This window comes from Ptychodera flava, chromosome 1 (assembly GCF_041260155.1).
Source record: "Ptychodera flava strain L36383 chromosome 1, AS_Pfla_20210202, whole genome shotgun sequence".
NCBI classification, from domain to species: Eukaryota; Metazoa; Hemichordata; class Enteropneusta; family Ptychoderidae; genus Ptychodera; species Ptychodera flava.
The window spans coordinates 47,447,330-47,591,508 of NC_091928.1; the positions used below are offsets into that span (position 1 = coordinate 47,447,330).

At 37.5% G+C, this 144,179-nt stretch overlaps 6 protein-coding genes and 3 long non-coding RNA genes across 13 annotated transcripts; 4 read left to right on the top strand and 5 right to left on the bottom strand.

The window, feature by feature from the left end:
- The first annotated feature begins 1,896 nt into the window (after nucleotides 1-1,896).
- Nucleotides 1,897-41,296, top strand: LOC139139599 (uncharacterized). Of its 5 annotated transcripts, XR_011553834.1 has the most exons (14): nucleotides 1,897-2,161; nucleotides 4,897-5,013; nucleotides 11,560-11,712; nucleotides 15,985-16,672; nucleotides 17,285-17,526; nucleotides 17,942-18,117; nucleotides 32,285-32,368; nucleotides 32,709-32,771; nucleotides 33,734-33,802; nucleotides 34,363-34,438; nucleotides 35,323-35,391; nucleotides 35,996-36,696; nucleotides 39,558-39,739; nucleotides 39,998-41,296. XR_011553834.1 is itself a non-coding variant. In XM_070708492.1 (12 exons), exons 1-12 carry the CDS (start codon nucleotides 1,925-1,927, stop codon nucleotides 36,134-36,136), a joined length of 2,115 nt encoding a protein of 704 aa, XP_070564593.1. In that variant the 5' UTR covers nucleotides 1,897-1,924; the 3' UTR covers nucleotides 36,137-36,762. The 5 variants fall into 5 exon arrangements, 1 of the variants encoding a protein (XP_070564593.1); XR_011553833.1 differs by having other exon boundaries at nucleotides 39,558-41,296; XR_011553837.1 differs by lacking the exon at nucleotides 39,558-39,739.
- LOC139139624 (uncharacterized) lies at nucleotides 19,830-21,474 on the top strand. Its single transcript, XR_011553845.1, has 4 exons — nucleotides 19,830-19,863; nucleotides 20,451-20,480; nucleotides 20,937-20,994; nucleotides 21,289-21,474. It is a non-coding gene; the product is annotated as an uncharacterized lncRNA (long non-coding RNA).
- Nucleotides 41,297-58,546: 17,250 nt separating the features above from the next.
- Nucleotides 58,547-59,314, top strand: LOC139139633 (uncharacterized). The gene is made up of 2 exons (XM_070708507.1): nucleotides 58,547-58,822; nucleotides 59,122-59,314. Exons 1-2 carry the CDS (start codon nucleotides 58,556-58,558, stop codon nucleotides 59,305-59,307), a joined length of 453 nt encoding a protein of 150 aa, XP_070564608.1. The 5' UTR covers nucleotides 58,547-58,555; the 3' UTR covers nucleotides 59,308-59,314.
- A 2,273-nt stretch (nucleotides 59,315-61,587) lies between these two features.
- Nucleotides 61,588-63,974, top strand: LOC139145233 (type II iodothyronine deiodinase-like). Its single transcript, XM_070716263.1, has 3 exons — nucleotides 61,588-61,599; nucleotides 61,957-62,129; nucleotides 62,673-63,974. Exons 1-3 carry the CDS (start codon nucleotides 61,588-61,590, stop codon nucleotides 62,932-62,934), a joined length of 447 nt encoding a protein of 148 aa, XP_070572364.1. The 3' UTR covers nucleotides 62,935-63,974.
- A 1,287-nt stretch (nucleotides 63,975-65,261) lies between these two features.
- Nucleotides 65,262-82,084, bottom strand: LOC139139645 (DBH-like monooxygenase protein 1 homolog). The gene is made up of 12 exons (XM_070708514.1): nucleotides 81,583-82,084; nucleotides 80,991-81,140; nucleotides 75,910-76,083; nucleotides 75,634-75,717; nucleotides 74,646-74,828; nucleotides 72,925-73,027; nucleotides 71,475-71,641; nucleotides 71,023-71,223; nucleotides 67,162-67,221; nucleotides 66,679-66,812; nucleotides 66,284-66,458; nucleotides 65,262-65,450 (listed from the first exon to the last, which is right to left on the bottom strand). Exons 1-8 carry the CDS (start codon nucleotides 81,853-81,855, stop codon nucleotides 71,026-71,028), a joined length of 1,332 nt encoding a protein of 443 aa, XP_070564615.1. The 5' UTR covers nucleotides 81,856-82,084; the 3' UTR covers nucleotides 65,262-65,450; nucleotides 66,284-66,458; nucleotides 66,679-66,812; nucleotides 67,162-67,221; nucleotides 71,023-71,025.
- A 5,168-nt stretch (nucleotides 82,085-87,252) lies between these two features.
- Nucleotides 87,253-95,837, bottom strand: LOC139141513 (uncharacterized). The gene is made up of 3 exons (XR_011554207.1): nucleotides 95,777-95,837; nucleotides 95,057-95,190; nucleotides 87,253-87,422 (listed from the first exon to the last, which is right to left on the bottom strand). It is a non-coding gene; the product is annotated as an uncharacterized lncRNA (long non-coding RNA).
- A 336-nt stretch (nucleotides 95,838-96,173) lies between these two features.
- LOC139145242 (DBH-like monooxygenase protein 1 homolog) lies at nucleotides 96,174-103,436 on the bottom strand. Its single transcript, XM_070716275.1, has 8 exons — nucleotides 103,104-103,436; nucleotides 100,940-101,089; nucleotides 100,102-100,338; nucleotides 99,750-99,833; nucleotides 98,824-99,006; nucleotides 98,562-98,664; nucleotides 97,825-97,991; nucleotides 96,174-96,386 (listed from the first exon to the last, which is right to left on the bottom strand). Exons 1-8 carry the CDS (start codon nucleotides 103,380-103,382, stop codon nucleotides 96,174-96,176), a joined length of 1,416 nt encoding a protein of 471 aa, XP_070572376.1. The 5' UTR covers nucleotides 103,383-103,436.
- A 6,249-nt stretch (nucleotides 103,437-109,685) lies between these two features.
- LOC139141573 (uncharacterized) lies at nucleotides 109,686-113,417 on the bottom strand. Its single transcript, XR_011554208.1, has 3 exons — nucleotides 113,357-113,417; nucleotides 112,369-112,502; nucleotides 109,686-109,861 (listed from the first exon to the last, which is right to left on the bottom strand). It is a non-coding gene; the product is annotated as an uncharacterized lncRNA (long non-coding RNA).
- Nucleotides 113,418-113,499: 82 nt separating this feature from the next.
- Nucleotides 113,500-120,095, bottom strand: LOC139145252 (DBH-like monooxygenase protein 1 homolog). Its single transcript, XM_070716288.1, has 9 exons — nucleotides 119,703-120,095; nucleotides 118,161-118,310; nucleotides 117,393-117,566; nucleotides 116,968-117,051; nucleotides 115,922-116,104; nucleotides 115,677-115,779; nucleotides 114,466-114,632; nucleotides 113,813-114,013; nucleotides 113,500-113,637 (listed from the first exon to the last, which is right to left on the bottom strand). Exons 1-9 carry the CDS (start codon nucleotides 119,979-119,981, stop codon nucleotides 113,500-113,502), a joined length of 1,479 nt encoding a protein of 492 aa, XP_070572389.1. The 5' UTR covers nucleotides 119,982-120,095.
- Between the last annotated feature and the right edge of the window lie 24,084 nt (nucleotides 120,096-144,179).

Below are 144,179 nucleotides of genomic sequence, written 5' to 3' on the forward strand. Positions count from 1 at the left end.
AGGGCCTGTCGCAGCAGCAATCCATTTTACTTTATAGATATTTAACTTTCCAAATTTTTTGTTTGGGGGGGGGGAGGGGGGTCACTCAAATTTTCTGTAGCAGAGAGAGGGTTACTCAAACACGTCATGGTTGGCAGGGGGGGTTACTCGAAATTTTGGAGTTTCGAAAGCAATTCCTCCGACCCCCCCCCCAGGCCGTAAATAATGACGGCTCCCTAAAATGCAGAAAAGGGATGAAAGATGAAACGCTGGCAAATCTACTGAGGACAAGCTATCCTAGACTTGACTGAGCAAGCGTATCCTGAACTTGACCTAATAGCCATTGACAAGTTGGCTAGGCAGTATTTTTCCGATGCAATTATATTTGTGTAATGTGAATTTGTTTTTGCTTGTTTGTACTTCATGCCATCGAGTATTATAAAATTTAAAGATTTACAGAAAATTTGCAATATGCCCAGATTACAAGTTATGAAGAAACATCTGGTAGGACAGTACGTTACCTTGGTCATCATTGTGATTTCACATATATTGCATCAATTTTTGAAAAGTTATACAGAATGTTATATTTACTTTTGATGTATTGTTTAAGCTTGGATCCCAACATCAACGTACATCGGTGCTATCTTTGATTCGACGTGCCAGCAGTGGGGGCGTAATACCTGCGGTGATCGGAAGACACTATTTACAATCCAGTAGAACCAGGTAATTTACATATTCGGGGTTTGATGGATGACGTTGTACAGTGGGCGGACCCTACATGCAAATATCATGCAAATAAACAGATTTTCGCGGGCAAATTTAAATCCCCGGCGGAATCTAAGGTACCGCCACTTGAATTCTGACTCTCGAATAAAGCACATCGTAAACCATTATACATCGCAATGACTTCTTGGATGAATTTTTCACTGAAGCCACCAGCGACCACATCGGATTCGTGAAGACCGTTGAAGATGCCATGACTCTGCTTCGTGCGTTTGAAGTGGAAACTAACACCAAATTTGCAGTTTCTAAACGTACCAAGAACTTTGGCGTATCTTCTCAGAGAGACTTTACAGGTATGCTGTATATAGTATTGTGTAGAACATGTAGAACCACAGTACAATTTTGACCTGTTAGTTTTATCTCTCTTTAGGCTTTTAATGTTCGATTTTTTTGACAGAAAAAGTACCTTATTTTATCTGTCACGGAAACATATTGTATATTCAGTTGTTATTATTTTTTTTTCAATTTTTTCAGTCAATTTTTAATATTTTAGATTTTTTTGGTCATGCATGACAGCACCATAGTTGACTCTAAAATACCCTATTTTGACAGAATATACTGTCATTTATTAACAATAAATGTAATATAATTTTCATTTTTTTATTTTATAGATCTATATGTTTAAGTCCATTATTCCATATATATTTTTGTAAGTATATCCTTTATCATTTATTCTTATCTACAACAATGTATTTCATAATGTGATTGTATTTGAAATATAGTCTTGTAAGTTGTAGTTATCTCCTTATGCAGTTATAAATTATCGTTTTTCAAATAAAATTACTGTTTTTTTATTTCTTTATGTTCAAATGTAGTTTTCATCTGCCAGTTAGTTCAATGATGAATAGAATTTCATTTATACATTAAAACTATATAAAAAAGACTCCTTAGATATTATAACTGAAAGTTGTAAATTCTATTTCCCAAGGTCTATTGAAAACGAGTATCACTTCATGATTTTGGACATATTTTCAATAGACCTTGGAAGATAAGATTTTACATTTTTGTTACCTCTTCAAGGAAACCTAAAAATTAAATACAAATTTTAGTACAAATATTGAGAAGTTGATATTATAAAATGAGGTGTATTTTGACCTTAGACATGAAAAGGTGGTCAGGCAACGTTTGGTGTTAGTAATATACTTATGAATGAAGAAAATGAATGTTCACAAGCTCATTCAGTTTTGTAATGATAGATTCACCAAATCTTACTAGAGTAATTCCTTTTATGAATATGTTTGAAGGTACGCCACATAGGGTTCGATGGAATTTACCTGAATGTTCCAAAGATACCAATTCTATTGAATTTGATGGAGTTCCATTCATTGTTGTTGGAAAGCTGGTATTGGAGTGTCACCAAGGCAAGGAAAAAACAAGGAAAGCTAAACAAGCACAACAGGTATGTAAATTATGGGTCAAACTGTGTTTGACAATGATATTAACTTTAAACAGGGCTCGAAATTAACGTTTTCCCATGGTAGTCCACTTGGGCTACCATTTTCTGAAGTTGGTAGCCCAGTGACAATGGCTGGTAGCCCATGCCTGTTTTAGTTCAGGGATATCTTTTCTCTTTAACAGACAAGATAAGGCTCTTTTTCAAGTTTCTGTCCATGAAGTGAATTTTCTAGTTATTTAAAGTGAATATTGAACACCTTTAATACCCAAGGAAACAGGGTTGGTGATAATTTGACAACCTGTTTCACTCCCAGAGTTGTATGCAAATTTCGATAGTCATCATAACAACAACACACAACCTTCAGCACTGAGACTTACTGTAGCAAGGATAAAACAGACCATAGTCCAATATTTCTGTGTAATATATCAACTACAGTTTTTTTGGTGTTCCCTACAGCATGCTCAATCAAACAAACAATATTCACTTTGTCCACAAAGTCTGTATATATAAATATGTATTAGGTGATAATTTAATTAGAGTCCGGACTGAGAGTCAGTTGTCGGCGATACAAATGTATTGTACATATACACAGGCTGTGTAAGCAAAAAGAATACTGGACAGTTCAACATGCTGTAGGGAGTAGAACAAGAACACAGTTGTATTAACTGAACAAAAATATTGTCAAATTATTGAAGTTAATACAGCTACCCCCTGCAGACAGTGTCACTATCAGGTACCGCCTACCACTGCAGTGTCACTGTCATACCTGAGCAGTGACAGAGATAGCTCTGACTCTGATGTATATGGTAGTTGAAGAAGAGTTTGGGTTAAATGACGATCCTGACAGTGAAACGTACTTGAGCACAAGATCAGGCCAGAGAGCAAAACATGGAAGACTAGGAGACTTAAAAAGTTATTGGGGATTTTGGAAATCTGGCATGCGCGAATAATCGAATATAAAAGAAAAAAAGATAGGGTTACCATGTTCAATTTTCTAAATTTTCATAGTCACGTCATAAAATAATACAAAAGCAATATTTTGAACCATAGACTAAATGAAAAAATATGTGACTGAATGGAATAGATATTTTTAACCAAATTTGTCATTGTTACAACCAAAATTTCAGAGATGAAATACATTTATTTGATTGAGTAATTTTAACCTTCCAGTATTATCAATTTGAGTAGCATCTAATTCACATGTTTTGAAATAAATGTTTGGTAGGTCAATGTGCTCAGATTTTTTTTACAATATGACAATTAGCCAGAATTCACGATTTGCCCACTCATCGTGTGCTCTTTGGCAGGAGCATTTGAGTTTGATTATTTCAAGTTGGCTTGGACTGATAAATCCAAAAAGCTCATTGATACGCTTAAAAATGCATCAATTTAAGAACTTGCCTTAGCTATATGACGTTACAAACTGCTAATAAGATGTAGTGTTGAACATCTGCGAGGGGAACAGGAGCATGACACGTTTATTTTTCCGCGCGCACATCTTTTACTGATATATGGGCTTGTGATAGTTGGGTTGTGTACTTGAAAAATATTGATCATATAGAGGGGGAATTTGAAATGTTTTTGGGGTATTGAAGGGGGATCTGAAGAAAATAAGTATTCAATCGCGATTCCTCCAGCCCCCCTCCCCAAAGGGAGGGGGGACCTGAGCAGTGACAGAGATAGCTCTGACTCAGATGTATATGGTAGTTGAAGAAGAGTTTGCCTTCGCTTGTCCCAAAGTGAAGGACTGGACAATGGAATGCCAAGTACTGACTGAATTTAGGTCTCAGGCTTTGGTAGTCCGTGTGGCCTACAAATGCATGTATTTTGGTAGCCCCATACAAAAGTTGTAGTCCGACCTGTGGACGCGGGACAAGTGCTAATTTCGAGCCCTGTTCAATGGTAGCTGTAATGACAATAGGAAAGAATTAGAATAAGAACTGCCAAGTTAGAGACACTTTTCACAAAATTCGAAGACTATTCACATGTGTTGTGCCATTCTTTATTTCACATTCTTTAAACATATGGCCTTCTACAATAAGAAACTATATTGGAGTGTACACATTTCCTTTTCCTCATTAGCAAAATACTGGTCGTTGTCAACGCCCTGCTCTCATACATGTTCATTTAATTCTTGTATACATCTTCCTGCAATGTTATATTCATATGTTGACACAAAAAAAGACTTATTCAAAACACAAATATGACTAGGTTTAAATGGTATCTTCTAATATTGTTTTTATTCCTTACATTAATGAACATGTCCCTGAAGATTTTACAATAATAGAAATTGATAATGCAAAGATACTCATTGACAGTTACATAGAAACATGTGCCTATTTCAATGAAATCACATGAAAATGTGAAATATTGCCATATTATAGAGATCACAAAGAATTTGGAACACTAACTTGGACATTAAATTGTAATAAATGTATTTGACTGAATCGAACAATTTAAACATTGCCTTTCTTTCATTTTGGAACAGTATATTTATTGTTCAAAGTTGAAGTACACACTGTGATGGTAGTCGTAGTACATTTCAAACCAGTAACTAGCTAGGTTCCTTATGTGTATATTTTTATGTGGTAACTTAGTATTTCAAAGTTTAACATCAATTGATATTTTATGACCTCCTACAAAAACTATGACTTTGATGTTTAAATTTGGTTTTGTAGACTTCTCAAAACCATGACACATATAGACAAAAGTATGATGTCATTTATTCTTTTTCTCAGCTCAATGATGATCATGGTAGTTATAAGAAGAAGAGATTCCTTGTCCAACCCAGCAAGAAGATTGGTTGCCCAGCACAAGTTATTATGCGGGAAGTGATTCGATTTGATCAGTTCAAGGTAAAGAATCTTTTTGAATGTCACACACTTTGTACCCTTATACAGTAAAGTTACCAAAACTTGTGAAAAGGAATTCATTTTCATTCCCATACGCATGTATCTTCTAAAGCTGGATTCAAATTGTGCAGATATGGTGACTGATATAGTACTTAACATTTTATTTATGGTATACAAATGAGTATTATTTTTAGATGTATAATTAACTATGATAGTGTATGTATGCATTCACAAATAACTAAGTTGTGAACTTTAAGGTGAGTTTTAACTAATTTCAGCACTCTGACAATGTTAAATACTTGTGGAGATTATAATGGATGGGGGAGGCCAGATGAATTCAGGGGGGGATGTAGGGGGGTGGGGTGTAGTAGGTGTTATTTTAAAAGTTTGCAATGGGTCGAGTGGTGAGATTAAGATTTTGGTTTATTGCTTTCATACATTTTCAGATTCCATATTTTTGCAGATAATTCTCAAAAGAAACAAGAGAATGAGGCTCATACTCTGAGGCTGGTATCTTTGGGAATTTGTCATTTTTTGTGTAAAAAGCCTTCAGTATTTTTCACATCTTTTTGATATTTTAGCTGTTTTATTTATCATTGAAAAGTCACCTCTGATAAAGATTGTTAAACTGCCACTGCTTATAAAGTATCTTGGTATTTCCGTACAGCATGCTGGAACACACATTATACACAAAGCCCTTCCTCCTCCGTGTATTTGTGAACAGATTTGAAAGTAACTTTATTCAATGAGACAAATGAAGATATGAAATGATAGTGACAAGAATGAAAACTTGAGCTGTGCAACAGTGTACATATTTTATAAACTTTGTATTGAAACCCAATGCTGAAATGGTCAAGGAATGTTATTGACACTGTGATTGTTTTGATGCTCATTCGTCATGGTTCTTCATAATTCACTTAAAAGTGTCAGACTGATTCTGGAATGTTTGCAGTAAATTGTCCTGTGTGATTTATTTCAACTACACACACTATATATATTATAGCCCAAACATGGGACTATGTGCCCGAGGGTAGGTGACTATTTGCCCGACGTAAGGAGGGCAAATGGTCTCCTGCCTCGAGGGTACATAGTCCCATGTTTGGGCTATAATGTTTTATTACATGCCTCTCTTACTCAGTTTGCACCAAAAATATTTACGTTTATTGACAAAATATAGTCAAATGCTTTATTTTCATTTTAGACGAAAAACGGTTAAAAATAGAACGATTTTCATCATCGAATGGCGCATTGATATATTTAAACTACTGTTATGCGGTTTATCAATATTTTATGCGAAATTTTCCAAAAACCGGAATTTCTCTGCAAAACATGAAATTTCAAGACTTTTAAATCCAAAAGTTTTCAAGGTGAAAATAGTTCCGGTTCACTTTCAGTCCAGTGATGACTATGCGGCCCGCGACATCATCGGCGAGTTACCATTGAATCCTATGGAGCGCGCGACGTTCGATATACGAGGCATGTAATAAAAGTTAATATGGATACAGCCCACATTACTACATTGTCTGTCATTTCAAAATTAAATTTACGACAATAAAAAGTGTACAATCTATTGATATCGATATGAACTGTGTTTATTTCAAAAATACCCAGTCTCACACTTGTTATTTATGACCGGACATGAGCTAGGGGTAAATTTGGATTTTCTTTTAAGGGCAAGGTCAATCTTGTGAGTTTGTAGTCTTGAAAGAAAGACAACTTCAATACATAAATGTGAGACCATAAAATTTTATTAATAATGTAACTATTGTAATTAAAATAAATAATAATACCATCAGATCTAAAATATCATGTATGCAATTTTGTTGTCACATGCATAAATGAGTCAGAAATAAACTCCCTAATATAACCACACAAAAGTAATTGGCTTTGTCATTCATGGCAACTTACAAAGTCATATAGACACTGGCTTTTCTAACCTGAAAGATAATTTTAAATTGTCATTTACGTGTGACATTATGGAAATGGTTCACATGTTTGCATCTATTCATGTGACTAAATGATTGACAGCCGCACAGTAAGTGAGGCTACCCACAATTCTCCATGATCTGTACACACGGAGATCACTCACTGAACTGAAGCAAATTTCTTCTGTACACAGAACAACTCGGTCCATATTTCAAAATTCTGGCAACATAGTTCTGATAATCATAATTTTCTGATTTCTCACTGTGAATAATGAGAAGATCAACCCCTTTTCCGTGGAGGAGATAGCAGTTTTGTAATTTTGTCGACATAGATTTTTGACAGCCATACACAATATTTTCAAGGAAACCAAGGGAATAAGTTGCATATGTGTTTGCAGAAAAAAGGGTATTGATTTTTTTAATGATCGTAACAAAGGAAATTTGCATGTCTGACAGGTGGTATGATGAGACCATCTTAGTTGCTGATAACTTTATCTTGACAAGTGTGCAATTTTAGCACCTCCAACCGTCGACTTCTCATTCAATTTACTCTTGAATTTAAACATAATCAATAATTTTGGAACATAGTTTTAACAAATAATCCTGAACTTAAATTGTAAGTTAAGAATTGTTAAGAAACTGATAAAATTGAAAAAGCCTTTAGCAAAAAATGTCTGAGTGAACAAATCAAGGGGAATTGTGGGTAGCATCACTTACTGTGAGCCGTTTTACATTGTAGAAAAAATTCCCCAAGGACCCTAATAGCTGTGTCTGAAGAAATTTTTCATGAAAAATTTCTTAATTTCAAAAAACCTATTGACTAATTTGTATGTAACTCTCTGTTTTGGTGTTTATGAAAATATATCTTCATGATATAGGGGCCATCATTATTTACGGCCTGGGGGAGGGGGTTGGTCTGACAAATTTCATATGAAACGCTGTAATTTTGAGTAACCCCCTTGCCAACCCTGATGAAATTGAGTAACCTCCCTCTGTAACACACAAATTTTGACTGACCCACCAAAACTTACAAAACTTAAATATCAAGACATATATTTGTAAAATTTACAAAAAAAAATAGCAACAGTAAAGACCGTTCATATCCTGCTTTACCCAGCTGCTAGATTATCATTGGGTATCTCATGACGGTTGAAAAAGATGAAACCAATAAATGAAATTCAAAGTCACAATAAAATGTAGATATAAAAGCTCACGCTATAACTCGGTATCCAGCCATATAGTATTGTTTAATTAGTATGTGTATCATTACAAGGTTTTCAGTAACTTAAAGATTTTTGACAAGAAAAATTTGAAAATACTGAGGATGGCTGAGGAGGAAAGGGTCACAAGAGGTTGTACTCTGTCTTGTGTGAAAAATTGAGAAATTGATGTGTGTAATGACGCAATCTGGTGCAATATGAGAGGTGTTTTCATTTGTGATTTTACTAAAAAAATGTGGGAACCGGTATGCCATTGGGTGGGAGTGCAAGAGATGGGTGTACCCCCTCTCACATCAAAATTCTGAGAAATTGAGGTGTGAAATGGTGCAGTCTGAAAGGGGTTTTAATTCAAAAATTGAGTAACCCCCAACCCAACCCCCCCTTTTTTCTTCACATTTGAGCAACCCCATTTGTAGTTTTCAATATTATGAGTGACACCTCTCACATTCCTCATACCCCAAGGCCATAAAATAGAATTAAAACAAAGCTGAAAGGCTTTTTATTGATTACTTTATCATAGACAAATTAAAAATTGTCCTTACACACATCAGAGCCAAACAAAGTTGTGTTTAGGGAAGTTGACAGTAATCCTAGATAAAAACCTGGAAATAAATTAAGGTGGAGCTGCATGTTGCTAACAGTTTTTTTCAAAGATGACAAGGAAATATTTTCAAAAAGCAGAGAGTCTTAAGTTAAGTATGGTAGCAATAGCTCACTTTAAGGATAAATGGGTGTATATTTGTGGTAAAAAACCTGAATTTTGATATTAATGATTAAAATTAATTTATATAAGTAAAAAACTTGATGCTATTTTTTGAAATATAATATTACACTTGAAAGATGAGTTTATGTGGAAAAAGGACTATTTTATTTGACGTTATCTATTCTCATTCTGTAATGATCTAGGTTGAAAGACTGACACTCAAAAAAGTGATTAAAATTAAAATTCATTTCTATTTGAAATGTAAGAAATTTATTGCCAAACAAAACAGTCATTTTGGTATATAGCATTTCAAAAACATATAATGTGAAAATTTCAGAAAATTTGACCTGCCAGAGAGGAGTAAAATTCTTTTGAACTTTTGAAATTAGGTGGATAAAGAAGCCAGAAAATTGGGTGTTTCGTATATATTTGCATAAATTAACACTTCCTTATCATACAACTTATGACTGCTTGACAAGCTACAAGCTACAACCAATATAGGGTTAACAAATTTATTAAAATTGAGTTAATATTTGTAAACAAGTGATTTTTGAGCAAGATGAGATGTGTTGGGTGCAGTGCGCCCTTCAGTGGTAGATTACTTCCATGCAGTTCATACAGTTATATTATGATATTTTAATGGAAGTAACACAGATATTAATTTATTGAGGAATGTAATATATAAAGTCATATTTTTACTGTTTGATTATCTCACTTGAGCCATCTCATGTATAGACAAATTTACTGACCATTTTTATATATCATAACACACTTTTAAACAAATATTCCTAATGAAGCCACTGTTATGGCTGTATGGGTCACTTGAAAAATGATGAAAAGGAAAAGGGGTTATGCATAATCTGTTAAACAATGAGGGGATTTTGAAAAATGTTCACCGTGTGACACAGTTCGTGATCACACTACCTCATTGCATTTTCAAAAATTCATTATCATCAGCAGTGTTTCATCAAGAGAGGGGGACGGGGGGTATTCCCCCTCTGGTGACATGTCGGTACCCCCTAGTAATTTGTCAAGGGGGCCACTCAGAATCACTGCCAGTCACACCTTAGAGATACAAGTAGAACACATGAACTGGTGAAATCCCCCCTAAATTTTCTGGTAAAGGGGAAATTCCCCCCTGCAGCCATCCTGGATGAAACACTGCACCAGGAGATGACCTATGTATTCACAGTATCATAGCTGCCTGGTCATCTGAAATACACTGGTATATAATGCTGCAGGTACCACACAAACCATTTCTGGCTTCAAAGTCATGTATTTTGTTGCATTAACATGCTTGTCTGTGCTTTATTTAACCACTGGAGGATTCCGTCTAATCTAAATTGATAGAAATCTTGAACAGATTTGTCAGTTTTGTAGTATCTCTGATTTTTCTATCATTTATTATCACCACTGTGACAGGTTGCACTTAGATGGTCTGCCTTATTATATTTGTTTGTAATGTATGCTGTCATATGTGTCAGCTGATGATAATATCATTCTAGAATATAGTTTGTCAGTTTTTCAGTATCTCTGTGTTTGTAATGTTGTTTACCATGGTGACATGATTGCATTTGTAAGGTCAACTAAGATGGTATGCCTCAACATCCGATGGATCTAGGAAAAGATATAAACATATCACATTTTATTTACAGAATGAATACTTAATTTAATTAACTTGGTTATAATTGCTCAAGTTCGTTACTATGTGAACCTAAATATTTTTATATTTGAAGACTTAGACTAAGTCTGAAACATTGGTGAAAAACGCATTTAAAGCTTGCTTCTAAAATGTATCTGCATTTTCATAGATTTCAAATCTTGAATTTTATAATTCTTTTTTAATATCTAATTAAAGTTTAAATCAATGAAACGGAATAATATGACATAACAGCATAATATAGACATGCAACTTTTGATGAAACATTGAATAGAACTTGGGGAAATTGTGCATTTGTTTCTAGTTTCATCATTCTACATACTGCCATTGTTGTAGTGACCTGTACAAAAAGTTTCATTTTTCAGTTTCAAATAACATACTGTAGTAATGTCTCATTTACCCTTTACTATCATATCAAATAAAAAATTCTATGAAACTACAAACTGTAACAGTTGAACTTTTCAGTATAACTAAAGATTGAATTTGATTGTTGACCAAAAGTGGCATATCATCCTCTCATTCACCAATTATCAAAGAACAATACCACATCGGGCAAAGTTTAAGATGATACATGTAGGTACTATTAACATTATTAATTCTTTAGTCTATCCTGTCTGATTTTGGTGTCATTGGTAAATTCAGTATATTTGCTGACAAAAAAGTTATCTTTCATAGACATAAAAACAAAACCAAATGACAATTATAGTGCTATTGGATAATAACAGTTATTCCTATGGTGTATTTAAATATTACTGTTAGACTGATTTTCAATTTGTCCAACCCTCACTGCTCAAAAAATATGACCCCTTCCTATTGATCATTTCCTATTTACATGCCTGTCACCTTGTCAATGTTATAAACAATTGTACTCCATAAAAAGCTGAAAACTGTAGGTTTTATAGTATGTCAAGAGAGGTTTGATCAATTTGAAATCTGCATTCATAACAGCTGAATTATCAATTTATGATAATTAACAAAGATTCAAATGAATACAATGCAATCTAGCTGGAATGCAATATTTAATGCCTATGTTGTTTACAGGTATCATCAAACAGTATTTGGAGGAAAGAAGAAGCGTCAAAACTACTGAGACAATGTCTGTCTACAGTGGAGGATCCAACTATGGATTTTCAGAGGAGAATTTATGTTACTCTCCCAACTGTGAATGAGCATAAATTTCATGTTACTGGGGAGGTAAGAATTTTCGTATTCTATCCATTGTTGATGAATAATGAAAGACAATGTCGACTCATCAATAGATATAGCTAGACATAGATATGAACAGGCATACATCAGGTGCAGCCAATGAACAATGCACTTTTAAAGGGGTCTTTACTATGACAAGATATATTGTGCATGACAAGTAATGTGAACTGACTAATTTTAAGTCATGAGGGTAATTAATAAGCTGTTCATAATTTGTCCTCCCGCAGAAAACTTTTCGACTTGCCCTCCCGCACTCAAACTTCATTTTTACCCACTCCCCACTTATTTTTGCCTGTTTCCCCTCCCCGCTGTAAATTTTTGAAGCTCCCCTGCCCTGTGGCGGGAAAAAACTTGCCAATTTCCCCTGCCCTGCAAAAATTCCCCACAAAATTTCGTCATTCCATTTCCCCTGCAGACATGGAGCTACCCTCTGATGAAAAAACCTGTGGATTTTTCCCTGCCCTGTGAAAAAAATTCCCCTGAAAACACCATGGTCAACTTTCCCTGACCCGTTTTAAAAGTACCTCCCCCTCTCCTCATTTTTCGCAAAGCTCTGTCCCCGGGACAACCAACCGATATCTGCCCTGCACGACAAAAGAAAATAAAAATATGTCCCCTGCCCAAGCTATAATATTATAATTTCCCCTCCCCTCAAATATTGCTCCTGGAATAGCTTTTTTGATGAATAGCTGCTTTAGCTGCACCTGATACATGAATTGATTTTTCCCCAACAAATGTAAATGATAAACCATTGTTTTTAGTATGCTTCAAAACCTACAAACATTATAGGATGCGACATTTCTAAAACATGTGATTGGCAAATTCGTCTAAATTTCAATGAAACCTGTGTATATACTAGCTTTCCAACAAAGTCCATTATGCCCTTTTTCTGTCCAAGGGACTGTAGAATGATATTTGCAGATATATAGAATTGCATAAATGTAATAAAAATAGCTATTTAAAAGGAATGAAAAATTTTTCAGAATTATGACAAAATAACATACTTAAACAAGCTAGCCCAAAACAATGCATGAGACATGACTGATGGACAGTAACACAGTTTTTGTTTTGGATTTCAAAATGCTGCATATTGTAATGGTTCTACTCCGGAATAAAAAGGACGCGATGTGTTCTACAGACTCAGTACGCCCAAATAATCACGTGATGCCGGTACAAACAAACCCACATGTGTACTAACGCGTATGGAAATACACGTACGTCTATGCGCGTTTGCGCACATGGCTTTGTTTGTACCGTGGTCGATTCGAATTCCGGGTTTGGCCTATTGGCAAAATTAGGTTTTTTTGTTGTTAGTATTGCCAACAAATGCAGTGTCACTAACATTGTTGACATGACAATGTTTAATAACATTTAATACCATCTACCCTTCTCAAATAATTAATACATGAAAAATAATAATAACAACATTGCCATTCAACAAATGTTAGGATTGCCATTTACGTGAACAATTTAATAGATTACCATTTACGACGATTAAGTGTCAATGTGTGCAAAAGTGAAAAAAAAAGGAAAATTCGTAGGGAAATGTTGACAATTTCATGACATCATAGTGAGACTTGATTGGACTCTGTGGCCAATCTGTATTTATCTGAAAAACAATACACGGCAAAGAAAATCAAATCCAACCAAACACTCAACGCAGTCACTATTAGAGGAAGATCAAAGTATGAACATAGAATCATCACGTATGCTTTTGTAGATTTGAGAAATTGCCTAATTATGAATAATAAACAATTAGTGATTAATGTGCAGGTGAGACTCAACCAAACTAAATACAAGGTTACATTTTGACCTTTGTTAATAATATATCAGCGTATCTATGATGTACACTGATCATCAAGTTTCCTCAACTTTGGTCACATCGATCTGGATATATATCCCTAATTAGGAAAGTTCGTTAGATATTCAAATTAGGAATTGGCTTAAGTAGAAATGCTAAATAAATTTCAATCGTGTGACATTATGGTATTTTCAAAACATATCACAAATTTCATCATCTTTGAGAGAGTAACTTATCTAGGAAAATTCATTCAATATGCATATTAGCAATTAACTTACATGTCTTTCATAGCTGATAAATTCTTGTAAGATAAACACTTGTAGCAAATATCGTCCAATTCTACACCGCGTTTCTCAATGAATTTTTTGAGAAATTCTTGAACATAGACTTATTACAAGAATTAATTAAATATTCAAATGAGACTTAATCAAGCCAAACCCTATAAAGTTTCAGATAGTTCTGCTTTAGGTTAATGAAAGTATGTGCAAAGCCACATCAACTTTGGTTCAGGACTTCTTGAGATATGACCAAATAACAAAACTATTATTATTACATGCCTCGTATATCGAACGTCGCGCGCTCCATAGGATTCAATGGTAACTCGCCGATGACGTCGCGGACCGCATAGTCATCTCTGGACTGAAAGTGAACCGAAACTATTTGCAACTTGAAAACTTTTGGACGTAAAAGTCTTGAAATTTCATGTTTTGCACAGAAAATCCGGTTTTTGGAAAATTTCGCATAAAAATATTGATAAACCGCATAACAGTAGTTTAAATATATCAATGCACCATTTGATGATGAAAATCGTTCTTAGACTATTTTTAACATTTTTTCGTCTAAAATGAAAATAAAGCATTTGACTATAATTTGCCAATAAACGCAAATATTTTTGGTGCAAAAACGCAAATATTTTGGTGCAAACTGAGTAAGAGAGGCATGTAATAAAAACATTATAGCCCAAACAAGGGACTATGTACCCTCGGGGCAGGAGACCATTTGCCCTCCTTACGTCGGGCAAATGGTCACCTACCCTCGGGCACATAGTCCCATGTTTGGGCTATAATATATATTATAATATGCTTGGCTGGAAACCGGCACTCTGATTGGCTGGAGCCTGGGTTTATATTCTCAACAAGAAGACCTCAGCACCGAGTAACATTTTTGAGCTTGCGCAAATTTCGAACGCCAACTTGAGAGCTCAACGCGCCATAATGTTGAACAATTCTATGGCTTCAGATTGATTTTGATTTTTTAAATTTTAACCTAGTGCAGTTTGACGAACAAAAATATGAAGTTTATGTAAGCAGCAGAGGCGATGTAACTACAACATAATTTATAAAACTTTTATGAGCGCTTTTTTCTTTGAATACAATTCTTCAAGTTCAATGTCTAATCGCCATATCATGTTCAAAGTTTTACTCTTGTTTTAGTAACGATGAGAATGTAAAAATTTAGAAAATCGAGCATTGTGACCTCTTCTTTTTCTTTAATATTTGATTATTCCAAAATGCCAGAATTAAAAAATATCTGATCACTTTCATGTTCCCTGGTATTCCATATAATGTGTTGTTATCTAGTCTGATCTTATGTCCAAGTATATTTCACTGTCATGAGTGTCATTTGACCCAAAGTAAACTTTAATTATATCAGAGTCAGAGATATCTCTGTCACTGATGATCAGCAGTGACAGTGATATTTAAGGAGCAAGGCAGAAGCTGTATTAAATTTGGTTATTTTAACAATATTTTGGTACAGTTTGTACAACCATGTTCTTGTTTTACTCCATATACAGCATGTTGAACTGTCCAGTATTCAGTTAGCCAACATAGTCTGTGTATGTGTACCATGCATTTGTTTCATTGTCAAATGACTTTCCAGTCTTGAATTTATTTGAATTATCATCCAATACATATTTATATATACAGGCTTTCTCAACAGAATGAATATCATGTGTTTCAGTGAAATGTAGAGAGACAGCAAGAAACATTATTTGATACATTGCATATAAATATTGAAAATATTATTAATTTTTGCAGCTTCTGCCTTCTGCCCAATTTCTAGGTACACTTATTTGGTATTTTTTACGAAAAATCCTACTTTTTTTTCAAGATAAAAGTCATGAAATGTGACAAAATGGTTCTAGATTTTGTTCAGTTATTATTAACATTAGAACAATTGGATGACATTAAAATGTTATTAATTTTCCATTGAATTACCTGACAAACCTTGAAATGTAAAGGTAACAGGAAACCAAATACTTTTCAGGTCCCCTTCTCTTTAGGCAGTGCAAAACTTTCAAGTCCATCCCCTGCACTACCATCAAAATTATCCAATTCCCTGAATTTCTTCAGCTCCATCACAGTTTTTTTTTCAAATGCAGCCTTAATTTTTGCTTTGTACAAATTTCTTTCTGGTTGCTATAAAACAGGTCTGATCATGCTTATATTTCTTTACAGACAGCAAATATGACTTTACCAACTGATGAAAGGGTGATAGGAAAGATTGTATCTCTGGTCAGAGAGGGTGTCAATTCTGTCAACGAAGTCAAACGCCATGTATCCTCCTTTGTGAAAAATGAACTCTTCAGGGACTGCAGCCCACCACCTGTCACCAACAAGAGGTTTTACCCATCCAAAACTGACATCAGGAACCATGTGTACAAAACCAGAATGCAGCAAGTTAAATCCAAAGTTGATCAGGTAAACCTGTCATTGAAGATCACAGAGTGGAAAGAACAGAACATTGAGGACAAATTTTACTTCAGATCATACTCGGACAGACATGCTGATACAAATACCCAAGATGAAGAAGAAGATGATGTTGTCTTGAGTGGAACAAATGGACTTTTATTTGCACATCAATCAAAATGGCAGCAAGATCTACTGGTGAAATATGGAAATGAAATTACACTACTTGACGCCACCTACAAAACAACGAAATATGCTTTGCCCTTGTTCTTCTTGTGTACAAAGACTAACGTAGACTATTGTGTTGTTGGAGCATTCGTCATTCAGTATGAAGATACAAAGTCAATATCAGAAGCACTGGATATATTCAAAGCTTGGAACCCAGATTGGAAGCCTGCACATTTTATGGTTGACTTCTCAGAACCAGAAATCATGGCACTAGAAACTACCTTTCCAGGTGAGTAACATTTATTCACTGTGTTGCTCTATGCAAAGGTCCATCTAACATGTACTCCATGCAGAGACCTATATGTTATGTACCAAGGGGCTGTTGATAATGAAAACTGTGTGTACATTATAAACACATAGGAATATTGAAGAAGCTCAAAATGTTTATTTATTGCACAAGCTACAGCCCTGCTCCTTTTGAATTTCTGCCTGTCTTGCTGTTTTGAGATTTTTACAATCATTGCAACGAAGCCTGAGTTTAGAAAACAATATTTATCACTGAAATTATATGGCTCCATGTAATTTATGTTCTTGTTTTTGATGGGCCTATCTTAATAAAAACCAAAGAATTGATACAATATAATTGACCCTATGTATGGGATGTACGAAAGATTTTGGTTGAAAGTAGTAAAAATCAAAGTGCAGTTACAGATAGTGTGAAGACATTGACTTTATGTAAAAATTCCAGATGGAAAAATTTAATTGACAGCCATCCCTTATAGTATATCCCTGTGCATTTTGAACTCATGAAGTTCTGAAATTCTCCGACATAGGCTTTGTAAATCTGTCCAACTCAGGAAGTGTATGATTTACATCTATATGTACATTCTATTGTTTTCAGAAACCAAGGTATATCTGTGTGATTTTCACCGAGAGCAGGCATGGGAGAGATGGGTCAATACTACCAAAAATGAAGTTTATCAAGTCAAGGAAGAGGTATTGGCAATGCTGCGCAGAATAGCACATGCATCAACTAAAACAATGTACAACGACGCAGTCAGTGATTTAAAAGCTAGCAGTGTATGGAAACAAAATAAAAGACTACAACAGTACATCGAGGGTAAATGGATACCCGCACATCAGGTAAATTCATTTTTTTTGTTCTGAAGAAGCGCTTACCAACTAGCTTGGTTTATATGCCATGCCTAGCAGATAAACATGGTGCAAACAAATCTACAAGTATATCTCTTACAATTGAACAAATAGTGAAATATTATAGCAAATACAAAACTTTCAATATTAATAAGCATATACCGTTACATATGTAACACTTTTGTATCATTTGGGAATGAAACATTCTTAAGTTCATAAGAGATTAATCTGGTTATAAATTTATCTGTGTTATTTCAAATAAACACCATATTCCATCAAATACTTTACTTGGAATTGTTATCATGGGATTAGTTCATTGAAAAGATGCAATGGAACAGTTAAGTGAGCGTAGTATGTAATATGTTAATTCAATTGTTTAAATTTCATAAATTATTTCTATTTACAGCGATGGGTGAGAGCATATAGGATGGAAAGGTTCAATGTCAGTGTTAATACAAACAATGGAATAGAAAGACAGAATCGAGCATTTAAATATGATTATCTAAGGGAATACAACGACAGAACACTAAGTGGAATGATAACAGTGATTGTGGAGCAGTACTTTCCATCATCTTACAATAGGTAAGCAGTCATGTCGATTCCTTTTATGGCTCAAACAACCAAACTCAATGTATTGCTTTCAATTTGATGCCCTGACTCTGGCCAGAAGTCTTGGTAAATATAAATTGCGTATCTACACAGATCATTCAGAAAACACCATTTTCTCAGATATGGCAACTATAAAAAATTCTTCCACATAAAATTAAAGGGACATTAGCTGTAAATTCTGACTAATTTTTCACTACTCTGTTTCAATGTATCAACTACAGAATTTTACTATAATCAGATCATCATGACCAATGCCCGGTGTCTTGCTTGCCAACACAGCCTGTATATTTGAAATAACCATTGTTATTGTTGATAAATGTATTCTAGTCTGGACCTGAATACAAAGTGTAAACAATAACAATGCCGATTATACTCATATAGGGTATATTTATAAGCTAAATATTAGGAATTTCTCCATGGTTCAGGGATTCAAACCAGAACCTGCGGATGATACACAGAACATATAAAATTAAAAAACTGATGAAAGTTATAGTTAATGGATCTTTAAGAAAGGGGTAATCGGAATGAAATACAAATATCTTGGTTGCTGTTTTACTTTCCTTCCAGACAGTATCACTTCCTCATCAGCCAAGTCTGTATAAAGTGGTATTGAGCCAAAACATGACATATTTCACCCACTTGGCTTGGCCTGTTATAGCATCTTCAGTCCAATAAAAATAAAGTTTATAGTATTTATGTTTTCAACAGCCTTCTATTACAGTATTATGTTAAAGTGCATCACATGGAATATGTTGTGTTTCATTAATTTTAACCATCTTGACCTGATGTTGAAATATGGACTTGGCAGGAAAAGGGTTAATGATAACGTAATCCAATCAGTGATTGTCTAATCATTCAAAATGATATTATGGTGTAGTATCGCCAATTTTAGAAATGACATGAACTGCATATCTTATAGTCATGGTGAGTAAAACCAATAATTATACTTGGGCATCTTTAGACGTCTTTTAATTGCCCTTTTTCAGATACAGAGAAGAAAACATAAAATGTTGTGCAAGTTCAAGAAGTACAATGAAGAAATTCCTGCCTTCCTGCAGAACCGGCCAAGGGAAATGGTGAACCACATTTGTAGCAGATATCGAAATGCCATCCACATCAAAGAGACAGACATAAAAGAGATACAAGAAGGACATTTTGTGATAGCAAGTGAATCGAGAGAGGAGAAATACCATGTAAACTTTGGAAATGAGAACGCTATGCCTTCCTGTGAATGCCACGACTGGAAGAGAACACATTGGTTATGCAAACATTTTCTGGCTATCTTCAATTACTTTCCTTCATGGGGCTGGAACAAATTATCACCTTTGTACAGAGACAGTATGTACTTTCAGCTTGACGTACCCAGTGAATACATGGCTGCATCACATTCCCTGACATCAACTCCAAGTGACAATGATGAGAGAACTAGAAATCACCTAGATTCCGAGAACATTCCAAATGCTAACCAGATGACCAGTACTACCACTACAGAAAGTAAACATCTATCCTTGGCCGTCCAGTGCAGAGAACAACTAGATAAACTTAGGAACTTTACGTATCTTATGAAAGATGAGGCTGTCCTACAATCAATTTACGATCATCTCAAATCAATCAACCAGAGTGCCTGTCAACATCTTCCAAGTGACTGTGAAGGAGGTTTAGCACTGGAACAAGGTTTTATCTCTAAGAAGAGAAAACGACAAACTTTGAGTAATAAAGGTAAGAATTTAACATTTTTGATGGTTTGATTGTTAATAGGGCCGTTCACAGTTTACGTCACTGTTCTCTCATTAATATGCAAAAATAAATATTTGTCCGCATTTTTAGATTACGCTTTGAAAATTACCCGTGCAAGAACGACGAAAATACATCACAGTGGGCGACTGCTAGTGTAACAGTAAATACTAAAAAACATATTCACGACTTAGAGTACAAGCTGCAAAGACAGCCACGCATGCTACATTGATAAAATTTGTCCGCATTTCAAGCTGTGTGTTCGATGTCGCACGCATACAGCTATATTTAGTAACAAACCTGTAACCGTGAACAGCGCTATTATAAAGTAAACATTGAGTGTCTCTTTATTTAACATTTTCACAAACACACATACTGACTATATAGTTTGCTAAAACTAAAATATTCCGTCTCATTTTTGCCAAACTTATGATTTATGTTAAGAATGTTCTTCCAGCAAACATACTTTGTTGTGATCCCTTTAGATTCCACTTTTCACAGCACTGTGATCCAAGACATATTTCATGAATTTATTTTAAGTCATTTACTCTTTATTTTACTCTTCTTTCCAGGAAGAAAAGCACAACGAAGTTACAAACAAGGTAAATAAAGGCCCTATCTATTTATGAATTGAACAACATTGCTATAAAATTTTATCTTTGATGAATAACAATTATCATATTTAAAAAGTATTTGAAACCTTAGTGAGCCAGCTTTTGGTATTTTTACCTTTGTGCTTACATGAGAGCATATAAGAACAATCCAGAACTTTTATTGACATGCTAATTACTGTTCTAAAATTATCTCTCTTACGCAACTAATTAAATTTCCAGAACAATCCAAACATGGCTAATTGAATTCAAGGTTGTGAGGTCGTTAAGGGCAGTGACCTTGAGAATGTACTGGACTAATTAAACTCGGGTCATGATGAGTGTGGGGGAAAATGACATACATAACAGTACTGATATGCTCATTTATAATTTCAAGTACAAGTCTTTGTAAACAATGTGATATACTATAGAATAATACTGAAACAGATTTATATACCATCTTTTTAGATGTAATTATAATTACTGATGACGAAAATGAAGAGACCGGGAATAGAGATAGACCAAGGTAATCAGTCATTTATTTGTATCTCATAATGCATTTCCATGTTGCTGTCAAGCAACAGGCTCACATATAGCCACACCATTCTTTTGTTTTTGAAAACAAAAACCAATACCAGAATCACTAAGATCATCTGTGAAGAAATGCATCAACCAATAAAATTCATTGTGCATGACGGATTAAAAATGTGAAGTATTGCATTATGTTGTTGACAACAATATACATGTACTTGCATATGATTTGATGAAATTTAAGAAATTTAATTATTTATTTTGTCCAATCCTTTAATGTAATATCAAGATTAACACGATGGCAGAGATTATTAGAATCACTTACAACTGAAGATATTCAAACACTTAACCCGGGTGCTTGGATTAATGGGAGCATTATAGACTTTGCACTACAGTAACTATCTTTAATCTCAAACTAAAAGGTAGACAATGTTATACATATTCTTATATCCTATTGGTATATTGATGGTGCAAATACGGTACAGTAATCTGTTTTGTCAAGATGATATGATTGTAATAACAGTAAAGCACACCCAGCAACAGTATACAACTACGGTATGTTTTGACAAGTTCACCTCAATATATGCACTTGCTATAGCTCATGCATATATGTTGTGAACTGGTCAAAATCTCATGGTTTTTACTCTCATAGTGTGTTCTTTATAGCATTAAATAGCCGTTATATTTTACTCATTTGAACAGTAAGGATTACATTTATATGGATTTCTTATTTGTCGAGCAACATTTTTACTAAATGTGTTGAAATGATAGCACTGCCATAACTTTTGTCATTTTACCTGAACATTTGCAAAAGACTTTCTTAGAAGTGTTATACATACCAAAACTACAGACATGTAAGAATTCAGATAGAAAAGGTGAAAATCACAAATAAAATGGCATTTACGGTGGCCCAAACTACCTGTTCTCCGCATTCAAAGTCTGCGTCGCATTCAATTGTTTTTCTCTCACATATGTCTCCGCATTCAAAGTCTGCGTCGCATTCAATTGTTTTTCTCTCACATATGTCTCCGCATTCAAAGTCTGCGTCGCAATCAAATGTTTTTCTCTCACATAAGCTTATGTCTCCGCATTCAAAGTCTGCGTCGCAATCAAATGTTTCTCTCACATATGTCTCCGCATTCAAAGTCTGCGTCGCAATCAAATGTTTTTCTCTCACATGTCTCCGCATTCAAAGTCTGCGTCGCAATCAAATGTTTTTCTCTCACATATGTCTCCGCATTCAAAGTCTGCGTCGCAATCAAATGTTTTTCTCTCACATATGTCTCCGCATTCAAAGTCTGCGTCGCAATCAAATGTTTTCTCTCACATATGTCTCCGCATTCAAAGTCTGCGTCGCAATCAAATGTTTTTCTCTCACATAGTCTCCGCATTCAAAGTCTGCGTCGCAATCAAATGTTTTTCTCTCACATGTCTCCGCATTCAAAGTCTGCGTCGCAATCAAATGTTTTTCTCTCACATATGTCTCCGCATTCAAAGTCTGCGTCGCAATCAAATGTTTTTCTCTCACATATGTCTCCGCATTCAAAGTCTGCGTCGCAATCAAATGTTTTTCTCTCACATATGTCTCCGCATTCAAAGTCTGCGTCGCAATCAATGTTTTTCTCTCACATAGTCTCCGCATTCAAAGTCTGCGTCGCATTCAATTGTTTTCTCTCACATATGTCTCCGCATTCAAAGTCTGCGTCGCATTCAATTGTTTCTCTCTCACATATGTGTCCGCATTCAAAGTCTGCGTCGCAGTTAATTGTTCCTCTCCTAGATGGGCCACAGGCGGCCCAAACACTATTAATAAGCTTATTATTGAGTTTTTCTCAGTTTTCTCTATCAGTTCTTCTCCCTTTCTTCACGCTCTGACTGATCGTAGGAAATAAAAAGAAATTACTTTATAGCCTAACCTAGCCTCTTGACTCTTTATTTATTTTACACCCCATTACAAGGACGTTTATCTCTCATATACACACATCTTGTAATTAATTAGTCAACATGACTAATATGCCGTTCATACACAGGCCATTGAAACGTCTCTGAATCGGTTCTGGCCAATACTGACACAGAAAGTTATGTGTGGACACTCCGAAATGGTTCTGAAGCGTTTCAGATTTGAGACGGTTTAGTCGGCCCCGACCAGAGCCGTTGTAGGGATTAACTCTATCCGCAAATCGCTGTGTGGACAGACTGAGCCGCTTCAGAAGCGTTTTAAACGCCCTCACGCGACAGGTATTTGTAACATAAAACAAACAATAAACAATATACAATATTCACTTTCGCCATGGCTGCCGAACACAGTACTACATCTCGCGGTATACTGGTCCGACGAAGAGATAAGCTTGATACCAAAAACCCTATCAATTCGACCAGAAAAAATTCATTACGATTTGAAAAACGTCGAATTAATAGGAAATTAAAAGTGCCGAAATAATTTAGTGGTCGAATTTAGTTTGGAACGACGAGGATGAAATTTAAGCGAGACATTTTTGCCATGTTGAGACTGCTTCAAAGCATGGACTGTGAATTTGTGAGGTCGACAAATTTCGTAACAAAAAAACCTCAAACGCACGTTGGTGTCACATCAAAATCAAAGTGGCCGCGATTACAAACGGAACAATCTGTGAGACTGCCACCGGCCGCTCGACGGACGACACGTAAGTTGACATCGTGTGCCAGCCCTTGGAAATATATTGTAACTCCTTGACAGGCACATGAGATAGTCTTATAGCGTTTGATGCATTGAAAGTTTGTAAAAATAATAAAAAATGACATCACCGATCATAAGAAACGTGGTGTTGAAGATAATAGTTTTTAAAAGAAGACTATGACGACCATATTTCTGTAAGTATTATCTAACTTTAGAAAACCAACATCTGAAGATTTACTTCAACCAACACTTTTGGATTTGTTCCACTCTTTATTATAAGATTAGTCGAATTTCTGGAAAGTAGGTGTACATTTTCGATGTCTGTGTATCGTCTACACCGAAGTCATATCCGAAAGAGTATAATCAGTTCGCGACAGCGTAAACCTCTCTCTCCCTCTCTCTCTCCGGCATTTCAATGTTTTATATTGTCGACATTTATATATCAGTCTGAAGTTTCAGGTCACTGCTCATTGCAAGTAGTTGATGTCAATTTTTCCGTATCGGGCATGGTCTCTATCGTCACTCTAATCGTTAGTGTTTTCCTGTTATATTCCATATCAAACTCAAAACACAACGTGAACAACGCTGATAATATATTGCATATTTCGTATCGAAAACCGGTAAAGTTCGTAACTGGTGACATGTCACGCCCTGGAGAAAGTTCATCACCATCGATCGAATGTCCGTGGCGCTTTTGCTTCCAAATAGACATATTGAAATGCACAGGGAACTTCGCGGTATGGCAATTATATGAACTTTACCTTGAAGAAAGTCTGTGACTTTAAATGGCCGTACAACCAACAATAAACATGGCGGAGCAATGATACCGATTTCAGAGACTTCGATTTTTTTTTCATTGCGACCTCGACCGCTGGTGAGAGCGAGTCGTCTATTTTTTTCCCACTGGCTATTTGGCTTTGAATTTTCAATTGCCATCTTGCGCTAAGTTAAAGCTAAAAACAAGACGGGCGTTCTCTGTAAATCAATAAGCCTTTGAATATGAAAAAATCGGACATCTGAACCTCAACACGCAGCTTGAAAGTTGTTCTCCGAATCAGGAGAGGGACATCAGCCCGGGACATCGGTGAGGCGGATTTCACGTAGTAGCTATGGAAACCGACGGCTCTGTCTATGGTTCGTTGTAAGAAACCATGCGATGTACGCTCCCTTGGGCCGTGGAATTTCGCCGTATCGCCTCTACAGACTACACCGTCTATTACCTAACCATGCTATTAAACAATCACACGATAGTTCAGTAACATATATCTTCATTAATCTACCGATCATCGACCGTCGAACACTTCGAAAACAATGGTCGCGGTCATGGATTCAAGGACGTTCACAAGAAGAAACTATCAATAAGTGGCGCGCAGAATTATTTTTACTGGTTTTGAGAACTTCTAAAATAACTTGTAATCTGTATATCTTCACACATCGAACCGATATTGTATACCTATCACCTTCGAGAACCGATATTGTATACCTATCACCGTCGAAGTTTATGTCTTTCACTGTAGAGTTCTTTTTATCCAAAACACATATTCAGAAGAGTCCCACAGAGCAGTCAAATGAAAGGATAATTGCTTCAAGCGAATGAAATTGCACGAAAGAATGAAAATCAACAGCACACCATGGACGTGATTTAAAACAATAGAGCTTGTGAATAGGACTATTTGAGTAAAAAGTGCCGTTTTTCTCGCAATTTTAGCAACTGTAACGACCCTTTATTCTTTAATACCTTTCCATAATTGAATTAAACTAGGTTTAGGGCTTATACACACAGTGTACACTGATGTACAGAACTTTAAAAAGTATTCTGCTGGTAACGAACAGGGGTTTACACTCTAATGGGCGCAGTAAAACAATGGTCACGTCCATAGATTCAAGGACGTTCACGGGGAGACACGATGGCAAATAGTGCAGTGTCGTAAAATTGCTTAGACTAGTTTTAAGAACAATACAATATCTGGTCATTGGTGTACCGCTACCTGTGAATCGAAAAGACAAGTGTAGACCTATAGCTTCGAAATTTTATGGGAGAGACACCACGACTGAGACCGACAGTAGCATAACAAACTATTCCCAATTGTTTCGTCGTGTTTAATACAGACATCTCTGTAGGTGATTCTGGTTTCTCTTGAATCAAAAGTCCGACATTGACAAAATTGAGGATAGAGGGACTGTGTTTACAGCCAGTACGACGTCGTTCGTTTCAGCCATCTTGTTATGCAGTATGCTTGGCCATACACACCTTTTGAACTCGAGAGGGCGCATTAAAACGTCTTAAATATCAAAACAATGGCTTAATTTGTGAGTATGGACACGAGCGGACCCAAACTATTAATCCCCTGTGCTTACAAATCACAAATAAAGTCGCTGAAACGTTTCAATTTTTGCCTGTATGAACGAAGTATAATTATGCTAATCCGTGGACTTATCAGGGATTTTATAGGTTAGTCAACATCGCGAAAGATAGGAAAGGTTACTAAAACTCCTTTTCATTTACATCTCTATCTATGTGCCGTTCATACACAGGCCATTGAAACGTCTCTGAAACGGTTCTGGGCCAATACTGACACAGAAAGTTATGTGTGGACACTCCGAAGTGGTTCTGAAGCGTTTCAGATTTGAGACGGTTTAGTCGGCCCGACCAGAGCCGTTGTAGGGATTAACTCTATCCGCAAATCGCTGTGTGGACAGACTGAGCCGCTTCAGAAGCGTTTCAAACGCCCTCACGCGACAGGTATTTGTAACATAAAACAAACAATAAACAATATACAATATTCACTTTCGCCATGGCTGCCGAACACAGTACTACATCTCGCGGTATACTGGTCCGACGAAGAGATAAGCTTGCTACCAAAACCCTATCGATTCGACCATAAAAAATAATTACAATTTGAAAAACGTCGAATTAATAGGAAATTAAAAGTGCCGAAATAATTTAGTGGTCGAATTTAATTTGGAACGACGAGGATGAAATTTAAGCGAGACATGTTTGCCATGTTGCGACTGCTTCAAAGCATTGACTGAAATTTTGTGAGGTCGACAAATTAGGTAACAAAAAAACCTCAAACGCACGTTGGTGTCACATCAAAATCAAAGTGGCCGCGATTACAGATGGAACAATCTGTGACACTGCCACCGGCCGCTCGACGGACGACACGTAAGTTGACATCGTGTGCCAGCCCTTGGAAATATATTGAACTCCTTGACAGGCACATGAGATAGTCTTATAGCGTTTGATGCATTGAAAGTTTGTAAAAATAATAAAAAATTACATCACCGATCATAAGAAACGTGGTGTTGAAGATAATAGTATGACGACCATATTTCTGTAAGTATTATCTAACTTTAGAAAACCAACATCTGAAGATTTACTTCAACCAACACTTTTGGTTTGTTCTACTCTTTATTATAAGATTAGTCGAATTTCTGGAAAGTAAGTGTAAATTTTCGATGTCTGTGTATCGTCTACACCGAAGTCATATCCGAAAGAGTATAATCAGTTCGCGACAGCGTAAACCTCTCTCTCCCTCTCTCTCTACGGCATTTCAATGTTTTATATTGTCGACATTTATATATCAGTCTGAAGTTTCAGGTCACTGCTCAATGCAAGTAGTTGATGTCAATTTTTCCGTATCGGGCATGGTCTCTATCGTCACTCTAATCGTTAGTGTTTTCTGTTATATTCCATATCAAACTCAAAACACAACGTGAACAACGCTGATAATATATTGCATCTTTCGTATCGAAAACCGGTAAAGTTCGTAACTGGTGACATGTCACATGCCTGGAGAAAGTTCATCACCATCGATCGAATGTCCGTGGAGCTTTTGCTTCCAAATAGACATATTGAAATGCACAGGGAACTTCGCGGTATGGCAATTATATGAATTTTACCGTGAAGAAAGTCTGTGACTTTAAACTGGCCGTACAACCAACAATAAACATGGCGGAGCAATGATACCGATTTCAGAGACTTCGATTTTTTTTTTCATTGCGACCTCGACCGCTGGTGAGAGCGAGTCGTCTATTTGTTTCCCACTGGCTATTTGGCTTGGAATTTTCAATTGCCATCATGTGCTAAGTAAAGCTAAAAACAAGACGGGCGTTCTCTGTAAATCAATAAGCCTTTTGAATATGAAAAAATCGGACATCTGAACCTCAACACGCAGCTTGAAAGTTGTTCTCCGAATCAGGACAGGGACATCGGCCCGGGACATCGGTGAGGCCGGATTTCACGTAGTAGCTATGGAAACCGACGGCTCGTTCGTTGTAAGAAACCATGCGATGTACGCTCCCTTGGGCCGTGGAATTTCGCCGTATCGCCTCTACAGACTACACCGTCCATTACCTAACCATGCTATTAAACAATCACACGGTAGTTCAGTAACATATATCTTCATTAATCTACCGATCATCGACCGTCGAACACTTCGAAAACAATGGTCGCGGTCACGGATTCAAGGACGTTCACAAGAAGAAACTATCAATAAGTGGCGCGCAGAATTATTTTTACTGGTTTTGAGAACTTCTAAAATAACTTGTAATCTGTATATCTTCACACATCGAACCGATATTGTATACCTATCACCGTCGAAGTTTATGTCTTTCTCTGTGGAGTTCTTTTTATCCAAAACACATATTCAGAAGAGTCCCACAGAGCAGTCAAATGAAAGGATAATTGCTTCAAACGAATGAAATTGCACGAAAGAATGAAAATCAACAGCACACCCTGGACGTGATTTAAAACAATAGCGCTGTGAATAGAACTATTCTATTTGAGTAAAAAGTGCCGTTTTTCTCGCAATTTTAGCAACTGTAACGACCCTTTATTCTTTAATGCCTTTCCATAATTGAATTAAACTAGGTTTAGGGCTTATACACACAGTGTACACTGATGTACAGAACTTTAAAAAGTATTCTGCTGGTAACGAGCAAGGGTTTACACTCTAATGGGTGCAGTAAAACAATGGTCACGTCCATAGGTTCAAGGACGTTCATGGGGAGACACGATGGCAAATAGTGCAGTGTCGTAAAATTGCTTAGACTAGTTTTAAGAACGGTACAATATCTGGTCATCGGTGTACCGCTACCTTTGAATCGAAACGACAAGTGTAGACCTATAGCTTCGAAATTTTATGGGAGAGACACCACGACTGAGACCGACAGTAGCACAACAAACTATTCCCAATTGTGCGTCCGTGTTTAATACAGACATCTCTGTAGGTGATTCTGGTTTCTCAATCGAATCAAAAGTCCGACATTGACAAAATTGACATAAAATAAGTCCGAAAAGTTATGTTTTATTCAACTAACTGATTCATCTCCTTTGATATCCCCTAAGCTACATGTAAACAGTCCGGAAAGACTGACATCGATGTCTCCCGGGCCCCCATTTCTTCACCGTTTTGCAAAACATCTCATCAGCCGGACGCATGGGCAATGTCTTTGTACGTTGGTCAAAACTAATGACAGTATAGGTCAGGATGTAACATCGGTCAAAGTAATATTGAATATGGAAGACGAAAATGCTTTCATCAATTGACAAAAATGAGAGGGAACGAGTCAGTAAATATCGAACCATAAAGGGGAGATTGAGACTGCCATCCCCCATGATTAATCAACTGGGAACAAAATATATATTTCGATCAACAGACTTACACAACCAGAGAGAGCATTTTATTCAGCTTTAAAATAAGTCACCGCCTTTCCTATAATAACACCCCGTTTGCGTTCGATCTACTCTGCTCTGTCCCCAATCATGTATGGCCGTCCGGGTTTCGCCTGCCGTACTGACTGATACATGGTTATTTCTTCACATATTTTTTCATCGTTTGGCATAAAATACAGCATCTCTTTTGGTGCACAAGGCAAATCAACGTTTAGAAGGAAAGTCACAGGAGGTTAGAATATTATATACCGTAGGTGAAATTAGAATAGAATATTGAAGATGAAAAGACTTTTATCGGTCGACAAAAATTGCCATAAACGAGAATTGAGATTGTCTATGATTTATTAATTGGGAACAAAAATATTCGATTGAGTCATTAAGTTTGTGTTTGATTCGTTTAAAAAATGTGTTCCTACAGTCTTATGCGATTGTTTGTGTTCATAAAAATGTTTGTTTCGCCTCGGATATTTGTAGGGAAGTTTGGATTAGTGTGGACGGTAATGTTTTGTTTGTGTGGGGAAAGCTTATGGCGAGGCGAAACAAACATTTTTATTAACACAAACAATCGGATAAGAATGTAGGAACACATTTTAGAAACGAATAATACACAAATTCGACACAAAAACATTTTGAATAGTTAGGTGGGGAGCCTCTTTCACATTCTTTACAGCCAGTACGACGTCGTCCATTTCAGCCATCTTGTTACAAACAATGCTTGGCCATACACACCTTTTGAACTCGAGAGGGCGCATTAAGACGTCTTAAACATCAAAACAATGGCTTAATTTTGTGTATGTGGACGCAAGCGGACTCAATCTATTAATCCCCTGTGTTTACAAATCACAAATAGTGTTGCAGAAGCGTTTCAATTTTTCCCTGTCTGAACATAGTATATCTTTCCGATGTTGACCAACCCTTGACAAGCCCACGGATTAGCATAATTAGTTGTGTTGACTAATTAATTACAAGATGTGTATATGAGAGATAAACATCCTTGTAATGGGGTGTAAAATAAATAAAGAGTCAAGAGGCTATAGGTTAGGCTATATAGTCATTTATTTTATTTACTACGATCAGTCAGAGCATGAAGAAAAGGAGAGGGACTGACAGTGACAGAGAAAACTGAGAAAAACTCAATAATAAGCTTTATTAATAGTGATTGGGCCGCCTGTGGATGGTCGTCGCAGTCAATGATTTTGTCACCAACACATGAAGGCGTTGGCAAGTTTGGTGAGCGTGACCCTCGCTCCATGACCCATGATTGCATCCGGAAAAAGTATCACTCTTTTAGTGTTCGTGATCGCGAAAAGCTCATTTTTGAAGGTAAGTGACAAAGTAATTTATTGTATTGTAAGCTTATGGGGTTAATGATCTAGCCAAGGGGGTATGCTGCTCACCAGTATGGGCGCATCATAATGGGTCCCACATGAGCGTCCGAATGTAAAACGGCAGCCCATCCCACAACTGCCAATACATCCAGGGCTATTTTGGCTAGATCATTAACCCCATAAGCCTACAATACAATGAATAACTTTGTCACTTACCTTCGAAATCAATGAGCTTTTCGCGATCACGAATACTGAAAGAGTGATACTTTTTCCGCAATCTTTTTTGCAATCATGGGTCATGGAGCGAGGGTCACGCTCACAAAAACTTGCCAGCGCCCTCATGTGTTGGTGACAAAATCACTGACTGCGACGCCCATCTGGGAGAGAAACAATTGAATGCGACGCAGACTTTGAATGCGGAGACATATGTGAGAGAAAAACATTTGATTGCGACGCAGACTTTGAATGCGGAGACATATGTGAGAGAAAAACATTTGATTGCGACGCAGACTTTGAATGCGGAGACATATGTGAGAGAAAAACATTTGATTGCGACGCAGACTTTGAATGCGGAGACATATGTGAGAGAAAAACATTTGATTGCGACGCAGACTTTGAATGCGGAGACATAAGCTTATGTGAGAGAAAAACATTTGATTGCGACGCAGACTTTGAATGCGGAGACATATGTGAGAGAAAAACAATTGAATGCGACGCAGACTTTGAATGCGGAGAACAGGTAGTTTTGGGCCACCGTAGGCATTGCTCTAGTTACAATAACCTGTCTACAGTAAATATCAATAGTGTAAAGTTGTCATTGTCTCTGCACAAAAAAAATCACAAGTGAATTGTTAACAGTATGATAGGTCAACTTTCTTGACTTTTTTTTCTTATTACCCATCACTGTAAACAAAAACATTTACTTTATGATGGTTTGACATACTTATTAAAGGAAATCTATTTGCAATTGAATTTTTTGGTATGTACCTTAAAAATATGAAAATTACAACATTGAGGGGCGGGAAATATTAACTGTAGTTTAATTGTAATATTGTATTGTACAACTTTGTTTATTGCAATTAGCTATCATCATAACAACGCAAGCAGAGAAATAAATTCAACGAGTGTGATTATTCCAACAACATTCTACCAGGCGTTAAAGGGAAAGACAAGATCACCTCGGTAAGTAAACTGCCTATAACCAGTAGATGTATGTTTATACCGGTATGTCTACCAATTGAAATTAATTTTACATCAAAGTCTAAAAGTGAATGAGACTGTATCCATAAAACCATGATAAGTTGACTCGGTCTGAGAGTTATGCAATGCTCAGTATTGCAACAGAAAACAAGTCTTGTTTCTTAGAAAATAATACGAATAATTACAATGTGGGATTGTTCTCATCACATGATTACCATTTAGACACTGTGAATAATTGTACATAACAAGTGAAATGTTTTGAACAATGGCCTGTCAACCAACATATATCTTTATCTCTGTATTTATGAAAGGGAAGCTATAAAGACAACCAAAAGACATATACAAAAATTTTTGAAATTGTAGAATTCTACCTTGGAGGAATTTGACCATTTCACTTTATTTGGAACAAATTTTAATTTTTCAGAGATATATGGAAATCGGCAAGAAGACAGGTTCCAACTGATGTACTGTTTACAAGAAAATATATTCTTGTACCATGCAACACTGGGTAAGTAATAAGTTCAAGAACAGGTGTAACAAATAATTTGAAATTGTAATTTTTGGTCAAACGAAGAAAGAACTAATATTTTCTAAACACACAACATTATTGTAGCTAGTATTTTTTGAAAAAGTTATAGGATCACCAATAACAATAATAAGCAATCATCTGTCTATAAATATGTTTAAATAATTGTGATTCAATAATTGTTTATCTATCTACCTCAATCTGCACATTGAAACACTGCTACATCAGGTATGAAACTGCTTCAAATATGGAACACATTTTTGACAATTGAAAATATTCCAAAAAATATACTGTATATTAACAGTACGTCTGTTTCTTTCAGAGGTCACTGGATATTAATTATTTTTGACTTATGTAGAATTCATCAACTGAACAGCTCAAATAGGTAAGAATCTTATTTATTCACAACACATTCACAATGCTGTATTATATGTCCCGTTGTTCATTATGTTTTGTATCATCAATAAATCCTCGGCTAAAGGGACAACGTTGGCAATTTGTCATGAATTTTGTTTGATGCAAGATACTAATATTATTTGACATATTGAAAGATACTGAATGAATGGGTGACCATGCATATATTCGACCCTGGTTTTAGACAAATTAAATGAAACCAGCACGAAAATTAATTAATGGTCATGACCATTAATTCATTCTCGTGATGGTTTCATGTATCATGTCCAAAACTGGGGTTGAATATATGCATGATCACCCATTCATTCAGTATCTTTCAATATGTCACATAACATAAGTGGCATCTCATAACAAACAAAATTCATGAAAATTTGCCGACGTTGTCCCTTTAAGTCTACTATGTCTTCCATGTGTAGAAAAATTCTTCTACTTGTAAAAGTGCTGAAAACGTACTTTTACGCATGTCATTCTTCTTGATTCTCATTTTCATTGATTTAGATTATTCTGAATGATTTAGAGAGGAGATAGTTTGTTTGTAAAATTTTCTACTATTTTTTACTTGGTATTATTTACCAATTTTTCTGATGCTGCACATTGATGCTTATTTGCAGAAATAAAAAATTATAAGAATGGTAACATTCAATCATACAAATCAAAGAGAATTGTTGTTAATTTATGGTACCGTGGAAAAATATAGGTTTAATGATAAAAAAACGTTTTGCTGTCCACATAACAGGGAAAATAAGTTTGCTGATATACTCTTTTCATCCTCTTCCACCCTCCCACCCCTCCAACTCCGAAAAATAGAACGCTTCTCCTTTAGGTGAACATCAGAACATTACTAATACATCTGTCATTCAATACATCAGGTATTTAGTCTTTTCTAGAAATGACAGAAATCACGAAAAAATTGAAAATATCATTCTCATTCAGATTGGAGGTCACTGTACTGGATTCACTTGGAGGAGACGATGGAGAAGATGCTGCCAGAGAAATACTTCAGTAAGTATACCGGTATTGTGATATGCTAAGACGGCCTTGGACTTAAACTGTTGAAGGTTAACCCCCGGTAGTAACTACATCAAACTTGTCTGTTTGAAGTGCTTGAATTTGACAGCATTATGACACAGACACATGACCTTGCCCAGCATTTGAGTGATAACACTAAAGTAGAACCATTGAAACACAGAATCATAAGAATAAACAACATACAGTTTGCGACATTTTATAATGTGAGAGACGTTTTTAAAAACAGAAGGAAGTTCCAAGTTGATACATTGCGTATTTAAGATTTCAGATGAATAATCTAATGTGATTGCAATTTTATGATCTGAAAAAATACATCTTTGTCAACCACTGTATTATACCTATTTATAATGATTTGATAAAGGACAAGTTGTCTATCATCTATGTACATGTATTGCTGATTAACCAATCTCAACTGATCATAAAGTTTCCAATTCATGAGTGACATGCACACTACATATATATGCACACATATTATGAAGACTTGTTTCTTTTCTCTATGTAATCTATCAAAAGTGCTGCTGCTTTTTTTTCAGATTTATGGAGGTAGAATGGGAAAATGCATACAATTATAGTATAGACTTGAAGGACGTAAACATTCGCTTTCCAAAGGTAAGCAACAATACTGGAGATTACCCATAATTCAAAATGATTTGTACACACACAAAGACTCCTCGGTGAAGTCTACCGCGTTTCCTATATGTAGACAAATTCACAAACTAGTTTTTTTTAAATGCAGAAATTATACTTTTATGAATACCATTCTTCTCAATTCCCACTTTTAATGATTTAGAAAAGTATGAGAGAGAAGATAGTATTTTTGCAAAATTTTCCACTAATTGTGTCTTCAGCCATACAGTATAACCTGATGGAAAGTGGGAAGACTAGTTGCACATGTTTTACGAAATAAGAAGATATTGATTTTTTCCAAATAGAAAGACAAAACAAAATTACATGCTGACTTTTCAAAGAGAATGATCCATTCAGTTTGTCATAAATGGCTTCCTAAAGGTAATGGCATTTGTAGTACCTGCAGAATGTGACTTTCAAGGTTATTTAACAGTCTCTTTGAAGTTTATACAGAAATATTTAAATATACTTTTAATCAATATATTTTATCAATTATCTAGAGTTTTTATAGTTGCTTTCCAGCAGAATTGAATAAGTTATAAAAATTCTATCCTTGTGTACAAATCAAACTGAATTGGTGGTAATTAATTGTACTATGTAAGCCACATATATTGGAATTTCATTAGCTAAACAGAATTGACAATGAAATAAAAAATAACTGTGCTAAATCGGAAATCAGTCATATTTAAGAAGTTGCACTGTATAGTATTATGGTGTTTAAAATGATTAACCTATAAATACATGTAGTAGACATGAAAAAACATTCACAAAGAAACTGGGGGACACTGTCAGTTTACACTGAATGTACTTTACAGAAATTCATTCAAACCAAAATTCCATTTAAAAAAACACTATTTCCATTCCAGGTACCTGTGCAAAAGAACAGTTTTGACTGTGGAATGTTTGTAATTGCATATGCAGAAAGTTTATTGAAGGTGAGTTTGCTCATTTGATGTAAAGCTATATTATTTATAGTCATAATGATACCATAACAGAACCACATGACCTGGCTGTGAAGGACAATGAAATTGCTTTAACTAGTGAGGGGGCATATCATGCGGTAGTACTTTTCACGAACAGAGCACGTGAATAGTACAACTGGATATGTCGTACACACGGTTTAAATCCAATATATTATGATTTTTATCATTTTGTAAGTGAATATTACATTTAAATTGGTATGTTACGTGTGTGTGTACTGGGGAAAATACAGTCAGAGAATACCTGTATGTAAGCAAAGACACAAGGATGATTTTTTGCTATTTTGCATATCAACATATAAAAATGTGTTTTCTACTTTTTAACATGTAAAATGGAATACAATAATTGAATTTGGTTAATGAAGAAAAATATTTTTCTGAAATCTATATTTAGCTTTCACAAGATTAATTCTTTACTCATGCCTATGCACTTCAATTCAATGATAACTGAGGTGTTACTTGGGCTACTATGTAGTATAAGATACAAAGATACCAGAGAATGCCATAAAAATACATATCAAACATATTAAATTCTATTACGTTTCTAAACTCTATTTAGGGTAAAATTCAGGATGAGAAGAACCATGAGTGCTTGTCCAATTTATCCTTGGAAAATATTGTGAACGGCGATGATGTACAGACAACAGCAAGACATAACCTACAGGAGACTATCAAGAACATAACGGAAGGGCAACCTTGAACTGATCATCTTAATACAATTTGGTAATTTTTTTTTCTTTTTGGGTAGTGAACAAACTATACACGCAAATAATGGTATGGTTTGTACAGGGACATGAGCCACCCTGCCCACAATCACCAGCTCCAGGTCCATTCCAACCCAGAATGGTAGCACCTGAATGGGTCCCACGCCTAGGGTTACAGGTAGGGTAGTGAGTAGACCACAGGCCTGGTCTACACTAGGGATGTGAGCCACCCTGCCCACAATCACTAGCTCCAGGTCCATTCCAACCCAGAATGGTAGCACCTGAATGGGTCCCGGCCTAGGGTTACAGGTAGGGTAATGAGTAGACTTACAAATGTAGGTCTATACAGGGACATGAGCCACCCTGCCCTGAGTGTATCATGAGCTCCAGGGCCATTCTGACCCGGAATGGTAGCACCTGTATGGGTCCCCACTAGGGTTACAGCGAAGGTGAAATTAGACAAGAAGAGGAGGACTGTAACGAAAACAATCGGAGGAGAGGAATGGCATCTGAAACGGTTTTAATGAATCATGGTGTTGGTCGCTGGCTACTTCAAGTATGCATGGATGTGTGGGTGTGCGTGTGTGTGTGTGGTTGTGTTTATTTGGTTGTGTATGAGTGTATGTATGTCTGAGTAGATGTATGGTCACATGTTGTAATGTGGCACTTTATGTTTATACTTTTATATGTAATGTTATGTTAAAATGTTAACAATGGTAATTCAAAAGGGGGTTATGGATCATTCTACAGTTGAATGTAATGTTATGTTCATTTGTTAACAGTGGTAATTGAAAAGGAGGTCAGGGACTGGTCAGTGTCTTCGGCCAGGGGGGTGGGTGAATTTTTAGGGGGTCACCCTGATGATAGTGGGGTCATAATATTTATGAAATACCAAATTTGGGGAGGGGGGGTCAGTGTGTTTTTGAATTTCGACACGGGCACATACTAGCCTAAAATGCATCATGCCGGCCACAAATTTCATCATTCAGTTGCATTTTTCGTCGCGCCCATAGGGTGCATAACTTTAATAATAATAAGAGATATTTTTCAGAGCCCCCTACAAGCATGAAACTATGATATATCAAACAGTATATATATATATATATATATATATATATATATATATATATATATCAGAGATATCTGAATGTTTGAAATTTTTCGGCAAACCATTCAGGTGTTCAGGTGCGTTACTTTAAAATATCAGACTTATTTTTCAACGTGACATTCAGCCTAACTACTTTCATAATTCAGAGATATACCGGTATATCAGAGATATCTGGATGTTTAATATTTTTCGGCGCGCCCATCGGGAACAGTACTTAATTGCTATATTAGAGCTTTATGTCAGAAATATCTTGATGTCTGTGAATTGAAAGTCTATTTTGAAAAGTGTACTTATCATTATGAAATCTGCAGTTCATATGAAAAGCATGACAACTTTTCAAGTTCCTGCTACTTTTCTGTTTTCTCTTTGAGAATTCAGTGTTAGAAAGCAACATACACTAATATTTCACAATCACAATTTTCTTACAACAATTCTGGAAATCTGGTTAACAGTGTGAAATACATTCACAGCTCATTCAAAATGCTATATTCAAACTTAAGAATTGACACTATTAAGTTCCTATATTACAACTGACTTGACAACAATTTCATCAACCTGTTGTTTTACCTTTGTTGCGTATGGGGGGGGGGGTCTCCCTCTTTTAAAAGGATGGAATAGGGGGTCACCCTGTTTTCATAAGTTGGAATATGGGGTCAGCCACTTTTTGATATCCGCAAAAAAAATTCACTCCCCCAAGCCGAAAAAACTGACCAGTCCCTTATGGATGATTCTACCGTTGTATGTAATGTTATGTTAAATTGTTAACAATGGTAATTCCAAAAGGGGGTTATAGATCATTCTACCGTTATATGTAATGTTTATGTTAAATTGTTAACAATGGTAATTCAAAAGGGGGCTATAGATCATTCTACCGTTATATGTAATGTTATGTTCAATTGTTAACAATGGTAATTCAAAAAGGGGGCTATAGATCATTTTACTGTTATATGTAATGTTTATGTTAAATTGTTAACAATGGTAATTCAAAAAGGGGGCTATAGATCATTCTACCATTATATGTAATGTTATGTTCAATTGTTAACAATGGTAATTCAAAAAGGGGGCTATAGATCATTCTACCGTTATATGTAATGTTTATGTTAAATTGTTAACAATGGTAATTCAAAAGGGGGCTATAGATCATTCTACCATTATATGTAATGTTATGTTCAATTGTTAACAATGGTAATTCAAAAGGGGGCTATAGATCATTCTACCGTTATATGTAATGTTTATGTTTAATTGTTAACAATGGTAATTCAAAAGAGGGTTATGGATCGTTTTACCGTTATATGTAATGTTATGTTCAATTGTTAACAATTCACAGGGGAGGTCTGCATGGTTTTGGAAACTATTGAAACATTATTCTGTGCTATTAGTTTTCATGAATTAAAGTTCCAGTAACTTATGATGAAGATTTTTTTTCAATTTGATTTGCTTGTACCAGTATTAACCCTTTGAGCGCTGTAATTTTCTCCTGCCAAAGATTAAGTGCAAATTTTACCAAATGTTGTGAATTTTTCTGTAATGTTTTGATAAATTTGGACCAAATGGACATCACATTTCATTGACTACAGTCTTTTCTCAAAATTTTGGCGAAAATCTGAGAAAAAATGTAAGGGATTTACTTTATTTAGGGGACAAAAATAGACTTTGACGCTCAAAGGATTAAAAGGAGAATACAATTTCTTGTTCAACTCCTCAAAACATGTGGAGATATACTTTCAGTTTCTCACCTGTGTACATGGGAAGACTGTATTGTTCATGTTGATTAGAACTCTAATGTTAACAATATTAAATTAAATTCCAAAAAATCTACTTAATTTTCTTTTGTTCATATGAATTTAAAAATTACATTTTTGGGATGTAATGTCTGGACAACTAAGTTATGGTACAATTGCATTCAGAAAATAGTAAAAATAATTGAAATTTGAAATTAAAAGGAAATTCTGAATATGCGACTTGTACAATTTAGGCATATATAGATGTTTAATGGTTGTTACATGATGCTTTAGGAGAGGAACAAGAACTTGAAATCGATATACCAATCCAAATGGTGGAAAATGATAATTAAGATATTCAAAAATTCATCAAAAAGTACACTTCCCTGACCATCCGTTAGATATACAGAATGTTTTTACCTTATATTTTGTACACACAGTCAGATAAATTGAGTAGAGTGTTGCATGTCATATAACTTACCAGATACAATATATCCAAGTAAGTAATTCCCATATGTTATGAAATATTAGTATTGATGAATGTGTCAAACCATACTAACACACAATTTTTAATTCCTCAAATTAAAGGGCAGTGGTCATCATGCTGCGCATGCTCGTGAGGGGGTCCCCCTATTGTATTCAAGAACAACACACAAAGTTACTGGTTGATGACAGTGTGTGCCATATATTGCCACTTGTTAAAATGGCGTCCGATCTGTCACAAACATTCTGACTTACCAAAGTTAACAAGCAATAACATTTCAATTAATGTAAGTTAAATATATGCTGAATATTTAACAGGAACATGCTGTATTGAGATCACATTTAATCATGATTTTCTTGAATTGGGCTCGGCTACTGTTTTCGCTCCAGTGTACTTGAGAACACTTGCACCTACCGGTACATCTAATCATGGACCCTCGAGGGTCTATGATCTAATACTGCACTGTAATATGCACACACAATATATAAATGACTGGGCTCTAGTCCATGACATCCCGAGCAATGATGAGAGTTTTTATTTCCAGAGGCCCAACAGGAGTCCAGTTGACAACGCAAGCGACAGAAATATACAGCTATCATAGCAATGCCCACTCCAGCAACTGAAAAGGAGAACCTAGCTGTTCTGTGGTCTGCGTGAATGACCATAGACCCTCGCGAAAAACGTTTTTCTCGAGGGTATATGGAATGACGGTGTCAAGAGAACAGGGTATATGGCACTCCCAATTCAGCTGTGGACAATCAGACTCAACTACAAAATTTGCCCCGTGGTGTGTGGAACCGAGAATTATGAGTAAAAGTATCAAGTCAAGCGAATGACCTTTCATAAATATTTTTTGTTGGGTTATCTCATTTGAATGGCAGCAATCAGGAGGTGAAGTTTACGTAGCACCAATAGGCCTAGACCATACCATTACATCACTGTCATGACCATTGTAGTCACATTGTAGTCACATGATCAGGATCACTCAACATGTCTCTATGTGTAGCCGTGAGATTTTCCCATCAAAAGCTGCTAATTTAACCAACTCGTTTTGTCTTTTTCCCGGCATTTGACTATTTCTCGCCATTTGTTACTAGGAGAAGTTTGAATTGGCGATCAACAGTGGGTTGTGGGTCAAGTCTGTAGCGGAGCAGGGTTTTTTATATCCGTGTACGTCAACACATAGACAGTAAAGAACTACGTCTACAGTCAAGCGATAACTGTTCTCCATTATCAATGCAACAGCATCTTCCATGACATGCTTCTTGCTTACCGATCATGGTGTGTAATTTTTGTGTTAAATAGGCATTCTCCTTGATGCCGACCTAAAAACTAAAATATATATACAATGTTGATAATTTTATTGATGTTTTATTGTTGATTGTACAAAGCATTGTGTACAACCAAAATGACTGCGCTTGATCAAACCTATTTGTTCACCGTGACTACATGCAGTAAACTCAGCCACATAATGCGCCGGGTGCAGTGTCTCAATGTTCATAGCCTTACACATGTTTATAAATATAAATACACCACTTATATTCATTTCCAATCAAAATATTTACTGTTACATTATCCTGTCATACAGAGGCATTAAAAATTGAGGAAACGGTTCCATCTTACTCTGGTGGAAGTTGAGAAGACTTATTCACTAATGTTTACAAAACTATGTTTATCAAGAAAAAAAATGTAGCACTTGCACAGCGCGACGACCACCACCCTTTAACTTTGAGTTTGAAATTTTTTGTGTTCATTTGCTGGTGTTGACACATGCTTTTCTTAGAATTATATCATTGTGACAATACGATAGTAATGCATCGTTAATTATTGTTAAAAAACATTTTTCAGACAATAATTAATTCATGTTTTTTTGTTTTACAGCATATAACTAGGGCATCTTCAAGACGAATTAGGGTAAAAGGTGGACCTTAAATATAACCAATAACAAAAATATTTATTTCAATTGAACCAGATTTATTACCCCTTTATATGAAATCAGATTATTACATTTAAACAATTAACGGCATACCGGTACATGTACAACCATATCAGAAAGTATTAATCAGAAAATTATCACATGCCTATTTCTTATGCCTATGTAAATCTATCCTATCCCAGCTAAATAACCATTTGGATGAATACTTCAACTTATGTATCTTCTTTTTTCATACAGAAAGTTTTACTGTTAACAATAGTGCGCCTGAAGAATGAAAAAAAATACAACAAATTACAACTGATCAACATGATCCTTGGTCATTATGTTGACACCTCAGTTGTTCCATGTCCATCACTTGTTTCTACATTATTTTCATGAAACTGACCAAAAAATTCCTAAATTGTTCAAAATATCATTGAAATGTGAAATCCCAAGAAAAATTACAATTCATAATTATGATTTGAAATATCATATCTTTGCAAATGTGTGCATACTATTTCCAGTTTCTAGCTTTATGGAGATAGTAAACATACATTTAGACTTCACCTTTCATACCTCTAATTATTTTGATTATGTTTACTTACAATGCCTTCAGTGTTGGAAATGTTTTACCAAAATATTTGATTAGTCTTAATTGTTTATTTTCCTGTCTTACAAGTAGCAAAGCATGTATCAATGCATGGGTGAAATTTTTATTTTATTCATTCAGTCATTTATTCTTTCTGTCTTTCTCTCCTTTTTCTTCCAATTTTATTTCCAAAGCTAGGAGCAGAATATAACACCACACAATTGAAAAAATCAAATTTGACTCTCACAGATAAAATTATACAAAAAAATAGATTCTATTTAGAACAGAATTACCATGAATTATTTGCAATGAATTCTGCTCATGGTTCAGAGATAACAAGTCTTTCCTTATCATCAATCCATCAAAACCAATTTTAAAGGTAAAGAGTTGTCGTCTCTGAACCGCTAGGGGGCGCAGCTATAGGAGCTGTGAATGTCTCAATAAAACCGAGACACATTGCACTATATGATGTTTTTGATTTGGACAATAAAATCACTTTATCTGAAATATAAGATGTGAACAATAACTATTCTCACAATTCTCACAATTCACAGCCAAAATTTTTCTCTATTGTGTACAATTTTTATTTGATATTCAAAGAATGATTGAATTTTGATATTACATAACGACAGTCAATCACTAGGACAGTCATTGCTTTATTGCGAAATGTGTACTTTGCCAGAGAGAAAGTGTGCCTAAGTATTAAAGGTGCTCCATCTTATGTATGAATCTGGCAATAATGATTGCAGCAACAGTTTGACCTGAGATTAACTTCCCAAAGTGAACTGGGAATGCTGATACGTTTATATGCACATTGACAGTATGATGAACAGAACAATATAATTAATCTTCACAAATACAAAGCTTTCAATTTGCATATTTCTTGGAATGTTTTCTTTAAAGTATCAGGTTACATCTTTTAATGTTAAGGAATGCCCAGGAACATCATTTATGTTATTTATCATGAGATGAGTAGGGTATAGGGCTGGTTCAACAAAAATTAGCATTAAAAAATTCAACTCTCTCATAAAAAGAAACATTCGTGTTATGTTTGGTTCTTGCAAACTCTATTTAAAAAGGTCATTTTCCGAAATGTACATAACATTGAAAATACACATTGAAAATTCAATTAAATGTGTAATATATAAAAAAACATGGTGTCCTTGTCATTTCATCGAAAAAAATAATTATTTTACCTGGTTCTACTGGATTGTAAATAAGAAAACTACTGCCTATATTACACTACCTGGTTCTACTGGATTGTAAATAGTCTCAGTACATACTTTACCTGGTTCTACTGGATTGTAAATATAAAACTACTGCCTATATTACACTACCTGGTTCTACTGGATTGTAAATATAAAACTACTGCCTATATTACACTACCTGGTTCTACTGGATTGTAAATAGTCTCAGTACATACTTTACCTGGTTCTACTGGATTGTAAATATAAAACCACTGCCTATATTACACTACCTGGTTCTACTGGATTGTAAATAGTCTCACATACTTTACCTGGTTCTACTGGATTGTAAATAGTCTCAGTACATACTTTACCTGGTTCTACTGGATTGTAAATAGAAAACTACTGCCTATATTACACTACCTGGTTCTACTGGATTGTAAATAGTCTCAGTACATACTTTACCTGGTTCTACTGGATTGTAAATATAAAACTACTGCCTATATTACACTACCTGGTTCTACTGGATTGTAAATATAAAACTACTGCCTATATTACACTACCTGGTTCTACTGGATTGTAAATATAAAACTACTGCCTATATTACACTACCTGGTTCTACTGGATTGTAAATAGTCTCAGAACATACTCTACCTGGTTCTACTGGATTGTAAATATAAACCACCTCCTATATTACACTACCTGGTTCAACTGGATTGTAAATAGTCTCTGAGTCAGTACATACTTTACCTGGTTCTACTGGATTGTAAATAGAAAAATACTGCCTATATTACACTACCTGGGTCTACTGGATTGTAAAGAGTCTCAGTACATACTTTACCTGGTTCTATTGGATTGTAAATATAAAAACCACTGCCTATATTACACTACCTGGTTCTACTGGATTGTAAATAGTCTCACATACTTTACCTGGTTCTACTGGATTGTAAATATAAAACCACTGCCTATATTACACTACCTGGTTCTACTGGATTGTAAATAGTCTCAGTATATACTTTACCTGGTTCTACTGGATTGTAAATATAAAACTACTGCCTATATTACACGACCTAGTTCTACTGGATTGTAAATAGTCTCAGAACATACTCTACCTGGTTCTACTGGATTGTAAATATAAAACCACTGCCTATATTACACTACCTGGTTCTACTGGATTGTAAATAGTCTCTGAGTCAGTACATACTTTACCTGGTTCTACTGGATTGTAAATAGAAAAATACTGCCTATATTACACTACCTGGGTCTACTGGATTGTAAAGAGTCTCAGTACATACTTTACCTGGTTCTACTGGATTGTAAATATAAAACTACTGCCTATATTACACTACCTGGTTCTACTGGATTGTAAATAGTCTCACATACTTTACCTGGTTCTACTGGATTGTAAATAGTCTCAGTATATACTTTACCTGGTTCTACTGGATTGTAAATATAAAACTACTGCCTATATTACACTACCTGGTTCTACTGGATTGTAAATAGTCTCAGTACATACTTTACCTGGTTCTACTGGATTGTAAATATAAAACTACTGCCTATATACACTACCTGGTTCTACTGGATTGTAAATATAAAACTACTGCCTATATTACACTACCTGGTTCTACTGGATTGTAAATATAAAACTACTGCCTATATTACACTACCTGGTTCTACTGGATTGTAAATAGTCTCAGAACATACTCTACCTGGTTCTACTGGATTGTAAATATAAACCACCTCCTATATTACACTACCTGGTTCAACTGGATTGTAAATAGTCTCTGAGTCAGTACATACTTTACCTGGTTCTACTGGATTGTAAATAGAAAAATACTGCCTATATTACACTACCTGGGTCTACTGGATTGTAAAGAGTCTCAGTACATACTTTACCTGGTTCTATTGGATTGTAAATATAAAACCACTGCCTATATTACACTACCTGGTTCTACTGGATTGTAAATAGTCTCACATACTTTACCTGGTTCTACAGGATTGTAAATATAAAACCACTGCCTATATACACTACCTGGTTCTACTGGATTGTAAATAGTCTCGTATATACTTTACCTGGTTCTACTGGATTGTGAATATAAAACTACTGCCTATATTACACTACCTGGTTCTACTGGATTGTAAATAGTCTCAGAACATACTCTACCTGGTTGTACTGGATTGTAAATATAAAACCACTGCCTATATTACACTACCTGGTTCTACTGGATTGTAAATAGTCTCTGAGTCAGTACATACTTTACCTGGTTCTACTGGATTGTAAATAGAAAAATACTGCCTATATTACACTACCTGGGTCTACTGGATTGTAAAGAGTCTCAGTACATACTTTACCTGGTTCTACTGGATTGTAAATATAAAACCACTGCCTATATTACACTACCTGGTTCTACTGGATTGTAAATAGTCTCACATACTTTACCTGGTTCTACTGGATTGTAAATAGTCTCAGTATATACTTTACCTGGTTCTACTGGATTGTAAATATAAAACTACTGCCTATATTACACTACCTGGTTCTACTGGATTGTAAATGTCTCAGTACATACTTTACCTGGTTCTACTGGATTGTAAATATAAAACTACTGCCTATATTACACTACCTGGTTCTACTGGATTGTAAATATAAAACTACTGCCTATATTACACTACCTGGTTCTACTGGATTGTAAATATAAAACTACTGCCTATATTACACTACCTGGTTCTACTGGATTGTAAATAGTCTCAGTACATACTCTGCCTGGTTCTACTGGATTGTAAATAGTCTCACATACTTTACCTGGTTCTACTGGATTGTAAATAGTCTCAAATACTTACCTGGTTCTACTGGATTGTAAATAGTCTCAGTACATACTTTACCTGGTTCTACTGGATTGTAAATAGTCTTAGTACATACTTTACCTGGTTCTACTGGATTGTAAATATAAAACTACTGCCAATATTACACTACCTGGTTCTACTGGATTGTAAATAGTCTCAGTACATACTTTACCTGGTTCTACTGGATTGTAAATATAAAACTACTGCCTATATTACACTACCTGTTTCTACTGGATTGTAAATAGTCTCAGTACATACTTTACCTGGTTCTACTGGATTGTAAATATAAAACCACTGCCTATATTACACTACCTGGTTCTACTGGATTGTAAATAGAAAACCACTGCCTATATTACACTACCTGGTTCTACTGGATTGTAAATAGTCTCAGTACATACTTTACCTGGTTCTACTGGATTGTAAATATAAAACTACTGCCTATATTACACTACCTGGTTCTACTGGATTGTAAATAGTCTCAGTACATACTTTACCTGGTTCTACTGGATTGTAAATATAAAACTACTGCCTATATTACACTACCTGGTTCTACTGGATTGTAAATAGTCTCAGTACATACTTTACCTGGTTCTACTGGATTGTAAATATAAAACTACTGCCTATATTACACTACCTGGTTCTACTGGATTGTAAATAGTCTCAGTACATACTTTACCTGGTTCTACTGGATTGTAAATATAAAACCACTGCCTATATTACACTACCTGGTTCTACTGGATTGTAAATAGTCTCAGAACATACTCTACCTGGTTCTACTGGATTGTAAATATAAAACCACTGCCTATATTACACTACCTGGTTCTACTGGATTGTAAATAGTCTCAGTACATACTTTACCTGGTTCTACTGGATTGTAAATAGAAAACTACTGCCTATATTACACTACCTGGTTCTACTGGATTGTAAATAGTCTCAGTACGTACTCTACCTGGTTCTACTGGATTGTAAATATAAAACCACTGCCTATATTACACTACCTGGTTCTACTGGATTGTAAATAGTGTCAGTACTTACTTTACCTGGTTCTACTGGATTGTAAATAGAAAACTACTGCCTATATTACACTACCTGGTTCTACTGGATTGTAAATATAAAACCACTGCCTATATTACACTACCTGGTTCTACTGGATTGTAAATATAAAACCACTGCCTATATTACACTACCTGGTTCTACTGGATTGTAAATAGTCTCACATACTTTACCTGGTTCTACTGGATTGTAAATATAAAACCACTGTCTATTACACTACCTGGTTCTACTGGATTGTAAATAGTCTCAGAACATTCTTTACCTGGTTCGACTGGATTGTAAATATAAAACCACTGCCTATATTACACTACCTGGTTCTACTGGATTGTAAATAGTCTCAGTACATACTTTACCTGGTTCTACTGGATTGTAAATATAAAACTACTGCCTATATTACACTACCTGGTTCTACTGGATTTTAAATAGTCTCAGTACATACTTTACCTGGTTGTACTGGATTGTAAATGTAACACTACTGCCTATATTACACTACCTGGTTCTACTGGATTGTAAATAGTCTCAGTACATACTTTACCTGGTTCTACTGGATTGTAAATATAAAACCACTGCCTATATTACACTACCTGGTTCTACTGGATTGTAAATAGTCTCAGTACATACTCTACATGGTTCTACTGGATTGTAAATGTAAACTACTGCCTATATTACACTACCTGGTTCTACTGGATTGTAAATAGTCTCAGTACTTACTTTACCTGGTTCTACTGGATTGTAAATATAAAACCACTGCCTATATTACACTACCTGGTTCTACTGGATTGTAAATAGTCTCAGTACATACTTTACCACTGCCTATATTACACTACCTGGTTCTACTGGATTGTAAATAGTCTCAGTACATACTTTACCTGGTTCTACTGGATTGTAAATATAAAACTACTGCCTATATTACACTACCTGGTTCTACTGGGTTGTAAATAGTCTCAGTACATACTTTACCTGGTTCTACTGGATTGTAAATATAAAACACTGCCTATATTACACTACCTGGTTCTACTGGATTGTAAATGTAAACTACTGCTACATACTACCTAGTTCTACTGGATTGTAAATGTAAAACTACTGCCTATATTACACTACCTGGTTCTACTGGATTGTAAATAGTCTCAGTACATACTTTACCTGGTTCTACTGGATTGTAAATATAAAACCACTGCCTATATTACACTACCTGGTTCTACTGGATTGTAAATAGTCTCAGTACATACTCTACCTGGTTCTACTGGATTGTAAATATAAAACTACTGCCTATATTACACTACCTGGTTCTACTGGATTGTAAATAGTCTCAGTACATACTTTACCTGGTTCTACTGGATTGTAAATAGAAAACCACTGCCTATATTACACTACCTGGTTCTACTGGATTGTAAATATAAAACCACTGCCTATATTACACTACCTGGTTCTACTGGATTGTAAATAGTCTCAGTACATACTCTACCTGGTTCTACTGGATTGTAAATATAAAACCACTGCCTATATTACACTACCTGGTTCTACTGGATTGTAAATAGTCTCAGTACATACTCTACCTGGTTCTACTGGATTGTAAATATAAACCACTGCCTATTACACAACCTGGTTCTACTGGATTGTAAATAGTCTCAGTACATACTTTACCTGGTTCTACTGGATTGTAAATATAAAACTACTGCCTCTATTACACTACCTGGTTCTACTGGATTGTAAATAGTCTCAGTACATACTTTACCTGGTTCTACTGGATTGTAAATAAAATACTGTCAAGGACACTATGTGCTCACATTCGGTTTGAATTGGTCCATTCAAGAAATATTTAAACCAGGAAAAACAAGACCGACAAAAGCAAATAAGTCTCGACTTAGGTACTGGAGGTCATCTTTTGGAACATGCATATCAACTTCTATAGCAATGGGAGCAAATGTCAACAACAAAAAACAGAGAAGGCTTGATAAAAAGAAAAGGTGGGAGTGGGCAAAAAATGCACAAGGGATCTGGTAAAAAAGTAATGCTACATCATCAATCTTCTAGACCCTACCCCCTCCTGAATATCAAATGTTCCACCCCTTGGTATTACATAAGACCAAATGACAGGAAGTACATATACAACCTTGGAGATTTTTATTTAATGCCATGAGTGTTATCATTCTAATGTAAACAGCACTTAAGGTAGTTAAAGATAGTGAAATGCCTTTCACTGTTGGCGGTGATTACAACATCTGGAATTATCCTGGATCCAAATTTCTCATCAGTTCTTGTATGTCTTACAAAGAAAAGTTGCAAAAATTGGTCCAAAATGAAAAAAATCACCTCAGCTTTGTTTTCTGGATCAAATTTTCCTACAAATATATTGATACCAAATATGACAACATTATGATTCACAGCCTTCAAAATTGTCTCACAACATATCCTGGGTTGGTGTAGGTCATTTAAGGTCACAAACTGAGAAAATTACCTAAAATAAATGAATTTTGGGGTTTCCCAACACTTTGAGCAGAAAATTTATCTAACATCTTTCGGGACTTTATACCAAATTACAAAGCTATCAAACAAGGGACTTTATACCAAATTCCAAAGCTATCAAACAAGTAATTTTGAGATAAAGTTTTCTTGACCAAAAATGACAATATTGTCTTAAAAATACAAATTTTTATATTTCAGGACAATTTCCACATATTTAACTATTGTCATCTCTGTACATCTGCGTACCAAATATGAAAGCTGTCTGTCCAGGGGTTTTAAAAAGGAAATACTGTTTAAGATTTTTTGACCAAAAATGACAAAATTGCTTAAAAATAGTAATTTTCCCAATTTTGTCATAATTTCAACAAATTAGAAGAGTAACACCCTTGTAAAGAGACAACCCAAATTTCAGAGCGATTGGGTTGGCGGTTTCAGAGAAGAAGAATTTTTACTGAAAATGAGAAAAATCACAAAAAAATTCAGCAAAAATACAAAATTAAGGATATCTTCACAATATTCATAAAACTTTATAAGGTTCACCTAAGGTACTTGCACACAAATTTTCAAAGCAATCAAAAAAGCAGTTCTTGAGTTATTTATTCTTAACCATTTTCACATTTTGTAAGCTCATTTGCATAATTTGGCAATGCAGACTTCATTTGAACAAAATCCCATCTATAGCCAGGATGCATCCACATACCAAATATCAAGCTAAAACGTGCAGCGGTTTGCGTGTTTTTGATGTTGACGGACATACTGTACGTACATACATACATACATACATACATACATACATACATACATACATACATACATACACACATACATACAGACGCCATCGACTTCAGCCTATACGATAAACTCACATTGGTATAACCAAATGTGAGCTAATAAAACCACTGCCTATATTACACAACCTGGTTCTACTGGATTGTAAATAGTCTCAGTACATATTCTACCTGGTTCTACTGGATTGTAAATATAAACCACCTCCTATATTACACTACCTGGTTCTACTGGATTGTAAATAGTCTCAGTACATACTTTACCTGGTTCTACTGGATTGTAAATAGAAAAATACTGCCTATATTACACTACCTGGGTCTACTGGATTGTAAAAGAGTCTCAGTACATATTTTACCTGGTTCTACTGGATTGTAAATATAAAACTACTGCTATATTACACTACCTGGTTCTACTGGATTGTAAATAGTCTCACATACTTTACCTGGTTCTACTGGATTGTAAATATAAAACCACTGCCTATATTACACTACCTGGTTCTACTGGATTGTAAATAGTTTCAGAACATTCTTTACCTGGTTCTATTGGATTGTAAATATAAAACCACTGCCTATATTACACTACCTGGTTCTACTGGATTGTAAATAGTCTCAGTACATACTTTACCTGGTTCTACTGGATTGTAAATATAAAACCACTGCCTATATTACACTACCTGGTTCTACTGGATTGTAAATAGTCTCAGTACATACTTTACCTGGTTCTACTGGATTGTAAATATAAAACTACTGCCTATATTACACTACCTGGTTCTACTGGATTGTAAATAGTCTCAGTACATACTTTACCTGGTTCTACTGGATTGTAAATATAAAACTACTGCCTATATTACACTACCTGGTTCTACTGGATTGTAAATATAAAACTACTGCCTATATTACACTACCTGGTTCTATTGGATTGTAAATAGTCTCAGTACATACTTTACCTAGTTCTACTGGATTGTAAATATAAAACCACTGCCTATATTACACTACCTGGTTCTACTGGATTGTAAATAGTCTCAGTACATACTCTGCCTGGTTCTACTGGATTGTAAATAGTCTCAGTACATACTTTACCTGGTTCTACTGGATTGTAAATAGAAAACCACTGCCTATATTACACTACCTGGTTCTACTGGATTGTAAATATAAAACCACTGCCTATATTACACTACCTGGTTCTACTGGATTGTAAATAGTCTCAGTACATACTCTACCTGGTTCTACTGGATTGTAAATATAAAACTACTGCCTATTACACAACCTGGTTCTACTGGATTGTAAATAGTCTCAGTACATACTTTACCTGGTTCTACTGGATTGTAAATATAAAACTACTGCCTCTATTACACTACCTGGTTCTACTGGATTGTAAATAGTCTCAGTACTTACTTTACCTGGTTCTACTGGATTGTAAATATAAAACCACTGCCTATATTACACAACCTGGTTCTACTGGATTGTAAATAGTCTCAGAACATACTCTACCTGGTTCTACTGGATTGTAAATATAAAACCACCTCCTATATACACTACCTGGTTCAACTGGATTGTAAATAGTCTCTGAGTCAGTACATACTTTACCTGGTTCTACTGGATTGTAAATAGAAAAATACTGCCTATATTACACTACCTGGGTCTACTGGATTGTAAAGAGTCTCAGTACATATTTTACCTGGTTCTACTGGATTGTAAATATAAAAACTACTGCCTATATTACACTACCTGGTTCTACTGGATTGTAAATAGTCTCAGAACATACTCTACCTGGTTCTACTGGATTGTAAATATAAAACCACTGCCTATATTACACTACCTGGTTCTACTGGATTGTAAATAGTCTCAGTACATACTTTACCTGGTTCTACTGGATTGTAAATATAAAACTACTGCCTATATTACACTACCTGGTTCTACTGGATTGTAAATAGAAAACCACTGCCTATATTACACTACCCGGTTCTACGTGATTGTAAATAGTCTCACATACTTTACCTGGTTCTACTGGATTGTAAATATAAAACCACTGCCTATATTACACTACCTGGTTCTACTGGATTGTAAATAGTCTCAGAACATACTCTACCTGGTTCTACTGGATTGTAAATATAAAACCATTGCCTATATTACACTACCTGGTTCTAATGGATTGTAAATAGTCTCAGTACATACTTTACCTGGTTCTACTGGATTGTAAATAGTCTCAGTACATACTTTACCTGGTTCTACTGGATTGTAAATATAAAACCACTGCCTATATTACACTACTGGTTCTACTGGATTGTACATACTTTCACCTGGTTCTACTTCGATTGTAAATGTAAAACTACTGCCTATATTACACTACCTGGTTCTACGCATTGTAAATGTAAAACCACTGCCTATATTACACTACCTGGTTCTACTGGATTGTAAATAGTGTCAGAACATTCTTTACCTGGTTCTACTGGATTGTAAATATAAAACCACTGCCTATATTGCACTACCTGGTTCTACTGGATTGTAAATAGAAAACTACTGCCTATATTACACTACCTGGTTCTACTGGATTGTAAATATAAAACCACTGCCTATATTACACTACCTGGTTCTACTGGATTGTAAATAGTCCCAGTACATACTTTACCTGGTTCTACTGGATTGTAAATGTAAAATCACTGTCTATCTATATTACACTACCTGGTTCTACTGGATTGCAAATATAAAATCATTGGTATAATACACGATCTGGCTCTACTGGATCGTAAATATTCTCAGTATATATTTTACCTTGTTCTACTTGATGAGAAATTATACTATATGGTATTTTAAAAATAAATCACTGCAACAATAACACAATAATGCAAGCTCTAACTGGTTCTACTGGATACGGAGAATGCAAATCAGTGACAAGGTTTCTTTACCTGATTCTACTGGATCGGAAATCTCAAATCATTGCATAGATGCCTAAAACTAGTGGATCATAAATACAAAAGAACTACCCACATTATCAGTACATTACCTGGAGGTTGAAGAGAAGTAGCTGAGGCACATAGCTCTGCTGGGTGTATTTTCTCAGAACGTTTTGTGTGCATATGTGAATGGATTGAGAGGGGTTGAATAAATAAATTCAAATAACGCGTATTAAAGTGATACGGTTGACTTGGCCACAAGCGTCTATTCTGATTGCAATATCACCTTTAAACTATGCCAAGCAATTCTTTGATTTCAAATGAGAAATTCGCACGATATGAACGGTTTTTATACACTCAGTCGCCAGCGATTTGTGAGTGTACGTCCGTGACCTGATCCCGGAAGTTGTGTATGGCAGCCCGCTCATATGCACGATGAGCGATGGAAACAACATTTGCATGTGAGATCCGCCCACTGAATGACGTCACCTGTCAAACCACAAATATGTAAATTACCTGGTTCTACTGGATTGTAAATAGTGTCTTCCGCGGTGATCGGGGTACGTGTTGGGTGTACGCCCTCAACGCCTATCACCTGAGATACTACGCAGTCGTAATGTTTCTAGAGCTACTTACCAAGACGTTCTGTTCTCCTTACTGGCTTTACTCTGAAGGGCAAAGAACCAACTGACCGGGCAGAACACTACTACAAAGTTGTGGCGACGAGTCCCGAAGGCCGTTCCTCCAAACCTGTCAAAATGTGAGACTCCTCGCACTGGGACAGATTGGTGCATGTATGACAATTATGAAAAGAAATCGTTAGACCGAACAACAAGTACAATGATCTCAATATTCTCATTCAGAGTTTCTATGTCTATTTCGCCTATTTTTCTTATGCCTAAGCTATTGACGCCTTTTAAAGTTTGAACTACTATTAAACTAGAGCAAGACAATGGAATAGGGAATTCTCTATCAATGTTACAAGAAAGTATATGACATTACTCTGTCATTTCATTGACTGAAATCTGAAATATGTTGTTGATATCAGAAATTACATCGGAATTTATCACTTTTTAGAATACGCCATCTTCCCTAAGATCCAAACGTTCGTCTGCTTGAAGCAAGATGTGTCTCTTAGTCATCATTCACAAACCGGAAGATTTGCATCTGAAATGCGGAAACATTAAAACCCCTGTCAGACATACACATTACGAAATGTACTCCTTGAGAAATCAATTTGCGTTATACGGCCCATGTCTATGTAGTCTAGTTTAGAATTAACACAAATAAGATAAAAATAATTTAACACACCATATTTCCATGAGGAAATCAAAAAAGACTTTGAAAAGTATTTCCAAATTACATTTTGCTACGGATATCGGGCCGAAGAAAAGATGACTTTTTAAAGCAATTTTACATAAATTTATGTGTATTTGCGAACGAATTCAAAAATTAAAAGGTGCGCGATACATTTTGCGGCCAGGCATTTTTTTAATTTTAGAACATTTATGTGACGTTTGGGCCAACCATATTTTGATGTGGAAATCGCAGAAAGACATGATAAATTATGTTTGAATTGCATTTTGTGACGGATTTAGTCCTAAGGAAATGACGATTTAAAGTAATTGTTACATGAATCGCTGCGATTTTGTAAACGAATTTGAAAATTAAAATGCGCGAGGTGCACGATACCTTTTGCGGCCAGCTATTTTTCTGGTTTGGAAAGGGAAAAACGTTTGTATGAAATCAACTTTTTAGGGTAAGCTAGGGACTCCGGTGCCACACGCGCCACCGCGCCACGGTCCAAAATGTGGGGGGTGCGCCACAATTTTTAGGTTTTCTGTTTTGGTAAGCTGGGGAGACCTCGCATCCGCGCCACGGTCTCAAATGTTAGGTAGCGCCACAATTTTGTAATTTTTAGAGTCCCAAATTAGAGTGTTAAGGCTTCAACATATACAAGTCTTCTTTATTTTAAAGTACTTTGTGCATAGAGTAAACACTTGTCAGTACATCTTCGATGTTAACAAAAATTCTTAGTTCGACTAAGTTCGACTGTTCATACAGTTTGTTCTCTCCCAATAATGCTCTGCGAATATCCAGGGTATGATGTCATAAGATAAATGAATAGAATTGAGTCATTACATTTCGATAGTTCAGGTCTAAAATGGGATGTATGATTCGCATCCCCTGCCATTTCTCCAAGTAGCTGCCCCGGGGTCAAAGAGTGGTGTTAAGTTTGCGAGGACACAAAGGACTGGAAGGCAGATGAACGCACAGACAGAAAGATAAATACTGAGACAACCACAGTCGGAAAGAAAGGGGAACAGAGTCACATGGCATGTGTTATTTGCCGAGGGAGACAATGGCAACTGACCAAAACAAACTTGAAGATGAACAATGACGATGTCGTGTCATATCTACGTGCCTCAGTTTATAGTACGAGCGAATTTAAGTTTCAGCAGATAAATGCCAAGAAGTACAAAGATCAAAGATAAAGGTAAATATAGTTTGCCATTTCACGCTTAAAGGGTAATTATTATCATGAAACATTACACAGATTAGATAAAAATTGAATTCGAGAATTTTCGTAAGACAGGAAACAATGGATTGTATAGACTTAGAATGTTTGCAAACAAGTCCCTGTCTCCCGAAAGAACGCTAAAATAAATTAAAAAGACAGTTTCATAATCACTTGCACTAAGTAAAACCGTAAGCCAAATATTGATCCAACTTTAAATCCAGGAGACAATATCAGATCTTAAATGATTAGCGATGGTAGTGAGTTTAGTGGATGTCCACTTACAGCAAGTGTTCCAGTGATGTTACATACAGTAGCGAGACTTTAATAAAACGGGTTTTAAGACAACTTGGAGAACCCTCGAGTTACACGTTATTTCAACTGTTTCATTTTTCAATATAAACTTTGTCAAGGTTCCGCGATGGGTGACGTACCCCCATTGCTCTCTGCTTTGAAATTCGAAGAAGGAAATTGTCGCGAGCATCAAGAAGGGCAGCATGGACGCGATAGTGAGCGCCGGCACATCTTGAAAGAACAAACAGTTAGGACGCATATCCCTCAAAGTTAAAAAGAGGGTAAAAAACTTTCAGTTCGGGTATCTTGTGGACAGCAGGATTACTAATTTTCTTGCTGTAACCTGGTTAGATGCCCCAGATATACCGTCAGCGTTGTTAGTCACCTAAATTAGGCCATCTGCTGGTCTGTAACAGCTTGATGATCTGCGTTCTGTGTCGTGCAAGTCGACATTTTCAGTGACCTTCAGAGTCAAAGTCCAACCCACGCCAGATAGACCTATCACCTGACTGTAAACTGGCTTGACTGTATCATTTGGTATCATTTAAGGGACAACGCCGCTCTTTTTGAGCTTTTTTTACATAAATTTAGTTTGATATGAAAAGAAGTCTGTCTTGTTTGACCTCTTGATATATATATATATATATAGAGAGAGAGAGAGAGAGAGAGAGAGAGAGAGAAGAGAGAGAGAGAGAGAGAGAGAGAGAGAGAGAGGATAGTAGCTGTCCCGTACAATGTGGGAATGTGACCAATAAGTTTTGTCGCAGAAAAGCAATTCAGGATAGGAAAAATCCTTTTTGTCTAAAGGTCTCAAACGAAATCATCTGTTGGCATTCAGTAAATCAGTAATTGACATATTTGCAGTGTTTTACAATCATTTTGTACGCTGAGTCACTTCATGAAAGTATTTCACGTTTTTATGACACCACATGCATGTCCAAAAAGAGCCCTTATAACACAATAATAGGGTAATGGCATAAGAATAGTTTCGCGATACTTAGGCTGAGTGTACGAACTGTGGTTTTAGCTTAGTGCAACTGATCTGTGTTCTTTGTGTTACCTCTGACACGAATGCCAACACTTGCATACCATTGTTGTGTTCGAAGCCAGTGACAGATATTTTTACCAAGGAGTTATGGAGCATCGCACACGTGAGGTCGAAGCCACCTTATTTATTTAGTTATCTGAAGACCCACGTGAGATACAGTGTAAAAACAAAGAACAAAATGATGGTGTTAACATTTTAATGATAAACTGGTCAGTTTGCACGGTCCTACTTCAGAAGAATTGCAACCTAATATCGATCGTTTTAATTGTAAAATTGGTTCAACACATACTCTTAAATCCATTACTGTGTAAAATCATTAAATAATCACATCTATGAGTAAACGCTAACTTTTTTATCGATGATTAAATGTGGAAAGAAACACACTTTCTGTATCATCATTGGAAATCTTACTTACTGCCTGCCTATTAGATTGTATTTTATGTCTTTTGTCGCTGAAAGTGAGTTAAAGGTTTTCAGGAGAACTAAATCATATTTATCAGTAAAAACCTATCCGGGCATCAGGATCACTTCGAGATTAACGCTTTGATCATACATGCCTGTTGTCCGGTGCATGATGAATGGGTTTTTCACAGTGTCTCATGTACGTACATACCACTTGACCTTTGTGACTCTGGTGGTAAAGAGATCAATATCTTTGAGGATTATGGAGGTAAATGCTATATATTAAAATGTTATCTGGTCATCCACGTTACATTTCATCTGCTCGGTGGCACTGTTTTACATCCTGTTGAGGGTAAGTGCTTCTCCGTGTGTTTGTAGCCGAAATTGTGGAGCAACGAACGAACTTGCCAAATTGATGTCATTATGTCTGCTTCCGGCTTACAAGCCGTAGCTTTCATTGAAAAGACATCAAACTGACTAATAGTTCTATCTTTTGACGGTTGGTTGTGTGTGTCTGGGATACGTGTAATTTTTCTCTTTGGGTTTGTCATTCGGTTTTCAAATCAAACAGTCGCTTTTGTTCAAAATATTTACTCATGCAACCTCCTAATCAAGCAATATGGCCCAATGTTACGTTAAACAGAAGTATGTTTTAATAGAAGGATATATTATCCTAGTCATACCTCCGCTATTTCACCATTGTTACCATTAAGGCTACAGATACGAGGACAAACAAACTCCGTATGTGTCATATAAGGGACGAAAACCATCAGAAAGGATTAGAAAAATATCACTTTGAAAACAGAACTAAAAGACGGTATAAAGATATGTTGCAGATTTTATTTCACAGTGTTTGGCCACAGATGTAGTCGAACATTTCTTTTTCAATAATATGTTTGCTATTAAAGCCATATGTTATTTTCAGAACCATTGTTTTGTATTTGACTCGCCTGTCTCAAACATTTGGTGTCTTATACATTTTTGTAGGCGTTTGTCTGACTGTAGGCCTGGTTGCACGTTTGTTCGTTTGTTTGTTTGTTTGTTGAAGTATTTTACATGCATTCGGTTGTTTACCATACATTTCATTTCCATTCTGTCTCCAAGACTATAAAGATGGCGTCGTTCATTGAAGACAGAGAGCTTGTGAAGAATATGCTTCACCGTTTTAATGAGTTGATGTTTGACGAATCTACTCTCCAGCAGTATGACCTGAGATTACAACCAGACATAATAGACCCCGCTACGCTGTTTGCAGTTATGCTTGAAATTGAGGGCGTCCACGCGTCCACCGTTCTTACGGAAAACGGCATTGATCCTGAAGTACTCCAAGGCGGTCGGTTACCTGGACTCGTGTGGCAACGCTATGCCCATGACAAGGAGGTGTGTAGATAATTACTTCACAACCTTATCATTGCTAAAGGAGTGCTCCTAAAGGCAGTTGTACCACGATTTGGTTATGAAAACGACTAATCTTTTCTTTGGTTTCTGCAAGAGCTTTTTGAAGCAATGGGACTCCTTGTAATAATGTTTATTTGTAAAAGTGTTAAGTTTTTGCCCAGTACTCCTCAGTCTTGCTGCTAAACACAACAATATAAACTTCCGAGTTGCATAGCTCAGGTAGGACCAATGTCGATACAGTCTTTACCTATCGAGAACAATCTTTCTTTTCTTTCACGTAGATTTTGAAATTGCTTTATCGTCTTGAACCCTATGGAGCAAAAATTAGACCTGGTAATCTTAAAGTCGGGGACAATAGACCAGATATTGACCTCCTCCAAGTCGAAACAAGAGAAAAGATACCCTTGTCAGAACTACACGTAAACAAAGATCGTCCACTGGTTATCATTGCTGGCTCATTTTCCTGACCCCCGCTAATGGTAAGTCCTGTTCAATATGCGCATGTGTTGAAGGGGTAATGGCTGTTATTTTGATTACATCTTATTCAGAATGTCTTGTTCTTATGAAAAACATGTTTAATTTTCTCCAAGTAGTGTTTTCACGCATAGGATTGGCTTTGTGAATCACATCCTAATGAGAACAATTTGCAATGTTGTTGTTTACAAATAAATTCTAGCCCGGAAAAACATTTATTTGCCAAGAATAACATTAACCATTACATATATGGAGGCTATTTACAAGGTTTTGAACATCATTTCGACATAGGTTTGGCTGTAGATCAAGAAACGGTAACACCCGCAATGTACGACTAGAGAAAAAACAGCTTGTGTCTGTATTTCGGTAATGTGAGTAAACTCATATGCGAAAAAGCCCATCTTCGACCACATCGACATTATGTCAGGCCACCTCTTTTACGAATACTTTATGACCAATATTCATGAACTATGTGCTTGAGAAATCATTTTTGCATTCAGCCAAATCTTAAATTTCTATTTTTATTTGTTCAACTCGAGTATCAATAACTGTTTGATAGTTAAAATGCCATAGAGCTACCCGGATTCTCTACCATAAGCAAATATCTAAGACAAGCAAGTTCTATACCTTTGCTAGACCTTTGCCGGTCTAGACGTTTATCCCAATAAACATCATCTACTACAACTTTGTGTCGTCCCTGTGTAGTGGTATGCAGTTAGTAACTCTCAGTGATTCCCAGTAGTAGAATTTACCGACTGTAGGGCTAAGTGGTAACACAGGGTGGAAGAAGTAACGACCTGATGAAAATTAAGCCTCAATTCTTCAACTTTGCAAGAGTGAATATCGTTGACTATAAATCAATGCAAGGGAAATCCCTAATCCGAATGTGCTGCATAAAGGACAATTTGACAGCTTTCTTCGGAGTCAAATAGATACAGCAAAAATTACATTATTTGCTGAAAGTTAACGTTTACCAACATACACTGACGTGTCAGAGAGTAATATTTGACGTCACCGGCATAGGTAGTCTATTTTAAATGTACAGAATTCGGGATTCAAAGCATAATTTATATCTTTTATCAAATGGATAAGAAGGTTCCATTTGTGAAAGTTTACATATGTATTTAGACCGCAGTGTTATCCCGTATTTCTTTCCCTCGCGATCACACCAGCTCCGACAGGCTCCAGCTCGAGCTTTTTCGCGACAGGGTAATAATTCATATTTGTTTCCTTGCTGCTTATATTTCTACCTGTTTGTAAAGAATTTAGCATGGAACCTATATAAATGAGTAGCTATTTTTTTGCTCTGTCCTTTCCCGCCGTAATTGCAGCGAAAGGTTTGAGTGAGACCTGTTCCACAAAGTCACCAACCTTTGACCCGTGTACATGTGTACAACACTTTAACCAATCAGACTTGGGGATGAGGCATAAGTAGTCCATGATAAGTCAATGACATCATTGTGTTTAAAACCTGATAACTAAAGTACATATCATACTGCCAAATTTCAGAAGTCGAAGCGATTCGCTCTATGCATTACTTTATTTGTATTTCCCGTTGTTACGTTTGTATTTCCCGTTGTAACATATGTAATAATAACAAAATCTTATTGCGAGATTGCAAGCGCGCCGCACGCGGGGTATCTGCAGTAGGGGTTGCGGTTATTCTGCCGTTCCCGTACTGCAAGCCCTTGTGCAAATAACTCAAGTACAACTCGTTCGCGATGCCTCGCCGTGGGGTTCTGTCATATTATCCGTACCAAGACCTACGGATGTTATCAGTTTGGTAAACGTGACCGGAGGACCCGTACCGTCTGTTAATATCTGCTTCCCTCTTATCAACAGCAGGTACTGATAAAAGCGCCTGTGTTTTGGGAAATGCACAATGTTAGAATGACAGCTATCTTGAATCACCTATAAGTGTGGTCCTATGCAACTTTAACATTTGCCGAGTCATTGCGACATAGACTAGTTGACCTTATCAAGCGTCCCACCATGTCACTGCACAAAGGCTGAACTGTCTCATTCCTTGACTTGAGGTCACAGCATATGGACATAGACAGCTGAACATCTCTCTCTCTCCCTCTCTCTCTCTCTCTCCTCTCTCTCTCTCTCTCGTGATCAAAATTACTTGGTAAATCAGGAAAATGTAGATATAAATGCAGAAACATGTGCAGTATTATATTACCATGCACTGTCTGTCGCATTTTAATTGGTCGAGCTCAACCACGTGACTGACCACAAATACACAATGGTTTGTTTACATGCCCGTGAATATGGATAATATCGTAAACATCGTATCTTTAGAGCTAAACGTAAATTCCACTTTGTACAAAGTTCTGGGGGCCCGTTGTCTTTCATGGGGGAAATTTTCGTATATTTTTACGGTTTTCTTCCGTCCGTTGATAATATAATGGAAATAACAGACTCCGCCCTGACCATTAACGCTTATTAATTGGCGCAGGCGCAAGGAAAGTCAAAATAAACGGGCGAGGCCTGTTAATGTTTGGCTTTCCTCTCGCCTTGCTGATAAATAAACGTTAATGGTCGCCTAGCGCATCCCCTATTATTTCGATAATATTTTCTTGTCGAGTTTTTTAACTTTATAAGTTGTTTAACATTAACTTTGGTTTTTCACATTTCAGGCCGCGGTCCTAAGCGGGTCTTTGTCCTCACTGCACCACGACTACAAGAACCTGGTCGACTTCTTGTTCATCTATCTGCTCGAAGGACATCCGCGCGACGGCTGGGCATTGGGCTCGTACTTCAGTTACTTCGACCATCACGAGAACTTGGATGACAGAATTGTAGCCGTCAGGTACTTACTACCTACTATCTTATCTTCCGATATTAACGTTCTGCTAATCTCTACTTATCACATTGAGACCATATTGATGAAAAGTGATCAAACTCAGAATGGATAACACCATAGATTTACCTGCTTTATATATTTTACTGTGTTAAGGTCGACAAGTGGTTTGCTCTCTGGTCTGCGCAAAAAAGATGTTAGACTGCAAAAGGTGCGATTCTAAAAACATGAAACACTGTAACTGGCCAATATGACCATTTCCCGCGATCAAGTCATGCTATGCACTAAACTACTCACATACCAATCAATATGCAGACACTATACCAAAGTGTCAGCAGACCTATACCGCTTAGATGTGATTCCCCGTGTTCGTAACTTAGTGATACCGCGTGTATATTCTTCTCTCTCTCTCTCTCTCTCTCTCTCTCTCTCTCTCTCTCTCTCTCTCTCTCTCTCTCTCTCTCAAATCATAAACAAATATGAATATAAGTAATCGATAAAAGAAGAACAATTGCCCTTATCCACTAATTGTTGTTTACATTCTCAACCCAGGCGACTGATTGAAGCCGATTCTGAATTTCAAACTTTTACGACCGACATCGAAGATTTCAGCAAAGTCAGAGTCGTGGTGGACCCAATGGAAAACAAATTTGCCGACGCCTATGCTGCTTTGCCGGACAGGGCTTTCGTCATTGAGGGCGATAAGATGGCTTACATCGGGGGAACTGTAAGGGAACAGTCGAGAAATCCTCTGGTGATGATTACTGAGAACGTACGAGATTGGCTTAAAGTGAGATTTTCCGACAGCAAGTAGAGTTGTTATCAGTATTCCCGCTGTGACTTAATTTGAATATTAATAAGCAAAGTTAAGAAGACGACAGTAGATGTAACTTTTGATGATTTGTTTCAAATGTCAACTTCAAATTCTTTTTCTATTCCCCTCAGCGGGTCAAGACATAGACAACGTTAAGCCTGTCAACTTAGCCTAACCTGTGCGTGTGTGGACTACTTTGCTATTGTTAATTTTAGTCCGGTCTAAAACTTAAATGTAAATAATAACAGTGCATTTTATACGTAGAGACGCTATGTGACAAACGAAATACTGGCTGCTTCAACATGATGCTCTGGTGAGTACAACAAGGGTTTGTATTCGCCCTTTAAATTGAAGTGCATAAATCTGCACAAATTAGATTTATGAACAAAACCAGATATTATTCACCATCGTTGTCAATGCACCTCCTAGATTTCAGTTCCACCATCCTTTATCAGTGCAGTCAGTCAGTATACGACTGTAAAGTGCGCCACAATTCGTTTTTATACAAGAGTGCTAGTTAGGAAAGCATTTGTATGCTTATTAATCATAGCAGACTTGTCGCAAAGATCAATCCAGTTATATCAGTTGCAAATGCCATCTTAAAGATATACTGTCACCTGTTCCAAATTTGCCACAGTTACCATGGAAAGAGAAAATCTAACCAATCACAGATTTAAAGCGGGTGGCCGCTTTTTAAAACACAGCCCCCTCACATAGGCATTTTGAATACCAAGGAACGCCTCTCTGACCATATATGGGCATATTTAGATTACAGGTGACTGTATACCTTTAAATCAAGTGTTGCACCAGAGTTGTATTTTTGAAAAGAAGTTCTGTCAGCTCTAGAATTTCGTAAAGGCAGCTCCATACCACAATTTTGTTTAATTGAAGAGAACTGTTCTTAAAAAAAGAACGTGAAAGTCATTTTGCGATTTGAGGGTATGACAAGAACTCAGGTCGTAATGACGATACATGGCTAAAGTTACGCAATGTATCTGATAGAGTCAGGCCTATTCATTGTAATAAACCCTCATGTGACAGAGATATATTTGTCTGTTTAATCTTGAACTGTATTGTCAGTATATGAGAACCAAAGAAGAGACACGATCATGAATAAAGGATAGTAATGAATGTCATCGAAGCTATACCTATATACAATTTTTAATGTATAAGTTACTGACGCAGTCGTATTAATAATCGTGTGTGATTCGTCAAATTGGGTATGCTGCCTATCAAAATTGTCAGCTGGTCCCTATGTGGACGAGTTTAATTTTATTTGATATATTTGACAAATTATTCAGTAAAAAGAAACAGAGGAAGCTAAAAAACACTGAAAACAAAATTGTGAAGGTTACAAAGTTAAAAATAGACACGTTGACATAGTAACTCGGACTAAAATTAGCAGAGAATGCAAAATTAAAGAAACAACTTTAAATGCACTGTCTACGTTGTTTTGTTGCAACGAAGAGGGAGAGAATTGTTTTGAAAATAATTGAAAAAACGAAGAAATAAACGCCTAGCTTTTCTTTTTCCTAGTGAAATTTATAATTATTGTAACAGTTTTGTAAAGTGACAAGAATCTGACAAAACGTTTAAAAAGGATCAGGAATTTGGGAATTGGTGTATTCCTGGAGGCTTCATGTAGACATGAAGTCCTTGAAGACATTTCCGTAGCTCAGTTTAGCGTCGTTCCGAGTTCGTATATCATACGTTTTTCGTTGACCTTACCCATTTCAGTGCCCAACCCATAGTGTTCAAAGTGTATTATTCACAAGTATCAAGTATTCGTATATTTGGATACATCCATATACATATATTTATTTATTTCCTTTTATGTCTACACTTGTTTATTTTTTCGATGGCGTCTTTTTTCAGACAGTTATATATAGGTCACTGAGACATATTGTGATTAAGACCCAGACCACATTTTATGCGATAAACAATGAACAAACTATTATCAACAAAGTTTGATTGCCTCGGCGTGCTCGTGCTACACGCAGTGATACCATGGTGTGAAATATTAACGTACAGCTGACCATTGCTCACTCCGTTTGCAATCTTCGTCAAAAGGTACGATGTTTGAAAGGCAATCATTCTCGTTGAGCGTTCAGCGATTCACCTCGTTATGTCTGTTGAGTTCAGAAAGCTGAGCTTTGGATCAAATGAAGTGGAAGTCATTTTGTCACTATTCCATTTAACGTAATTGTAAAAACAAAATTCGGATCGTTTGTCACCATGACAAAGTGAATTAACCTATAGAAGATTGGGGAGAATTGAATACATTAAAATATCGAAAATAAACGTTGTCATGTTCTTCTCAACAAAGCCATCCCTTAATCTTAATGAGCTGTGAGTTCACCTCGAAGGACGCCACCAACGGCTGCAACGACTGTAATGACGATTGTATCCGAAGCGATAATGGCTGAAAGCGAGATTGTCGGTTCAGTGACGTCACATTCACGTTGCGGGGTTGGCAATCGTTCCACTATCTCGATTGAGTTGTGAAAGACATGTCTCTGTGATAATAAAAAGGGAAAATGAGAACGGGTATTTGTTTTAATATAATCTGTAAAAGGTCAGGTATCCCTAGCTGCAGGTACTAGATTTATATGGCACTGCGCTCAAGCAAAGGGACACAAATATTGAATGCCAAAAATCTGGAAGATTCTCCTGGTATCAAGAATTTATGCGTTCATTTTAAAACCTTTACACTTATTTAATGACTTGGATATGTGACCCACTTTTGTCTCAATTGGCTTAACGGAAAAATAGTGGTATGCTGAAATTTTATCACTAGGTATATCTGACGAAATAAGCTATTACAATATAACAATTAGCATGTCAATCCCCTATTCTGTACTTTTTCTTTTAAATGACATTAGTCTAACCTTTCAGAGGCAAGTGTAAGCAGAAGTAAAATATTCGCGTGTTTTCGGTGCAAACCATCTCGTTCGAAAGTTTAACAAAGAAACTGTTTTTTACATGTAACCTACTTTACAAATACTCTACAACGCCATCGAATTCGTTGTCATTCTCACATATGACGCGATCCGGTCCGTGCAGTGGATGCGTCAGTCAAATAGAAAATGATAGAAAGTATGGCAGTGCCTGAAGAACAATGGATTACATTTTCAAACTAGGAGAAATTGATGCTTGCCTGAGGGTACCTTTGGCTTTTGATTTTATGGTTACACACATACCCCCTAGGATAATGTACATTTCTACTGTTCATCCTCGTTCCCTCACAGTCTTTTATTCTTTTTTTATTAAGTTCAACTAGACCCGCAATCCTACTTTCATTCGGTAATAAAAAGAGAAATAAGGCGCGAAATTTCTGTTGTTTTTTTACCATAAAGACATTCGGAGCAATTCCTCCCAATGAACTACTCCGCTGGTAGCCCTCTTCGTTTGCGCGTTGCAATCGTTCTATAGCCTCTGCTGTCCATTCAGTTATGTCCAACACGCTTGTTAGAGACCAGCCAGCCCACTTTGGAGGCGATATGACTGTCGGATTCCACCAATCCCTGAAACACACGTCATTAGCCAATCAAATTGTGAAAACCTATCACCAGAAGAATTCAAATGTAAAACAATCACGTGTTACCTTTTAGTTCCATAGCAATCAACCTTTCTGTGTGAGCAACAATTCTGAAAAAAAGTATCTGTAAACAAGCATTAGAAGGCCTGATTTAAATGAGAGGCGAGGAACAAGATTTTAAAAAATGCAGAAATTGTAAGACATACTGAGTCACTTCCTCTATGCCCACGGCAGCAGCAGTCTCATTCGCCTCTGTAAACGTAAAACAATAGTCCATTGCGATTCTTGGATACACATACAAGAACGCAAAACACATCTCATTGGTGGTAGGTAAACCGCCCTGGTGAATATAATATACCAGTATTTGTTACTTTAGACGTACTAGGCCTGGAAAGGTATTGGTACGGAGCCCAACATTAAACTCTTTATATTTTATACTGTTGGCGGGAGTGTAACGTTCTGTCCCGTACTCAGTACCTTAGTAAATCTCGTGCATATTACTATGGTAACCAAATTATCATGGTTTCCTTTACACCTATTAGCAACGACAACAATATTATCAAGCAAAACAACAACAACAACAACAACAACAACAAAAAATCAGTGTTTTTCGAGTTTGTTATGAAAATAATATCATAAAACATAACCGATAGCAACAAAATTTCTAAATTCACTTTGGTATCACTTACGTATGTCACATTACTTCTGTCCGTAGAATCGTAGACACATTCTACAACGACGTCATCTCCCTGCAATGATAATTGGAGTCATAGTATGAGGGGTAGGAGATTGATGAGTGAAGAGCGTCCCCTGACCATCATTTCAATCAAAGCTACTCGCGAATTCAGCAAGGAACGCCTCCATCATTTGGGACACCTGGGGCGCGTTCGATTATGATTATGATCGTGATTGGCCAATCATGATTGTGATCGCGCATTCGAATACGCCCTATAACAATCATGATTGACAATCACAGCAATCATGCCCAGGGCGTGATTGGTGTGATTACAAGATGGCGTACAACACAGTCACCGGTGCTTAAAGCAGAAACGGCGATAATTTTAAAGTTTCAGAGAGTAAAATTTGAATTTGAAAGCAATGTTTAAGCAAATTTAGTCGCAAGATGCCGGTTTAATCGCCTCTGTTATTAAAAAATAAATTACCTTGATTTACAACGAAATTTGAAAAAAAAATTATTTTGTTTATTTGTTCAGAACACAGTGCAGGCTATCTAGGCGCACTACCGAGTATAGAAGTGCATGCGGTATGTACAATAAACTATTCCACACGAAGATTTGATGGAAACGTTTACCGATAAACTTGTAGGCGTCGCTACGTATGCTGCAGCTCTGCAGAAATGCGTCAACACTGACTGAAAACGTGATCGTAATAGCCAGTTTTGTTTACAACTTCGATTTCGAAAATGATGTCACATATATCATAATCATGATCGTGCAAATCGAACGCGCCTTGGCAACCCATACGGTCAGAAATCGATGTGGCTGGCATGCATTGCCACAGCTGGCTTAGCATTCCAAACGCACACGCTCATGTCGCAATAAGGGAGCGTTTGTAACCTCCATAAATGTAGTAATTTCCACAGATGTAATATTAGCCACAAAAGTAATAAAACAGCCAACCATTAATGTAACAGCCCGGAACCACAACTTTAATAAATAAGTTAACCATAAATGTAATAAAACTCGACTATAAATGTAAAAAAACTTGAATTTTTCTATGATCATTTGTTCATCAATGCCCTGAGTAAATCATAAACTTCAATAAGACTAGTGTAATGTTATTGCATACTACTTTCCCTGAAACTAGTTTTCCTTTCCGAAACACAGATTATAATACACTCACAACACTATCAGAGGTACCGATCAAACCATTCGATAAAGGAAGTGGAAAAGCAGTTAAAGACACTAATAATGACATAATAAGGAAGCGTCAAATAGCTCGCCAATGAGTGATACCACGCGAAGTTTACAACAGACGACTTAGAGCAAACAACAGAATATACAACCTTATAACAGAAACTTACGACACCAAACATGTTTGCGACGAGAACTTATATCTATAACTCTGTCTAGTGAATACGATACGAACACTACCTTGAACACAGTAGAACACATTAAATTAGCATCCCAGTAAAGGAACAAACTTCAAGTGGGACAATATAGGAATACAGACAATCTATGAATTATTCCACAGTTTATCCACTGAAAATGAGTTTGAGGCGACTGATGAAGAAAGTATGGCAAATTTTCGAAAACAGCGTTAAACGACCGTAGTGTTATACAGTGTCTCCACTGACGCTGGAGTAGAGACTGCACTGACACTCACAGTACAACTGTGTCTCGCTGTGGCCAATCAGTTCTATACACAAAAAGCGAAACGTAAAATACACTTTCAAAATACACAAAACACACTAAACGCAAACAATTAAGATATGAACAATGTGTGGAGTTGCTTTCCTTTATTACATAGATAAATATTTAAGGGCTAATTCTTCAATTGCAATGACAAAATAGATTTATTACATTTATGGTTGACAAGTATTACATTTATGGGTGACTTGTTTATTAAATTTATGATTACCATTTATTATAATTATGGTTTGTGTTTTTATTACATTTCTGGAGGTTACAGCGTTCAATTAAGATGGCCGACAAGAGCAGCCATAATCAAAGGGTGTCATCTGACACTTAAAAAACTGCAAGGGGGCGTGCTGTTTTCTCACAGCATATATGTAGGGGGCGGGGCAATTGATTCTCTAAAATGTCTCACGTTGGAATTGTAACCTCCACAAATGTAATAATCTCCACAAATGTAATATCAACCACAATTGTAATAAAATGCACCCATAAATGTAATATCGCCCATAAATGTAACAAAAATCAACCATAAATGTAATAAAAACACCAACCACAAATGTAATAAATGGTAACCATAAATGTAATTAAAAAATCACCCATAAATGTAATACTTGTCAACCATAAATGTAATAAATCTATTTTGTCGTCGCAATTGAGGAATTAGCCCTTAAATATTGATCTATGAATTAAGGAAGGCAACTCCACACATTATTCATTTCTTAATTGTTTGCGCTTAGTGTGTTTTGCATATTTGAAAGTGTATTTTGCGTTTCCCTGTTTTGTGTACAGAACTGATTGGCCATGGCTAGACACAGCTGTAATCTGAACGTCAGTGCAGTCTCTACTCCAGAGTGGGGAAGACTGTATAGCACTACGATCCTTTAACGCCGTTTTTTCGAAAATTGCCGTACTTTCTTAATCAATCGCCTCAAATTCGTCTTCAGTGGATAAATTGTGTGGAATAATCGATAGATTGTCTGTATTCCTATGTTGTCCCACTTGAAGTTTGTTCCTTCACTAGGGATGCCAGGATGTCTAATTTTGTTCTACTGTGTTCAAGGTAGTGTTCGTATTGTTTTTTACTAGATTGAAATATATGTTCTCGTCAACATGTTTTGTGTCGTAAGTTTCTGTTATAAGGTTTTATATTTCTCTGTTATTTGTTCTGAGTCATCTGTAACTTTGTGTGGTATCACCGGTTGACGAGTTATTTTGACGCTTCCTTATTATGTAATTATCAGTGTCTAGAACTGCTGTTCCACTTCCATATCTAATGGTTTGATCAGCACTCGCCGTTTTCTGATAGCGTTCTCAAAGTATTCTGTTCTGTGTTTCGGAAAGGAAACCTAGTTTCAGGAAAGTATGCAATAACATTACACTAGTCTTATTAAAGTTATTATTTACTCAGGGCATTGATAAACAAATGATCACATATGCAAGTTCAAGTTTATTACATTTATGGTTGAGTTTTATTACATTTATGGTTAATTTGTTTATTACATTTGTGGTTGCGGGTTGTTACATTAATAGTTGACTATTTTATTACCATTGTGGTTGATATTACATTTGTGGAGATTATTACATTTGTGGAGGTTACAGGAATGCCCTTGCTTCAAGAAGGATATTCTGGGAAATAAAGGTGACGCCCGAGCGGTTTCATTCGCTAAAGTCAATACACTATTGTGTGATGTCTTTTTTTAAGATCACATTACGTACAGCTAACTCATTGACATGGCAAGTCCATAAAGGCTTGTTTTACCATAGCTTTTACCTTTGAGGGGGAGGGCTAGGTTCCTTACCAGCTTTAGCGTAAGTTGGCAAACCATGAATTCTAGCTATAACACACGACTCAGACTAAACTCAAGTTATACACACGTCCATATAACGTAGGATATATGATACTTGACACAAGTAATTTTAGTTTATTCATCGGTAGGCCTGTATCAAAACAATAAGATTTATATAGGATAACACATTTATTGCACAATGTTACATGAAGTTTAAATACCAACAGCTTTCTCATAAAAGGGACCTTCCGAGAGACAGTAAACATCCTTGAGGAACAGAATAATTGCAATTTCGCAAAATCGATATAAGTTCACACACTTCACCGGGTTTTCTAGGATACGTAACCGTGAATGTGCAAAGAGCACTGATACATCGTCCACTTACCGTTTAAGAACGGACCTCCTCTGACAGCCTGTGCATTTCTTGATAATTGAAATCGTAATGATCATCTTTCAAAATCACACCAAGTTCCTTACCGCGGCGCAGATGTCTGACACCGACAGACTTGCCGATGAGGTGGGTGTGTAGTTCAACGGCGAATACGTTCACGTCTGTCACCTGACCAGTCACGTGATCGACAAACCCCTATAGAAATGTTATCGGACAAGATTAGAGAATGGTTTTTGACAAAAGGCTCGAATTTGGTTTAGGTTATAAAACGTTGCACTGTAAGTATGGACAATATCGAGGCACATTTGGTACTTAACCGTCTGAAAAATCTTGATCCCAATCATTCTGACTCGAGAAAGAGTTTCTTTGATGATCCAGACTTCCATTGATATCCATTAGTAACATACAATTAATTATTATCCCTTCAATAGTTTTAAGTGTGTTACCTCTTTGGTGAGCTCCGCCAAGCAGTAGGCATAGTTTCGGAAATTCTCAGCACCGGGTGGAATGACCTGCTTGTTCGATACATCTTGAGCGATGCCCAACACACCTGCATCGTGAAGTCTGAGTGTTGGCGTGTAGAAAATCCGGATGCCTGAACTGTCGTAGATGTCTGGAAGGCGAAGTAAACGGGTCATCAGGGTAATCAGACATTCGAAGTGCACTCTCTGAACAATTAATTCACAGACACTGAATGTGCCATATCAACGACCATTAAAGGTATACTAACCCCTGGTGCACTCTCTCGCGAATTTGGTACAGATGTACCAAACTGTACTGCAAAACTAGAAAGCACAAACTCTAAACTTTTCCGTAAATTTGGGACAGGGTTAAAACTCTACATTCTATAAAATGATGAAATCAAAAGTGTGTGTTTTACTAATGTCCAACAGAGGGGTCTAATGTATACATTTTACTAACATTTTCTCGGTCAAAAATCTAAATGAGGCGAGAAGGGGAGTAAAAACCACGGCACATTTGTGTATAGCCTTCCTACGTGGAAGTGCCTCACAACCGTGGTTCAAGCATTTCGGATGTAAAGTACAAAAATGGGCTCTCAATGATGCGCCACGCCCTGTACATAAAATTACACACCAAATGATTACCGTTGCTTATTAGAAACAAGACTGAGTGATCTTTCGGGATCCAAGTGTCATATTACCGCCAAACATTACGTCTTTGAAACTGCCTTGACAAACAGGTACACATCAAAGACCACCTTTAGCCAGTATCGCTCCAAAAATGGCCTCAATGCCCATGTAGAGCGCCATCACAGTTTGGAGTGAGGAGCTGATTGTTTTTTGGTATTTATATCGGAAAGATACTTGAAATCACCATGCAAATCGGTTGGCTGCATTGTTATCACGACTCGTATCAAATAGTACATGTAACATTGTTGTTCATAGGTTATGAGAAACAATCCTGTGTTCCCGAACTGCCGGTGCAGAATAACTTACTAAAAATTACGTCCTTTTCCGCGGCAGCAGATTTACTTCAATAGGTATTCGTCCCTCTTAAGGCACCACTAAACCTTGACTTTTGACCAAAATATGCATCGCTCTTCACGTTTGTCGTCATCAATCGAGCAACATACAACACGATTTGAACTAGTTTGAGAAAATTGGATCTTTCAATTTTTCAAATTTATCAAAAGTGCTTTGGTGCCGTATAGCTTAAAGTTGCAATATTACAAATTGCCCATAAGAACAAGTGTGTTGCGAAAAAAGAAAAAATGCAGGTTAGCTTACATTTGCAGATTAAAACCAGCATTACTTAAGTATCCAATCATCCCAAATTAGTTCCAATCCTGTTATACTCTCTGCCAGTCGAACTGATAAAAGCGACACACATGCTTATGCCAATTCAGCCATGTAGTTCATGAATTCGTTTACTCACTGTTAATTTCTCCAGGGTTGTCATAATGTATTTCTAACATCACAAAGGTCGGGTCACCAACGTCGCCCAAGGAAAACCCAGCGTGTTCTGGGAAATAAAATTCCTGTGAATAGCAGCAGTAAAATTTGAACCGATTTAAATGACAGGTTTTAATGTATACTTGCATTGACTTGCCACGGGGATGAGCTTACGAGCTTTGTCTAACACTGTTATCCATTTTAGTCTTGAAAATCTGAAGATTTCCGTTATCACTCTTGCAGGTCGCATACCACTCCGCCATATTTGTTTAAAATTCCCAGAATGTGTCCATGCATGAAAGGTTGGGTGGGACGGTAGGTAGGTAGGTAGGTAGGTACTAGGTAGGTAGTTAGGTAGGTACTAGGTAGGTAGCTAGGTAGGTAGCAGGTAGGTAGTAGGTAGGTAGTAGGTATAGGTAGGTAGGTAGGTAGGTGTAGGTAGGTAGGTAGGTAGGTAGGTAGGTAGGTAGGTAGGTAGGTAGGTAGGTAGGTAGGTAGGTAGGTAGGTAGTAGGTAGGTAGGTAGGTATGGTAGGTAGGTAGGTAGGTAGGTAGGTAGGTACAAGGTAGGTAGGTAGGTAGGCAGGTAGGCAGGTAGGTGGGTAGGTAGGTAGTAGGTAGGTAGGTAATAGGTTAGGTAGGTAGGTAGGTAGGTAGGTAGGTAATAGGTAGGTAGGTAGGTAGGTAGGCAGGTAGGTAGGTAGGTAGGTACTAGGTAGGTAAGTAGCCATGTAGGTAGGTAGGTCAGTAGGTACTAGGTAGGTAGGTAGCCAGGTAGGTAGGTAGGTAGCCAGGTAGGTAGGTAGGTAGGTAGGTAGGTAGGTAGGTAGGTAGGTAGGTAGGTAGGTAGGTAGGTAGGTAGGTAGGTAGGTAGCCAGGTAGGTAGGTGGGTAGGTAGGTAGTAGTAGGTAGGTAGGTAGGTAGGTAGGTAGGTAGGTAGGTACTAGGTAGGCAGGTAGGTGGGTAGGTAGGTATTAGGTAGGTAGGTAGGTAGGTAGGTTGGTAGGTAGGTACTAGGTAGGTAGGTAGGTAGGTAGGTAGGTAGGTAGGTAGGTAGGTAGCCAGGTAGGTAGGTGGGTAGGTAGGTAGTAGGTAGGTAGGTAGGTAGGTAGGTAGGTACTAGGTAGGCAGGTAGGTGGGTAGGTAGGTATTAGGTAGGTAGGTAGGTAGGTAGGTAGGTACTAGGTAGGCAGGTAGGTGGGTAGGTAGGTATTAGGTAGGTAGGTAGGTAGGTAGGTTGGTAGGTAGGTACTAGGTAGGGTAGGTAGGTAGGTAGGTAGGTAGGTAGGTAGGTAGGTAGGTAGGTAGGTAGGTAGGTATGTAGTTACTAGGTAGGTAGGTGGTAGGTAGGTAGGTAGGTAGGTAGGCAGGTAGGTAGGTGGGTAGGTAGGTAGTAGGTAGGTAGATAGGTAGGTACTAGTTAGGTAGGTAAGGTAGGTAGGTAGGCAGGCAGCCAGGTAGGCAGCCAGGTAGGTAGGTAGGTAGCTAGCTAGCTAGCTAGCTAGCTAGGCAGGCAGGCAGGCAGGCAGGTCGGTACAGAGACAGACAGATCGACTGACTGACTGATATAAATCGGAAGTGATAATCGAAGTGAAATAAAGTAGGCACTAAAGCAAACAAAGCATTCTCTTCGCGATAAAACTTTGAAGTCAAAACACAGCAATAAACAGATGCGAGTAGTGTATACCTGACAGGGGTTGCTTACCTCGCCGCCGATTGCCCATGCGATAACTGCAGAGTTACAGTTGTTCCAGTCTTGCGGCATATTGGCATTGTAACACTCATGTCCGCTTCCATGATGGGCTGTTTCGTTGAAGGCGACACGACACTGATATGCAGTGATGTGATGAACGAAAGCTTCGTTGCCAGCCTGGATGACGGGCTCGTACTAAAAAATATTACGAGGAAGTCAGTTTTGCAAGTTCTTCAGGAAGATGATATTCCGATAAATGAGACCTACAGTAGGAAGAATTGTCTATGTGCCAAGTCTTATAAAGTATTACCTAACAATTGAAATACAAGATGGAATACAACATTTATTTGAAATACAACATGAGCATGCTTTAAATGGAAATGTGCCATGTGACCCGTCGACTTTTCCATCATGTATTTTCAAACAGGGGTCAATCCTGCATTGCATGGTAAACCAATCAAATACTCAGGTTGTGAACAAACCGATGATAAGCTGTTTTTGCACAACCATCTTGCGGGCGAGGTTACAAACCACTTATTTAACCTTCGACTCAGAGAAAAAAATTCATATCCAAAGACGCATAAGCTGGTGAGCAAGCCGTATCCGAACATAAACTGATGTGTTAAGATTTAAATCAAGGAGGACTTGCACTGCAGCATATCGTAATTTGCATAACATGTGATGTTCAGGTTAAAAGCTCGAGCGAACGCTAGTGTGAACTACAAACCCTTTATCAACAACGGCGACGATGGACAATACACACAATCTACAAATCTACACCTTTCAATGCGAGTCACATGTTCATTTTGGGGAGCGAGGCAGCACAAAAGCAATAACATAATACCAGACGGTACAACAAGAGCTACACGGAGCTTTCATTCTTTCTACATCGTTTAAAGAAAATAATAGAGTGTTCGTTCATTTCGTTGTTTGATCTAGTACGATATTATACCCCTTCAGTAAAAACTGTAAATATTCCAATTATTGATTCCCAACTCACCGCTATCATGTGATGTTTTGAGTCCAACTCTGGCAGCTTGTATCCAAGACAGAAATAAGTCGTGTCCTTTGCAGGAATTAGATACTGCAGAAGAAAAGGAAAGTCATTAGCAAACATTTCATCTTTTAAAACTAGTTTTGACTCAAAATGTAAAAAAATACGATCGATTAAATATTCAGATCACTTTTGTTCTCGAAAACGATGTTTAGTTTCCAGTTCACTTTTTAATTAAAATATTGTTGAAATGCGCATTTTCATGATACAGCGATCACTTACGTTTTGGTTCAAAAGGTCGTATGTGACGACATCCCCTCCGAGATCGGGGTCTGACTCCCCCGCCACTGTGAACAGCCGCAGACTCTTTGAACCCCGATGGGTGTGACGCAAGAGTGACTCATCGTCTTCTGGGTCACGTGAGTGGTATGCCCAAATCATGCGACTTGTGTCTGACTGTTGGTGGTGTTAAAGAATAATGACTGTAAGCAATAATCCTCGTGATCTTGAGCTGTTGTGATGCGAGAAGGTAAAGCTATCCGCAATTGTACAGGTCACTATCTATAGTAACAGAGGCATGTCAGGATACTTCGAACTTAAGAAGTACTGGGCAGTTTTCAAGGTGACCTTTTCTGAATACCCGCTCCCATTTCCCCGAGAGGAAAGTCAACGACTGATTGCGAAACAGCACAGGTGTCAGAGCGCTCTTCGACTCCAAGTGTGATCTGCGAACTGCGAAGTTCCGACCACAAAAATGTTTTCGGTGACGTTCAACCCTTTATGTCTTCGCTCAGACATCGAAGTGTGTCTGACAGTGTACCGATGATAAGAAATCAGATATACTAATCCAGAGATAAACATGAAATAACCTGTGCTACAAGTTTATCAAGGGCAAGCTGACCGCCGAAATGGTCGTGGTCTAATGACCTTCAACATTACCGCAACTCACAGAAACATTCATTGTTTACTTTTCTTCTTGAAAGTGTCATTGAGTCCATTCTATTCGATTTATGGTATTGTGTTCTGAGTCAATCAGTGGTCACTAAATTCGCATAATACGTAATACTATTAATTTAATTGGCAGCACAATAAAACAATTAATTTCAAATGTTGTTTGTCTTTCTCTTTCAATTAACCCTCTCTCTCTCTCTCTCTCTCTCTCTCTCTCTCTCTCTCTCTCTCTCTCTCTCTCAAAACACAACCCGGCTCAACAAGACACTGATATTACAGTTTCAGGTTAATTTCTCTGTGAGATACGAGCCTGGCGGACGAACGGTTTCGCCTGTCAACATTATTTACAAATATGATCAGCTGATATTACCGTCGAAAAAATATAAAAATTGAGATAAGACATGACTGATAAGCCCAGCTTGACTCTGATTTTGCAGGAACGAGCCCATTGGCAACTTTCGGCGGGTTTTTTAACCCCAGTTGACAGATATTCGGTGTCTTTCGAATGAAAATATCTCCAAAATGGTCTACACTTTAAAATGGCAGCTTTGGAGGGTGGTACGTGCGAGATTTTTCTCGTTACATCATTTTGAAGTTAGTCATTGAAATACGCAAATCGCCATTACACTTTCCCGCGATTTTAACGTTGACAGTCGACTCATTTTTGCGGGCGTTTTACGATCGTAGTTCTAGCTTACTTAGTTATTTCTTATATCATTCGAAGGGGCAGAAAACCAGCTTTCTAATGATGCCTAACACGTGGGTGCCACGGATAGGTGCGCAACGGTGCGCGGTTTTGAAAACGGGAAGCATTGTTGATCGCCGGTCGCCTGACTAGTAGATATTGCAGCCGTAGCCCTGCGTACAGGTCTGTGTGTTCCCGGCGTTATACGGCTCTGTGGTACGTACCCATGAAGTACTTAGAGGTTATTACCCAATATCGCCTGTTCCTGTGTCGTATCAGCATGAGTGTCATTTGTGCTGCGTCAGACACGAGACGAAGTCGAGTGTCTGACGCAGCACAAATGACACGAATGCTGATACGACACAAGGAACAGGCGATATTGGGTAATAACCGATTTATCATATACCCATGCCCATAATTTTAGGGAATTTTTACTAATAGAACGAAACACCTTAAATTTGAGGCTTTACTTTATTACGCCTTGCGCATAAATATCAGAATGTTTATGTGAACAGGCTTCATTCATAAAGTATACGACGAAGATGTCAACATCACGCGCGACATCGCTGCAAGTCGTCCATATCTCAATGAAACCAAAGAAGAAAGACACCGGGATACAAAAATCGTCATACAGAAGGAACATTTTAAGGTGCATATGCTATTACAATTATAACTTATCAAAACTGCTCAGCTTTAAATCTATCCTGATTTCGATCGTCGTACGGCACGGAGCTCGCGCGGAGAGGACGCCATTTTGTTAGTTTACCTTTAGAGTTGCCATGTCAACAGTCGTCGCACGCGCGACATCGCTGTCACGCCACGCGCTCACTACCTGTTCGGTGGAGACCGTGCACAGTGCCGGCGCCGTGCGAACGGTAGAATGTTTGCTAGAACTTGACCAAAAAAATACCATGGGAAAACATTTCAAGACTCAACGTGATATTTCCGTATTTTGCAACCAGAAATACCCGTGTTCCTCGAAGCCCTTCAAGTTTTTACGTCGGCGACATCGCTTCATAGGCGGGGAGCGGCAGCCATTTTGTTGTTTACGTTGTTTACCAACAAACTGCTAATGTAGTTCGGGAAAACTCTAAAACTGATGACGTTCATCGTGCATATCTCCACGTTTACCGTGAAATATCACGGCTGATATTTTACGTTGAACGTCACTAGGATGTAGCAATATGGGCATGGGTATATGATAAGTGTATGTATGGATGTAAAAAATAGATGTAATTACACCACATGCTCATTCCGTGTCGCGATTCGCCAGAATACGTCACGTGACGAGAAAATAGATACGTCTAGTCCCAACCAGATCGACAAAAGTGACGTGACAGGGTATTTTTTGAAAAGCTATTTCCCTAGGGAAATAGTTCCGACCAAATTTGGAAATGTGCCCGGTCACGTGACCGTAGTGTCGTCTGCAGCTTTGCAACAATGGTGGGTGACTAGAACATGATGTGCGTCTGGGCCCGGATAGGTGACGACACATTCTCTGAAATAGATTTTCCAACATTTTCCAACATTCCTACAGTGAAGGAAATTGAACAGCTCATCGACGGAAAAGATTAAAGTGCAACTAAAGATGTCGCTAGGTATGCTTAGCATATTTTTTGAAAGATAGTGGTACCCGTACAACTGAAACCTGTGGAAACATCGCCCAGTAAACTTGTCACAATTGATTGCTGCGGTGCAAAATATCAAAACTCATTAAAAACTATATAATCAACATGAGCATGTGGTGTGTTATAAAACACCTATAGCCTGGTCTTTATTCGGGCTATAGCGCTCGTCTATTACCCCTCGTGGCTATGTGTTACCAGAAACACATCGCTATACCCTCGGCCTACGGCCTCGGGGAATAGCGATGTGTTTCTGGTAACACACGGCCCCTCGGGATAATAGACGGGCGCTATAGCCTCATGACCAGGCAATAGGTGTTTAATATTCACTGATTGTCTCTATGAAATAAAGGTAAAGCAACTCCACACATCCTATCTGAGTTGTTTGCGTTTTTGTAATTGTGTATGATGTTGTGTATATCGTGTTTGGCTGTTTTATGTATAGGTTGGGTGTTGATTAGCCATGAAGCGACGTGTCAGTCACCTATGTGCCTAGCTGTACGTGATATCGCAACGGTACTTGTGGCCTGTATCGAACGCGCTCGAGTCCTTTGGGTCATCGCCACAGTCCCGCTGCGAGCCACTGAATGGGCTTTTTTGGCAGTTTACGACACCGACCTGTGTTGTATATTTAGCTCGCAAAATAATAAAATAGATAAAGCATGCAATAAATAAAATTATACCAACTGTATCACTGACTATCTCCGACTCATCTTCTACTCCTGCTAACGAACCCGACTGTGACAACATGTATTTTCGACCGTTTTTCGGTGAGTCGTCGATGGTTCCTGCTCGAATTTGAACTTTTGACCTCCAACGTATTCAGTGCGTTGTACGCGCGATCGGGCAAACATCGCAGAAACCGTCGACGGCTCACGGGAAAATGGTCGAAAATACGTGTTCTTATCGTCAAGGAAGTTAGCAGGCGTACAGAATGAGTCTCAGATAGTCAATGATAAAGATGCAAGTTTATTTTATTCAAAGGCTGATATAGTTCATTATTTTGCGAGCTAAATCTACGACACCGGTCGGTGTCGTAGTAAACTGCCAAAGAAGCCCATAGTTTGGCTCGCAGCGAAACTGTGGCGATGACCCCAATGACCCGAGCGCGTTCGATATACGCCACAAGTATCGTCTGCGCTGCGATATCACAGCTACTATGTGCCTTGCTCTGGAGACGCCGAGCGGAGGGACTATCTGTGATCCTTTGACTCTACGTTTCGTAAACAGAGTATTCTTCAGTCGCTAAAATTCATTTGTGATAGGTGGGGCGTGTAGAATGATTGATTATCGTATGTGTTCAAAGGTTGTTCTACTGAAGTTTATTATAAAGTAGGGCAGTGAGAATGTCCATGGTTCTGTCTTGTTGTGTTTTTGTATGCTCGTGTGAATCGGAGTTCGAGCTATGGCATTTATGAGTGTATCGCCTATAGCCTATTCTGTTCCTTTTCACGGTTGTGGAGGGACATCACGGTTGTGGAGTGACCGTGTCCTGATGTATGCAATTAGATTAGACTAGAGTATTGTCGGTGGTGATTTTTTGGTTTTCGTTCTAGTTGTCCCCTTATTTTCTGTTTCTCCGCCGATGATGCGTTCTTTTCATTTTTGGTCACGATATCGATCATCGACGGCCCGAACGACGAAGCACGGTCCGGACCGTGGACGAAGACATGAAATGACTGCCCATCCGATGGTGACATCAATTGTGAGTCCTAAGCTAAAAACGTCTGGAAGACCAAATTTTAAGTTCCATGATTCTGTTGTTTTCCTCTATAGTCGGAGTCGAGCAGTCGCGATATGCGCATATGTCAGACCATAGACGTACGTTTCAACGTTGGCGGCGGTGTTCCGAATGACGTTATCGACACGGTGATTGGTTTATTTTAGTCACATGGGGGTTTATGGGATATATTTTAAACGTCTCCTATTTGAGACACGAACTGATTACACGTATTCTTCATAAATGCTTCAGAACATATTCGTCTCTTCAACACAAAGCGTTATATGTGCATTTTGAAAACGCGACATAATCGCACTCTTGTGCAATAAATGATAAAATTCATCACTTTTTTGATGAAATAATCATATAAAAATAGTATTACCGTAATCAGCCAATCGTGTTCGTCGTCACAGGTGTCAATCAGCCTCTCAAATTTTAGAATGGTAAAGTCATCTTCTTCTTTGCCGAGCAGCAACCTGTAATCTTGTTGGTCGTCCACAATAGGTTCAGACTTTGATTTTGCATGACGATCCTGTAAAAAAATAATTAATTAATTAATTAATTAATAACGTTGATAAAAAAACTTTAGCATTCCTGCAGAATAGGAGTACCAAGTAAAGTACTGACTTTACTTAAAAACTTGAATCGATTGTCAAACAGTCACTTATAAACATCTAATCTGCTATATATCGGACTTTAGCTTTCTTACAAACGACAATTATCGGTTCTCCAAAGTTCGATATGCCTACTTGAAAGTTGTTATAAAGTGTTATTACATTACCGGGTTTTTGCCGAGTTGCTCTTGCTTGGCTACAAAACAGTTCCTATTTGCGCTTTACCAGATTTCTTTCAGTGTATAAATTCTCCAAATGATCCAAATGATCAGAGTTAAAACTTTGTATAAGCATAGAACATATAAAAGATATTTTTTCTAAGAATATACAATATTCATTTGACAAGTCGACATCGCCTACCGTGAACTTGACTTCTCCGTTGTCGAGCACCCAGCCGACGACCATATCCGATCCCGGCATACCGCCGTTGGGCGAAAACCCGAATCCAACCCAGCCTGTCGTTCTGACGTGAACTTCAAACGTGATCTTCTCGTCGTCGAACTTCCAGTACACGTGGTAATTTTCATTGCTGTCTAGGACGACATTGTGAGTGTAATCTTCTGACGTCGGCAGGGGAATCGACTGGACGGCGACGATGACAAACAGCAAAGGGACAAATAGCTTGGGAGCCATGACAGAAGTAGTCCGCTCGCCAGTAATCCACACCACTAAGTAGTGTTGCTAAATTGTCGAAGCTATTATCAGAGACAATAAATCACAAAGATAACATTGCTTGTGTTCTTTGGTCACAAACCAATCATTTTCAATCATTTGCCCGCGAGATTTATAACTTCTTAACATTGCAAGTAGTATATTATCTCGTCGAGACGTGCCATATACCTTCCCCTTCAGGCGTGCACATGAGTCATGGCATCACACAATGGCCACTGATTGTCATATGACTGTGAGCATTCTCATCACAGCGTTGACGTGACGTACGATGCCATAGAAATACAAAAGGCTTTTGTAGCAATCTGAATCAACAACGCTTAGCGTTGTTGATTCAGATTGCTTCAGAAGTATAAAAGTAAATAACACGTTCAATAGGGGAAAATTCCACTTCAAACATTTTTTTACATAAGTACGAAGAAACTGAGCTTTCATTCTACTAATGGAGGACGGCTGAATGTAGTTTGCTCCTCGAAAGTGAAAGACTCAAACTTTTTGCGCAAACTTTCATTAAGGAATCTTTCAACAATTCTCTTTTAAAATCAAGAATAACAATCGGGGGTCGCCGTGCAAATTTTGGTACTAGAGAAACAAACTATTCAAGATTTACTGGCTTTGAAATTCAAATGGCCACCATTTTTGTGTTAACTCTATGGGGAAAAATAAAATTTTCGATAAACTAAGACGGTATTTTTTTCCTTACACCAACAGCTTTAAAATGAACCCCCATAAGCGGTAGATCTGAAAAGAATTTGAAAAGTTTGAGAGTTCAATACCCTTCCCGAGGCGCTATCTACCCTCAGGTGAATTCTATTTATGGATATCCAAATCGAACAATGAAAAAAAACCACATTAAGTTCATGTGACTGGCCCTCCCTCGGTTGCGGGAAATCAATCAGGCAAGTAGCTTAATTTGCCATTTATATTTTTATATTCAACTCGGATATACGCAAACAGAGAGGACGGCATCGACAGGGCAGAAGCAGTAACATTTTAAGGGAATTGTTTCATGTATCAAGAAACAAAACGCTTGTGAGATGCTTGTGGTTTTTAACCTTTCAATTGTATTTAATTTTTCAACATATTTTCGGCGAAGAATTGGCAGCAACACATCATTAGCACTGTTCAAGAGAATCTTACAAAACGATGACAGTTGCAGCTGCATAAGCTTACAATTTCCCTACTATGTGCCTCGAAAGTGAAAGACTTAAACTTTTGCTCAAAACTTTCCCAAGTGAAACTTTCAACCTTTCCCTTACCATATCAACAATAAAAATCAGGGGTCACAGTGCAAAGTTTGGAAATGGGGAAACAAATTACCCAACATTGTAGGGGTGCGATATTTGAAATTCAAAATGGCCGCCATCCCAGTGTTACCTGTAGGGAGAAAAATCAAATTTTAGATTTTCGAAAAACTAAGACGGTAAAAAGTTTTCTTACACCAAGAGCTTTAAAATGAACCTCCACAAGTGGTCGATCAGAAAAGAATTGTATAGAAATTTGAGAGTCTGAATATCTGTCCCCGAGGCGCATTGTATTTTAGCCTAACACACGGACAGAGGGTTGGTTCTGTTTACCGAAAGAACTCTCTTAAAGCGGTCTTTCGTGAGGTACAAGATATTTTCCCTTTACCATCACGAGTTGTTCACATGACACTTGTCACAATAGATTTGCAACCACATAACATACCGTTCATATTTGCACATAACACAAATGTCATACTTTTTCAGTTTTCCGAGACACCCCAGAATTGGTCGTGGCGTCGCGTCAACGACAGTTTGATGTGGAAAATCGTGTGTATTAATGATGGTTGCGAAGGTACGACAAAAATCCCCATGTATCATGATGTTGCCCTTGGTCAGTTGTTAAGAATACCCTGACAGAAGTTTGGTGACAGCAGTTTAATATCCCAGCCTCTTGACAAAGTAAATCGATAATTTTGATTTTATCTTCATCTCTCGTCTTTTCTCACTATTGTTTGAATAGGCGAGTTTGAAATAGTGTATTCCACATTTTCCCTCAGATTGACACGATAACATGAATGTAAGACACATACACACTACATACATACATACATGCACGCATGCATGCATGCATACATACATACATACATACATACATGCATTCATGCATGCATGCATACATACATACATACATACATACATACATACATACATACATACATACATACATACATACATACATACATACATACATACATACATACATACAAAATGCAAGACACATGACTGTAGCAAATGAGTATGGAAAGGGCTTTCAAACAGCCAGACATGTTTCTTATTATAGTTGCAAACGATGTTAGTAAAATTGTTTACAGAAAATACAAACCGAAATTTCACAGTAGGTCGTCACGTGATGATGAATTCGGCCACGATTAGAACGGTAGCAATATGTGATATAATTTAGATAACGTCACACGAATGTAAGTTGCAGAGATTGAACATAAGTGTATGAAGTCGCAAACGTTTGTTGGCTGTACTTGCTTTATGTCCACTGAGGTCAATTGTTTGACCCGTGGCATGCATGTGTGAGGCAAGACTCCTTGAAATTTCTTGGAACACATCTTAGCGTTTGTCTGACCTTGACGGAATGAAATACGATTTGCAGGAATGTCACCTTTGTTGGCACTACTCTCAAGTGAATTATGACGCGCACTCATATTGCATAATTTGCATAACATAAATCATCAACATAAAAAAGATTAGTTACAATTCATTTTTAATAAGGAAGGGTAAGTAGTACATCTTGCATCAAAAGAGTCGGTTCTCGGGACAAATAAGAGATACCATACTGATTTGTTTTCTGATTGTCAACAGTAGTATATTTAGTGACCAAAAATTAACGTAACTAAGTTTTTAACATTCAACGTTATTAACTTTTAACAGGAAAAGTATAAGACGATATTTTTACGACCTTGGCTTATTATTCTTTTAAAGGTATACAGTCACCTGTAATCTAAATATGCCCATATATGGTCAAAGGGGCGTTCCTTGGTATTCAAAATGCCTATGTGAGGGCGCTGTTTTTAAAAAGCGGACACCCACTTGAACTCTGTGATTGGTTAGATTTTCTCTTTCCATGGTAACTGGCAAAATTGGAACAGGTGACAGTATACCTATAACCGAATCAGGTCAACTTTTGGAATTTAGACATTTGTATCGTCCAGAAGTAATCGCCGTTTTCTAATAATTTCAAAGATACATCGGTCTAATTAGCGTTGTTGTATTTAATGTAGTAAGTGCCTCGAAAGTGAAAGACTTAAACTTTTGCTCAAACTTTCCTGAATGAAACTTTCAACCATTCTCTTACCAAATCAATAATGAAAAATCGGGGGTCACAGTGCAAAGTTTGGAACTAGCGAAACAAATTACCCAACATTTTGCGATATTTGTAGTTCAAAATGACGCCATCCCTTTGTTAACTATATAGGGAAAAAATTAAATTTTAGATTTTCGAAAAACTAACACGCTGAAAGTTTTTCTTTCTCCAAAAGCTTTAAAATGAGCCCCCACAAGAAGTAGATCAGAAAAGAATTGTAGAAATTTGAGAGTCCGAATATCTGTCCCCGAGGCGCGTTCTACCTTCAGGTAGAGTGCGCCTCGGAGACAGATATTCGGACCCTCAAACGTTTACGATATTCTTTTGGCCTACAGTTTGTTGGGGCTCATTTCGAAGGTCATGGAGTAAATGCAGTATTAGCCGACTTAGTTTTGTGAAAATCAGAAATTTTGTCCTCCCTGATGCAGTTGGATAGCGGCCATTCTGAATTTCAAATATCGGCAACTATTGGCCAGGGTAATTTGTTTCCCTGATTGGAACTAATTTGGAATAACTGGATCTTCACATTTTTCAAATTTCTCAAAAGTTTTAGGCGCCCTATAGTTGAATGTTGCAATGTTACAAATTACTCAAAAAAATAAGTGTATAACTTAAAAAGAAAAGCAGATGAGCTTACATTTGCAGATGAAACCGACATTATTTCCCATCCAATTATCCCAAATTAGTTCCAATCGTATTGCTAGCACAAACATTTTCACGGTTCCGCTTCATTTTTATGCTTGATTTTCGAAAAGAATAGTTAAAAGTTTGCGTAAGGAAAGTTTTAGCGAAAGTTTAAGTCTTTCAATTTCAAGATGCGAACTAACTGAAGGCGTAACTAAAGCAGCACAGACAATGAAAGACAAGTTGGGTGAAGTCTCACAACTTACAATTTGGGCTCTTGTCGTTGGTAGCGCGGAATTCCGTATAATTATAGCACCTTTAGCTGTTTCTTTTTGCATTTTACCTGCCAAAAATGCCTCACAATCTTCGGAGGAATGATTTTTGTTCCCCTTCTTATAATATATAAAGCCATATTGTCTTTGAAAATGTTAATATTTCAACCCTTTTGGTGATGGATTTGGGGCGGCGTATTTGCGGCAGCCTTATTCAAGTTGCGACTCGCGAATTATTTAAATTTTAAACTTTCAGTTGTGCGTTCGTTGCCAATGTTTGAAGTGTTTTCTTTGGTAACACTTTAATGTGAGCATTTTGACATAAGTTGCAATAGGTTTCATACCATCTAATAGAAAATTAGTGCACAAAAGATACAGCTAATAGGGCTTTAAAATGGCGCTGATTTGTGATATTAATTTTGGATGCAAGAAAAGTACAGTATTATCTCGGTTTACATCACTTATAATCACCGGTCGTGCAGTAAAACAACCACATTTAGCGAAACAACGCAGCCACTGTAACCAGTGCAACCACGATGCTGCTCGGAAAGACGGCGGCAGACGCGGCAGTAGTCGGCTCGATGACGTCACATTCACGCTGGGCTGGTGGCAGGGCCTCTGTGATCTCTATGGAGTTGTGAAACTGCTGTACCTAAAGCGTGGGGGATAAGAAGTCAGTTGGATTCTCAATGACATTCAACTTCATATAATAATATAATCGAATTATACATGTAGTTATGCAAGGTAAAATGACTGCACGGTACTCTGAGATTTTCCCAGTTGCGTACGCTGCGAAAGGCGAATATCTGGAGTGTATGTCCTATGGATTTGCCGCATTGAATCTTTAACTCTGCTATACGAAAACTTAAATTACTGGGCCCCTCTGAATTTTATGAACCTTTGCCCAGTTACTGAAGAAATGAAACCAAAGCGAGGCTATATAACAAATCTTAAGTCATGAGCGCGAGTGAAAATTTCGTGCCAGTTTCTACAGCTGAATATCATAATGTGGTGGCAGCTGGCAACCTCGGTTCTCAATAATATTATTTGGATTAAATGGGATATGTGCAGATTGCATTACCCAAGTAAAGGCAATGAATGTGATAAAGTATGTATAAATACTGCACCTGCATTGGGTTGGAAACCGTTCCACCTAATCCAAGGCTTCCTTGATAACCCTGTTTGTTGGCGTGTTGCAGCTGGGCTATCTTCTCTTCGTTCCATTCGGTGGCTTCGAGTACTTCTGCAACGGTCATGTTTCCCACTGAGGCGGTGAAATGACTTTCGGAGGCCACACTTGTTTGAGAGAGGGCATAATAAATAAGAAAGACCAGTTAGTTATATCTGTTCGTCGTGAAATCTTGCGCGAGACTCCGATATTCACTAGACAGTTTGGTTCGAAATACATGTGAAACCAGTAAAGTATCAGTATGGTGAGGTACTTCCAGACATAGAATTGTTATTTAAAGCTGAAGTGCCTGGAAATTGTGAGGTAGAATAAGCATCGGGACCAGATATTCGGACATTCAAACTCTTTCAATTCTTTTCTGATATACCGCTTGTCAGGGTTCATTTTAAAGCTCTTGGTGTAGGAAAACTCTTCACATTCTGGTTTTTCGATAATCGAAAATTTTCTTTTTTCCCATAGACTTAACACTGGGATAGTGGCCATTTTGAATTCAAATGCTAGTAAATCATCGAGAAATGCAGCTGAATACAAACAAGCGGTACAGAACTGATCGCTAACTTAACCGAATAAAGTTCATGTTTTCCTCACACCAGTTTAGAATGGCAAATTTCTTCAACTTTCTTCTTTCAGTAGAACGCGCCTCGAGATATCCGGGCTTTCAAATTTTGTCAATGCTCCTCCGATCTACCACTTGTGGGAACTCATTTTAAAGCTCTTGATGTAAAAAGTTTTCACCGTCTTGGTTTTTCTAAAAATCAAAAATTTTATTTTCTAGTAGAGTTAACATAGGGATGGCGGCCATTTTAAATTTCAAATATCGGTAAATCTTGGCTGATTTGTTTCTCTAGTACCAAAATTTGCAATGTCACCCCTATTTTTATTCTTGAGTTTGGAAGAGAATGGTTGGTCTTTCACTTTCGAGGCGCATAATTCACTAGATAATTAGAAAGCCACTTTCAAATTGTTAATTTGATAGCGATATCGCTTTTTGTTTCAGACAAGTCAATTGGGGACACTGCTTCATGTGACGTAAGTTAATGTCCTGTTGGAAAAGAATAGTGTAAAATTTCGTAATTTGTCGTGCAAAAGGTGAAATATTGTATTTGTGTTACGTGCAGAGAAAACGAACAAAAGGGTGAACTCAGCAGTTAACGTTTAAACAAAATTTATTACGAAAATAAAACTAATTGCTAAGTCAGGGATAGAGTACAAGCTTTAAAAGTGTACAGACTACTTATCTCAGCTGGGACGGCAAAGCTCCAGTCTCAGAGTTGTAACAGTCAGTTGGATGAATGAACAGTCCTTTGGCTTGCAGGCTTGAAGTTGCACAAAGTCCACAGTATAAATCCAGCGTTGGCAGAGAAGGTCTTGAAAAGTCTTGAGAATGACTACTGCTGGAGTTTAGTAACACACAAGAGACACGATCCCAAAAGTCTGACTGGAAGCTGAGCACGTCCCTTTTATAAAGGCATATAAGAACAATCTAGAACTTTATTGACATGCTAATTACTGTTCTAAAATTATCTCCCTTACACAACTAATCAACTTTCCAGAACATTCCAAACATGACTAATTGAATTCAAGGTTGTTAGGTCATCAAGGGCAGTGACCTTGAGAATGTTCTAGACTAATTGAACTCAGGTCATGATGAGTGTGGGGTAAATGACCTACATAACACACTCCCTCTTCAAAAAAAGAAAATTTTTCAAAGAAAAATCTTTCTTTTGCAAATGTAATCTTGAAAAAGATTTAAGTACTCAAATTTTGTTTTACTCTAAAGTAAAATTCTTGAAAGTGAACAACAATAAACTCTAAATACAGAGAGAGACAGTCTGCAATTAAATTGTCTCTGCCTTTGATATGTCTAATATCAAGATTAAACTCCTGTAACATTAAACTCCATCTTAGCAATCTCTGATTTTTGCCTTTAAATTTCTGCAGAAAAACAAGAGGGTTGTGATCAATATAAACCACTATTGGCTGATTTGAAGAAGTAACATAAACTTCAAAATGCTGTAAAGCTAATATCAAAGATAAACACTCTTTTTCAATTGTAGAGTAGTTTCTCTGGATTTGTTAAATTTGCGTGAAAAATAGCAAACAGGATGATCTATACCATGACTATCCTCTTGCAATAAAACAGCACCAGCAGCCGTATCACTAGCATCTACAGCTAATTTGAATGGCAAAGTGAAATCTGGTGCAGACAACACTGGGGCACTTTGCAGTATGGCTTTAAGTGTATCAAATGCCTGTTGGCATTGCTCTGACCAAACAAACTTTACTTTCTTTTTAAGTAAGTTAGTCAAAGGCTCAGTAATTGTGGAGAAATTTGGACAGAATTTTCTGTAGTAACCAGCCATACCGAGAAAGCGCATCAGTTGTCGTTTGCAGTTTGGTATGGGAAAACTTGAAATGGCACTGATTTTGGCATCAACAGGTTTTACCTCACCCTGTCCTACAGTATGTCCGAGGTAAGTTACCCTAGCCCAACCAAACTCAGATTTGGCAAGGTTGACAGTCAACATTGCTTTGCTCAGTCTCTCAAAGAACTTCCGCATGAGCTTGATGTGTTCCTCCCAGGTATCAGTATACAGGACGACGTCGTCAACGTAGGCTGCACACCCGTCTAGCCCGGATATGACGTCGTTGATCATCCGTTGGAACGTTGCCGGAGAGTTCTTCATTCCGAATGGCATCACCTTGTACTGGAACAATCCGTCTGGTGTAACAAAGGCGGATATTTCACGAGCACGATCCGTCAGAGGGACTTGCCAAAATCCCTTCAGTAGGTCAAATTTCGTCACATACTTGGCTTTTCCCACTCGGTCGATGCAGTCATCAATCCTCGGGATTGGGAAAGTGTCTGTCTTTGTTAAAGTGTTGACCTTCCTAAAGTCCGTGCACATACGATAACTGTGGTCTGATTTGGGAACAAGTATGCACGGCGAACTCCAGTTACTTTTACTGGGTTCAATAAAGTCATTGTCCAGCAGGTATTTGACTTCTTCCTGGAGATATTTTGCTTTTGTTGGATTCAGTCTGTATGGATGTTGTTTTACAGGCTTACTGTCCCCAACATCAACGTCGTGATAGATGACGTTTGTCCTCGTTGGAACATCTTGAAACAGGTGTTTATATTCATGGAGAAGTTCTTTCACCTGTTGTTGTTGTTCTGGCTGGAGGTGTGCCAACTTTGTAGACTCCAGCTTCTCCAGGATTTCTGAGTTCTGAAGCTTGACCGAGCCCAGCTTTGAGTTTAGAGTATTTTCACTCAAGTCAGTTTCAGTATCACTATCTTCATAATGGCCAGAACTGACTGTACTGACAGCTTTGTTTTAGTAGGATTATCCCTATCCAAATATGGCTTAAGCATATTTATGTGACATAGCTGTTTTTGTTTTCGCCTGTCAGGTGTTGTTTTGATGTAATTTAAATCACTCAATTTCTTATCAATTAGATATGGCCCAAAGTAACGAGCATGGAGTGGTTTGCCAGGAACCGGAAGTAGAACAAGAACTTTTTGACCTGGTTCAAACTTCCGTTTTGAGGTTTTTTTATCATATTTGGTTTTCATTGACTGCTGAGATGACTCAAGATTTTCTCTGGCTAATTCACATGCTTTAGAGAGTTTCGTACGAAAATCTGACACATATTGCAAAATATTCAGACAATCATCATCGTCTGATAGGAATTTTCTTTAACGAGCTTAAGTGGGCCACGGACTGTATGTCCAAATACAAGCTCAAATGGGCTAAAACCAAGAGACTCTTGAATTGACTCTCTAACAGCAAAGAGCAGAAAATGAATTCCTTCATCCCACTGCTTCTCTGTGTCAAAACAGTAGGTCCTAATCATGTTTTCAAAGTTTGATGAAATCGCTCAAGAGCACCCTGACTTTCTGGATGATAGGCGGATGACCTATACTGTTTAATGCCTAGCTGATCCATTACTTGTTGAAAAATACCAGACATAAAGTTGGAGCCTTGATCGGACTGGACACATTTAGGGAGGCCAAATAAAGTGAAAAATTTGACTAAAGCTCTCACTATAGTCTTTGTCTTTATGTTTCTCAGTGGTATGGCTTCTGGGAACCGGGTTGATGTACACATAATTGTCAACATATACTCATTTCCTGATCTTGTTTTTGGTAGGGGCCCAACACAGTCTATTAGTATCCTACTAAATGGTTCTTGAAATGCAGGAATTGGTTGTAAAGGGGCCTTTGGAATGGTCTGATTTGGCTTTCCTACCATTTGACATGTGTGACAAGTTTTACAGAAATGTGCTACATCCTGCCTGAGATTAGGCCAATAAAAGTGACTGAGAATTTTATGATAAGTTTTCCTGACTCCTAAGTGACCAGCCAGGGGGTTTCATGGGCCAGGCGCAATATTTCAGCACGATAGGGCTTTGGAACCACAATTGATGTTTTATAGCCCAATCGTCATCAACCAAAACGTCTGGAGGTCTCCATTTACGCATGAGAATACCAGATTTTGTATAATAGGAAACAGAGCTATCTGAAGTTTTACCTTCATCATCTACCCTGTCAAACAAAGACAAAATATCTGGGTCTTTGTGTTGTTCTGCAATGAGATTTGATCTAGAAAATGTCTGACTTTGGTCAGCAGAAGTTTTACTGGAAGTTTCAAATCCACAAGGGATAACGGAATGATCCGTGTCAAACACCTGACTGAGAAAGGTGTCATTTAAGCCAACATCTGTGACATTATTTTTGAGAGTATTTGATTCTCGGAAGTTTTCTTTGACATGGCTCGAGTAATGGCACATGAAGGAAATAAATCGGGTATCTCTTGTTCAATTGGCTCTGGATCCTGATCTAAACTAGGATTATCAGTTACAAGTGGATTAGTGATGACCTTGTCCCCAGCAAGGTCGTTTCCAAGAAGAAGGTGAATCCCTTCGAAAGGCAAAAAAGGCCTAATACCTAAAGTCACAGGTCCAGAAACAAAGTCCGAAGACAAATAGACATTATGGAGAGGAACAGGAATGTAGTCATTACAATCTACCCCCTTAATAAGAACTTTAGAACCTGAAAATGACTTTTCAGAAAACGGCAGGGTATCTGCCAACAAAAGAGACTGGGACGCCCCGGTATCTCTTAGAATTTTGACAGGGGTAGCAGAAGAAAAATCACTAGAAAGTGATATAAAACCATCATGAATAAATGGTTCGAAAATACCCATAATGCTATCTTGTGAAGAATTGACCTTGACCTCATTAATTGGGGATAAGAGGGGTTTAACCTCAGAAAATGTGTTACACACATTATTAGACTCTAATTGAGTTGATGAAGAAATAAAGCCGGTGGGCTTAGATCCACTTTGACCACTTTGACCTTCACGTTTTCTTTTCAATTTGAAACAATCTGACATTAAATGGCCGTCTTTCTTACAATAATTACAAGAAAGTGTACCAAACTGTTTGTCAGAAGGAGATTGAGACTTGGGATTTGATGATGTGGAAGTGTTACTTGAATTTTGTGAACTGTTGTCATTTGATTTTCTACTCTCCTTTGAAAAATTCTTGGATGAAAAGGAGGAGTTAAATTTACCTGCATTGTTTCTGTATGAAAAGGACTGGGATGGTTTGCTGAGAAATGAAGATTTGTGGGTCAATGAATAATCATCGGCCAAACGTGCAGCAACCTCTAATGTATCTGCCTTTTGTTCGTTGATAAACGTCTTGATGTCACTCCGGATGCACCTTTTAAATTCCTCAATCAAAACAAGCTGTCGTAATTTGTCATAATTCTGACTGACCTTTTCAGAAGAGCACCAACGGTCAAACAGTTGTTCTTTTGTTCGAGCAAATTCAACATAAGTTTGATCCTTCACCTTCTCACAATCCCAAATTTCTGACGGTAAGCTTCAGGCACCAACTCATAGCCCTTGAGAATTAATTCCTTCACAGAATCATAATCTGAAGCCTGCTCTACTGACAACTGAATGTAAATTTCTCTGGCTTTACCCACCAAAGCACTCTGCAAAAGCATAGACCAGGACTCCTTAGGCCAATTCAGACTCTGAGCAATTTTCTCAAAATGGAGGAAATATTTATCAACATCCTTTTCTTGGAAAGGGGGAACTAACCTGAAATGCTTAGTGATGTCAAACTTGTCTGAAGGGAAGAATTTTCCTGACTGTCCAAGCTCTAAACGTCTCATTTCTAACTGCAGTCGGTGTTCTGCTAATTCTCTTTCCTTTTCTTTTTCCTCTCTTTCTTTCTCCCTTTGTCTTTCTTCCATTTGTAATTCTTTTTCTTTCATTTCCAATTCCCTCTCTTTCTGTCTTTCTTCCATTTCTAATCTTTCCTGCCTATCTTTCTCTCTCTGTCTTTCTTCCATTTGTAATTGCATTTGTATTTTTCTTTTCTAATGCCTGTCTCTCTTTTTCCATTTGTAATTCTAGTTTCTTGATCTCCAAATTTGTCTGCATTTCTAATTCTAATTTTCTTAGTTCAAAGGTAGACTCGGGCTCATAATCTTTCAAGGTGGATTCCTCAAATTGGCCTAAATTAACTAAATGTTTTGCAATGTGGTACTGTATTTCCCGCTTGCGCATAGATCTTTTGACATCTACTTTAAGGAAATTGGCCAGTGCAATGAGGTTGTCTTTTTTGAGGGAATCAAATGCGTCCTGATCAAGGTCATCCATAAATTCGTCTGGCTTGAATTCCGCCATGATTGAATTTTGCTGAGTTCACAGTATACAGTAGTTTTGAAAAGGCAGGCAAAATGTTGTCAAACGGCTCAAAATATTCGTATCCGGACAAGCCCCCAATTTTGTTACGTGCAGAGAAAACGAACAAAAGGGTGAACTCAGCAGTTAACGTTTAAACAAAATTTATTACGAAAATAAAACTAATTGCTAAGTCAGGGATAGAGTACAAGCTTTAAAAGTGTACAGACTACTTATCTCAGCTGGGACGGCAAAGCTCCAGTCTCAGAGTTGTAACAGTCAGTTGGATGAATGAACAGTCCTTTGGCTTGCAGGCTTGAAGTTGCACAAAGTCCACAGTATAAATCCAGCGTTGGCAGAGAAGGTCTTGAAAAGTCTTGAGAATGACTACTGCTGGAGTTTAGTAACACACAAGAGACACGATCCCAAAAGTCTGACTGGAAGCTGAGCACGTCCCTTTTATAAAGGCATATAAGAACAATCTAGAACTTTATTGACATGCTAATTACTGTTCTAAAATTATCTCCCTTACACAACTAATCAACTTTCCAGAACATTCCAAACATGACTAATTGAATTCAAGGTTGTTAGGTCATCAAGGGCAGTGACCTTGAGAATGTTCTAGACTAATTGAACTCAGGTCATGATGAGTGTGGGGTAAATGACCTACATAACATTGAGTGTATTGAAGACGGTCAAGACTGAAATTTTGACGTATAGACATGACTTCCAAATCTATATATTTAAGGTGTGTGCACTTCGAAAGTGAGAAATTCTTTCCTCAAACTTTCTTCAAGGAACCATGAATTTTCGCAATAAAGTGTAAAAAATGGTCGCCATCCCGCGTTAACTCTAAGGGAAAACAATAATAATTTCCGATTTTCAAAAAGAAATTAGATAGTGAAGACTTTGCTTCCTACAAGAGCTTCAAAATTAACCAATGCCAAGTGCTACACAAAAATTAATTCAAAAAATTGACGGTCCGAATACCTGTGCCTTAAGCGCATTACATTCGAGAAAAAAAAACACAATCTTACATGTCAAGTTCTTCTATGCCAACAACGGCTGCTGTTTCGTTCCATTCTGTCCATGTGATACACCAGTCCATCTTAATACTTGGGTACACAAACAAAAACGACAAGCACATTTCTTCTGCAGTGCTTTCACCTCCCTGTAGATTAAAGAACTTTGACGTTACACAAATCCGCAATGCCAAATATTACTTCAAAGAACAATACCGACAGGTGTGACTTAAGTGTGGCGACATATAAAAAGGCGTTAGTATAGTTGAGGGGCTTACAGTTTAGTCACTTACGTTTACAGTTGCTGAAATGTCGCGGTATGGCTGTATGGAGAGCGTAGAGACAAACATTTCTTCTGAACAACTGAACAAATGGGTAGTATCGCAATGATAATGCTAAGAATGATATCATCATATTGCAGATCGAATAGTCTGTGTAGTCCAGAAAATCTTGGATCGCATTACACAGGCATGTGAAATAAATGCAAACATGAATAAATATCTAAACAAACCACATACATACATACATACATACGTACGTACATACATACATACATACATACATACATACATACATACATACATACATACATACATACATACATACATACATACACAGATGCACCACACAAATACACACATACACACATACACACATACAAATATACATACCACACACACACACACACACACACACACACACACACACACACACACACTGTATCAACCAACTTACATATGTAACTGAACTTCTGCCAGTGGAATCATAAACGCATTCCGTTATGATGTCATCACCCTGAAAAATACATTACAGTATGACCTTGTAAGAATAGTATAGGGATCGTACGAGGAAGATCAAAATATCTCAATACATTTTCTAGTTGATGGGTAATGAATTGTTCTTTTTGATGGTTGTTGATTGATTGGTGGGTTTGGTGCTGAATTGATTGATTACTTGGTTGACCTTTTTAACTGGCTGACTAACAAACTTCTTTTTTTTTCTACTAGAAAAACTGATTCAGGAACTGTCTAAATGACTGATCAAATTATCATATTACTGACCGATTTTTGAAAGACCGAAGTAATCGGTTAAGGTTGTCATAAATCGTATCGGTACAAATGACGCAGAGTGATCAGTGACATACCGGCTTGAGGACGACTTCCTCGGCCAACATGCTGAATTCTTGAAAATTAAAATCGTAGTGGTCGTCCTTCGCCAATACACCCAGTTCCTTGCCGTCACGTACATGGGTGACGCCCACCGCCTTTCCGAGTAGATGAGTGTGAAGAGCAACGGCAAAGACCTTCACATCTGTCGCTTCACCCGTCACTCTGTCGACGAAACCCTGTTTGATGAAAATTGATTGACATGTGATTATGAATATTTTGGATAACCATGCACCATGGGGTGTAATAGGTTCAATGCCAGTTGAGTAAAGAGGCATTTTGTTTTACCATTGCGAAGTTTCAGAAGATTACAAGACTTAACCATAATATATAACACATTGTTGAGGTTTGCTTTAGTTAACAGGTCAGGCAGACGATTATTTTCTTTTCCGTGAAACAGATCAGCTGTCTATTATCGACTTGTGATATATTTAAGCAATAAAGGACACCAAGCGACGGTATACCACGAGATTTTGACCAATTCACGACATATATGCACGAGCGATAGTGAGTGCTTAGATGAAGTGAACTGATCAAAACCGAGTGATATACCGTCGCGGGGCGTGATTTATTGCTATTATACATAATAACAGTGTATTGGAATCATGGCATGTAATGTCAATAAAGGATGTGTGCTCTTGCCGACAGCTCGTGCGTGTGCCAACCGTGGTATATCGCGATTATACCGTGGTCTTTTTGCGTAACGACGAATCAGATCGCTCTATTTGCACCATCAATATACTGTTATGATACAATATTTCTTATACATGTATGTTAGGTGTGTCAACAGCTGGTGTGATAAATATCAATTTATCTAATCTCTACCTCTTTTTTTCGAATCGATTAAGGTTCCAAGACAAGAAATTGACCTTTTTAATCTAACAATTCTCTGATGTTAGAAAGCTCAGAACCCCGTAAATTATATATTTTCTGAAAGCCTAGATATAGGGGTACATTTTGGTAACAACAGTGTCACCATTGTTTCAATAACTATCACGTGACAGGTAATTTGCATAACCTTTCAAAAATCGGTTTCCCCTATGTTTTGTTTAAATGCTTCTAAATATCTGACTCAAACTTGCTGGAATGCAAGCTTTCACAACGCTCTTCCAAAATGATCTCAGCTTTTTTACATCTTGCTTTGTTTTTTTGGAACAAGTACAATTTTAAAGAAATCAACTAGGGTTAAATTCACAGCTCTGGAAGTTTGTCTGGCATAAAAATTGTTTAAGAAGGTTTTAAAAATTCTGAGACACTGTTTGGAAGATCCTTAGGACAGCTTGCACTCACACAAATTTCAGCCACATATCTCAAAGCATTGAAACATAACGTAAGGGACCCGATTTTTGAAAGGTTATGCAAATTACCTGTCACGTGATAGTGATGTAAACAATGGTGACACTATGGTAACTAAAATGTTCCCCAATATCTAGGCTTTTATAAAATATAACATTTACGGGGATTCTGAGCTTATTGACCACTAGAGAATTGTTAGCTTAAAAAGGTCAATTTCTTGCCTTGGAACCTTAAGCCATGATATTGTAATCCAATACAACAAAGATAGTTCTTACTACTCTCAACTTCTGATATCAGGGTAAAGAGTCTTTCAAATCTTACCTGTTGTGTTATGCCTCCTAAGCAGTAGCCGTAGTTCCTGTAATCTTCAGCGCCAGGGGGTATGATTTGCCGAGAACTTGTGTCCTGACCGATGTTTAAGACGCTCGCATCGTACTCCCTGAGCCTCGGCGTGTAGTAAATGCGAATACCTGAACTGTCGTAGATGTCTAATGTTGGAGATGAAGCAGACGTGGAGAAGTGAGAGGTATACAATACCAGCTATGCCGAATATTGTTCAATTGGTCTCATTAAGGAAGTTCGCGCCTCGAAAATGTAGGACTTACACTTTCGCTCAAACTTTCCTAAAATAAACTTTCAAAGATGATTTTCTTTCAAAAACAAAAATACAAGTCAGGGGGTCATCCTGCAAATGTTGGTACTAAAGAAACAAATCACCAAATATTTACCGATATTTGAATTTCAAAATGGCCGCCAACCGTGTATTATCTCTACGGAGAAAAATATTTTTTCCAATTTTCACAAAACTAAGCCGCTGAATTCGTAAACTTTATTAACTCCATAAACTTCAAAATGAGTCCAACAAATGGTAGACCAAAGGAATAGTGTAAAAAGTTTGAGAATCAAGATATCTGTCCTCGAGGCGCATTCTACCTTAATTGGTAGGTATTCACACCGATACTTGTAGAGACATATACACCAACACAACTTGTTCAAACAAACACTACAAGAGTGACATCAATTTGCAGGTTCTAGTATGTACTCTAAACAATACTTACTGTCAAGTGAGTCAGGATTATCGTAGTGCATTTCCAACATCACGAAGGTCGGATCACCATCTGCGCCTAAGGACAACCCGGCCTGCTCCGGGAAATAAAACGCCTGTGGAAAGAAAAGGTGTGATAAATATCATGAAATTACATAACCTTCAAAAGTATGACAGGAGAGTAAATTACTGTCGTCGTATGGTTTTATTTTAGTTTGTTAGTTATTGTCAGCTTTATCTAGTTTGATGACGATGACGTCACTGTAGATACTCACCTCACCACCTATGGCCCACGCTATGACGGTTGACGAACAGTAATACCAATCGTCTGGCATATTGGCAGTGTAGCAAATATGTCCGGTTTGATGGTACTGTGTTTCGTTGAAGTCGGAACGGCACTGATAAACTAAAATATGGTGCACGTAGGCTTCGTTGCCAGTCTGGATAACTGGTTCATACTGTAAACAAATATGACATGAATTTTGTAACATAAGAACGCAGACGCAAATCGTTCAACCAGGTAAAATCGACGCTGAGCTGGCAGAACTTGAAATGCTTGTATACAGTGACATGGGTAAGCTTCTCGAATAGATGCATGGCTTTGGTTTAGATTGTGGTGACGAGCAACTCGCATCAATGTAGGCTGTCTTTCAGTCCATCCAACTCCATATACGTGTTTCAGCGGCGCCTGACATAGATCTATCTTTTGAAGTTCTGCTAGCTTTAGCGGGCGCGGGAGCACGAAAAGATTCGAAAAATAGCTGCACAACGGGAGAGGTCTGTATTGCAGTTCAAATAAAGCAATGATACCGCGCAACATCAAGGAGTAATACGATAACAGTATCATGATAACATCAAATGATGCATTTGCACTACGACCGATTACAGGAATATGTGAACTATTGAATAAAAGCAGTTACAAAGTAATTAATTGTATTTGACTGTAAACGTTGTCAATATAGCGCCACCTGTGGTGGAGGTAATTCCTGCTGTCGTCGTTGAAGAACTCGACCTGGTGACCTAATTTAATCCTTCTGGTGTATGACATGTGTTAACTACATGTGTTAAAAACAGCCATAGCATTTACAGTCTCCGATGAATTCTTAAACATTAAAAGTACAGGAATATTGTGAAGATATCGAAATATACAATTATTGTCGCACATTTCACAAAAGCTGCTTTTTGCGACTTTCAAACTCACCTTGATGATGTGATGTTTCGAATCCAACTCTGGTAATTTGTATCCAAGGCAGTAATATGTAGTATCTGTCGCCGGCAAGTGAAACTGTCAAATTGCAAGAAAAATTATAGAACGGGTATTTTATTTATAATAATCACGGCTACACTATTATTCGTCCAGTACAGCCTTGAAACTAAGAAGAGATGGTCGGAACGACACCATGCAAATGTTTTTTCGCGATTAAAATTTTGACAATAATTTCTACATTTGAAAATTCTTAGGATTCCACGCCATTTTTTTATTTTCAAGTCACGTGAACCTGTTTTCACAAAGCTGTTTGACTGCAAATGTTTTGTTCTAAAGTTTTCCGTGCATGATTTCGACCTCCTATCACAATGTGGTCCATCACCCATACGACACTGCAGATGTCACTCACATTGTTGTTGAGTAGGTCATAGGTCATGACATCAGGGCCCAGATCTGATTCGTTCTCTCCAACAACAGATAAGAGTCGAACGCTCTTGGTGCCACGATGAGAGTGACGTAGCATGGGCACACCGTCATCCGGGTCATCGTGGTGGTAGGCCCATATCACACGGGTTGTATCTGACTGGAGGAAATAGGAAGGATAAACGTCAGAGTGCATAACTAGATTTATCTCCGTTCTTCGACTGTATTTTAAAAATCTCTTTACTTTTATGAAGGTAAAATTGCCTCGGGTGAAGATATTCCGACTCATAAATTTGTGCAATGCATTTCTACTATACCGCTCCATTAGGTTTATTATTAAGTTTATGTAGTAAGTATAGTTTTTAACGGTTAATTCTTTTGAAAAATAAAACATTTCATTTTTCCCCATAGATTTAACACAGGGATGGCCGCCATTTTGAATTTCGAATATCGGTACGTGTTAGGTGATTTGTTTCTCTGATCCAAAATTTGCACGCTCACCCCTGATTTTGTTCTTAATTTTGCAAGAGAGTGGTTGAACTTTTCCTTGTGGAAATTTTGAGCAAAAGTTTAAGTACCGAGGCCCATGCAGCCTTAGGGGGTGATTTTAACTTTAAACATGTCATGTTTTTATTTCTCAGACAGCAACATGACATAAGTATACAACACATGGAATAGAACACATAATTCATCCAGTCAACATTGACCATCAAAAGATTGTGAGGAACTGCAGTGCAAAATATCGTTTATTGATCAATTACCGTAAGCAGCCAATCGTGTTCATCGTCACAAGTGTCAATCAATCTCTCAAATTTCAATACGGTGAAGTCGTCTTCCTCTTTGCCAAGCAGCAGTTTGTAATCATGCTTGTCGTCAATGATTGGTTCAGAGTACGCTGTTGCATGACGGTCCTACACAGAGAGAGAAACATGACGTCACCAAGTTTGCGTTGAACACCGCTGTTTCTGAACAATAAGTTCGATCCTCTCATATCCATAATGATTAATGGTTCACATCTTGTTCAGTGAGTATCACTCATAAAATGATTGTACAGTATGTTTTATAGTGCTGGCGACCGATAATAAAACGCCATTTTGAGGTTTTCAAAAATCAAACAGATAAGAGTTGTTTCGTCCATTATAAATCCTTCCGAACCACATCTTACTGTAAAACCCTACGATTGTCAGATAAATTTCTTTCTAAGATAAAACTAAGATAAAAGCGCTTTTGAAACAAACCAATGGGTCCCAAAGTAAGTTCGACATTTCTCCCGAACAAATATTTTAGCTAAGTGTTGCCATGACTGAACAAGTGAGGCTCTGAAAGTTCAAGAGTCACAGATAGCACAGTGTCAACATAGTGGCCTGTTAATATTCATAATCGAGCACAAGGTCACAAATTCACCGCCTTCGATTGTGGGTAAAAGTTGACAATCAGCGCAGGTAAGTTGCACTTGTAAAAAGTTCCCTCTCGTAGCCTGTGTTTTAATGACACGAATGTTTTCAAAATACTCAAGTTTTGTTCTCCGTCGAAGACTGTTCAAGAATTAATGCACAAGGTGTACAACAGCTGACAAACAGTCAAACCAAATTATACTTGCCTCCAAAGTCATATGATTGAGTGATATGATAATGACATCCTTTATTTCGACTTGGAAAACGAGTCCTTTATTGAGTCAGTACCGACTATTTCACAGTCATAGGTGATTATACAATATTGTACGATATCAAAATGAAAACATAATGATAATAATGTAATTTGTATCAAATACATGCTACTGTGTGGAGTATATAACCACAGGGGCTCACAAATGGCTATATAAGTCAATATTACAGCGTTTTTCTTTCTTTTTCAATGTTACAAATAAACTAGCTGAGCCTGAAGAGCACAACACTTGTGTAGCTGTCTTTTGTGTAGCTTGTATTGGCATGTATAGTGCGCCCTCAATAGGGAGTGTGATCATATGTAAATGCGACCTTTAGTTCCGTGACCTCTAGCCATTCCTACTTCCTGTCCTCGCTATGCTTACTGTACTAAATTAGTACGGTAAACACAGCGACGTCAGTAAACACAGCGACGTCTGTACGCATGGCCGGCCATATGGAGAGGGAAGTAGGCATGGCTAGAGGTCACGGAACCAAAGGTCGCATTTACATATGATCACACTCCCTATTGAGGGCGCACTATACATGCCAATACAAGCTACACAAAAGACAGCTACACAAGTGTTGTGCTCTTCAGGCTCAGCTAGTTTATTTGTAACATTGAAAAAGAAAGAAAAACGCTGTAATATTGACTTATATAGCCATTTATGAGCCCCTGTGATCAGGGCGCAAAATAGTGAGGCGGGTCAATCATCTCCAATCTTCATGTGATGGTTATTAATAATTACACATGTGTTACTTTTTCGTCCATTATAGACGTTTAATTTGGAAATATCAAATATTTGGGTTTTTCATTGGAAAAAGTGCCATGATTTGAGTGACGATTAGTGGATACACACACATTTGGATATAAAATAAAATGATTTTCCTCCAGCCTTTAGCTGATATACTCTGTCCACAACCCTGACACCAACGATTCCGTACATTATACAAGCAAACTTTGCACTCCATAATGTACTTAGCTTTGCCTCGTCGTACATTATGTCGTGTAAAGTTTGCTTTCGTCAATTATGTGCAGAGATGGGGTACATCATTGTTATTATGTTGAAGTGTTGGCAGTGCCAGTGAATTTGTAGATGTAGAAAACATCTGGGACCAACAAAGTTGGATAATCGGAAACATTATCAGTAATAATCGGGGATGGAGTCCCAAAATTCGCTGGTATTTACAAAGCTATTATATAATATAATGGTGATTATTGTAAGATATTATCTTAGTCTACTAATTTTCACGCTTGTTGCTTTAAAAGTAGTCGCCTCACCGTAAACTTGACTTCTCCGTTGTCGAGCACCCAGCCGACGACCATATCCGATCCCGGCATACCGCCGTTGGGCGAAAACCCGAATCCGACCCAGCCTGTCGTTCTGACGTGAACTTCAAACGTGATCTTCTCGTCGTCGAATTTCCAGTACATGTGATAATCTTCATTGCCGTCCAAGACGACATTGTGGGTGTAATCTTGGAGCGTTGGGACCGGACTCGACCCGACAACTACCGACAAAGACAACAGAAAGAGAGCAATTTCCCTTGAAGGTGTCATAGCTTTGTCTTCTATCTGCCTGAGACCCGCAATGTGCTAGTCATGTGAATGAAGTATTTGTGAATATCTGTAGGTGTGGCCCCGATAGCAATAAATTTTGAATCGTCGGGAATAGAAAAAAGGCGCAAAGTCATCCCAGCATACATTCATTTTTACCATAAGATCTATTAGCATTTTTATGATTGGTCACCTCTGCAGTCACGAGTTAGCTGAGTACCTATCATACAACTGCGTTGCGCATGCGGGTGGCTTTTGTCCTTTTGAAAATATGAGATTATTTTGGTCATAGGTTTCAAAACTTGCTAAGGAGAAAACAAGTTCATAGCATGTACGATAATTTGTTTTCAGTGAAGCTAAGTGACTCTGATTTCGCAAGGTCAAGGTGCTAATATCGATGAAGGGGTACCTTGTAATATCCTAGAAAGAAGAGAATTGTATGATGACATGTTTTCTTTCTGTCTTTTTCCAGTACTATGAGAGAGGCAAACGTTGAATTTATTTCAGTACAGGACCCCGGCCAATCGTTCAGAGTATTTACAGAGAATATAATGTAAGCGGTGGTCAGTGAAGTTAAAAGCTGTACAAGCATTTGAAAGCATTTTAAAGGTAACATGGACAATAGAGAATATTCGGTTTAACAAGAGAGTATTTCAGTAGTACTAAAATATTCTAATATAATGAAATCTTATTCCACTTAGGTCAGGAGCAGTATCATCTCGACGTTTAAAAACTGACCATAAATACTCAGAAAGTTGGCAAATCATGTTTGGTGTTTGAGATGATAAAATTCTAATCAACTTTTCACTTTATGGATTTAACCTCAGTGACCTGGGTATGTACTCTTCTCAAATTATCATACCTCCGTAAAGTGGACAGACAAATACAAAATGGAATTCATTTTCGACAGTTCGAATATCTTTTGCATTTTACAATAAATACATAAAAATCTTTAAATACCGTCCTGTTTAACAATTAAGTTTGTGGCAAGAACGCATCGAAAATTCGACAGCACAAATTCACATCTACAGTACAGTGTTAATTTTGATTTTAAATGAGTTTGTGTCTTGATGTCATTCCTATATATCTGTAAAAATGACTGATCCTCTATGTAAATATACTTGAAAAATGTCTGGATTTTCAACTTGTTCTTTAATCCAGGCGTTTCCAAAAACCATATGTATAAAGTAAGTAATTTTTTAATTTGAGTTGCCCATGTCTCTCTACTGGCATTATGTAAGCTTCTTTCACGCTAAGGGAGAGGTATGCTGTACTGAGTCTAAATGTTGGCCATATATTTTTGTCAAGCTTAAATGCACTGTAAATTTTCTGACATTTCCTCAATCTAGCTAGATGGGTATGCTGTGAATCAAATCGGGCGAAGAGTACCAATTTCTTTGTTATTGATGGTCACCAAAGTATGGTTGTCCTCATTTGCAACAACACTGTCGTTTAATGTAAGCACTTCGGTGTACAAGTTTCATGTAACCTTAAGATTCTCCGAGTGAGCTTCCTAAATCGTGAGTCGATTTTTTTGTAAATTGGTTTTAACTATTCCGATATCACTGCGGTGTCAATTAAAATGAACAGTCCAGAACTAGCACAGAAAACGACACGATCGCCCATTTGCACAGTACTTCTGCAAAAATTTGCTGTTACACGACTGCATTTTTTGATTAAGTAATCGGCTGCAATAAACTTGCCTTGAAAAAAATTAAACACCGATTTTTTGCCAGAAGTGTATCAAGCTAGGTAAGTAAGATTGATCAGGCGCATAATCGTAACGCGTTTCAATGATCTGCAATTTAAGCACTTGGCATTCTGTTCAAGCACCACATACTTTTGAGTATATCGTCAGGTGATCATGTTGACCTCTTCTATGTTCAGAAAGGTCATTGTACCACGGGGCGATTGCACTAAGATCTGGATATGGCAAGCTACATATTACATCGATGAGTAATGATAGAGTTCAACTTTTAAGGTAGTTTGCGCCTCGAAAATGAAAGACTAAACTGTTGCTCAAACTTTCCTCAGAACCTTTCAATTATTCGCTAAGACTTCCAAAATCAAGAATAAACATCACGGTTCATCGTGCAAATGTTGGTACTTGAGCAACAAATTAACCAATATTTACCGATATTTGATATTCAAAATGGCCGCCATCGTGTGTTATCTCTATTGGGATTTTCGATTTTTACAAAACTAAGCCGGTGAAAACTAAAATTAATTAATAAGCCACAAGTAATAGGATAGAATAATATTGTAAAAGTTTGACAGTCCGCATATCTGTCCCTGAGGCGCATTCTCCAACAATAAAACTAATGTCATATGTTGTTGTAATAAAATGCAAAGAACATAGCCGGGGACAGGAATGTTAGAATTATCAATTTACATAAAGTCCTTAGTCTGCTTAATAATGCGCCATATTATTCCATCCTGTGGTACTTCGATGGCCTGAAGATGTTAGCTAGTCTAGTACCCTTTATTGTCAAGTTTAAGGGCAAACTTCACAAAATTATCGTACGTACACCAGACGTTGAGTTTTGCAACTTTCAAAAGTAAGAAGATAATTTACTCTTGAATTGCGACAGTAACCGTGGAAATCGTTAAAGTGTGTACTACGACAGTCATCATCAGACGATCGCGTGTTTATGACGAAGCAATACGTGATGACGTCTGATGACGTATGAAATGTAGGATGATGAGATGTCAATCTTGAAATTATTTCCCAGTCCTCAAGATAGACAAGTAAGATTTTACATTTCGTTGGCAAACGATACTGATCAGTCTACCGTTTGCCATTCTTAAATATCTTTAAGATTTTGATTAGATTTGACGAGTCAGATCCATGCATGATTTTAACGTGCTCACACAATGTATGAGATCGACACAGCTGACTTACCAGGCTGACCAGAGCTGAAAACGCCCTACGACAACGACCTGTAGGCAGACTGAACTATCACTGTCATAGATATATGCTTACCTTGATTGAAAGAAATATTGTTATACTACCGGGATACCTAGGTTTCCCGGTAGACTTGGTTCAGTCGGTGAATTTAAAAAAAATAAAACCATTTATAATAGTTTCTCTTGTGTCTCTCCGATTTCGTACAAACCTATCCGGAATTTGGCAGCTCACGCCAGGTTTTCCCAGCGATTGAATGCGTCACGTTTGAGTCTGCGCAGTACTGAGTTAGTTTCTGCCGGATTCCGGGTGAAACTCCGCTGTATAGCGTTCACTCCACTCATCGCGTCCACTCACGCGCGCGTTTCACATGAAAGCAAAATACAAATCATTGCGTTCACTCCACTCAAACATTCACAAATCACAGACTTGAACCAAGTCTAGTTTCCCGGTAATGAGTTTTAGTAATCTAGCGCCGTCAGAAAGAAAATAGCCAGGTCAAAAGTCAACTTAGGTCAACCGTAAAAACTCGAATCATGTTACATTACACAAACAACTGGGTTGTCGCTTTTTTGCAAAAACAGCAAATTCACGAGACCGCGTAATGAGTCAGCACGCTCTTTTCAAGTTTGAAAACCCGATGTAGATGAGGAAATATCGTCAAACCTAACGGCATTTTTTGTCATGCTCAGTGCCGTGGTCGTAGTTGCAGTAGTGTTTGTTGATCATATCGGGTGCAAATTGAAAGCATGCACTGGCGTGTGTGTAAGTGTTCTAGTTAGATTTCGCATATACCTGTCGAGATACGAATGGTTCTTCCCTACGAATATCAAATACTGTTGGAATGTATTTGTTTTTTTATCTTACAGATGTTGAGAAAGATGCCTCGCCATGGTCATGATCTTGTCTTTTCGAAACCTTTCGACTTGTGATTACGCTTACTTATCTTGCTCCCGGAAACTACCATGAAAATCACCTATATCCATGGCAACAAATGGATTAATTATGCAACATCATCCGTGATATCAAAGTTGACATCGGCAATAATGCTAGGTTTGTTTTCGAGTAAAGGGTATAGGGAGTACCAAAAAAAAACTTGGTTTTGTGAAAATCGGAAATTTTATTTTCCCTGATACAGATTGCCAAGGGATGGCTGCCATTTTGAATTTCAAATATCGGGAAATATTGGCCAGGGTAATTTGTGCCCCTGAACACGATTGAACTAACTTGGGATAACTGGATCTTCACAAAATTCCTCAAAAGTTTTAGGCGCTCTTTAGTTGAATGTTGCAATATTACAAACTATATATTTACAAAAAAAAAGTGTATAACTTAAAAAGAAAAGCAGATCAGCTTATATTTGTAGATTAAACAGACATTTCTTCCCCATCCAATATCCCAAAAATAGTTCTAATCATGTTCCTACCACCAAAATTTCGACGGTGACGCCTCATTTTTATGCTTGATTTCGAAAAGAATAGTTAAAAATTTGCATACGGAAAATTCTTTTTACGGAAAAGTCTTTCATTTTCAAGATGCGAATCGAACTAACTGAAGGCGTAACTAAAGCAGCAAAGACAAGTTGGGTGAAATCTCACAACTTACAATTTGGATTCTTGTCGTTTGAATTCCGTATAATTATAGCCCCTTTAGCTGTATCTTTTTGCATTTCACCTTCCAAAAATGCCCCAAAATCTTCGGAGGAATGCTTTTTATTCCCGTTTTTATAACACATAAAGCCATGTTGTCATTGAAAATGCTACTACAGGTATTTCATCCTTTTGCTGATGGATTTGGGGCGGCGTATTTGCGGCAGCCATATTTAAAGGGCCATTATTTGTAACTTTTGACCATTTTTACCTCGGAAAATTCCATGTTGGAGGCTCATATTTGTTGCAAAATGTTGTTTTACGAAGAAACAAACATGATTAGTGATGTTATAGCCACATAAAACTGCTAATTTTTGTTCAAACGTGTTGCCCTTCCGAGCTCGTTTGTTGACGTCTGGCATGCTCAGCGTGCTGGGGAGAACGCAGATATGGTGACGCCGCGATCACGCGAGATGTACAAGTTCACGTTTATTGTGGGATCAAAACAACATTGCGTCGTGGATTGCCAGACATCTGGCTACGCAACGTGCTCGGACAATGGACTACGACGTAAGTACCGGGCATAAGTAATGAATATTTATTTTGAAAGTGCTGTAAATGTTTCGCGCAGGTGCAGAAGAATGCCTACGTTGCAATCCGCGTGTCAACAGAGTTGTATTTCTGTCCGGACAAAAATTGAAATTTTCTTTGTAAAATCACATGTTATTTAGTTGTAGGGCACGTAATGTTTCCGAATATTATGCGATTCTCTGTTATTTGACAGGCTATTCAACATGAGCCAGTGATCATTTCAATCAAAACTAACGGAAAATCGCCAGAAGATACAGCTAATGGAACTTTAAGTTGTGACTTGCGAATTATTTAGATTTTAAACTAGTCTTTCAGTTTTGCGTTCGTTGCCAATGTTTGAAATGTTAGCTTTGGTAACACTTTGGTGAGCATTTTGACATAAGTTGCAATAGGTTTCATACCATCTAATAGAAAATTAGTGCACAAAAGATACAGCTAATAGGGCTTTGGAATGGCGCCGATTTGTGATATCAATTTTGGATGCAAGAAAAGGACAGTATTCTCTAGGTCTATATCACTTTAAATGACCAGTCGTGCAGTAAAACAATCACGTTTAGCGAAACAACGCAGACACTGTAACCAGTGCAACCACGATGCTGCTCGGAAAGACGGCGGCAGATGCGGCAGTAGTCGGCTCGATGACGTCACATTCACGCTGGGCTGGTGGCAGGGCCTCTGTGATCTCTATGGAGTTGTGAAACAACAGAACCTGAAGCGTGGGGGGAATAAGAGGATAAGTCAGTTGGAATCTCAATGACATTCAACTTCATATAATAATATGATCGAATCATACATGTAGTTATGCAAGGTAAAATGACTGCACGGTACTCTGAGATTGGCTCAGTTGCGTACACGCTGCGAAATGCGAATATCAGGAGTGTATGTCCTATGGATTTGCCGCATTGAATCTTTAACTCTGCGATGCGAAAACTTACATCACTGGGCCCCTCTGAATTTTATGAACCTTTGCCCAGTTACTGAAGAAATGAAACCAAAGCGAGGCTATATTAGCAAATATTTAAAAGTAGAATTCTAATTTTGTGAAAGTCATGAGCGCGAGTGAAAATTTCGAGCCAGTTTCTACATCTGAATATCATGATGTGATGGCAGCTGGCAACTTGGTCCTCAATATTTGGACAAACAAACATTGAATGGGATATGTGAAGATTGCATCACTCGAGTACAGGTGATGAATCTGATAAAATGTGTTGAAATACTATACCTGCAGTGGGTTAGAAGTCGTTCCACCGAATCCAACGCTTCCTTGATAACCCTGTTTGTTGGCGTGTTGCAGCTGAGCTATCTTCTCTTCGTTCCATTCTGTGGCATCGAGCACTTCTGCAATGGTCATGTTTTCCCATTGAGGCGGTGAAATGACTTTCGGAGGCCACACCTGTCTGAGAGACGGCATAATTAATAAGAAAAATCAGTTAACTATATCTGCTCGTCGTTCAGATAAAAATCGGGGGTCACCGTTTAAATTTTGGTACTAGAGAAACAAATAACCCAAGATTTACCGATATTTAAAATTCAAAATGGCCGCCAGGTACCAATTTACAAGTGGTATAGCCACAAACTGATGACGTCAAATCGCCGTACACAAAACACAGACGCCTTGTAATTATGGCACTGTGTATTGTGTGCGGCGATTTGACGTCATCAGTTTGTGGCTATACCACTTGTAAAATGGTGCCGGCCGCCATCCCTGTGTTAACTCTATGGAGAAAAATAAAATTTTCGATTTCGAAAAACTAAGCCAGTGAAAAGTTTTCTTACACCAAGAGCTTTAAAATGAACCCCCGCAAGTGTTAGGCCTATATCGGAAAATAACTGTAAAAGTTTGAGTCTTAATATCTGTCCTCGAGTCGTGGTCTACCTTAAAGCCCGGGGCGAAATGGACCGGGATCCGGATTAATGCCAAGTTTCGGTGGGCGTTTTGGGGCACGGCTCTGCATAATGAGTCTGTTGGTAACGGTTGCTATCGTTCGCATTATCTGCGTAATCTGTTTGCTCTCAACTCACGCTCTGACTATAAGCTTAGGTACAGCCTTCGCAATACGCGAAAGAAAAAAGAAAGAAGGAAAAAATAATATCTTCCTAAAAACAGGAGCGTGTTGAGTTGATGTACTGAAGTTTTTGCTGAGTTGATTCACTGAAGTTCTGGGGTCATCGTTCGAGAATGATTCTGCTACTGACCGCCATATCTACATACGGAATTGGCGCCGTACGTAGTACGCGTAGTGGAAATATCATCAAGAAAGTAATAAACATAAACATTAAAAATAATCCGAAGCTGGTAATTCGTATGTTGAAATCACGAATTACCGATCTAAACATTGACTGAGAAACACGGTCAGGAAAATGGTAGGAAACAGGTGAACGACGCGACGTCATGACCGATCGCTAAAATAGAAAAATAAGTTCACTACATCACGGAAGGATCGAGATTTCCATGAATCTCGCGTACCACGATATCTGTAAGCGATCGAGGTCGGCTGCTCGGTTGCTTTGTCCCCGGACAACTCATCACGATCACGAGTTATGTTTATTTTCGGAGCAATGGGATGAACCGGGGACTGGGTTCATAGATATCTTCGTTATTGAAGAAATTGAAGTCCAACCTTTGTCGAAATCATACGATGTAGTGCCAACTCAATGAGCCGATCTCGGACACACGTATCAGTAGGCCTAAGCCTTTCAAAGAAGATCGGGTGATGACGCGTCGACGCTCACTTGCTCACCTTGAACTGACATTGACAAATACTGTTTTGATGTCTTTACAAGCTTTGTTTAATTCTCATAGCAGAAGTCCAAACGTTACTGGGGCAACCGGTATGTCAAAACCTTACCAACCCTCCGAACACGACATGTCATTGTGAGAACACGTGTACATGTACAAACCATACGGCCGTTTTCAGGGCTAGCATTTATATCAAAAGCGACTGTAGCGTACCGGTACTTTCGGCCGTAGATTTGGGGGGGGGGGGTTTAAAAAAGTGGCTCTCTTTGACTGACTGTAATTAAATTGATCATGGAGGCTACCGCCATGCTTTAATATTTAGTTGTTTTCGCAAGGATACATCGTACCGGTACTGACTCATCTCTTGCTAAGTCACGACCGAAAATGGCTCACTTTCGCGATGTCATTGCATCATAAACGCTTGTTAGTAAAATAGTTTATGACAACCACGACGTTTTCATCCTGTGTGCACGCCAATATACATGTAACTCTGAGCGTACACATGGTTTATTTACATCGTAATTATTCTCGTATGCACAGCAAATGTTTGACCAGTTTACACCTTTGCGCGTCACTGCATGATTGACAATTGTTTGAATCGCGGAACGACTGTTCCCTTGGGCCATTTCCTTTGTTACGAAAGCGATTTTTCCCCAATCGTCGTAATTTTAAAAGGCTTTGTGAAACTTTGCGGATACCTGTATGGCCTACGTGTTTATGAAACAGTCTATGTTTATGGTATGCCAATAATGTTTGTTTGAGAATTGCTTCGGCTGATTTTCACGGAGCGGTCTACCTTGCTGTTGCCAGTTGTCACTCAAGCGCCATTATGAATTTTCGATGAGTTAGGGGTCTTTTATACCCCGCACCGGGGTTTAAGGTATATAATGCACTTCGAAATCGAAAAACTCTGTCCTCCAAACTTTTTTCAGGCAGACATGAAACCTGAAACGCTTTTTTTCTCATAAAGTATAACAAACGCCCACCATCCCCGTGTTAGCTCTATGTGAAAAAGAATAATATTCGATTTTCAAAAAGAAATTGGACAATGGAAACTTTACTTTCTTCAAGAGCTTCAAAATTTACAATAAATTATTTCAAAAAATTGACGGTCCGAATATCTGTGCCTGAAGCGCCTTACATTAGAAAAAAAAACAATCTTACGTGTTAAGTTCTTCAATGCCAACAACAGCTGCTGTTTCGTTCCATTCTGTCCACGTGACACACCAGTCCATTAAAATACTTGGGTACACGAACAAAAATGACAAGCACATTTCTTCTGCAGTGCTTTCACCCCCCTGATGATTGAAGAAGAACTACGACGTTACACAAATCCACAATGCCAAATACAATTTCGGAGAACGATACTGGCAAGTGGAACTAAACTGTGGCGACATATAGAAAGACCAGTATAGTTGTAGGGCTTACATTTAAGTCAAGTACGTTTACAATGGTTATTCATTTACTGATATGTCGCGGTGTGGCTGTATGGAGAGCACAGAGACGAACATTTCTTCTAAACAACTGTAAAAGTGTGATATCATCATTTTGGAAGGAGTCCTCCAAATCCTGGATCGAATTACACAGGCATGTGAAATAAATGCAAACATGTATAGATAGGTAAATATACACACATACATACATGTGCGTGCGTGCGTGCGTGCGTGCGTGTATACATACATACATACATACATACATACATACATACATACATACATACATACATACATACATACATACATACATACATACATACATACATACATACATACATACATACATACATGCACGCACGCACACACACATACATGCATACATACATACATACATACATACATACATACATACATACATACATACATACATACATACATACATACATACATACATACATACATACATACATACATACATACATACATACATACATACATACATACATACATACATACATACATGCATACATACATGCATGCATTCATGCATGCATGCATGCATGCATGCATGCATGCATGCATGCATGCATGCATACATACATACATACATACATACATACATACATACATACATACATACATACATACATACATACATACATACATACATACATACATACATACATACATACATACAATGTATAAAACTAACTTACATATGTAACAGAACTTCTGCCAGTGGAATCGTAAACACATTCCGTTATGATGTCATCACCCTGAAAAAATACATTACAGTACTGACAATGTAAGAATAGTGTAGTGATTGCACAAGGAAGCTCAAAATATCTCAATATATCTTCTAGTTGACGGGTAATGAATTGTTCTTGGTTGGTTGGTTGGTTGGTTGGTTGGTTGGTTGGTTGGTTGATTGGTTGGTCGGTGGGTTGGTTGGTTGGTTGGTCAGTGAATTGATTGATTGGTTGACTTTGTTCACTGGCTGACTGACAAACTTTTTTTTTTTACTTTCTAACAGAAAAACTGTGATAAAGGAACTGTTTAAATGACTGATCACATTATTATATGACTGACCGATTTTTGAAGGACCAAAGTAATCGGTTAAGGTTGGCATAAATCGTATCGGTACAAATGACGCAGAGTGATCGGTGACATACCGGCTTGAGAACGACTTCCTCGGCCAACATGCTGAATTCTTGAAAATTAAAATCGTAGTGGTCGTCCTTCGCTAATACACGGAGTTCCTTGCCGTCACGGACATGGGTGACGCCCACCGCCTTTCCGAGTAGATGAGTGTGAAGAGCAACGGCAAAGACCTTGACGTCTGTCGCTTCACCCGTCATTCTGTTGACGAAACCCTGTTTGATGAAAATTGATTGACAAGTGGTTATGAAGATTTTGGATAACCATGCACCATGGGGAATAATAGGCTCAATGCCAGGTGAGCAAAGATGTATTTTGTTTTACCATTGCGAAGTTTACAAGACTTAACCATAATATAACACTTTGTTGTGGTTCGCTTTACTTCACAGGTCAGGCAGACGACGATTTTTCTTTGCAATCAAACAGATGAGTGGTAGATCAAGCTGTCTATTATCGATCTGTGATTTATTAGTTCTTATATTTCTTATACATGTATGTTAGGTGTGTCAACAGCTGGTGTGATAAAAATCAATTTATTTAATCTCTACCGCTGTTTTTTTGAATCGATTAAGTCATGATATTGTAATCCAATACAACAATGATAGTTTTTACTACTCTCAACTTCTGATATCAGGGTAAGAGTCTTTCAAAGCTCTTGCAATCTTACTTGTTGCGTTAGGTCTCCTAAGCAGTAGCCGTAGTTCCTGTAATCTTCAGCGCCGGGGGGTATGATTTGCAGAGAACTTGTCTCCTGACCGATGTTTAAGACGCTCGCATCGTACTCCCTGAGCCTTGGCGTGTAGTAAATGCGAATACCCGAACTGTCGTAGATGTCTAATGTTGGAGAAGAAGCAGATGTGGAGAAGTGAGCCGAAAATTGTTCAATTGGTCTCATTAAGGTAAAACGCGCCTCTGAGACAGATATTCGGACTCTCAAACTTTTACAATTCGTTTCTGATATTCCACCTGTAGGGGGTTCATTTTAAGTTCTTGTTGTAAGAAAACTTTTCATCGGCTTAGTTTTTCGAATTTTTTTAAAATTTTATTTTTCTGCATAGAGTTAACACACGGATGGCAGCCATTTTGAATTTTAAATATCGGTAAATCTGGGGTTATTTGTTTCTTTGTACCAACATTTGCACGGTGACCCCCGATTTTTAGTCTTGATTTTGAAAGAGAATGGTTGATAAGGAAAGTTTTAGCAAAAGTTTAAGTCTTTGACTTTCGAGGCGCATACTTACTACCTTAAAGGTAGGGGACTCGATCCCAGGGATCGAGTTCGTTCTAGTCTGTAAGAGAATTTTGAAGGTGTCATAGCCTTTTGTTTTTCATGAAATTGTAATCTAGTAAGTAAATTTCCTGGCAAGACAATCTGACGCCTGAACCATGCCTTTAAGGAAGTTCGCGCCTCGAAAATGAAAGAATTCACTTTTGCTCAAACCTTCCTAAAATAAACTTTCAACGATGGATCTCTTTCAAAATCAAGAATACAAATCAGGGGCCATCGCGCAAATGTTGGTACTAGAGAAACAGATCACCAAATATTTACCGATATTTGAATTTCGAAATGGTCGCCATCCCTGTGTTATCTCTATGGAGAAAAATAAAATTCGAAATTTTCACAAAACTAAGCCGCTGAAAACTTTATTAACTCCATAAACTTCAAAATGAGCCCCACAAATGGTAGACCAAAGGAATAGTGTTTACTAAACAGTTTGATAATCAGGATATCTGTCCCCGTGGCGCATTCTACCTTAATTGGTAGTTATTCAGATACATGTACACACACGTATACACCAACACAACTGTCATTCAAACAAACACTACAAGAGTAACATCCATTTGCAGGTTCTAGTAGGTACTCTAAGGAGGACTTACTGTCAAGTGAGTCAGGATTATCGTAGTGCATTTCCAACATCACAAAGGTCGGATCACCATCTGCGCCTAAGGACAACCCGGCTTGCTCCGGGAAATAAAACGCCTGTGGAAGGAAAAGATGTGATAAATATCATGAAATTACACAGGAGAGTAAATTGCTGTCATCGTTTTAGGGTTATTTTAGTTTGTTAGTTGTTGTCAGCTTTATCTAGTTTGATGGCGATGACGTCACTGTAGATACTCACCTCACCACCGACGGCCCACGCTATGACGGTTGACGAACAATAATACCAATCGTCTGGCATATTGGCAGTGTAGCAAATATGTCCGGTTTGATGGTACTGTGTTTCGTTGAAGTCGGAACGGCACTGATAAACTAAAATATGGTGCACGTAGGCTTCGTTGCCAGTCTGGATAACTGGTTCATACTGTAAACAAATATGATATGAATTTTGTAACATAAGAACGCAGACGTAAATCGTTAAACCAGGTAAAAACGACACTGAGCCGGCAGAATTTGAAATGCTTGGGGCCGACTCGCAATGATTTCGAAGCTGTTATCCAATTAGGTGGCTGAATCTTACCAATATAATGAAAACAATAAATAGACTCCCTAAGTGGCTGTGAATAGTGACAATCGACCAATCAGATATAACCTTGCAAACACTCTGCGAGTCAGCCGAATGCTTGTATACAGTGACACAGATGAGTTACTCTGACCGGTGCATGGCTTTGGTTTAGACTGTGGTGACGAGCAACTCGCATCCATGTAGGCTGTCCTTCAGTCTATCGAACGTCATATCCGTGTTTCTGCGGCGCCCGTTACAGATCTATCTTTTGAAGTTCTGCTAGCTTTAGCGGGCACGGGAGCACGAAAAGATTCGGGGAAAAATGTTGCACAATTGGAGATGTCTGTCTTGCAGTTCAAATAAAGCAGTGATATCGCGCAAAATCAAAGAGCAACTTAACACTATAAGAGTGTCATGATAACATCAAATTATGTATTTACACTTCGACCTATGACTTGAATATTTGATCATTGAATGAAAGGAGTTACAAAGTAAATAATTTTATCTGACTGCAAACGTTGCCCTGTGGTGGAGGTAATCTATACTGTTGTTCAAGAACTTCTAGTATGTGACCTGTGTTAACCATTGAAAAGCCAGTCAGACCTGTGCAGTCTCCGGCGAATACGTAAACATTAAAACTGTATTGTGCAGATATCAAAATATACTGTTATTGTCATACATTTCTGCAAACGTAAGATTGCGACTTGCCACGGTTGCCTCACCTTGATGATGTGATGTTTCGAATCCAACTCCGGTAATTTGTATCCGAGGCAGTAATATGTAGTATCTGTCGCCGGCAAGTTGAACTGTCGAATTGAAGGAACAATTCACAAGAAAGGGTTAATTATTGATAATAATCACGGATACACGGTTATTCGGCCAGTACAAGCTTTAAATTAAGACTGGATCCTTAAGCTTAGAAGAGATGGTTGGAATGACACACTAGAAATATTTCTAGTTCGTGCTTAAAATTTTGACAACAATTTCTGCGCTGGAAAACTAGAAGTTTCGGGATTCCACACCATTTTAGTTTCAAGTCACGTGAACCTGTTTTCGCAAAAGCTGCATGACTGCAAATGTGTTTTTCCCCTAAACTTTTCCATGTTTCTTTCGACCTCCTCCAATCACCATACGGGCAATCACTCACATTATTGTTTAGTAGGTCATAGGTCATGACATCCGGGCCCAGATCTGATTCGTTCTCTCCCACAACAGATAAAAGTCGAACACTCTTGGTGCCACGATGAGAGTGACGTAGCATGGGCACACCGTCATCCGGGTCATCGTGGTGGTGGGCCCATATCACACGGGTAGTATCTGACTGGAGGAAATAAATAGGAAGAATGAAACGTCAGTGCAAAATTAAATTTGTGTCGTTTCTTGACAATTTCTTTTCTTCTGAGAGTCGTTAAGAAAGAATGTGCCTCGGATGCCGATATCAGGACTCACAAATTTGTGCAATACATTTCTACTCAACCGCTCTTTTGGGTTCATTTTAAAGTTTATGAAGTAAATTTGTCAATGGTTTTATTGTTTTGAAAAATCGACATTTCATTTGTCTCCGAGAGTTAACACAGGGATGGCCGCTATTTTGAATTTCAAATATCGGTAAATATGTCAGGTAATTTGTTTCTCTAAACCAAAATTTGCACGGTGACCTCTGCTTTTATTATTGATTTTGAAAGAGAATGGTTGAAAGTTTCGCTGGAGAATGTCTATGCAAACATTAAGGAGAGACGTCTAATTTACATATGTCACACTTCGCATTCCCCACATAGCAACATGACATTATTGTACAAGACATGATGGAATAGAATACAAGCATAATTTAACCAGTTAAACAAAGCAAATTAATAGACCATCAAAAGATTGTGAGGAATTGGAGTCCATAAAATATCGTTGATTGATCAATTACCGTAAGCAGCCAATCGTGTTCGTCGTCACAAGTGTCAATCAATCTCTCAAATTTCAGAACGGTGAAGTCGTCTTCCTCTTTGCCGAGCAGCAGTTTGTAATCATGCTTGTCGTCGACGATTGGTTCATGGTACGCTGTGGCATGACGGTCCTGCACACAGAGACAAACATGACGTCACCAAGTCATATTAGTGATGATTAATGGTTCAAAACCAGTTCAGTGAGTATTACTCATAGCAAAGTATGATTTACAGAGCACGCTACCGATAAACGCCATTTTAGAAGGTGTTCAAAATTCCAACAGATAAAGGTTACTTAGTTCATTATTATCCTTTCGAACTATATCTTGCAGTGACTCCTACGACTGCAGGGTAGATTTTTTTTCTAAGACGGACTAAGATAAAAGTGCTTGTTGAAACAAACTTATAGATTTCCAAATTAAGTTCGATAATTCTTTCGAACAAATGTTTTGTCTTAGTGTTGCCATGGCCGAACAATGAAGGTCATAAGTGTTCAAGAGTCAAATATATCAAAATCTTAACATAGTGGCCTATTAATATTCATCACCGAACATGCCGGTCACAAATTTCGATTGTGGAAAAAACTGACGATCAGCGCAGGTTAGCTGCACTTGTAAAAGTCCGCTCTCGTAACCTGTTTTAGTGTAAAGTGTCATTCTCCATTGAGGACAGTTCAGGAATTAATACACAAAATTTAAAACAGATGAAACCCAGTACAACAAAATCATGCTTGCCTTCAATTTTATATAATTTAATGACATCCATGTTTTTGTACTTCTTTTAATTGTATTTAACTTTATTTCAAATAAGACCAACGGTGCCCGAATGTTTGGAGTTTGAAAATAAAACATAAACGCTGTACATTGAAATCATCCGTGATCCTTCCAAGAAATTTATTGAGTCAGTACCGCGACTATTTCAAAGTCATGGGTGATCATACAACATTGCACAATATCAAAATGAAAAGATATTGATAATAATGTAAATTTGTATCAAATACATGTTACTGTATGGATTATAAAACGAGGCGGGTCAATCGTCTCCGTTCTTCATGTGATGGTCATTTGTAACTACACGTTGCTGTTTTGTCCGTTTTAGACGTTTAATTTGGAAACATCAATTATTTATTTTTAACTGAAAAGTGTCATTATTCGGGTGAAGATTAGTAGATACACACCATTTGAATACAAACTATAATGGTTTCCCTCCAGCCTTTAGTGATATACGTCCCTGACACCGACAATCCCTATGCTACTCAAGCAAACTATGCTTCTCCTTGTTCATTGTGGAGTGCGAAGTTGGGTACATTATTGCAATTATTTTATAGTTTTTGGCAATGCCAGTGAATTTGCAGATGTAGAAAACATCACGTGATTGTGTGACCATAATCGGATACATTATCAGTAATAATTTTGGGATGAAGTTATAAAATTTATTGTGACAAATTTAATTTATAATTTTGATTAATGTGAAATAGTGTCCACCAATATTCTCTTTTGTTTCGTTGAAAGTAGTCGACTCACCGTAAACTTGACTTCTCCGTTGTCGAGCACCCAGCCGACGACCATATCCGATCCCGGCATACCGCCGTTGGGCGAAAACCCGAATCCCACCCAGCCTGTCGTTCTGACGTGAACTTCAAACGTTATCTTCTCGTCATCGAACTTCCAGTACACGTGATAATCTTCATTGCCGTCCAAGACGACATTGTGAGTGTAATCTTGGAGTGTCGGGACCGGACTCGACCCGACAACTACCGACAAAGACAACAGAAAGAGAGCAATTTCCCTCGAAGGTGTCATAGCGTTGTCGTCTATCTGCCTGATAACCCCGTTGTGCTAGTCATGTGAATGAAGTATTTGTGTTTATCTAGATATTACCCAACAGCAATAAATTTGAATAGTTGGGAAAAGAAAAAGGCGTACATTCATTTTTTTTATGATTGGTCACTTCTGCAGTCACGAGTTAGCTGAGTTCTTTCCATACAACTAGACTGCGCATGCGGGGTGGCTTTTGCCTTAGTGCCAATATGAGATTATCTTGGTCATAAGGCTTCAAAACTTGCTGAGGAACACAACAATTTACATTTATGATAATTTGTTTTCAGTGAAGTCATTAAGTGACTCTGATTTCGCAAGGTCAAGGTGCTAATATAGATGAAAGGGTACCTTGTAATATCCTAGAAAGACGAGAACGATATGGGGACATCTGTTTTCATCTAAATTATTGCTCAAACATTCCTCAAGCAAACTTTCAACCATTCTCTTCCAAAATCAGGAATAAAACTCACGGGTCACGGTGTAAATGTTGGTACTTGAGAAATAAAATATCTAATATTTACCGATATTTGATATTCGAAATGGCCGCCATCTCTCTGTTATCTCTACTTGGAAAGATAAGATTTTCGGTTTTCAAAAATTCAAGCCGATGAAACCTTTATTCAATCCATAAGCTACAAGTTGAAGGTTAAAGGAATACTAAAAAATTGATAGTCCGAATATCTGTCCCCGTGCATTCTTCTATGATAAAACTAATTTTATATGTGATTGTTGTAATAAAATGTAAACAGGGATGTTTAAATTATCAATTCATATGAGGGCCTTATAGTGCTATATCACTCCAATCATGCGGTACTTTAATGGCCTGACGATGTTACCTAGTCTAGTGCCCTATATTGTCAAGTTTAAGGGCCAGCTTTACAAAATTATCGTATGTACACCAGTCGTTGAGTTTTGCAACTTTCAAAAGTATGACGATAATTTACTCTTGCGACAGTAACTGTGGAAATCGTTAAGGCGTTTACCAAAACAGTCAACATCAGGCGATCACGTGTTTATGACAAGCAATACATGGCGATGTCTGATGACGTATGACATGTAGGATGATGAGATGCAAATCTTGAAATTATTTCCCCAGTCCTCAAGATAGACAAGTAAGATTTTACATTCAATGGCAAACGATATTCAGTCTACCGTTTGCCATTCTTAAATATCTTTAAGATTTGCATTTTTATCAGGTTTGATGAGTCAGATCCATGCATGATTTTTACGTGCCTACACAATGTATGTGATCGACACAGCTGACGTAAAGGCTGGCAAAGCCGCGAAAGCCCTCTTCGACAACGACCTGAGGGCAGACTGCACTATTTTTTGACGTCACGGATGTCTTGTGACTACGAGTCAGAGTTACAAGTGAGTGTCACGCTTGAGACGAAATAAGGTCAACATAACATGCATTCACTGTCATAGATATGCTTACCTTGATTGAAAGGAGCAATGCTATACTGCCAGCATACCTAGGTTTCCCGGTACTGAGTTTAAGTAAACTATCGCCGTCAGAGAGAAAATAGTGAGGTGAAAAAGTCAACTTAGGTCAACAGTATTGCCCTTTGTACCACAAACGCTGATGTTATCTAATATAATATTTCTCGTAAGCAGGTCAAGCTTTCTTAACATAATTTGAATCACACCTTTATTGGACGTTCATAGGATTGTGTGCGCCCGAAAACATTACTTTTTCGGGCCTGATGAATAGAAATGATCTATTTCGGAAAGTTGTGTTCAAATTTACTTCTTTTACTGCGGTGGAACAGGATTTCGTGCACAAGTATGTTTCGTTTATTTTCGTTTGTTTGTGTGTCCGTTTTATTGCAGGTTTCTTTGTTTTCTTTGTTTTTTAATCAAACTACCGAAATGTAGACAACAAACAACGGGAACGAGACCATGTAATGAGTTAGCAAGCTCTTTTCAAGTTTGAAAACCCGATGTAAATGAGGAAAAATCGTCAAACCTAACGGCATTCTTTGTCATGGCCGTAGTCGCAGTAGTGTATGTTGATCATGCCAGGTGCTAATGTAAAGCATGCACTGACCCGTGAGTAAGTGTTCTAGTTAGATTTCGCATATACCTGTCGAGATACGAATGGTTCTTCCCTACGAATATCAAATACTTTCAGTAGCAGTTAGAAGGTATTTGTGTTTTTTTATTGTCCGGGCTTACTCGCGATGGTCATGATCTTGTCTTTTGAAACTTTCGGACTTATGATTATGCTTTATTTGATCTTGCTCCCGAACATTACCACGAAAACCACCTATATCCATGGCAACAAGTTGACTAGTTATGCAACATCATCTGATATAGCAAAGTTGACAATGGTAATGATGCCAGGCTTGTTTCCGAGTAAAGGGTATAGGGAGTACCTTTCAATGATTACTACGTGCAACTGATTATTATACAATTTTTACTAATGTTGTCTTACTTCCAGGGATGTTGTTTGATCACCTTTTCCCGTCTGATGATGTGCAGCGTCCTCGGAAAGTTATATCTGATTGGTTGCTTGTCATTATTCACCGTAACTTAGGGACTATATTTGTATTATTTAATTATAACGGTAAATTCAGCCAACCTATTGCTTCCGAATTGCTGCACATCAGCCATTTTCCGTCTCATTGCGGTTCACTTTTTCTTGCTTTTTTAATATGTTATCGCAAATAAATAAGATATTTTATCGGGAGAGTATTCCATCTCGTGTAGCTCTATTTATGTCATATACATTTGTGCCACACTACGAAGCTCAGTTTTCATGGTGACATTTCCGTTTCATCTTGTGTTGAAAAGGGCGCCACCAACGGCAAAGTGACTACCAAAGGACTTAAAGAACTAATTGTCAGTAACAAAACCACAAATCTCATCCTTGGCTTCCAAAGGTGACTCGGAGGACACTTTTGCTATTTTTATTCTTATGACTAATAAGACCCTTAAAAATCCAAATTTCTGTGGGTTCTGCGCAAGCTGTATATTCTTATTTTTTCAGGGGTCAGTCGCAAAGAACGCTAGACATGAGAAACTTTAGCATCAATTTATTACCTGTATAAATCCATTAAAGAACGCTATACATGCACAAGAAAAGGTGTCATGACCTTATTATTTCCATCACAGGAGTTTATACGATTGTTTGCAAAAGTAAGCCATTTAAATATGGTTTTGTCACAGGGCTTGCCGCTACCAAGTTTTTTTTTCTGTGACCCGTGGATAGGCTCTGTGACATTGTGACTAACTCGTACACCTTTTCTTGGGAATAGACATTTCATATAATTTAACCGAGACAAATATTATCAAAATGTCGCCACATTCATTTTACAATGAGAATAATTTGAAAAAAATGAATATGAAACTTCTCCTCGATGGAATCGTAAATTCTCTGATGTAATCTCTCGTTCATTGTGGCTCAACTGATGTATATATTGCAAATGCATTTTTATGCTATCATTTCTCTTATTACGAAAATACCGCAAAGGATGCACGAGGACATTGGCGCAGCGTATCGCCCGACGCGAAGCGGAGGGCGATGCGCGGCGCCAATGTCCGAGTGCATCCTTTGCGGTATTTTCGTAATAACCTTATTATTATACATCTTACATTCCTGATCGGGGCATCAAAATGTCGGAGTAGTGACCGTTTTCGTGCAATGTCAACAATTTTTCTTCCGATTTTATCGCGCCAGTGTGGAACGCTAGGTACCTCGGACGCGCTTCTGCAAGTTTTGGAGTGTGTGCACTACACACTGACGTACAGAGCGCGCGCGAGACTTGTTCTGGCACTCGTCCAAGGGGTCCCTTGAAACCGTTCTACAGTGAACGCGCAGATACAGCCGCAGGGAATGAGGCGCCTTGAAACCGTGCTGTACGGAACGGGCGCGAGTTTCCGTACGGCTTTTTTAGCGCACGCTAAATTCTATGGTTCTCGATGGTAGATGTATAATCATTTCTCTTATGACTAACAAAATATATTGTTAACATGTATTAATATTCAGCGCCAGCTTAACTTGATTTAGAGTTAAACGACTTGATATCAGATGTCTTAGATTTGAACAGTTTCTGGAAAGAATGATTCCGGATAATTGAAACTCGTCGCCGTACCACCTTACTTAAAATGAAATAGAATGGCTATGTGGATGTCATATTGGATTGCATCATGCAATAATTTGATGTACAACCTTATGATTCAAGCACTAAAAGATATTATTGATATAATGATGAAAGACCGTCATGAAATACGACTACTGAAACGATGGCAACATGGTCACAAAGCAAAGTAACAATCTAATCCTTTGTTTGTTAAAGCGTCTCAATAGCGTCTCAATGGAGACAATAACGACGAGGACTAACTGTAGATCGAATAATCTTTTGTTTTTATTTCAATGACTGTTTCATTTTTGAATAATATTTTTTTCCGAACAAGTTCACGTGGCCACTGATTTTTGCTTCCGTACAGCAAACGTGATTGCCGTTGTCATAACTTGCCTAGTTTGCACGTGTAAAAAGTAACATTTGGAGATATGTAATGAATCTGACTTGTCATTATGCATGGGCGTTAAAGGAACAGGCAGAGTGAAGTTTGACATCCAGTGACCACAGGCGGCAGTATGACACATTCGGAATACTTACACAAAATGTACACGAATTTCATCATTGAGGGCGGGCTTTCTTTGGATACCAGCCCTCCTCTCTTGAAATACCTCTGCAGAAAAAATATTGAAGTCTTGTTTCTCGAGGAATTAAAAATCATCTGCGAGGAATTTAGCCTTCAACTCGGTCTTAAAACTCGGTCAACTTTAAAGCACCCTTGTAAAGATCCTTCGACCATAAATACACAATCAATGATTTCTAGTGTAAAATTAATCTTCCTGTCGTACTGTCGGATAAAAACTTGCAAATTGTATACCGAACAGAAGAAAAAGCAAATTAGTATCAGAGCCACTATTTTTTTTCAATACCTTATAACACAAATCATTTAGCATCTGTCGTAATTATAGTATTACCAATAGTAAAATGGACAATGTTTACAATTATAAATGGAAAATGAATTTTTTTTGGTGGTGATCCTCCTCAACAAAAAGTTATGAATACATTTTATTGAAACACAAATCACGATTATATATTCACACGTAGAAAAGGTTATCATTACTGTCTAGTTGATTTAAGCCGATGAGTTTCGTGCTCACTGAAAACAGTTATCCAGGCCATTCCCTCTAATCGGTCCAATCTGACGCTCGTATTTATTAAATAGATAAGATCTGCTCAAAACAATGAATTCTTTGAATATACAAATGTTTTGACGGCCAGTACAGGCTCTACATTATGACCTGAATGACACAAAGTTTCATAGTTCCATGGCTACTGCAGTATGCACTAATCAGCCACTACCAGTTGTCAAAGTAACGGCAGAATAAATTTTAGGAATGCATTTAAAGTTTTCGGCTTTCACAGTAGATTAGAGAATGGAAAACAAGGTCCGATTTGAACAAGCCCTCGTTGTCCAAACAGCGCCCTCAAACTAGGTCAATAGCCTATCACCTCCAAGTGTTGCTCCAATCTCCCTACCGGACCTGTATAAAAACTGTTTTGGTTCACTGCCTCTAATCTCCCTGCCGGACCTGTATAAAAAATGTTTTTATATTTGTACTATTGTAAGGCGTTCTCTACAATTGTGGGGGAAGCCTTTGAACCCAGTGTGTTGTTATTGTGGACACATTAATCATAAGAGCATATGCATTTAACTATTACCTCTACAATAGTCGAATATCATCTACTCTTGGCAACATAACACATTGAAGTTGTAGGATAAAATATTTACGATCTCGTGATAATCAAATTGCATCTTTACGATGAATTGTTAAAGTAACATTGTTGTTTACATTTTCGACATTTCAAGACTTGCTGTAATCAAAGTTACACACACCTGTGTTTGATTCAACTTTGACCCACTAATGCTTCTGTTGCCATATCCAATTTACTACTAGGTTTAAATATAGTGACACAGCAGTATGGTGGCCAAACACATATCTGAAAAGCAGGACTACTTCTCATCAGCTGCCTGTGCTTTCGGTGTCAGCTCTTGCGATGTACATATGATGTTTGAAGTCTTGGAGTTCAAATACCTACCACGAAAATCAGATGAGCGCTAGTACTGAGAGGTATGTTGCTGTCTGCCTGTCTGTCTGACTAGTGTCATCTATATGCACGTTGCAATTTCAATTAATATCCAAACGCTCATGCCATCACATTTTCTCTTAGTGACAGTGTTTGATGTATAGAGTCTGATAAAGGTGTGTTTTAAACTAAGAAAAGTAAGACAAGATTTAGTCGATTGTACATTTATAGTTTTATGTCAGTTTTTGTCTTATTTTTGGCGTAAGTCAACTTATCAGATAATGATCCGAGACAAGGCAAGACTCTACATCTCACGTTATCCTCGTCAACGTCAAAATGCACAGTACAGGTGTTCATCTATACATCACCTTTAATTAAAGCAATGATATATGTTCTAAATTTTCTTAGTTTAAAACATACCTTCAAGTACGCCTTGCTGTCCTACAAAAACTTAATGACTCTTATTATTTCAAGTAGTCTTCCTGGAAAAAAGTTAATGCCAACAAAACCACGTCACTATTTTTAACCCACAATATGACACGCAGATGATATCACAACCCCGGTGGAGATTTTCAGTTTCGCGAAATTTGTTGTCGCGCACATTAGGATGAAAGGCTTGAATTATACAAAAATGAATCATGTACACGCCCTAAATCTTGATTGACAATGACATCAAATGGTAATGAACATAGAAAGGTGTATTTGCATGCTTGACAGGATGACAAAACTAACGTTGGCCAGACAACAGATTCAAAACAACTAGAGACAGGTAGTTTCAGCATTATCGAAACTGAAGCAACATACACCTTAACAGAGGAGCATTTCAGGTTTAATATCAAACAGATATTGAATTTTGTTTATGCTTAGCGACGATGACGCTCGCTGAAGCTCCTTCTTAGAGGTAAACCATCATAACAAATACGGATAGTTTTCAATCGGATTCGAACAAAGTTATACATGCCCGGTGATTGTTTAAACAGCTAGAGTCCCTCTTTGTTGGATTCTCAGAAAACATCTTTTAACTGCCAATGTGTACCACATGGTACCCGGTACCGGAATCTCTATGAAACTAATGCAATATGCAATAATCGTAATAGCTTTCATGTTTAATCTTTATCATACAACATGACACGTTTTAAAATTCAAGAGCGTTAAAGCGTATACATTTATGTAGATGTACGTCGGATGAAATTGTTGCTTTTAGGGAAAACGTGGCCATTGATAAAAATTATTGCGATTAGACATCAAATAATACGAAAGAAGTCACAAGAGTTGCCTAAACATATTGTCCTTGCTTTCAGTGTCAAATTCTTGTTTGGTAAATAACACTGTGTTAAAATCATTGTCGATACTTTAAATCCTTGTTGTACAATGCACTTTATTACATATTTGTGTGGCTGTGCACCATAACATTTCTACATCAGGTTATACTGGTCCCCAAATTGCTTTTGTTTATTTGTACTCAGCAATCTGGGTGCAGTATGTCGACTCTGACTTCTTCGGTATTAAAGTTATCGCGTTAAGTCCTTTAGATTGAGTCGCACATATCATACTGGTACCCATTAAAATGTTTATCTCCAACTTTTCGAAAATCCCTTTGGAGCATTTAGTCACAGGGTACAAGGGAAGTCCCGGCTGAATTTAGTTAAAGAGACAAGCAGATATTGTGTACAGCTCATGACTTGTTTATATTTACATGTCTTGCTTATTCTTACACCTCGAGAAAACTGCACTGTAGTGTTTCTTGCCATGTGATCAAACAACATTTTCCTTGCAAAAATCTACCTGCTTCAAAATTTAAAATATCCACAAATACTATTGGCTCTAGTTTCGAAAACATTTCAGTGAAGAATTTCTGTTGCATATCTTTTAAACTACTGTGCTCTTTTTATTTCCCGGCTTGGACAGGGGTGGTGGAAGGGATTGGGAGGGGTTTGAGGAAAATTAGAGGACAGGAAACAAAATATTAAAGGCCCATTGTTGAAGAAATTTGACTTTTGAACTGGTGTGAGGAAAATATTGACTTCATTCGGTTAAGGTAGCGATCAGTTCCGTACCGCATGTTTGTATTCAGCTACATTTCTTGATGATTGAACACATTTCTTCTTTGGTGGCCTAACTAAACTTACAAATTACACCGCGAAATCAAAATGTTTTTCTCCACGTTTCATGACAAGATGTTCTAGTACAATCCGGCGCGGCGTGTATAATTCTTACCTAGGTAGAGAGTCTCGGACTCTTTGACTGCGCAACTGGTCAGAATCCCTAGCTAGGTTATAATTATCCACGACACGCTGCAATCTCTGTGCGGAGATTTGTTCCAAAGCTTATGTGCACGTCACGGGATATACGTACATTAATTGGAAGACAGGAAAATTATGACTCTATTCAGGGCATTACACCTTAAAGAATGCAAGATAACCCACTTCTATTATTTTCGTTTTCATGGAATTTTGCAAAAAGTCTGACAAAAGAAATTTAATTAAACGGTCTGCTTGGAAATATTAAAACCATTGTGAAACATTATTAAACCTCCATGCCCCAATTAAAACCACGTTTGAAAAACTGCAGACTCAGCATATTTTTATTCCTCCACAGACCTCGCATCGAATAACATAAACATGATTTCTGTTTTAATAGAAAGTTTTATAAAACATAAAGATTGATTAAAGGATCCATAATGTTTTGATCTTGGAAAAGCTACAAACCTTTACAATGAAAAATCTTTCACATGATACAAGTATTGTTTTCTTGAGCTACCAAGTTATTTAATTTTGAAATGTTTTGAATTTGTTTGCTTGTCGCTTATACCATTGCCTGACCGTACCGAATTTGATGAGAAAAACAAGTCAGATGTCCTCCAAGGGAATTCTGTGAAATTCATATAGGGTTTCGATCCTCTCTAAATCAAGAACAATGTAGTATACTTCAAAAACATTCCGCTGCCTCTGCCACGTAAAGTCGAAATACAACCGTCGTACTTGTTATTGTAGACTTTGCGATGGTTGTATTGGTTGAGTTTTGGCGACCAGCCAATTTAAAAATTTCGCAGCTCAAACGCCAAATTGAAAATTATTCGGAAACTAAAATCTTATATAAAAAACCTCACGCCAAAACGTTTGAAAAAATAATCAAAACATGAACGTACATTTTTTCAAGTAAGCAGATATTTTGCAAGGTATAAATGTCGTTAACACGATGACGTCTGCCATAGCAATTCAGTGTTTTTGTCCTCTGAATCGACTTCACTGCTGCAAGAATTGTCATTTAAGCCCCGTCAGCAGCATCTTTTTGGATTTTACTTACCAAAACATGCCATCCATCTTCAGAGAGACGTTTTGGATTCCCGTTATTAAGCCATATTTTCTTTGAAAATATCAATACTTTAATCCTTGATGATGGTTTTTTATTAAATTCTGGCGCTTACGCATGTAGTTGAGGACGTCATATTTGAGTTGCAAATCTGACATACAACTAATGGGGCTTTAAGTGATAATATGGCTGTCGACAATTGTCATGTGTTTGCACTGAAAACTGCGCAGATTCGTTTGGTATATTGATAGAGTGTTATTCATTCAGGTCATGTAACAGATTGTTGATGAACGACATATCAGAACTTTCGGTGATAAAATGACAGACGCTTGAGGGGAATACAGATACAGTACCCTTGCAATTACTCTACCTTACCTTACACTACCCTTTGAATATATCAGCTTGTTTTCGTTTGCTGTCCACATTTTGACAAATAGCGACAGTGAAAGTAAAAACACCTTTGTCATTCAGCATTGTACACATTGTAATTACTAAAACTACCGAGATCATTCATACGAAGTAGTGACGTTAGAACAGAATTTAACTTGTGAGTTACTGTTTCTGTTTATTTTTGTTGGCTTTTTTGCATCCTCATTTAGCATTCCCCGTCACATATATCCACCGTCCACAAACACACCTAAAATGATGCAAGGCGCCTTTACTGAGACTACTTTTCAGTAGTGGGCTTTGACACATGATTTTCGTCAACTCAGGCAAGTTTATTAAGGAGATTTAACTTACCGCTGATTTGTTAAGCTTGACCGATTATATGCTTATGGTGTAAAGTTGCGTGACATCAAAATTTAGTCCTGTAAATGTACACCTGTGATTCCATTTCTGCTTAGGGTGCTCTCACAAAATGGAGTTGATGGAAATCTTCGTCTCACTCTGCCTGTGGGTGTATGACAGCTTCAGATTATTGTAAGTACATTATTTCAAATTTATTTTATACTTTCAATGATTGGGTGATTGGTCTATGATTTTCCTTTTGCAACAGGAAGAAGAATGCGAAACAATCTACATTCATGCCTTGATTCACAGATTGTATTGACACATACTGGAAAGAGACAAAAAGTTTGCAAAAAAGTTAAAATTCCAAAACATTTAGGAATTAACTTCTTAAATATTACAATCAAAATCAAAAGGGGTGAAGAGGTCCCAAATGGGTCGATAGGTTACGTACCATGCATGCATGTTATAAGTAACTGACTATAAACATTTAGGAACCATAAAAGAAAAATGTTATTTATTTATTTATTCATTCATTTATTCATTCATTTTTTCATTCATTTATTTGTTCAGTCATCATTTCTTTTTCCCTAGATCATTCCTCACCGTGAATGCTTTGATCAAAGTTTACAGCACTTTACAAGGTAAGATATGGCTTAATTGTTGTATCTTTTCTTGCAGAAAATGTAATATGTTATGAATATTGTATCTTGTAATAGCAATGTGAAAAGAAATATTTAGTTTATACAACATTTCTGCATTTCGACATTGATTTGCAATTTGAGGCCAACACATATTTATAATGTATGCCACATCTGTACATGGGTTAGAATAAGTGTTTTTAAGTTGTCCAGTTTGTATTAACCTTTTTACATCGTCTGGCATCGTAAATTCTGACCCTAAAAGTTCGAAGTTAATATCAATAATGTGTATGTTAGATTTGTGCAAGGTTGAGAAAATGTTTTTTAAAGCTTTATCCAATTTTTGTCAACAAGGTCTCCACTGAACAATATGAGTAGTATTTTGAAAGTTCCTGTATTCTACGAACTTACACAAAGTTAGAGTGCAAAAATAAGTGAGGTCTATGTTGTCATCTTTGATCTTTGAAGGAATCACCCAGCATGCCAAAGGGCCTTTTGCAGCAACTACAGAGACGTCACAAGAAGTGAATGTGTGTAGCACGAGCTCCAACGCATCACATGTCATTAGAAAAGAGTTCAACAACAAAACACTGCCACACCGAAAAGTTTCAAGTCCCCACTGCATTGTTCATAAAGCTGACGTTAGTGTAGACGTTGAGACGGAGACAAATGATACTGACGTCACCATAAACCTTGCTGAAAGTAAGTATGCTAAGGAATGTTGTAGAGGTTATTTAAATTGTGTAATAGTTTAGTTTCTATAGCGTACCATTTTTGATAAAGTAATAATATTTTGCAAAGGTGAATGAGGATCGTCTTTTTTATTCAATGTATTATATGCATGTTATAAACAGATATAAATCAAATTGTGTTTTACGAGGCAAAAACCGGATTATTGGAGATATAGACGGTGTAACATTTATCGTCAGTGAAGCGAATTAGTAGATGAGTATTAATCAAGACGATTGCTGCTATTTGGACAAAGTTAGTTTAAAGGAAAATAGTCGTCAGAATTGCGCCTGTGCGAGTTTCTTGTTTACAAACAATGTATTTCGTGCACGATATCTAAATGGACATCATCATCATAGCTTCAAACTTTAAATTATACGATGTAGACTATGACAGTCGTGTTTTAACTTTCATCAATCACCATCTTACCTTAGATACAGTGTTGCCATGGGTCGTATGGGTCCCATACGACCTTTGAGCCGATTTCCGACGACAATATTAGTTTAAAGCCGTAAATCGAGCATGGGTGTACCCCACAAAGGTGAAAAATTGTCTAGATACCGCTGAATCAGGCTTAGAAGAGATTACTTCTAAACTGTTTACATTTTACTTTTCTTCATCCTTCATTATTCAGGACCGTGTAAAATAGTGGTACACGTAAAGATTAATGAAGATATTCTCATGAGACACATTCACCAACAAAAAGAGAACATGGAAACCATGTCCAAGAAACTGAGTACTCATGAACGGACTATTGATGAATTGAAGGCTGTGTTTGGACAGTTTCGGGCCGAATTTGATAACAATCTATATAATGTCCTTATTTGCGAAGAAAGTCGGCAAAGGTTACAACACATCTGCCAACAGCTTATAGGAAACAATGTATCCCTGAATGCCATTTACAGACAGTCTGGTGAAATTTCATTGAACTTCCCATACCTAATTAATCTCTATAGACTAAAACAAACTTGTAGATCTGGAAGTATTTCTAAAGCATTTACGCCGTTACTAATAACAGAGCAGATGAGGAAGAATGCAGCTGTGTTTAGGATACCACTGAAGTTGGTAGTAACATACGATCCTGACAAGTTTCGTGAAGCTGAACTGTTCTTCATGAATCGTATGTTTTTCCTGAGTTCATCTCTCATAATAGTCTAGAAAATTTCGTTAAATCTATACATTGTATTTATGCTTTGGGATACCATCAATATGCCCATTTAAGTTTTACTGTGAAACTTTAAATGAATACATGCATTTTAAATTAAAGCGTGTGCTTGGTAAGATATCATCTTAAAGAAATCCTGTGATCTTGCCACGGTCATACCGATGAAACAACATTCATGCGTCATATCAAATTTACACCACGGGCCGAATGATGTCCACACTTAATAGGAATCTTTAAGCCACTAAAATTTTTCAATTGTTTGCTAAAAGCGGTCACTCATACTTTCGCATTTGTTGTGTTGAAGGTGATGGTAGTGGATTAGAACCCATTAAACCACAGCCATGTGCCATTAAGGAGCGCAGTGCTGACGAAATTCAGCTTCACTGTCATGTGAGTATGTTCATTAAATACGATTTCGGTTTACGAATAGCATGCAGAGATAAGTTCAGTATTTTCATATCTAGGCAACGATGAAAATAATAATGTGTATGCATTAGGCATTCTGTTATGTCTGATGACATGTCAAAAGTCAGAAGGTTGTGTATCATGCATATTATAGAAACTCATACCAATATACAAGCAAAACTTCAATTGGAAGTATGATAAGGCATGCTGCTGAAATGTTATCTCATAGTGAGAAAGTGTGCATATTACTCTTTGTGTGCACGCATTATGCTCCTTTCCTAGAAGGTACCGTACCATTTTAAAATTCGCAGGATTGTATATTTTAATTGAGGTTGTTCTTCGACTTATCTTTTCAGGATTATGTGAGAAGTTTGAAATCCTTGACAAAATCCACAGGTGCTAAATGTTCCTCAAACCAGGGTACGTACTTGTTGTATTAAATGATCACTTCAGCGACTCTATGACACAATAGCTTTGTTGGTTCTGCCATACTGAGTTTTACCAGGTGGATGTATTTTTAACATTCTTCTTCCTATGTCAAGGCATTATGTTACATATAGCGTGCTCTTATCAAGAAATTGGAGTGCCTCTACGAGGATGTCGCCACTAGCAATTAGCAATTGCATGACAAATTTTGACGGACTAATTTCTGAGAAAGTACTTTTTAAGTTAAGAAAAATATTTATGTTATATAGCCTCTGCGTTTTGATGGCATTATCAAATAATAGTGTGCGTTTGACCTTTCAGGGGACTGGTCAAAAAAGATATTGGATGGCAAAAACTCAAACCAGAGGAGGAAGTTCAAACGCCTTGAAGGTTTAACCTTTCACAATGAACAACTTTTGGTTTGTGACAAAGGCAATAATATCGTACAAATACTAAACCAAAATTACAAATGTGAAAAGGTATTGGGCACTTTCAGAAGAAATTTTCGAAAGCCATTCCAACCTCAAGCTGTAAGGGTCTCCCGTGACAACCTCTACTTTATTCTTGATGACAATAATTTAGTTATTGTAGTTTGTAGTCGAGGTGGTAAACTTATCAAGCAAATCCCCATACCTGAAGGCACAAATCCTACATCCTTAGCTCTCACGAAGAAATTTATCCTAATCACAGATATAATAGGCCATAGAGTTCTAAAGTTTACCCAAAATGGGCAGTTTGTTGCAGAAGTTGGTGGTCGAGGCTGTGGCAAGATACAATTTAACTATCCTTACTGCGTTGCAGTTAATTCTGAAGATCTTATCATGGTATCTGACTGTTGGAATCACTGTATAAAGTGTTTTGATTGTGAATTGAAATATCTTTATCAATACGGCGTTGAAGGGTCGGGTGATGGCGAACTGTGGTTCCCACAATGCATTGCAGTTGATGGAGCTGGTAATGTTTACGTTTGTGATGACCTCAACTCAAGGATAGTAAAATGGAGTAATACTGGAAAGTGGGTTTGTAATCTGTTTGATGGGGATTTTAACAGACCATGGTATATTACAGTAACCAACGACAGACTTGCTGTTATAGGGTCACATAGAAATCGATTGATAGTTTATGCAAAATAGACAGGAAAATGATACAGTGTTGGCATCTACATTAATTGAAAAGTCTTTCACCAGAAAAAATATATCATGATTATTACATTAACTGCATTCGTCGTCCTAAATTAATGAAGCATGCTGTATTACACATCTGTATATGAGCAAAGCAAAATCCAATCATGATGACAGCCTTTTAGGGCCTGGTGATTCCCATTTGGTGCATCCTTGTGCAAATCATCAAAGTGACCACGGCATACATGGTAAATAACCAGCATTTTATTCAAATAGGTTAGGTAGGCATACATCATTACGAACTGTAAGACATGGACTATATTGTTATCTGTACAGATCTATACAGAAATAATGTAATGACCTGTTTGTTACTTGGGGATATCTTTCGGATTAGAAACTGTAATTCGATGTAAATCCACGCAGCGTGAAACAGATCTGCCAATCTACTGTAAACTACATCAATAGCTGTGCATCAAAAGTAAATTGAGAAATATCCCACCTTACCAAAGACAGTACAAAGGCCATTTAATATATAGTGGCCTGCTACTTGTCTTGTTTCTCTATAATGACAAACTCTTCACAAAATGTTGCATATGCAAATATCTGTAATGCTTTATTCAACGTCTGCTGTGTCTGGTTGAGAACATAAACTTATAAATATGTATATGAATATCTGTTATTTCAAAAATGGTAATAGATCGTTCCACAAAGTTACAATTTGCATTTAGGATATGTAAATGAAGTTTCCCTTAGACTAAGCATAAGTATTACCACACTAAATCATTTTATATTTGTTTCGATTTGTGGTCATCAAAACCATGGGCGTCGACTGGAATTTCATATATTTACTATTAATAACTCCCCATGGGGAGTAAGCTTAACTTCCAGGGTTTCCGCTTACATAATTAGTATCATACTCTGTTCACGCTATTGCTCGCAACACTTGCAAAATGCGATAAATGAATAATTGAATGCGGCAAAAATTCTATCAAAACGATTCTCCACGCTTGCGAATATATATTTTGACGTGAAATTCGGTTCGTCAGCAACAAGTTTTGCCGATTGATCGAAGCGGCTAGCCGTCAGGCGGTGGAAAATCGCCGCCTCAAAGAGACGACGTACGCCGAGTGAAATATGCACAGATCGCTTCTTTTATCCATTTTCATAGACGATAAGGCAATAATATTTCTAAAATTGTAAAGAAACGTACTAAACGCGATGAACGTTGCAGATAGATGACATATTCTATTCTCGCTAAGTTACTTCCGGGATTATCGCTTAACTTCTGGCAACATCGAAGTCTCATTCTTGTCCTCCATATATCCAATCATGAGATGTACAATCTATGTATTGTTATTTGTTTACATCCCCGACATGTATCGGTCTGATTCGCTAAAATTTTTAACGCAGTCAATTGCCATTAGCCTTTCACAAAGGCATCGTGAAGTTCATACCGTCGTCGATCCGGTTTTACAAGGGATAATTATCGGCACTAAATGATTTTTTTTGGTTCGAAAAAGCAAACGAAACACAGAGAAGTACGTTTGGTTGTTTTATCTCGTTTCTAGTCGTGAATTCGCACCTAACGAGGTCTGTCTAGGAAAGCAGACAAGTCGATAATGACCTAGCTGTGATATCGCAGCGGTACTTGTGGCGTGTATCGAACGCGCTTGGGTCAAGGGTCACCGCTGTGGTGGTTACCCTACAGTAACTACCGCTGCGATATCACAGCTAATACTGACCGTGCCATGCTATTCTTACGCATGTGTGTATCGTATACATTTCCGGTACAGAGTAATATGTAACAGGTCTGATCTGAGAGCAAGCCAAGCGTTAGGTATTGATGTTGAGTTACTATTCCAATAGCATGACAATTACGATGTTCGCTCTATATTTTGCCAAAGTGCTGCAGAGGGAGAAGGGCTGCCAAATATTTTCAACATTTAGCAATAGACTTCGGTATTTCAATTTAAAAGTATCCAGCAAGCAAGTTAATCGACGGAAATCGATTAGAATGGGCAAATTGCATGTTAAATTAGGTTAGAATATTGTAAAAGAGGCTCGGAACTGGCTATTTTTTGAATTCTCGCGTGAGTTAGCGGTCTGTACTGCATCAACTCATGTAAGTCTCGCGAGAGTTGGCTTGTTTCAAAATGGCGGCCCACAGCGATTACGGAACCTGGCTTTTAAAATTGATCGAAAATAATCATTTCGAACCAAATTTCGTACTGTTTTTGCAACAGAGAGCTTCCCTTGTCAGAAAAGTCCATTTTTGGGTAGGAATTGTGGTAGATGACATCTTTTATTTCACGCAATCCATGACAAAATAGTCAAAATGGCCACCTCCATGTAAAGACCGGAAATGTGCTCTTTTCAAACTCGTAGGTATATAGAGATTCCTTTCCATTCCAAATACATGTGCATACGTTATCAAAAGTGCTCGCTTCGCGGAGACGCTCTCGCTGCGCTCGCTTTTATTGATACGATTTACGTGAACGGGCAAAGCCGACCTTCATTGACCGTGGATTTCGTTTAACAAAGCAGATGGCACTTGTAATATTCTTTTGGTCGAACAGACGTAGCGCGAGCGGGAGAGTCTGCTAGTGAGAAACGGACGGCTTGCATGGGTTGCTCCGTGGAGGTACTTTCTTTGTTAACATGTTGTGTTAGCGGATACGGCGTGGGGACCGCTATTCGATGTAAATGATCTGCGTTGTGACGTCAGGGTGTGCAAACCATTACCAAACTAACGGTGTGGCCAAGTTTAGGGCATTGACCATGAATTGACCCCGCCCATAGAAATATAAAAACATTACCACTCGCGCATACTTTTATGTAGAAATTCTGTTGCGAGAGTAACAATATTGCCACCCATAAGCTAAATAGCTCAGCAGTACAGGTTGATTTCACCAGACCTTTAAAAGAGGATTTTCATTTAAGGCTCTTATGATTTGTTCAGCTACCCTCTCTTCTTACTACAATAATTGTAATTGTATGAAAGAGACAGTAGTTTAACTTTTGCTAACATGTTTCGCATTCGTTTTTTGAGTGTCAACTACATCCTTTGTTATGTTCAGTAACTTTTGCAGTGTAGGCTAATATTTGAAATTTTCAGTGTTTGAAGAACAAGTTTTGTTCTACCTCAACATTTTGAAATTCACAGTATACTGGTTGTTGTCAAAACACCACTTGGTTACTGCCACACTGTACATGTGGTACATTCTGTACTGATATAATGTTCATTGCCATTGTTTATGGAATTTTCGTTCAGACTCACAGTCACCTTTGCTTGTTGTATAACGTGTGTTTCCAAGTATTGCTTTCAACATGCTTAGGCCAAAGTAAGTAAATTCTTTGTTTTGCGTCCGCGCGCGCCTAGGTTTTTGGAGATTTTTCGGAAAAAAAAAACAAACTTTCCTTTCAAATGTTCGCCGTTGGTGGCGCTATTTTGTCGCAAAAGTAAGTCGTTGCTTTTAACTTTGCGATGAAACACTCCTTTACGGCAATCAGATTTCACTAATGGACAATGCGGTGACGTAAACAGTACTCTCTACACATTACCCCTGTCTCACGCCGGGGCCTCACGTTCTCGCTGTCTGTTGTGGCTTTGCCTGTTGTGGCTTTGTCGTCACGATAAATAATGGATGAAAGAAGGGAAATAATCGAAGTTACAAAACAGGAAACCTTTGCACGGCAACTTGAAGGCATGGTCATAGCGAGCAATCGGGACTTGAACAGAGAGAGATTCAGTCGGCCGATGGACTTGGGTACCTCGACTCAGAGAATATGGCAGATGGAAAAATCGGAAAGTGTTGAAGCCTATCCTAGTTTATCGGTCTTTCAGGTTTGCCAAAAATTAGGTTCATTCGTCCATTTTAACTTGAAACAACAAACAAGCCAGTGATCAGTCCTTAAACGAAAGGCCTTTACGTACTTTTTCGTTCAGTTTGGGTAAGGGAAAGTATAAGCACATTAGAATCCCTCTGTGAAAGTTCAGACTTGGCGGTCGTAGCTGCTCTTGAAGAGGTCACACTTTCTGCATTAATGACATCGGCTGGTAATTTATTCCAGGTGTCCAAAACTCTTGCCGAAAAAAGAACTTCCTTGTGTTGAGTCGAACGGTTAGTTTATGAAGTTTGGGACAGTGTCATCGAGTTCTCGAGTCAGCTGCTAACTCAAGTGAAAGGTTACAGTGGTTATGACCTTTGATAACTTTCTAGAGTTGAATCATGTCGCCTCGAATTCTTCTTTGTTCAAGTGTTATTAAACCAAGCTGTTTGAGTATATTTTGATAATTGTAGTGTTGGAGTTTAGGTATTATTTGCCGTGCTAAGATTTTTATGTCCTTTTGTAGCCATGGTGACCAAGCTTGTACTGAATATTCGAGCGGTGGTCTCCAAGTTGTAAAGGCGAAGAATGACATTTTATTTATTTGATCGTCAATGATCGTTTGATGAGATCAAGCATTCTGTTTGCTTTTTTGCAAACTTATCACATTTGCTTGAAGGTTTTAAGGTAGAATGAAGTAGGACGCCCAAGTCATTTTCTTCAGTTGTAATTCCCAGTGAAATATTGTTCATTGGATATATATGGAAGGGGTTGTTGTAGCCAATATTCAGTGTTCAATCATTTCTGTAGCTTGTCCAAACCAGCTTGTAGAATTTCAGGATCACTACAATTTTGCAAGGGGTGATATGCCTTGGTATTGTCAGTAAATTTTGGAGTTCAGAACTTATTTCACCACCAGTGCGATTGATGTTGATTAGAAAAAGTACTGGTCCAAGAACTGACCCTGTGGGACACCACTTGTGACGTATTCTCCATTCAGATGATGCTCCATTTATGACTACTTGCTGATTTGTATTTGTTAATCAAGCTTTGACCCACTGTAGAATATTTCCGATTATGCCATGATATACTTCATCTTTTCAATCAATCCAGGGTGTGGTACTTTGAAAGTGCAAGGAATATAGATGTGAAGAGTCCTTGTAAATTTGGGTCTGATGAGTCTATGTGTGGAGACTGACAATTGCGAAATGATTTATTTTATTTGATGGAAAGGAAAGATGTTGGTTTTACGGATGGTCCCGAGGAAGCTACAGGGAATACTTTTGTCAATTATATCGCCAATTTCTTCTTCTATCTGATGCCCCATCTTTCTAAAATTAAATGCAGAGGCTACAAGTTACCCAATCTGTTTGGTGTTTTCTTTCAAAACAGACACCTTTCAGCAAAAGTATGATATCCATCAGAGCATAAACATTATAAGAAACTTGAAAGGAACGTACAAGAACTTGAGGACAAAAGACTGCTACTGTATACTATTTTAGTGTACCCATTCCTCAAACTGTCCAGATTTAAGTAATTTGATGAGGCTGTCAAGTTGCTGTGCAATGGTACTGACATGTGGACACTTTGAATGCACAAGAAAGAAATCTAAAACTAATAAGAGAAAAGCAAACGTCAAAGAATGACTTAATTTTGATCCATTTGTCATGAAAATGCATACAGTGATCAAACAGTGTGTCACACTGTGACAGGAGTATTCATGTTGTTTGAGAAAAATTGTCCAATAAAGGCAAACAGATTTTGTGTTAAATTTTCTGTGTGTGTTTTTTAACCGCTTACCCGCGTACCTTTTAGGATTTTGAGTGGACGCAAAACAAAGAATTTACTTACTTTGGCCTTAATGAAGAGCACAAGAAACGTTGCATTGTAAATGTAAGATATAAGAGTTTTTATACTTGCGACCAATAAACCGATTGGAAAGTTAAAGTTTATGGGATTAATCTATATAATGTTTTGTTGTGTGTTTGTTTTTTTTGGTTTTTGTTTGTTTGTTTGTTTGTTTTTTGTTTGTTTGTTTTTTGCTTGCTTGCTTGCTGGCTGGTAGGTTTTTCCAAAATCTAAGGATGACAAACAAAGAATTTTCTTTAAATGGCCTTACGTGTAATTCACTGTATTTCAAATCTTGAAACAATGGCTATACGTCGGCTAATCTTCTCACTTGATCCTGACGTTGCCAGTGCTTCCTTACAGTTTGACTGTGTTTATCACTGTAAAATAAGAGGCAGTACACGTACCACGCATGATTGTAAGGAAAATGCGCCTATATTGGAAATCCCGAAATTGGTTGAAGCACTTACTAAACCATAGCTGACTCAGTGTGTGATGTTAAAACTAATCATTTCACCTACGTTGTAAAAATTACAAATTGACTCTTGAATGGATAAGCATGCAGATTTTTTTGAATACGTATACGTTCGTTAATGCTGCGCAATCGCATTCATAAAAAATACTGTTTCCACCTGTCAATACATCTCGGGCCGCAAATTAGGATAGGGTAAGGACAACAAATTTGCTGAAATATCCTAGCGACAGTATTCTGCATTCGGCATGCGAGGGTGATATATTGTATGCTAGAGCTACATAAATCCACCCACAACCGAAACTCGGCCTTCCCCCTATCGTTGCTATGTAAGACATGAATCCATCGATAACAACAAATCATGTGAGTCTCTAATGAGGTGGCTGAACATATTAAGCACAAGGTACCTCTAAACTGTCGTCAGAACAGTCGTATTCAGCTCTATGTTGTACACGTACCTTTGAAACCTCTGGACATTTCTACTGAATGTATATCTCTCGAGATACGGAAATCTTGGTAACAGGTATGTTGCTGTCTTTTAATATATCAATATCTTACAAAAGTTCGTTCGACAGACCACATTCTCCAAATCTTCTCTGTGCGAGGAAACGTAGCATATGAAATTAAGCTGTATTTTCGAAGGATGCGGGCTAATATTTAGGAGCTGTTAAGTGCAGCCCTTCACACGGGATTAGTGTTGACATGCTAGAAACACGAATGTATAGGGTCTTGGTACCCTTCTTGGTGCTAAATGCCTTCACCAATCTTCAATGCTGTTGATCCAACGAATGTGATTCTATACTTAAAAAGGTCCGCTCCACAGCTAATGGTCCAAAAATAAGTGTTTTTAAAATGTATATCCTTGTGCGAGGATTTGATGAAGTTGTTTCTTTAAGTCGTTTCTTTAATTCATGAGTGATAGCTATGGAAAAGAAGGAGTATTTGTAAAATAGCATTTGGTGGACAAATGTAATCAAAACATCAAAAATTGCACATTATGACATTATTTAATTATTCTTGGTAAGTTGTCCTTGTAATTTTAGTCAAAAGGCTGGCATTTCAGGCAAAGTCACTTAATTATACAAGAACGACGTAATATAGTATTTTATTACATGAAGGTTTGTCTTGGCATACTCTTACAGTGGGTTTCAATTCGGTGCCACAACCCGGTGTATGAGACGGACACATTGCATGTACAATGCAAACGATTAGCCTAGGTATCACGACAAATTTCAAAGTCACCGACTCATTGATTACAGTTGGTTTATTGCACTTCATCGACCATGTAGCTTTCAGTTGAAAGCTTAAACAATAAAATTGTGTTTTTATTTAGTGTCAGCTGGAAAAACTTCTTCAGCTCCTCTCAGCTGCAATTGTGAAAACAGTTACACTGTAGACCAAGTGTTGTCAACTGTTTATCCTTCAGTCCAGACAGAGCGGCTGGCGCATGCTGGTTTACTGTAATTAGTCGATAAGTCGGTGACTTTGAAATGTGTCATTATAACCAAGCCAATCGTTTATTACTCCCCATAGACATCATTTGGGGAGTCTTATAGGTTTGCTCATGTCCGTGTGTCCGTGCGTCTGTGAGTGCGTCCGTCCGTCAGTCCGTCCGTCCGTCCGTCCACGCAAATTTCTCGCCTGGAGCGATTTCGTTCAAATTTGGTACGAGGATTACTCCTTATGTCATACACTTATGTATATAATAATGCACGGGTTTTGTACCCGACAAGGCAAAAAGTAAGAAAATTGTCTAGTATCTTTAAAGACCACCATTAAAGACCACCAGTTTTGATTGATATTTGGCCATATTATTGGAATTATTAATGTATATCATAAAAACGTCTGTCTGAATCTTGACGAGCTGAATCACGTGACCAAAACTGGTACTTTCCAGCCAAAATTCACGTCGTTATTAATTCAGTATTCAAACCGATACACATAAAAGTTTCGTGATTTTCTCTGCACGCTTGGAAACAACATATATCATACGCTTTCAAAAAAACATGCCATTTATGAAAATCCATCTATATTTCTTTCTGACAATCAAAAACGTTCATATAATACGTCAAAAATATCCTATTTTTTGTTGTTTGTGAAGAAATATTATTTAAAATTCAATGATTTTTGCATCTGCCAGTGGTTTGAACACAAGTGTCTATCTTATAAATTTCTATCTCATTTTACATTAATTGGTCATAATAGTTAATATTTTGATGTGTAGCGGTTGGATTTTTGGTTATTTGCAATATAGAGTTTTGGCGGGAAAATGACAGACTCTCCCACCAAAATTCACGTCGTTATTAATTATTTTCGTCACGTGACTTGGCTTAGGTAACATATTATGATAAATTTCCCCTTGATGAACCGCAAGACATATTTTGTGCAATTTTCACAATTTTCTGAACGTGTCTGATTAAAAAGTACGTTTAAAATGATTTTACATGTTAGTAAACCTTTGCTCATGCATAAACTTACCTGAGCATATGCACGTCGAGTTTTTCTGATATGATCCGATATGGCCGCATGGCGGCCATTTTTTCACGATTTGTTCATGTCCAGAGCCATAACTCAGACATGCCTAAACCGATTTTATTCAAATTTGGTACAAGGACATTGACCTCTATAATACATATGCACGTCGAATTGTTTCACGATACACTCCAATATGGATGCCATGTGGCCATTTTGTTTTGACCTTTTCATGTCCGGAGCCGTAACTCGGACTATATCAACCGATTTTAGTCAAAGCTGGTATAAGGACGTTTATCTATTCATACATATGCACGTCAATTGGTTTCACTAAACAATCCAATATGGCTGCCTGGTGGCCATTTTGATACGATTTTTTCATGTCCAGAGCCACAACTCAGACATATTTCAATCAATACCATTCAAAGTTGGTACAAGGGCACTGACCTTTGTCATACATATGCTCATCAGTTTGTTTTGTGATATGTAGCAGTATCATATCTATTAACTGCTTATTTGCATATTTTATGAAATTTCGTAATTAAGCTGATATACCAAGAAATAGTACTTCAAATTTCATGAAACTTACTGCAGATGTACAATTGAGCTCACATTGCTTTAACAGTGAATAAAGACATTAGCCAGTGTCATGTTAATTAATTTTTAATTTGCATATTAAATGAACTTTCCTGATTAAATTGATATGTCCAGAAATACTGCATCAAACTTTATGAACTATGGTACAACTGATAGTCTGTCAGTGTTATAATAGGATGCAAAAATGTTTTGCAACGTCCTGTCGATTAATTATTAATTGAATTATTTAATGAGCTTTTTGTAATTAAGGTGGCAGCCGAGCTTGGTTCTTCGTTTTCATCACTGTGGAACTCATTCTCTGCCATTAAGCCCCATCTGTATCGCA

What these genes read in the sequence shown, in the direction of transcription:
- LOC139139599 (XM_070708492.1), top strand. Translation starts at nt 1,925, where the DNA reads ATGTTCACAAGCTCATTCAGTTTTGTAATGATAGATTCACCAAATCTT. An exon ending in TTCGATTTGATCAGTTCAAG is followed by an intron (nt 5,014 to 11,559) that starts GTAAAGAATCTT and finishes TGTTGTTTACAG; the next exon opens with GTATCATCAAACAGTATTTG. An exon ending in AATTTCATGTTACTGGGGAG is followed by an intron (nt 11,713 to 15,984) that starts GTAAGAATTTTC and finishes ATTTCTTTACAG; the next exon opens with ACAGCAAATATGACTTTACC.
- LOC139139633 (XM_070708507.1), top strand. Translation starts at nt 58,556, where the DNA reads ATGGCGTCGTTCATTGAAGACAGAGAGCTTGTGAAGAATATGCTTCAC. An exon ending in GCTATGCCCATGACAAGGAG is followed by an intron (nt 58,823 to 59,121) that starts GTGTGTAGATAA and finishes TCTTTCACGTAG; the next exon opens with ATTTTGAAATTGCTTTATCG.
- LOC139145233 (XM_070716263.1), top strand. An exon ending in GACAGAATTGTAGCCGTCAG is followed by an intron (nt 62,130 to 62,672) that starts GTACTTACTACC and finishes TTCTCAACCCAG; the next exon opens with GCGACTGATTGAAGCCGATT.
- LOC139139645 (XM_070708514.1), bottom strand. Translation starts at nt 81,855, where the DNA reads ATGGCTCCCAAGCTATTTGTCCCTTTGCTGTTTGTCATCGTCGCCGTC. An exon ending in CAAAACATCACATGATAGCG is followed by an intron (nt 74,829 to 75,633) that starts GTGAGTTGGGAA and finishes AATATTTTTTAG; the next exon opens with TACGAGCCCGTCATCCAGGC. An exon ending in CATGGGCAATCGGCGGCGAG is followed by an intron (nt 73,028 to 74,645) that starts GTAAGCAACCCC and finishes TGCTATTCACAG; the next exon opens with GAATTTTATTTCCCAGAACA.
- LOC139145242 (XM_070716275.1), bottom strand. Translation starts at nt 103,382, where the DNA reads ATGACACCTTCAAGGGAAATTGCTCTCTTTCTGTTGTCTTTGTCGGTA. An exon ending in TGATAGGAGGTCGAAATCAT is followed by an intron (nt 99,834 to 100,101) that starts GCACGGAAAACT and finishes GCAATTTGACAG; the next exon opens with TTTCACTTGCCGGCGACAGA. An exon ending in TAGGAGGCATAACACAACAG is followed by an intron (nt 96,387 to 97,824) that starts GTAAGATTTGAA and finishes TTCATCAAACAG; the next exon opens with GGTTTCGTCGACAGAGTGAC.
- LOC139145252 (XM_070716288.1), bottom strand. Translation starts at nt 119,981, where the DNA reads ATGACACCTTCGAGGGAAATTGCTCTCTTTCTGTTGTCTTTGTCGGTA. An exon ending in ACGGAGAAGTCAAGTTTACG is followed by an intron (nt 118,311 to 119,702) that starts GTGAGTCGACTA and finishes CTCTGTGTGCAG; the next exon opens with GACCGTCATGCCACAGCGTA. An exon ending in TAGGAGACCTAACGCAACAA is followed by an intron (nt 114,014 to 114,465) that starts GTAAGATTGCAA and finishes TTCATCAAACAG; the next exon opens with GGTTTCGTCAACAGAATGAC.